The 144179-nt window shown below is 32.4% G+C and overlaps 15 protein-coding genes, 1 long non-coding RNA gene and 4 pseudogenes across 17 annotated transcripts; 10 read left to right on the top strand and 10 right to left on the bottom strand.

The window, feature by feature from the left end:
• The first annotated feature begins 11002 nt into the window (after positions 1-11002).
• LOC145618579 (ethylene-responsive transcription factor RAP2-12-like) lies at positions 11003-14093 on the top strand. 2 transcript variants are annotated; one of them, XM_081673353.1, is made up of 3 exons: positions 11003-11380; positions 12777-13679; positions 13805-14093. In XM_081673353.1, exons 1-2 carry the CDS (start codon positions 11098-11100, stop codon positions 13637-13639), a joined length of 1146 nt encoding a protein of 381 aa, XP_081529479.1. In that variant the 5' UTR covers positions 11003-11097; the 3' UTR covers positions 13640-13679; positions 13805-14093. The 2 variants fall into 2 exon arrangements, with proteins under 2 accessions (XP_081529479.1, XP_081529478.1); XM_081673352.1 differs by having other exon boundaries at positions 12777-14093.
• Positions 14094-21330: 7237 nt separating this feature from the next.
• LOC145618010 (GDSL esterase/lipase 5-like) lies at positions 21331-24856 on the top strand. Its single transcript, XM_081672785.1, has 5 exons — positions 21331-21814; positions 22052-22173; positions 22365-22595; positions 23945-24200; positions 24582-24856. Exons 1-5 carry the CDS (start codon positions 21541-21543, stop codon positions 24833-24835), a joined length of 1137 nt encoding a protein of 378 aa, XP_081528911.1. The 5' UTR covers positions 21331-21540; the 3' UTR covers positions 24836-24856.
• A 748-nt stretch (positions 24857-25604) lies between these two features.
• On the top strand, positions 25605-27337 carry LOC145616698 (GDSL esterase/lipase 5-like). The gene is made up of 5 exons (XM_081671448.1): positions 25605-25845; positions 26058-26179; positions 26278-26508; positions 26678-26927; positions 27105-27337. The coding sequence occupies exons 1-5, from the start codon at positions 25605-25607 to the stop codon at positions 27335-27337; spliced, it is 1077 nt and encodes a 358-aa protein (XP_081527574.1).
• Positions 27338-28022: 685 nt separating this feature from the next.
• Positions 28023-32073, bottom strand: LOC145618442 (ABSCISIC ACID-INSENSITIVE 5-like protein 5). The gene is made up of 5 exons (XM_081673211.1): positions 31941-32073; positions 30132-31628; positions 28626-28697; positions 28509-28538; positions 28023-28363 (listed from the first exon to the last, which is right to left on the bottom strand). Exons 2-5 carry the CDS (start codon positions 31431-31433, stop codon positions 28289-28291), a joined length of 1479 nt encoding a protein of 492 aa, XP_081529337.1. The 5' UTR covers positions 31434-31628; positions 31941-32073; the 3' UTR covers positions 28023-28288.
• A 4361-nt stretch (positions 32074-36434) lies between these two features.
• LOC145618443 (GDSL lipase-like) lies at positions 36435-40969 on the top strand. Its single transcript, XM_081673212.1, has 6 exons — positions 36435-36504; positions 39004-39168; positions 39330-39454; positions 39564-39797; positions 40120-40372; positions 40649-40969. The coding sequence occupies exons 1-6, from the start codon at positions 36435-36437 to the stop codon at positions 40879-40881; spliced, it is 1080 nt and encodes a 359-aa protein (XP_081529338.1). The 3' UTR covers positions 40882-40969.
• LOC145618444 (uncharacterized) lies at positions 36912-37733 on the bottom strand. Its single transcript, XM_081673213.1, has one exon. The coding sequence runs from the start codon at positions 37625-37627 to the stop codon at positions 37190-37192; it is 438 nt and encodes a 145-aa protein (XP_081529339.1). The 5' UTR covers positions 37628-37733; the 3' UTR covers positions 36912-37189.
• A 2824-nt stretch (positions 40970-43793) lies between the features above and the next one.
• Positions 43794-47279, top strand: LOC145617917 (GDSL lipase-like). The gene is made up of 5 exons (XM_081672685.1): positions 43794-44150; positions 44261-44382; positions 45938-46180; positions 46382-46640; positions 46752-47279. The coding sequence occupies exons 1-5, from the start codon at positions 43883-43885 to the stop codon at positions 46982-46984; spliced, it is 1125 nt and encodes a 374-aa protein (XP_081528811.1). The 5' UTR covers positions 43794-43882; the 3' UTR covers positions 46985-47279.
• Positions 47280-48963: 1684 nt separating this feature from the next.
• Positions 48964-51577, top strand: LOC145616697 (GDSL esterase/lipase 4-like). Its single transcript, XM_081671447.1, has 5 exons — positions 48964-49207; positions 49382-49503; positions 50489-50722; positions 50970-51222; positions 51345-51577. The coding sequence occupies exons 1-5, from the start codon at positions 48964-48966 to the stop codon at positions 51575-51577; spliced, it is 1086 nt and encodes a 361-aa protein (XP_081527573.1).
• A 12651-nt stretch (positions 51578-64228) lies between these two features.
• On the top strand, positions 64229-68558 carry LOC145617466 (GDSL lipase-like). The gene is made up of 5 exons (XM_081672169.1): positions 64229-64647; positions 64744-64865; positions 65647-65880; positions 66630-66882; positions 67909-68558. Exons 1-5 carry the CDS (start codon positions 64419-64421, stop codon positions 68139-68141), a joined length of 1071 nt encoding a protein of 356 aa, XP_081528295.1. The 5' UTR covers positions 64229-64418; the 3' UTR covers positions 68142-68558.
• An 11596-nt stretch (positions 68559-80154) lies between these two features.
• Positions 80155-81723, bottom strand: LOC145616696 (berberine bridge enzyme-like 14 pseudogene; annotated as a pseudogene).
• A 1269-nt stretch (positions 81724-82992) lies between these two features.
• LOC145616694 (berberine bridge enzyme-like 4 pseudogene) lies at positions 82993-84570 on the bottom strand (annotated as a pseudogene).
• A 1696-nt stretch (positions 84571-86266) lies between these two features.
• LOC145618417 (berberine bridge enzyme-like 3 pseudogene) lies at positions 86267-88155 on the bottom strand (annotated as a pseudogene).
• Positions 88156-90090: 1935 nt separating this feature from the next.
• Positions 90091-91480, bottom strand: LOC145616693 (berberine bridge enzyme-like 3 pseudogene; annotated as a pseudogene).
• Positions 91481-92875: 1395 nt separating this feature from the next.
• Positions 92876-94608, bottom strand: LOC145618402 (berberine bridge enzyme-like 3). Its single transcript, XM_081673174.1, has one exon. It carries the CDS (start codon positions 94606-94608, stop codon positions 93025-93027), a length of 1584 nt encoding a protein of 527 aa, XP_081529300.1. The 3' UTR covers positions 92876-93024.
• Positions 94609-96938: 2330 nt separating this feature from the next.
• On the bottom strand, positions 96939-101948 carry LOC145616692 (uncharacterized). The gene is made up of 10 exons (XM_081671446.1): positions 100449-101948; positions 99944-100395; positions 99347-99430; positions 98486-98610; positions 98317-98378; positions 97718-97863; positions 97507-97627; positions 97257-97430; positions 97085-97179; positions 96939-96999 (listed from the first exon to the last, which is right to left on the bottom strand). The coding sequence occupies exons 1-10, from the start codon at positions 101946-101948 to the stop codon at positions 96939-96941; spliced, it is 2820 nt and encodes a 939-aa protein (XP_081527572.1).
• Positions 101949-102038: 90 nt separating this feature from the next.
• Positions 102039-103481, bottom strand: LOC145616691 (uncharacterized). The gene has a single exon (XM_081671445.1). It carries the CDS (start codon positions 103479-103481, stop codon positions 102039-102041), a length of 1443 nt encoding a protein of 480 aa, XP_081527571.1.
• Positions 103482-118389: 14908 nt separating this feature from the next.
• On the top strand, positions 118390-127148 carry LOC145618539 (phosphoinositide phosphatase SAC2-like). Its single transcript, XM_081673311.1, has 15 exons — positions 118390-119029; positions 119768-119972; positions 120056-120221; positions 120844-121066; positions 121477-121553; positions 121949-122136; positions 122241-122338; positions 122447-122580; positions 122703-123120; positions 123915-124036; positions 124151-124264; positions 125031-125219; positions 125888-126064; positions 126296-126362; positions 126585-127148. Exons 1-15 carry the CDS (start codon positions 118826-118828, stop codon positions 126666-126668), a joined length of 2466 nt encoding a protein of 821 aa, XP_081529437.1. The 5' UTR covers positions 118390-118825; the 3' UTR covers positions 126669-127148.
• Positions 127149-128830: 1682 nt separating this feature from the next.
• On the top strand, positions 128831-135586 carry LOC145616690 (phosphoinositide phosphatase SAC2-like). The gene is made up of 17 exons (XM_081671444.1): positions 128831-128834; positions 129326-129398; positions 130587-130779; positions 131507-131690; positions 131796-131961; positions 132056-132275; positions 132421-132497; positions 133119-133306; positions 133383-133480; positions 133566-133699; positions 133788-133916; positions 134028-134289; positions 134481-134602; positions 134694-134813; positions 135132-135245; positions 135336-135365; positions 135451-135586. Exons 1-17 carry the CDS (start codon positions 128831-128833, stop codon positions 135584-135586), a joined length of 2250 nt encoding a protein of 749 aa, XP_081527570.1.
• Positions 135587-136855: 1269 nt separating this feature from the next.
• On the bottom strand, positions 136856-139014 carry LOC145617444 (small ribosomal subunit protein uS2-like). The gene is made up of 5 exons (XM_081672150.1): positions 138771-139014; positions 138027-138289; positions 137708-137905; positions 137392-137605; positions 136856-137178 (listed from the first exon to the last, which is right to left on the bottom strand). Exons 1-5 carry the CDS (start codon positions 138892-138894, stop codon positions 137090-137092), a joined length of 888 nt encoding a protein of 295 aa, XP_081528276.1. The 5' UTR covers positions 138895-139014; the 3' UTR covers positions 136856-137089.
• Positions 139015-140869: 1855 nt separating this feature from the next.
• Positions 140870-143282, top strand: LOC145618285 (uncharacterized). The gene is made up of 2 exons (XR_014107892.1): positions 140870-141307; positions 142895-143282. It is a non-coding gene; the product is annotated as an uncharacterized LOC145618285 (long non-coding RNA).
• The last annotated feature ends 897 nt before the right edge of the window (positions 143283-144179 follow it).

The following is a 144179-nucleotide window of genomic DNA, read 5'->3' as shown; positions in this document are numbered from 1 at the left end:
AACCAGGATCAAAAAAGGCCCATAGTGAACAATTTTTAGCGCATACTGTATGAAAAAAATAAAGTTACATGCCACATTATATGCAGCACTAAAATAATGATAAGTATAGATAACAGTCGGATCATTCGAGTCAGGTCATTTTAACTATAGTGTCAATATATTAATTTAAATAAATTGATCGTTTTAAAAAACACTTATTACTAAGGGTTTGTTCTGATTGACTGAACTGAGCTGAATTGAACTGCATTGAATATTTTATAAGAGAAAGAAATTAAGAACTGAATTGAACTAAACTAAACTGAAAATAATCTGAAGAAAATTGGCCTTAAGTCAGCCAGAAATGGGGAAAAATGATTTTGGGTAGAGTTCGGGTATATTGGGTTGGGTCAGTTGCCAAATCTAGTGATGGCATATTAAAAATTAAAAATAAAATAAAATAAAAAGGCCCATCAAAATCATAGCATACATACATAGAATATGGGCCTAATTTTAAGGCTGCAATTGATGGAAAGCCCTGTGGTCAGATAAGCTTGTTAGGGAGCTTGGCTTTGTGATCGGACCATTGGCCTTTGACTTGATGGCTGGGCTTATTAATATGCACCCAATTATTTCTTCTAATGTAAAATTAAATTGAATTTTAACTCTCCTCTTGCATGCAATGCAAATTTTTAAGAAACAAATGATAAGTTTTTTTTTTTTTTAAAAAAAAAACTAAAGACAAACTCACTGTTTTGTTCTTCAATTGTAAGTAGTGATATTTTAGATATTGAAGCTAATCTACCATGATATTTGTTTTATAAATATAATAGTAAAATTTACAAGGTTTTTTTTTTTTAGATGGACATTATAGATACTAAATTGTCGCGAAATAAAAAAAAATACGAGAAAATCTTAACTATTGTCCTAAAAGCATCTTCTATTGCACATCTCATACTATCCAAATGAACAATAAGTCTTAATTTTGTACTCAGTATGCATGGTTTCGTCACATTCTTGGTTTGGCCAAATCGGAAACATTTATTTTGTGTGCAATACGGAGTATTAGTTTTCGAAAGTACCTTCTCAATATTGGTTCTATTTAGCCTAGAGTGATTTGTCAACTGAATTGTATGAAGCACATTCAAATGTTAACTAGAATATAGTTCTAATTTCATTCTAAATCCTTTTTTTTTTTTTTTTTGAAAGATCATTCTAAATCCACTTAATACATTCATGTCAGAATGAGATATCTGAAGTTTGCCAAATTCAACTCTAACATATTAATTTCATAATCATCATTATCTAGATTGATTAATTTATAAACCTACATGTGCAAGAACCAAGAAACACATTTTAAATCAAATAAAAACACTTTCTTTTAACATACTTTAATAAAATACAAATGGGTTTCCCTGGTCAGTGACTTTTTGTTGGCAAATTGGCATAGAAATTTGGATATAACCAAAGTTGAAGGGCGTGTGACCTTTCCTAAAACGTGTGAGTTTGGCTTTTTCTAGGTTTTCCGTACGATTTTTTGGGCTAAATCGAAGCCGTTGCTTTCGTATTAGTGACTAATACTCGATTGTTTTTCTCTAAAATTGACTAATTGACTGATACGGTGAACCTGATTATCCATGTCAACCTCATAAATTAGCTGTTAAATCGTTGCATGATCTATCTAGGCTCTGTGAGAAGATATTATTTGAATTGAACTCACATATAAGACATTTATACGGAGTACATGTTTTTGACAATACATCTCGATCTTTATCTTTTGAAATTTCATACAAACTATTGACACGTAATTGTAGATATTAATTTTTGGGTGGGTGGACTCACAGTATAATGAACGAACCCAATACTTTGTGTTTACCGTATAATTACTATACATGGTTTCCAATTCTCACACTTGACAATTACTAAGGAGTAATATTATACATGTATTAATAATCAAAGAGTAAACATTATAATGCATCCTACTTCGTATTATATAGGCTACATATAAATGTTTAATATATATTTTTAATTGGTATTTTGATCCGCCCGTACTTAGTAATACTAATAGTTTAATCTTATTAAATTACACTATTAATATTATATGTCAATCAAGAATGTCGTAATTTATACTAATGTTTTACGGAGTATTATTTAAATATTATCATTCTCAGCCCCTTTAATATATAGCATAATAGCAATAATAATTAGAGTTTTATATATATGCATGAAACGTTATACTAGTATCAAAAATATAGAAAGTAAGTTAAAAATTAAAATGTGAATGACCAGCTAGCTAGCATACTACCTCCGTTAGTTTCATATTATTTACAAATTTAGGGTATTATTTATGAGATATAAAAATATTCAAAAGCTGCAAATAATAATATGAAATTGAGGTACTTAGTAACAACTAAAATTTATAAAGTAGTATTCAATTCAAAACTTGAGATCAAATCTTGTCTTAATTGTCCACATGGCTCTGTATTTATACACCAAAGCAAAAAAAAATGTATAATATAATCTCATATATATATTTTTTAATTCTATTTTTTTTTCATCCTTTCATTTACAATTAGTGTAGTCAAACTTTTAAAATCTTTGACCGCCTTTGATGATTAAAATAGAGATAACTCGTTAAGAAGGAACATATATGTATGTGAAATCTTGTTATGAAGTACTTGTATTTGTTTTCAATTAATAAACCAAAATCTAGATAGTTAAATGTCAAGTGTCGACATTGGATAAACTCAAATAATTCTCTTATTTTTTTTAACTTAAAGAACCACGTACTATATCAAGTTGCCCACTTGTACTCATGGACCTTGGACCCATACACGCATCTTAATAGTATATGATGGATGCCATGATTAATTACATGGTAGTAGTAGTATACAAATATATCCCTAAAAGTATTATTGAAGTTAGATAGTTGCACATTATATATATACATTTTGGGTAATAATCATTTTTTTTCATGAAACCGATAGCGTTACGAGCTGCCAATCTCATCTAACTAATTACTATATTAAACCAAAAAACGAATAAATAAACAGAAAAAAAATATATATCTATTCATGTATTTGATGAAAAGATAACAGTTGCAAAAGATGTTGACATGCATAGATTCAAGTGTTCAACTTGCACTAGCAATACTTATTGATAATCATTGACTTAGGACACGAAAATTTAAGTTCTTCAATCTCTATATATTATCCAACCTAAAAAATAATACGAGTAAAGCTGCTTAATATACTACTGTATGTTAGCTTGAGAGGCAAAGTTGAAGATCGAGTAGATGAGTATTAAAGAAATAATACGTATGTTTTGTGTTAAACAGTACATACGTACATACATGTAACAAGTGGACTAGTATGATGCCCTTTAATCAATCATATGGAGTTGTATACGGAGTAATACGTATGCTTTTATGTACAAGCTAAGTACTATATTGTCCATGTATTGTACATTGATATATATTCACATACAATCCCATTTCCATGGGAGCATATGTAGTATTTTATAGATGATTGATAAGGTGCATATATAAGGTGTTCTTAAGGAGAGAAAGGGAAAGTAAAATTAAAAACCTTTAATGAGATTTGTGCATGTATAAGTTTTCAATGTGTGTGTGTGTGTTTTTTTTTTTAAAAAAAAAAAAAAAAACTTAAGAAAGGACTGTGACGAAATCTAAGATATCCAACCCATAACAAGGAAGCAAGTATACGATAAAGGCTTGAAGAGCATCCAATCATTTTGCTGTGTATGGAATATATACCTAAGGAGGCAATATATACATTATACATAGGAAAGGGAACTTTAATTTCTACATGAAATTTTTTATATGTACTCTTATTAGCAATCTAGAAGATGACTTAAGAGAAAATGAGGATCATTAACAATAATGATTGCTTTATCTTTCTAAAAAAAACAATTTATAGATAGTTTTGTCTTATTTAAATTTTTATTTTTATTTTTATTTTTTTGGAAAAACATCAGCAATAATTCAAGGGAGAAATTTCCTTACTTAGAGTCATATCATTAATTCACGATCGATAAATTTAACCAATCAGAATTTAATATGCATAAAATAAGAATTAAAAAACTAAGTTAAAAATAGAATACATTCAATATGGGTAGATATTTTTGAAATACCCAAAATAGTATATAGGACTAACTATTGAAACGGGTGTGGAGTAATCAATAAATAAAAATTGTGCCCTTCCCCGGTCCCCCCTTATCCCCTCCTCTCTCTCCTTGATCTTAGTGTACATTTATGTGTACTAACACTAATTTGTTATAAGGATTACATTGTTTTTATTTATTATTGAATTGCATCTTGCATGTAAAGCTTGTAGGAGAGTTATCCCCTCCATCGATCTAGATTTGGAGAGCAACACTTGCTACTTTGAACATACACTTTAAAGTTCACTATCAACATATATATTAATTAATTCTAGACAACGAGAGTATAAGATACAAGCATAAACTTGAGCCGAAGTTTATGTAGTCAATTCACCATAGCAATACATATGGAAGATTGAAACACCCCCCCCCCCTCTAGTGTAGACAGAGAGAGTACGTACTTATGCAATGGACTGATGGAGAAGTAGGGTTTGTTCATTGCATTTCCAACTGCCAAGTAACTTTCATTGACCACTTCTTCTCAACAAAATGATAATCCTTTCAGTTTCATCAATCAAATATATCAGTTTGTAAGCTTGTTATTATACCCCAACTAAATTGGTTACTAGCAACCGTAAATTTCCTATAAATTAAAAATCAATTTAGTGCTTGTTTGGTTATATATGAGAAGTAATACGAGTATAAATTATTTCTCACACCTTATACGTGTGGTTGCATTTTTTAGGGATTTCCAATTGTTGTTCATTAAGTTTTACTTTGCACGGGAGGTTAAAAACTTATAATATAGGGTATCTGATTTTTGTTAACTTATTCGACTCTGTCAATTTAAGTGACGTACCACAACAGGATACTCTCTTATGGCTCGATATCCAAGGGTTGATGGTTCAAGGAATGTTATAATATGAGATGAGTTTTTGTTAGGACTTTCTACATAAGGAGCTATGCATAAGCTCTCGTTCAATTTCATTCTTTACTCAAGATAATCTTATTTGTAATTATTAATCCCTAAGAATAGTCTTCTCCAATACCTTAGTTAGTAGTTACGTAACTAATACTATTATTCGTTAATTGTGTATATTTATTCCGTAGTGACATAAGACATATGTAGTGTCATTGTTGATTTTATTTACCATTTTTACCTTCTTTTTTTAACAAGATTTACCATTTTACCTTATAAGCACTCACATGCATCCATTATAAGTACCACAAATTTTCATACTCCGTACCAAATAACAGTACACTACACAAATTTAAATCATCATCAATCAATAAGATGACCTACATTTGTCGTCGTCTAAACCGCAACCTCGCTTACACAATTACACGTATACAACATGTACAATACGAGTAAAATCCTCCGTAGTAAGAAGCTTTAGCAATCCCCAATCTCGTTCACCCTTTCCCTTAATTAACAGGGGTTGTGTGGTCTATTTTCTATTTTTCTGCGTTACTATTATGACCATATATTATACGAGTAATGGACCTTATATTATACGGAGTAAATAATGTGATGAATGATGATGGCCTAAATAGTTGACCAAGGTGGGCCCATAAAATTCTTTCTTGTTAGCTTTTGTTGTCGTCTTTACCTTTCTCTGTCTTCTTTTCCCAACTAACAGCAGATTTTGGTGCATGCATCTTCCTAGACTCCTAGTCCTACCTTTCCAATTTCAATTCTACCTCTTACTTTTCATTTTTTTTTTACTTTTTTTTAATAGTAAGTTTTTTACCTTTTACTCTTACGGAGTACAAGGTTAAATAAAGGAATATTCTAATATGGTTAGAATAGTACGGAATACACGGTTTATTTCACTCAAATGACTATTTTAGTATTTATTAACGTTAGATTTATTTAAAGAGTTGGAATTAATTTGATTTAAGAAAAAACATTGTACTCCAACTCTTTAAAGAGTAGTACTTTTAGTTTGTAAACTAGATAAGCCCCGTGCGATGTACGTCATAAAAAATTCATTGAAATAAATATATATTATATATATGTCCCTCATATGAGATAAATTATAGAAACATAACCATTAATTGTCATTTGCAATGATATTTAGATCTTATTAATTTTGAACAAGAGTAAAAACTTAAGCAAACTATGCATTACGGGGTACCCTAGAGTAATTATATTTTGAAGCCAGATAGTCACTCATAAATTCATTATATAAAATATGGAGTATAATATAATATATGAAAATTCTATAGTGGTCGTTTCAAATATGACTATCATAATATTTTAATGATTATATAGTTCATAATTAATGTTTTTTTATCCAAGTAATTATATGTATTAATCTATTTTTGCTATAAAATATTATTATCAGCATTTTTTTAATTTATCAAATTTTTAGTTTTATTTATGTAATTTTTACACTTATTTTATAGTTTCTCGAAAAATATTTATTTTATGATGGATAAAAATTTTCAAAAATTATATTTGCATTGTAGAAATTAGAATACTAATTGTGTCCAATTTATAGTGTGAAAAAATAGATCGCTCATATTGTTTATCATTAAAATAATAAGATAGTCATATTTCAAACGACTACCGTAGAAACATCCTATAATATAATAATAATAAAAAAAATAATTGTCTTACAAAAATATTGTTATAATTTAAGGTAAAAATATAAATAAGAATATGATGTCAACAATTGATTTAGGCGGGAAAATTTTTAACAACAGCTTGACATGTATACAATTTTAAAAAGTGATGATGTCAGCGGTTGTTGTTTTAGTTTATTTATAGATTATTCATGCATTACGAAAACATGATATATAATGGATTATTGGTATTTTTTTAGAGTCTTTACTATATTATATACTTCCTCCGTTTTTTTAATACTCGCAACATTTCCCTAAAATGGAAATATCACTATATTTGTAACAAACTATAAATAGAAAGTTATTTTAGAGAAAAGGAGTACTATATCCCCTTTTTTTAAGCACATGGCCCACTAAATTACACTCCTAACAACCACTCACCTCACTTTAAAGTGTATTACTAGTATATCATGTGAGCCTCACATTTCTTAAATACCGTGAAAAAGTGTGTATTGCAACTATTAAAAAATGGAGGAAGTACACGATAATATAGGACAAAATTGTAAAGGGGGATAATTATTCATCAATCTCTTTAAATAATCTTGAAGGAAAGGGCACCTTGATTATTTTACAAACTAATAAAAAATTATCTCACCGTTCTACAATTTTTAATTAGGTCCAGTTTGATTTGATGTAAAATATTTTTATGCAATATTCCCCCCCCCTTTTGTCTTCTCATTTTCCTTTCGTTCGGTTTTGGGAGCATTTTCCTTTACAAAACAAGAAAAGCCACAATTTCCTTCCTCTAAGGGCCTGTTCACAATTACTGAACTGAACTGAATAGAGCTGAAATGAATATTTTATGAGAGAAGGAAATTAAGAGATGAATTGAAAAAAACTGAACTAAACTTGTTGGAGCTAAACTGAACTGAACTTGTTGGAGCTGAACTGAAGTTAAGTTGAAGTGAACAGACCCTAATCCTCCATACCTCCTTTTTGCTTTGCTCTTCCCCTTTCTCACATTCCCATTTCCCACCCCTATTTTCAATTCCTATGTAACTTTTCTTAATGGAACCAAACAAAAGAAAACTAAATTAAAATTGCGGTTTTCCTTGAAAATATTTTCTAGGAAAACTTTTTTTTTCCTTTTTAAATTGAAAGTGTTTTACATTAAACCAAACATGGCCTTAGATGAAACGCAATTTTTTTTTTAAAAAAAACTTTTCTTAATGTGTATCTTTAACTATTAACATCTTAATCATTAATAATAAAAAGTAATCTAGTTAGCAATACCTTACATGATTATTTTCTTTAAAAAAGAGAACTTCCATGATTATGATTCTTTTTAAAATTACACTAATAAATATTATATTGGTAAGTGTATGAGCAATATAAGGGCATGTTCACATTTACTTAATTTCAGTTCAATTCAGCTCCAATCAGTTCAGTTCAGTCCAGTTCAGCTCTTAATTTCTCTCTCTCATAAAATATTCATTTCAGCTTAGTTCAGTTCAATTCAGCTCCAATCAGTTCAGTTCAGTTCAGCTCCAATCAATTCAGTTCAGTTCAGTTTAGCTCAGTCCAGTAAATGTGAACATGCCCTAAATCTAGAAGAATTTCATCTAAAAAAACGAGTGAACTATTAACAAATTTTCCAATTTAAGATTTGGCAATTTAGCATATATTAGTCCTTGCAATAATGCTTCTATAAACTATTTGTACGGTTTAGTGAATGTGTTTAAAAGTCTGACCAGGCGACCACATTCTTTTACCACGACGGAAGCAATACAAAGACAGTCAAATGCATATAATCCTACGTAAGGATTTGATAAGATTTTGGTAAACATATGAAACATGTTAATTATTCATCTAATCTGCACAAGGCACAACAACTACACTTCATAACTGCTATATACAAGTATATATATTAATAAAGATAGCATTTAAATAATATTAGAAAAAAATAATTAACTTAAGTAACCTTTTTAAATTCACTATTATTATTTCGTAAAAAAATAATAATAATAAAAATCACTATTATTACACCCCGGCCCCCATATTTTGTATGTCTACATAATAAAGTATGGGTGTTGTTATTATTAAAGTAAATTTTAAATGCATATTTATGCGAGCTAACAAAGACTGTGAGCCGTGTGAGGACATATATTGTTAAGTAAATAATTTATTATTATAGAAACACTATAGATTAGCTCTGATACCATATTTGAATGTGTAATTACAAAATTCTCCATTGATTTAAAGGGATCCATTATTCAACAAGTAATATTTAACTATTTGCATATTCACATTGGAAACCAACCTAAAATGGGCAAGATATTAATATGTGCACACTATTAACAAATTAAAATGTCTTTTAGAAGTTTTTACATATTGTTTATTGTGCATAAAAACAATGGAAAGGAACATTATTGCAATAATGTAAAATATCAACAATTATTACATGTTTGCAGGGGAATTAATATTGTTGTACATACATATCTTCTAGACATGCACATTTACTGCTCTTCTTAACTATTAATTAACTTTGTAATTATATAATGATCAACTTGCATAAAAGAAACGCTCAATTTATTAAACCTTTAGAAGGGTAGTGCAAAACTTGTGATCTTGACAATTGTCTTACTTGTTGAAACTAGTGGTTTCAGTGACTAAACCATCAAAGAACTTTCATTTTAAACGTAGCGTGTGAGTTACCTGAAATTGTATTGTATTATGTACTTTAACATGCTGCGTGAACTTTGAGGTGGATTTTTGGGAGACCTAACGTTATGCTGCTTGTAATTAATTTTTTTATCCGTATTTTAGTGAATGATTTTCACACAAAAAATCACGTTTATTTTAGTTAACGCAACATATAATTATTTGAGCCAAGTGCATTGTGTTGCGCCAAGTGCATGCAAAGACGGATGTTAGAACATGAGTGATAGTGGCCGATATGGATATCCAAGAAACTATTGATCAATCCTTGTTGTAGCCAGTGAATTAGCTAGGAGCATAACCAAGATCATCATAACCAAGCTAGTGATTCTACCTTGCTTGAATCAATAGGTGGGGTAGAATTGAATTGGTAAAAATCAAACTCCAAGACCACAATGCAATAACAGTTAAAAAATTATTTCTAAAATATTACTAGCTAATTGAATATATAATATATGCTATTCCCCTTGGGGTTGCTCATTTCACCTACTATTTATAGAGTCAAACTTATAATACTTTGATCATTTAGTTGTACTTATATATACAAAAACATTGTGTGAGTATTTGTTGGTCGTTCCAAACTTCCAATGTATGGTGTTCAATTATCAATTTTCATAAATTACAACTGTTGTGCACAATTAAAAATCTTACAACTACTTAAAATGAGAAATTGATTTTGGCACGCCCCTATGTGAGAAGAACATAGAAAACTGTGTTCTCACATAGGGGTGTGCCAAAATTATTTCCCGTTAAAATGTGCATCAAAAACCGCTTAAAATGTAAGTGAATTGAACAAAGATAAATTAAAACAGTGGGAGTACATGTTTTTTATATTCACGTTATGAGCATGGTGATAATGCACATTATTGATAACATAATCCTGCTAATACAAACTTATCACAGTATTCAAAGTATTCTTACGCGCCCGTTGTTTAAGTTGAAAACAGGATTGAGTTAATTGTATTAGGAAATAAATACGATTGTTTGATCCTAACTGATTCTGCTTTAATTATGTACATACCTGTTACGATTTCGTACAACCCTGTGTGATTTTGACACAAAGGATAGTGATGTTGATGAAATTTGATTACAGGTCTTGGACACGACCCCTAAAACTTTAACCAACTAAACTAATTGACAGTCACTTAAGCTTATACCATAACATTTACTAATCAAAATAAGTTTCAATTAGCTAATCAACTACTCCTTATTCTATATAGGGGTAGAATTTGTTATATACACCCAAGTGTACCGTACACCCAACTAACCCAAGCTTAGTGTTTGCTTTTCATTTGATGATTAAATAATAAACAATCACCAAAATGAGAACAAAATACACATAGATATACGACATACCCGGGTGTATATAACAAGCTAGTAATCACTTATATTTAGGTCAAAGTAGCGTATTTACAAATGTTTAAAATTTGACTGTATCAGTTATTATCGAAAATAAACGTTTTCATCAAAAATAAAAAAAGTGGGACACAAGGTGGCCACACACCTTACCATACCACAAGGCACAAGCCATCTCAATCCATTGTCCTATAATCACAACTGACATCACACCTGACCTGCCCTATAAATAACCCCACTTCTTCATTTCTACACCCATTTTAATTTTATTTATCTCACAAAAACCAATTCATCCAAAAATTAAAAACCTTGTAATAATATTTTCAAGCTTTATTAATTAGAGAAAAATAATTAATCATGTGTGGAGGTGCTGTAATCTCCGACTTCATTCCGGCCGGCAGATCTCATCGTCTGAATTCTGATTATTTATGGCCTGAATTGAAAAAGGGTGTTAGTGGGTATTCCAAGCCTTTGAGATCTGAAACTGTTAATGTTGTTGATGAAGATGATGATGCTATTGCTGATCAAGCTTTTGAGGCTGATTTTCTTGAGTTTAAAGATGAATCTGATGATGACGTTTCTATCATTCCTGACTTTAAACCCTTTTCTTTTGGCCTTTTTAAGCCCAAATCTTCTAATGGTATGCTCCTTTTTACCCTTTTTTTCTATTTTTAAATTTATTTTTAGTGTTTTCATGTTCTTGTTCTGGTTAGAAATTTATCTGGGTTGCTGAATTTTTGTGGGAAATGCTGATGATTATTTGATTGATTAAAAAGATAGAAAATTTTGGGTTCTTGAAGTTTTAATTTCAGTTTAACTCAGGGTAGGTGAGGTGGGTAGTAATTTTATTTATTTGTTTTTTTTTTTTATTTATTTTTATGGGTTATCATTTCTTGTAATTTACAGCTTTGTAATTGCTTGATTATTTGCTTGAATTTTGTGGAAATTTTTTTTTGGGTGGGTGGGTTTAGTTTACAATTTGTATTTTTGCTTAATTGGCTGCCTGAATTTGGTTGTTTTACATTTGATTATGTTTGCTAATTCCCTTAAATGTAATAATAGGTTTGATTTATAATTTGGGAATTTATATAATTATTCACGACATTTGTTCATGATTATTTTTATTTAGTATTATTTCTTATAATTTACAACTTTGAAATTACTTGATTATTTGCTTGAAATTTGTGGGTTTTTAGGTAGGTTGGTGGGTTTAGTTCTATTTGTATTTGCATAATTGGTTACTTGAAATTGGGTTGTTTAACTTTTGATGTTTAACAAATTTTCTTGATCATAATAATTACAGTATTATTAATAATTTGGAAATCTCCATCATTATTTATATCATTTTCATGATATATACAGTATGCCTTTTGTTTTAAAAAGAAGTAATCTTTGTTGAAATTGGTTCAATTTGATTGATAAATTGTTTTTTGGTTGATGTGAATTTATAGATTGGTTGATTTTTTTGGCCTCTTTGTGTGCGTGTTGTAGAAGAATTTTTATAGGAAGAAAAAAATTACTAGCCATTTTGTTGTGTATCAAATTTGGGAAGATGAACTAAATTAACCGAGAACAAAAAATAATATGGTGAAAATGATTTTGCAAGAGCATAGATAGCATTAGATAGAATTCATAGATTTTTTGATGGAAAAAGTATTTTTGTGGACAATTCTCTCTTGAGATAAATTCTTGGTTCATGTAGTCGATCCCATCCTTTCGGAAATTCAGGAATAAGGCTTTGTTATTGTTGTTGCTGTTGTCAAATTCCTACACGGCTCTTATTGACTCGATTGGTAGAATGGATGAATTTGAAATGATCAGCTGTTTATAAAATTTCATACTTTGTTGTCAATTTTCAACAGGACTTACTTACCATGTGACTGATTAATGTCATCTTGCTGAACTTTCTAGGAAATTTTGGTCTGACTAATATGTTTTCTGATTTACTGTTACTGCGACTTTGTTTAATCTTGTTTTACCCGGAAATTTGCTGGCTTCTGTGTTTGCTTATTATGTCATTCCTCTGATGTTTGTAGGACTGAAGCCTGTGGAGTTCAATAGCCAGGCTGAGAAAACCGCCAAGAGAAAGAGAAAGAACCAGTATCGTGGTATCCGACAACGTCCATGGGGCAAATGGGCTGCTGAGATCCGTGACCCAAGGAAGGGTGTTCGAGTTTGGCTTGGAACATTCAACACTGCTGAAGAAGCTGCTAGAGCATATGATACTGAGGCACGCAGGATCCGTGGTGAGAAAGCCAAGGTGAATTTCCCTGAGGAAACCCCAGTATCAGCTGCTGCTCCTAGGCGCACTGTTAAAGCTCGCGCCCAGAAACCCGCTGCCAAGACAGCCTCTCCTGCTCCAATGCAGAACATGAACCAGAGCTTCAATATCATGAACAATGCTCAGAATGAGTATTACAATAATTTTGCTGTTGTGGAGGAGAAGCCGCTAGTTAATCAGTTTGAGTACTCGAACCCAATGCCTGCTCTGGGAGAGTTAGCAGTCAACCCCTTTAACTCCCTTTCTGGGGGTACCGATCTGTTTTTCAATTCAGATGAAGGTAGTAACTCCTTTGATTGCTCTGACTTCTATTGGGGAGAGAACGGCCCAAAAACCCCAGAGATATCCTCATTCTTCTCAGCTGCTCTTGATAGTGACGACAGCGGAAATGCAGCAAAGAGGATGAAATTGACATCAAGAGATGCTGTACCTGTTGAGGAGAACAGCGGAAAGAGCCTGTCTGAGGAGCTGTCCGATGCTGATCTTGAATCCCAGTTGAATCTCTTGGAGACGCCTTACCTTGATGAGAACTGGGCTATTGAAGCTTTTCTTGGAGGTGATGCATCTAATGGAGGTGAGCTGTGGAGCTTTGGTGACTTCCCTGGAGGAGTCTTCTAAGCTAAGGGTGCGCTTAGCAGACCTTATGTAAATAAAACATGTTAGTTACCACCTCTGGTCAGTTAGTCTTTGTATCGCCAAATCATTTAGAAACAAACTTTGGATTTCGAGTTTAATTTTTAATCTAGAGGTGGTGATTAGAATCTGTTTTTGTCCGATTTTCAGGAGTGTCTGTTCGTGAGGTGACTTAATATGACATTGCGTAGTGGTCTTATTGGGCAGTTGCAGTTATATGGGAGTACATAGGTAAATTTAGGTTCGTTCTTGCTTTTGAGACTCTTCAAGTTTCAGAATATGTACTTGCTATGTTTATCCTGACTTCATGAAAGCTGAACCTTTGCTTTCAGTCTGTTATTGCACCCGTAAACTATGGTTTGTTGCTTTATTTCTAATGCGGCTGCCATTAGGATAAGCTTCAATGAATGATAATGTATTTTGTTTGGCTAAGCCGACATATTATTGAGACCTTCTGAAATGGCTCGAAGGGTAGATGTTCGAGTGAAAGACTTTAGCTCGATTTTCCCTTGCATTAGATTGCTTACTTGCATAAAATGGCAAGCTATCTTCCCTAGTGCCTTGGGCATAGATTGCTTACTAGTTTGGGTGTTAGAATTTTAGGTGGTAAGTAGTTGGACAAACGCAACATTGTCTATTTGATCAGGGTATCCTATCTTTGCCATGTTTGAATGTCTATTAGCAAAACCAATTTTTTTTTTCTTCTTCTCCGGAGATAGAGCCTTTAGCTTAAAATCCAATTTACGGATGCTATCCCTTACTCCATACCTTATAGTGTTTCAAAATCTCTCGTGTTTTTAATCAAAGCTTGTATTTACGAATACTAGGAGTAGCAAAAATCCCGAGATACCAAAAATGAAATTAGGTCCTTTAATCTCGTCTTAAAGATGTATTTTATCATCCTCTCGTTAAGGCAGATCAAAGATTAATAGAAGTAAAATTTTCCTAAAGTCGTATTAGCAAATACTCGGTATCACATTGCTGTATAGTTGTCAAGACGTAGAAATAATGAAATCATTATTTGAAGCGTTACTAATTTAAGGAACACGTTAGTTCCTGGGAAATTGTTGGGGTAAACTAGCACAACTCTCTCAAACTTTGAGCTGCAAGTTGCTACTAAAATGTTCTACTACTAGTACTATTTAGTACTATTATAAAACGTAACGCTTAAATTATTTAGCAAGTTGCAATATTTTCAATTGTCACGTCTTTGATATAAATAGAATATGTTAGGGCCCCCCCATTTTTGTCTCCATTTTGCTAGTGGACGTATGATGTTATCGCCCCCATTTTGAAGGGTGTTATTTTAGCTTTACTTGAATTGGTTTGGCTTCATTTGAATTGAGCTTTAGGCCGGAGAATTCACCTCTTTAGGGTATGAGTTATGGACTTGTGGCCAATATACTAGCCATTCTTCACGTGAAAGGCCATGGTTGCAATGTCGGTGCCGTCGACCGACTCTTTGCTGCGGCGTTGCCGCAGACGTTCTATATTGGAAAACTTCCAATTTAGTTCCTTGTGTTTCTAGGGATTAGGGATGGGAGTGACTTAAATTTTTAGTGTTACATACTTACATTTGGTCATTTATGAGATGGTGTAATGTTGTACTTTATAGGGATGATGGAATGAAACATAATAAATTTTAGATTTTAGTATTGTATCAAGTGCATTCTATAGTTGTTTTGATGGCTGAAAATGTCACTCATAATTTAGAGATTGAGGGTTCGTTTCATATTTGTTCAATTATATATATATATATATATATTTATAACTGTTACATAATGAATGACGAATATGTTTATTTTAAAATCATTTTACCTATTAAAGGCTTGGTCTGGTGGTTTATTATAAAAGTACGTACCTAAACGTGTCAATTGAAAGAGGTTCGCCTCTCTACCTGTCTTTATTACATAATCTTGTTTGATATAATGACTCAAACGGAGACGCAATCAAAACACACCCTCTTATAAAACAAAAGTGCGCTACAAGAATTAAAAATTGAGTTCATTAACATTTTAGCAAATAAAACAAATGACTACATACGGAGTACATTTATATTATGGTCGTAAAGTATTTAAAAACGACCACATAATGGTTTCTATTAGTAGAATTTAGTTGTAATCAAACCAAAATCTTGCTCTAAAGGTTAAAACCTCATCCCTAAATACATGGGGATTTAGCTTTTTTTCAAAGTATTTCCATTATAATTGAATCATAGAAGTTGATAAGATAAAGTACATTACTAGTATGTATAGTACATACGTGATAGTTCAACTATTGTAATAAATAATAATGTGATTCTTTGATTTAATTATTTTTTTCTAGATCAATAGAGTACTTAATGATTGAGGGCCATTTAGGGTTTTGTGTAGTTGTTGAAATAGTAATTACGTATTAATCATCCGTCTAAAATAAGTAAGTTGCTTATGATGACAGTAACCTTTCAATATTGATTTGAGAGGACCTCATTGATTTGTTGTACACATTTGCAAGTTTGCGTTACTACCTTGTTTTGGGTACTTTGTTTAGGTATACTTAGAAAGGCTATCAAGTGAAGAGATCAAGAAATGGTATACAAATTTCTAGAGACTTGCTAAATGTCTAATTCCGATTGAAAATATAGGCGATGATATTGTAATAGGAAAAACATACTACCTCTATTTCATATTGTTTGCAACGATTAGATATTTTACCTCTCTACTTTATATCAAAGCGTTGCAAATAATATAAAGCGGAGGTAGTATATTTATGGCGGTACTTTGCAGTCGTTTCAATTGTAGTCGTGTAAAAGATAATTGTGGTGATTGAGATGTGCAAAACTCGAAGATTTCGGAATTGATTCATAAAATTCTCCACTTAATCAACATAATTGTAGATTCGTGGTGATTGTATACTTGTATAATTATCTTAAATATATATGTGTCAATACTACTTTAGTTATATCTTTGACTTGAGGGGATTAGTGGAGCCTATTGTCATAATTTTTATAAAGAATAAACCTACCATTTAGAGTCACAATTTTTCTTGATACTTCACCTTAAATAAATAAATTATTAGATTACTCTATCTCATTAGGGAGATAAGGCCATAACAATAGAACCAAGACATCTGGCGATCTGGGATAAGGGCCACTCTTCTTTTGGTCATTTCTTATAAAGCTTTAATAATAATAATGGCGGTGTTTTACTAATTACCCTCTTAATTAATTTAACTTAAATATAATTATGAAGTAAAGTAAAATGTTAGCTCCATTTGTATTACTATGTTATTTCCACGTTGAAAGATGGAGTTAAGATTTTCCATATTATAGCCCAAGTGGACTACCTCTAAAGAATTGATTTTAACGTGAAATCTCGCTTTGACTAAAATATCAAAACACGAGGGTTTTAATTTATTTATTTTAGAATACTCGTCTTTATTAAGATAAAGACAAGGGAGCTTAGGTTTGTTTACCGGTTTAGCCTCACCCAAGCATCCTCACTAGCAAGATTCGAATCCCAAACCTATAAAATCCGAGGTAAAACTTTATCAACTGAACTCTTGAAATACTACTCCTTATTTAACTTACAAAATGTATATATTTCATACTAATTTTCAAATATAATTTACTCGTAATAGAATTAATAATTTTAGACTTGACAAATAACACATAATCTTAAGAATGATTTTAATTGTTTATTCATACTCGTATATGTAGGTTAATTATATTTTGTCCTCTTGACTAAATGAAGTTTTATTAGGAGGAAACACATTTTGATTAAGTTAAAATTAACACGAAATAGTATTGTTAGAGATATAGTGTGATATATTTTCCGATATCTCGTATCTCTAACAAGTACATTTGTCAATAATCCGACAAAATGAAACATAACAAGCAAAGGTATGGTTAGCTTTAATGCCTTTAACCAGCTGGCTCAATATACATCGTTGCTGCGTTACAAATTCATATTCTTGAAGTCCAATTAAGCATCCATCTTACATCTTGAAATAAAGAGCTGTGTTATTGACTTTGTTTGTCCATAAGTGAAATAAGTGAAATGGGCTTAAATCCTTCAGAAAGGTGGGCTTGAAATGGGCCAGAAATCAGATAATAGCCCAATACTACAAAACCAACAGTGAGATTGTGTGACAAATTGGCTTGCTTATTTAGTCATAATATGATTTATATGTTACGAAGTATATTGTTATGTATCCGTGTTATTGCACAAAATATAGCCTATATGAAATTGTTATTTACATTTGTCATTTTTACGTGGTTATTAAGGAAATACTTTAAAATTAGATAAAATGATAATAATTGTTTTGAGAGTAGGTAAATATTTTGATAAATGAGATGAGAATAATAGTTTTGGGATGTAGTTAGTAAATATTTTGGTAACTTAGAATAGTTACACTGGAAGTTGGTAAATATGAGGGAAATTTACTATGAAAAATATAAGAATGAACTATATGCTATATCTTCATGGGTTTGATGTAAATGGCCTAATGTTGCAACATAATTTGTTGTGTGATTAGCTTCCCTATATATGCCCTGGAATTTTTTTTGGTGAATTGACGATGAAATTTTCTAATGAATGATAATGAAATTATAATTTACACAATTTAACTCAAAATATGAGTGCACTAAAAACACCATCCAGCAGCATGTATAGCTAGAGAATCATTGTACGCCTCAATAAGCTTTAGTTTGGACTTTGGAATTTACTTTGTCTCAACTTTCTGCGCATATCAAACTTGTACTTAAAGTAATTAAACTTAATTTATAATGTAATTGAATATACTAGCTTAGGTAGTGAATGAGCATCACCTGTCACAAATTTTAGGAAGTGAGTAAAACTATTTTGTTGAATGTGCATCATCACCAATTACAATTCTAGGAATTGAAGTGAGTAATAATTAATTGTGTTGAATATGAAGTTGAAAATTCCATGAGAAATTTACTTGTTTAGAGGATTAGGTAAATAAGTTTTCTCATCTTGTGGGAAGTAAATCTTAGTTAAAAATTCTTGTTAAATTAAGGACCACTCAACCAAAAACTTAAGCTGATGGTTTTTGAAACCCATGATCAGTTTATATACTCTATCAATTTTGCTTTCTATGCTCATGACTTCACGAGGACATGAAATCAATCAAACAAATTCCCGACCTTTTAATTTCTCTAGAAAATCAAGAAGATTAGTTATGGATTTAAAGAAAACAACCACTAGCCCATTAGGTTTCAATTATGATTTCAGGTGATTCAATCAATGCAAATCGAATGGCCGATTATACGCTTCTAGGTTAACTTGCTGAATCAAAGTTACAAGCTTTTGGGTTAATCTTACAATCATATATACAAGAAGTATAAAATTGAGAATTTGTGACAGGTGATGCTGCACACATCTATTAGTATAGGGAGGATGAAACCCTCTTTAAAATGTCTGGGTTAAGTTGCATGCTTCTAAAGCAGCTTTATTGACAAATTCGCAATTCATTCTAGTAGTTGCCACTTTGTTTTTCATTTCACTTCTTTTTGATGTGTATGTGAGTGGGTTTTTGCCTTTGTTCTCCTCTGTCATTTCATGTACCAATTTTTTTGAGGATAATGGCCAAATGTTTTGGGAGATGGGACTCAACAATGTGGCAATAACCACCACCTCAATTCCTATATTCCTTTCAACTTTTTTTTTTTTTTTTTTTTTTTCCTTCTGACTTTTGGTTTAATTATGTACGGAGTATAAAAAAAAAAAGCTTTGATTTCTGATTTATTGTAAAATTTCACTTTAGTGACATGTGGTTCAAATATTCTATTTTGTCAACTTGACATTAGTATGTTGATCACATTAGTGATCTACGTATTGAGTATGATTTACCTTCATTGACCCTTTTATTTGTTTTGTATCAATAATATTTGTAATCATTTTTTAAATTACTCTGTAGATGTTTGATATATACGGATATGTTACTTTTTCGTATTATATTGAGAGATAGATTGAAATGGAGAATCAAGAATGCATAATGAAAGATGATTTTTTTTTTTTTTTTTTTTTTTTTTGGAAGGGGAATGAAAGATGATCTTTATTCTTTGGGAAAGAGTGGAAAAAGAAATATTCCCACGTTGGTCTAATATGAATAAATGAAACAATATGTTTCATAACTCTTTTACCTGAAATATTGGCTTTGATAAAGCAAAGTATTTTTTTTTGAATTTTTTCTAGTGGACCATAATACATTTTTTTTTCCTTAAGCATGCGGTGTTAATACACACTAAGGATTACACTTTTGCTGATTTATCACTAATTGGGGGTTAAGCCTACTAAATGGGTCAACCAGGAGTTTGACCCATCAATCAATCTTTTTAGTTGGGCAATCAATCTCATGTCCTATGAATTGAAGCCATTATTTGGAGTAAGTTTCTTCTAAAAGTGCCGAAAGTATCCAATTGATGCATGCCAATATGCCACTTGTTGTCTTACTATTGAACAAATCAAAAGTGTAAGCACCATTTTAAATATTCTCATTCCATTTGCGGATATACAAGTCTTTTTTTTTTTTTTTTTTTTTTTTTGCGACAACAATACAAGTCATTTTACTGCACCTTAGTTCAATAATGTTAAATCTAAGCTATAACTGTACGTGATGCATGCTTTATATTTCAAAAAAACATGTTATTAACTCATACTACATACATATGATATTTGCATTGAAAACCTTCAAAAGTCAAAACGATTTATGTATTATAGGTAGATCATATCAATTTTTGGCTAATACTTCTTATATATAATAGCTAGAAAAGTACGTATAATGAACCAACAATTTATTTAAAATGACCAATCACCACATTTAACTAGTCTTATCAAGTAGTAGTTATTACTTTAATAGAAAGGAGTACAAGGTTATCCTTGAACAGAAGTAAATACACATACACAAATAGGAGTACACCAGATAATAAAAAAAAAAATTTTGAAAACAAGCTGAGAATGATTGCAAAAAAATATAAGCAACAAGTGATGCTCGCATGAGTTTTGAATTTGAGGTTCAAATCTCACCTCTTTCGATCAATTTAAGATGCCTCTCTTCAATTCAACCATTTGACGGGGTTATGTTAGTACGTTCATTTGTAATACAAGTATGAACTAATGCCAAATCATCAAACAATTTTGAATAATTATACATATACAAATAAATCCTTTGACACCATGTATATCCCTTAAATATAGTAATAATCATTATTTTAAACACAAATACTTAGCATAAACTAAGGGTCTGTTCACATTTACTTAATTTCAGCTCCAATCAGTTCAGTTCAGTTCAGAAGTTCAGTTCAATTCCTAATTTCCTTCTCTCATAAAATATTCATTTCAGCTCAATTCAGTTCAATTCAGCTCCAATCAGTTCAGTTCAGCTCATTTCAGTAAATGTGAACAGGCCCTAAAGCAAATCGTCACTAATTCTCCATATTATTCTTTGTATACTACTCCGTATAATAATTTTATTTTTTATTTATAAGATCACGTTTATGTATGTATTCATATCACATTCAAACCCATGTTTGTTTCTATTTCATTGCAACTTCCTAATCATCAAACCTTTTAGTACGTCAACTATTATAAGAAATAATCTACTTTTATAGTTGGTTTTGGTAAATACATGTTCTTTCTATTCATAGCTAGAGCTCTCCCTTTCCCTTCTTTTTGACCATGAAAGTGCCTTTATTATATACAAACTTGATTTCACATGACACATGACCTACTAGTCGAACTCATGTTAGCCAAATATTATAAGACCAAAAATCATGAACCTTAGCTTTGAAAATATATACATGTGAATAAGTGGGGCATTACAACTTCCACACATAAACAACTTATTAACCAAAAAAACTAGAGGACCAAAAATCATCCCAAGCCATGTTATTGGAAAGCCTAATCTCTCTTCTTTATGTCTTGCTAATTTCCTTTCCCTCGAATATCAATTGCCTCATCTTATCCCATCATCATCATCATAAACACCACCCACCAACTTCTTTGTTCATCTTTGGGGACTCTATTTTAGATGTTGGCAACAACAATTATATCAATACCACTACTCTTGACCAAGCTAATTTTTGGCCTTATGGAGTCAATTTCTTCCACTACCCCACGGGGCGTTTCTCTGATGGCCGTGTCATTTCCGACTTTATTGGTAATATATATTTTTCTGATAATTTTGTAAATTTCATGCAAAGCATACTAGCTATGCTAGTTTAGTTGGTAAAGTATTCAAAAAGCTAGTGTGCATAAACACAGGTTCAAAAAGTCGTCAATATAAACATCCATTATCATTTTTAGTTTTTACATTTGCATGTATGGAAGCATGGAATATAATCCAACAATAAAATTGAACGGACCTTGACTTACCAACACCTTCGATTTTCCTCAGCGGAGCGTGCTAACCTTCCATTGATTCAACCGTACCTTCAACCGGGCAAACGACGATTTTACTATGGAGTTAACTTTGCATCTGCCGGAGGTGGTGCTCTTGTTGAAACTTTCAAAGGCTCGGTATGTATCGTAGGGTGCAAGGCTTTCTTAATCATCTTCAACTTTTTTCTTTATTATTATTAATAATGATATAATGTAATCTTTACAATATAATTAAGTATTGTAAGCATATCTTCCGCACATTTGACTTGAATAATTTATGATAATGTATGTTTCTATTATTATTTGTTTAATGTGAATTATTTTGGCAGGTTATTGACCTCCATATGCAGTTAAAAAACTACAAGAAAGTGGAAAGATGGTTTAAAAACAAATTAGGAGATAAAAAAGCAAAGAGGAGGTTAAAAAAGGCTGTGTATTTGTTTGGTATTGGCACAAATGATTATATTAGCCTTTTCTTGACAAACTCATCAACTCGATTTACTTACACCAAATCTCAATATGTTACTATGGTCATCAGCAACATAACTTCCGTGGTCAATGTAAGTTTTCTTTTTATAAATATTATTTTTTTTAATCATTCATGAATTTACCTAATAACAAAAATTTTCAACACAAGATTATTATACATGTACGAATGATGCATTTGTTTGTAACTTATATTGAAGCTCACCTAATCTATTGGAATATTCTTCTAAAGTCATATGATTTGACATAGACCAATGACATGTTTAAGGTGGCTGGTTTAAGATTCAATCATAAAATCAATATAAAATCTCGAGTCTTACCATTAGACCAAGACCTTCAGAGTGATACATAATAATTGAGAGTATCTTTTGTGTTACCCTATATTTGAGTATTGTTATACTGTATGTCTAGACGGGGGGTTTGTTTGACTTTATCAAAGATTTAGATAATGTGGAATAATTGAAGCACAAATTAAGATGAAGTTGTAAAATCGAAAGTAGTGGTGCCCATGCATGTAAAAAGTTCTCAAGATCTCCAACAGCTGGGACTAGCTAAAACACATACAAAATATATATAGCAGTGAGCAATATAATATGGACCATTCCAAAAGTCTGAAAGAGAGGCATTCAAGGCTGCTGCTTTGCGGCCCATCTATTAATGGCTATGACAATGAGAGATGCACTAAAGTTTTACCTCATTTTTGGACCACCTTTTTTATTTTTAACTTTGACATTACTTCATATGAAGGTAATACAAGTATATTATATGCAAAGGCCCCTACCTTTGTTTACTTGTTAGACTTACACAAATACACTGTTATTTTACCATCACACGTGATTTATACCTAAATCATTTGGCTATTCCATCGAGTGTATAATATTGACCAAATTACCTAGCAATAGCTAAAATAAGGTGACTATAAAAACATGTATCCATTTTGTATTACTACTCTTAATTATTTTGTACATAGTAGCTATCAAGTTATTAGCTTTATTGAATATAGGAGTGACAAATAGGTCATTCGATCAACATGTGATTGGAGTCATGTACGAAGCATATATTTAGGTGATTAGCATATGTGCTCGAATAATCTGGGACCGAAATGCATTGGAGCAAATAATATTTAAACCTTTTATATGATAAATGAACTAAAAGGCTACCTTTTCAATTCAAAAAAAAATTGTCTCACTTGCCATTACACGTTCAATGTTTAGACATTAAGGCCCGGCTTCATTAGTAAGACTACATACGCAAATAAGATATAACTTAATTATGCTTCGAAAATACTAAAAACTTAATTATTACGTATGTATTTAAGGCTATAATAATATTGTTTCAAAGACGGTATCAATCCTTGTATGAATCCTTATTGATCTATCGTGTTAGTTGTTTTTAATTTAGATTAAAATTCTTGATTATGCAGGATATATACAAGATAGGTGGGAGAAAGTTTGGGTTTCTAAATTTGGCACCAGTGGGCTGTTTACCCGCCCTTAGAATCTTAAATTCAGAAGGAGATAGCGGCTGTCACAAAGAAGTTTCAAGTTACATAAGGCTACATAACAAAGCTATTTTACAAGGCTTAAAAGAGCTACAAAAGAAGTTACCAGGGTTCAAATATGCTCTTTTTGATTATTACACTAGTACCTTGCAAAGAGTCAACCACCCTTCCAAATACGGTATCTCTCTAGCCTCTTCCTTGCCCTTTATATATGCACAATGAAAACCTATCGGCGATTACAAAGTTTAAAATTAACACTGTGAGGAATACATTGTCAAAACAATCGGTGATTGAAAATTTTAAAAGTGTGAAATTGGCTTCAACAGCATCAACTATACCTCGGATACATAATAGATCACCACCTATGAGTAGTAGATAAAATACCAACTTTTACAATGGGTGCAACCAGTGCCATAAATTGACAGCCTTACGGATAAGGCATACTTGTTGTTAAGGCCAATTTCACCAAATTTTAAATGAATCACCTAGCCTGATTTTTTCGTATGTACTTCATTTTTCTCGTTAAGTTATTTTGATGGAGTAAATGGTTCTTAATTAGGGTACAAGGATGGGAAGACAGCATGTTGTGGGACGGGCAAATTTCGAGGAGTACTAAGCTGTGGAGGAAAAAGACCAGTAAAAGAGTACGAGTTGTGCAATAATGTGGATGACCATATATTTTGGGATTCTTTGCATTACACGGAGAAGGCTAACAAGCAAATTGTAGATGAGATTTGGAGCAACAAAAATTATGTTCTTCATGATTCTCATCATTCTTCATATACCATCAATAATCTCTTCCATTTACCATAATATAATATTATTTATACATTATGATCAATTTACTTTTATAAAGCAAAATTTGCAATTAAGTAACTAGTCTATGCGTTACAAGTTAATTTTATCATGTCTACAACATATTATCGTGCTTCCTTCACAAGAATTATTAGCACCTCAAACTCTAATTAATTAAAATTATAGTCATTTTTGTCTAGAATTTTCCCATTCGAAGTACAAACTCGATGTACAAGGATAATAATTATACAATACTTTGTTTAATTAATTGAGATTGACTTAGATCTTCCACCCTAATACGTTTACGTAATTAGTTGTCATTGACCGAATTATATATAATTATTTGATCACCTCCTTGTCAAGAAGAAAGATTAAGCAAGGGGTTAGATAAGCTTAAAACGAGAATTTTTAAACTTTGATAATATTCAATTAACATTGACTAATACACTCGGTAACATTGTACATAATCAGCTTATATTATAAATCCATTTATTGCTTTGTTAATTTAAGAAGCAATTGAGCATAGACTTGAGCATTTTCAGTACCAATAGACTAGTATATTATATCCTTGAAATCAACTATGAATACAACATTTTGTATTAATTATATACTTAATTAGGACAAATAATGTAATCTATCCATTCTTTTATTAGTTTTTTGTTCTTCCGACTTTTTTTTTCCTCAGTCACCAAGACCGAACTTTGATCATTAACATATTAATCTATAAATTGATCGATATATAACACGTAACAAACATACTAGAAAGCTAAGACAATTTGATCAAACAATGGAAAAGAGAATAAATTTTCAGTTTCTCTCAATATTTATCCTAGCTTCTTTGCTAATTGTCCCAACATTAGCAAAAAGCCCTTTATTCATATTTGGGGACTCGATATTAGATGCTGGAAACAACAATTATATTAACACTTCAACATTCGTTCAAGCCAATATATGGCCTTATGGCATTACTTTCTTCCATTTTCCTACAGGGCGTTTCTCTGATGGTCGTATTATTAGTGATTTTATAGGTATGCCTATTTCAACATCATCTTATTATAATCTGATCATATCACATAATACGTACTGTGTTTATTTTTAACTTAAGTTTATGTGCTTTTTATCGACATATTGTACTTAAGTTTATGTGTTCTCTTAATGCTAGAAATTTCAATTAGTTGTGTTACTTGTATAAATATACTAGTTTGTTGAGCATCTTATATTATATTGTAATCATGATCAGCGGAACATGCCAATCTTCCATTGATACCGCCATTTCTCCAACCGGGCAAGCATCATTTTTACGACGGAGTCAACTTTGCATCAGCCGCAGCTGGTGCACTCCCGGAAACTAACCAAGGCCTAGTATGTCTCTTACAGAGTCCGACCTATTCAGTGATCCTGTAAGTCTACCATTATTTGATTCGAGTTATAATATAATGGGAGTCTATATCAATTTGCAGGTTATTGATTTCCATATGCAGTTGAAAAACTACAAGGAGGTCGCGGAGTTGTTTAGAGACAAATTTGGTGAAGTTGAAGCTAAGAAGAGGTTAACAAGTGCAGTCTACTTGTTTAGCATTGGAGCAAATGACTACCTTTCCTTATTCTTAACCAATTCCTCAATTTTGACTACTTACACCAAATCCGAATACGTTGACATGGTAATTGGTAACATCACTTCTGTTATCAAGGTAAGTTTTCTCTCTTAAGATTGATCACAATATATACTCATTGCTGATCAATCCAATTGTTCGGAATCAACTAAAATTTAGGCAATGGTACCGAACAAACACCAAGATAAAGCTGTATTATTGTACATGTAAGTTTGTAGCATTATAAAGATTTCTGTTGGTTTGGCAGGAAATCTACAATACAGGAGGCAGAAAATTTGCATTCCTCAATGTGCCAAAGATAGGCTGTGTCCCGGTGTCTAGAATATCAAACGCAGATGGAGACTGCAACACAGAGCCTTCAGAGTATGCCATGCTGCATAACAAAGCTCTTTTCCATGTTCTTGAAGAGCTAAAGATGAAGCTATCAGGGTTCAAATATTCACTGTATGACTTCTTTACTTATGCACAACAAAGAATTGACTACCCTTCAAAATACGGTATGTTCATCCTCCCAACTTTCAGATAATTTGCACACCCATATTACAAACCCGAAACAAAACCTATAATACTGCAGGCCATGTTCTTTTCATGCAATTATAATGAGCTGACTTTCTGCTTATAAAATGTGAAAATACGGCCTTGCAGATTCACTAGTGTTTTATTATGATGAGCAGGGTTCAAGGAGGTGAAGACGGCTTGTTGTGGAACAGGCAAGTTTAGAGGGATATGGAGCTGTGGTGGAGCAAGGCTAGTTAAAGAGTTTGAATTGTGCGAAAATGTAAATGATTATGTTTTCTGGGATTCAACCCATTTCACTGAGAAAGTATACGAGCAATTAGCTGATGAGATGTGGAATCTACATTCATATGGATCACACAGCATCAAGGAACTCTTCTACTTACCCTAAAATCAGATAGAATGAAAGAAAGCAATGCGTAAAACAGTCAAAATTGTAAACTACGTGTATTTTGAGCTTAATTGGTGTGAAGTTTGTAATAAACGCTTGTTGCTTTTGTTCAGCATAATTGATGTTATACAGCAAAGATTTCGTACATAATCACATATTTTGAGCTTGGTTTGATGTTTTTATTAAACGCTTGTTGCTTTTGTTCAGAATAATCAATGTTACCCAACAAAGATTTCGTGTATGATCGCATTATACAAAGACCAGAACAAGTAAGATACTAAGATTAGATTACAATTGTTCAATGCAAAGAGATATGATCACGTATTGGAAATCAAACAGTCTAATACACAAAAGTCATAATATTGTGTATCTTGCAACCAAAAGAAAAAACCAAAAAAAAAAATAAAACGAAATACTTCGTAGTAATTATTAACCATATATTCTCAATGGGCACAAAATGGATTTAAAATGACATTAAAAAAACATGAGTTCCCAAGTTAAGTGGGTATTAAAACAGTAGTTTCATAGTAAGAAGTATTAGATTCTCATAAAAGAACGACTAATAAATGGAAGTCTGATTGATGTTGATGAAAAATGCCCATCAGAGATGCAATTTACAATAAATTTTGCTTTGATTTAGCGAAACGACATGCCAACAGCATAATTCTAAGCTACGAAAATCAGGTTGAACAAAGTGTAGAAAATCTAAAAGCATAAAAAAAAGATGTTGAGAATTGGACATGCCCTAAAACTACATATCCCAACAGGTTTATATGGATCACATGTCACACTTCTTTCCTACAAATACTGATGTTTAGAAGCAAGGAAACTATAGATTTGGAAGCTTTTAACCTACAATACAATCCTCAGCTATCCAATAACAGAAAAGCATCCACTCCCACGAAAATATTTACAAAAGAAAAAACCTACTGTAAGTATTGCGCCAGTTTTTCACCACGGCCCTGTTTGTGTTCTCCTGAGCTTTTTCCGAGAACCAGTTTGTGCATTGTTCATCATCTCCATCACCTGTTTCACAGCAACAATATCATAATCAGCTTAACTCATCTTGTTAACGACTCAACACTACTTAAATGCATACCCTATAGCTCAAGATAAAGAACACTAAGACTCGCAGGAACCAAATAACTAGTAGATAAAACAAACAGTGTACCTGATTTTTCTGCTGTTCCATAATTTCCGCCTGCAGTCAGAAGAGCAATCAAGTTAGCCGCATAGATCATGGTTCAAAGCAAGAATTAAGTTTCAGCCAAAAGTTTTATAAACGCACCTGTTTCTTCCGTAACTCTAGATTCTCCTCTTTCAATTTCTCAACTTCCTGCTCCAGCTCCATTGTATAGGCCTAAAGAAGAAATCAGACAGCAGTGTAAATGAGACATGTACAGAAAAAGGCAAAGACATGAAACAATGACAAACTACTACAAGTAGATTTTATAGTCTTCAGTGTCTATGGCATCTCATACTTGCATTATTGAAGAACAAAATATGATTAGCTGTAGAGAAATGAGGGGAAAGGTGCATGCCAGATATCACAACGGCGACAACAATCTGTTATTACATTTCAATTGCACTTTTTTAAAAAAACAAAAACCATTTCAAGTATGTTTAATTATAAGGAAGAGTATCATTAAAGGAAAATAGGCTAACTACTGTATATTACAACAGCACCAGCAATTAATCATTGCATTTCAAGTATGTTTAAGGTTTCAAATGGACCACAACAAAATGTCCCCCTCCCCCTTTTCATCAGTGGAAACAAAAATTAAAAATTAGGACAAGATGTTCTGTCTATATCAGAGGACGCTTTACTCATAAGGTCTCAACTATTTTACACAAGATAGAAACTACACATGAAATACCTTACTTTCAAGTCCCAATATACTTCCAGCTATTAAAAAACTCGAGATAGGAAAGTGATACTAACTGATCTCTGAAATCAACAAATTAAGTTGCCACATTAATACATAGTATAAAGGACCATGCATAGCATCTGTGACAGCATCAAGCTAGCATTCATGTCCATGTCATTCAGAACTAATTTACTGGCATTTCAACGTAACATTAACTTCCCCTGTCTACTCTTACCTCTATCTGATCTATTGTTTTCCCCTGTTTACTCTTACCTCTATCTGATCTATTGTTCTCTATATTTTTGTCTGTTATTTTACTTTCACAATTCAATTATATTTCTATTTCCCTCCAGGCTCTATTCTCCTTCGGGAGGAAGAAGCTTTATAATGTCTTAGGTAAGTAATACAAATCATGTGATTACATAGAGGTTCACCAACATGAACTATAATCCAGCATTTGTGTTTTGATTCAGAAAAGCATTCATCGCACTTTGTCAGGTGCCAAGACTGACGCTGACCATACTTGAAGTTATTACAGACTTTCATGACAGAGCAATAAGACCAAGGTGTGCAAAGACTATGCAAATAAATTATCACTAGTACCACATTAGTACCATGGTCATTTCTCATATGTTTCAACCAAAAGAGCCAAATAATAATATATGAACATCTCAATTCAAACTCCATTCATCATCAATATCTGATAGCAGTATACAACTTTGGACTATGTGATAAATGCAACATGCTTGCAAATTACAGCCAATTAGCCATATTATGCATGTCCTGCAATGATAAAATACAACATACACCACAAAAAACAAAAAGATAAACAACCAAGCAAACAAAACATATAGTCAACCCTCCACCCACAAAATAGAACCATAAAATTGACAATAGAACAAGAAGAAAAGGAATATATGCAAAACCTGTTTCCGTGCTCGGGACCTTGCAGCAGATTCTCTATTTTTTATCATTCGCCTCTGCCTCCTTTCAACGACTTTATCAACTGCATGGATTCCTTTTCTCCCCCTAAGACCACCACCATTAAACATGTACGGAACTGGTGAAACAGAAGATGAATCTCCATTACTCCTTCCAAGCCCATCAGATGACAAAGCTGCAGGAGATCCGGCAGGAACACCAATTGCTCCACCTCCTCCCAACCCAACCATACCCATCCCTGCACCACCCTGTTGAGCAGCACCACTGACCAAGTTGTTGTTCATCCCTGGATCAGCTAATCCTACAATACCACCCCTCAATCCTGTATTACCTAGCTGAGCATTACTGGGTAGAGTCATCGCAGATGCATATGAAACAGCAGGCTGTTTCGGAAATAGTGGCTGTTGCTGCTGCAGGTGCTGCTGCTGTTGTTGTTGCTGTGACTGCTGGGACAGCTGCACTGGTGTTGGTTGTTGTTGTGATGTCCGTACTCCATTAACATTCAATGGCAAGTTAGCTGATTGCAAGGACATCTGATGATTATTGTCCGCTAAACGATTACCCATCAGTTCAACACCCCGGCCAGGTTGTTGAAAATTAATCCCAAAACCAGTATTAGTATTATTATTATTACTATTGTTATTATTAGACCTTGAGAAATCCGCAAACATTCCAGCAGCAGCAACAGCAGCAGCGTTAGCATTATTAGGTTTCGTGAGCACTTCTGTACCTTCCCTTACAACCCCAGCTCTCACCAAGAACTCCTCCAAAGTGATCTCCCCTAGTGTCTGCTGTCTCTGATTCTGTGCTACATTAGATCCACCTCCCCCATCCTTAGTTCCATTAAACTCTTTCGCGATATCCTTCCAAACCTCATCAACCGTCTTCTGACTAAGCGTCCTAGGTAGTGTCAATGACCCCTGCCTCTGCAAATACCCACCTGAATTCCCCCCATCCTGACCACTACTCCCTACAGCAACAGCAGCAGCTGCAGCAGCCGCGGCTGCTGCCCCTGCTCCTGTTGTCATACATTGTGTTTCCTCAGCACTCCAAATGTTCTTTAACAGTTCATCCATATTCATAGACCCAAAATCCTTCCCCATCCCTCCTAATGTGTTCTGAAATTCGTCGAATGTCAACGAATAAATCGATAGCTGCCTCGCTAACCCGAAATTCCCTGACCCTAACCCAGACCCTGGTGGTCTACCACTTCCACCAGCACTCCCATCACCTGCTGCTTCATTTCCAAAACTCTTACCAAAGTTCATATTACTATTACTCCCCATTTTTCACCTATTTTCAATATTCCAACTATCAAACTAAAACACCCTAAACAAATTCCACTATTTTCCACAAATCTAACCAACTTTAAACACCAAAATTACCACTATAAAATACCAATAACAACAATAAAAATTGCACAAAATCAAATCCTTACTAGTAAACCCCGCTTCAATTCCGACAATCCTTTCAACCACAACCTGCAAAATGACAACCAATAATCAATGACATTACAAAGAAAAAAAAAAAAAAAAAAACACTAAAAAAAACCCAAAAAAATTCAGGGTTTTTCAACAAAGATCTCATCTTATTCATCACATCATTTCAATCCACCAATCATCAACTCAAATCACTAAACACCCACTGATCAAAACCCAAAAAAAAACCCAAAATTCCAAAATAGCAAATCAATTATCCAAAACTAAAAAAGGGTTGAATAATTAGATGACTAAACTTCCAAAAAAATGAAACAACAAAAAAATTAAAAAAAAAAAAAAAGAATTTTTATTTACCAGTGGGAAAGTTTTTAATTAAGGACAAGTGTCGGCTGTCTAGCAATTCACTCAAAATTTAAGAACAACAAAAAAAAAAAAATTCTCTCTCTAATTTGGTTTGTTTCTCTCTCTACTCTTTAATAAGGGGAAGAGTCTTTGGTCCATTTTTATCCCTTAATTTTTTAATAAAGTGGGCCCCATTTTGAGGGGGGGTACGTGGACCAATAATAGTGTAGTAGGAGAGAATGATGCGACTCTGAAGAGAGTGGAAACCGTTGATGTGATTTCAACCAATCATATTCTGCGACATGGAATAAATCTTAGCCGTCCACGTTGCATTACCTAAAGTCGATGGATCAGGCCTGGCCATTGTCTCACGCTTTCTTTTTTTTTAAAATTAATTTTTTATTTTTTGGATTAAATTTTTAATTAATAAATAATTTTTATGGGTAGTTAGTTGGTGGGGTTATGTGAGCTAAGATGCGCCGAGGGGGGAACAGTTAGAGTAGCACCAGTCCAGCACTACTATTTTGCTTTGCTTTGATCATTTTATTGATTGTTTGTTTTTATTCATACTTTTTCTTCCACTTTCCTCATTGGGTGTGTTTATCAGATCTATTCTACACGGCCGTTTTAGTGTTTTTTTTATTATATATTCCCGTCATCATGATTACTTCTCTTAATCGGCCCTGTAACTCTGCTAATGTTCATGTAATGTGACAACTAAGTTCGGACTATATTAATGTAAGGAGAAAAGGATAAGAGAAATAACCTGTTTGTTTTAAGGGATAGAAATAGGGCTAAGATTGAAATGAATCTTATCCTACCTAAGATATTGAAATGGAGACTATAGTAAGGGAAGATACACAAGGCTAAGAACAATCTTAGGTTTCCATGCATAAAGATCAATTATTATAGTAAAAGGGGATACACAAGGTTAAGAACAATCTTAAGTTTCCATACATAAAGATCTATCAATTACTACAATAATAAGGAAAGATACACAAACAATCTTAAGTTTCCATACACAAAGACCAATTATTACAGTAATAAGGGAAGATACACAAGGCTAAGATCAATCTTAAGTTTCCATACAATCTTTATTTTAGTTCTATCCAATCCTAATCTTTATCTATATCCTATATTTTTTTATCTCATACGTAATGTTTAGATTTATACTTTTGGAGTTTTGACTCATTTTATCAAGTAGGAACGTAATGAGCTTTGCTACAATTCGTTTTAAACAAATTAAAATGAATAATTAATATATTCAATGTTGATACTTAGGTCATCTTAAAGTTAATGGCTACAAACTCTATTCAATTAGTTTTATTTTACTTGTCTTAGCTTAGTTTACGATGTTTTGTTTTTACTTGCTTCCTAGAGTTATGGCTTAGGAGATTTGGGGAAGTGAAAACCCGATTAAATAGAGTTAAGAACGACTAAATACTTAAAAAGGAAGGTCAACAACAAAATTTGTGGATGAAAAACGTAGAAGAATAAAATTATTGCTCAAATTATTATTATAATTATTATTGTATTAGATGAGAAAGGCTTTTTACATTATTAATATTTCCATGATCGAAAGGGTATGACTTATTTGCATAGGGAATGGAGGAGGGAGTGGAACGAAGAGTATGGGTTGTACTAATAATACTATTTTAATTGCATATTCTATTTTTAGTATTGTACTATTTTTGTTATTATTATATCTCGTGTGTGGTGTGGCAATGTGGCATTGAAGGGCGCAAGTTATTTGACTTAAAGTCCAAACTAAACAAACCTAATTAGTTCAAATTTTGTTTGAATTAGTTTGGACTTAATATACATTGAGAAATTTCAACCCAAAGGGGTAATGAACAAGTAGGGTTCATTATTGAGATATTGATATAAAGGGAAAGGAAATCATTTAGAGATGGGGAATATATTTTAGTATAGGCAATATATTGAATTACTTTAGTTTTATGATATTTTAAAATAACTCTAGTTGTCTAAAATCAAAGTTTTTTCTTTGATGGTTGGAGAATTATATACTTCGTATTAAAGTTTCTTAGTTAAGATATGTTCTCTTCTCTTTACTTTTTTTTTTTTTTTGACAACTCTTCTCTTCACTTTAATATATGAGAAACATTTAATTATTATCAAACATTTGAAATTATATACATAAAAAAAAAAATGAAAATTCATATGTTGAATATACACTCATTAAGACGGATCTAATAAGACTCCATTAAATAAATTTATTTATTTATTTTTACATATCTATACTTTACAACAACAATATAGTCTATGTTCAATCATTATATTCCTAAAAAAAAAAAAAAAAAAAAAAAAAAAAAAAAAAAAAAAAAAAAAAGTTCTTTGATTATTGAAGATAGGATCAACTTATTAACTAAAATTTTATAAATAGAACATTTTTATATGAAAGAGAGTATGTACGAAGAGAGGATCAACCTAGTTAAAGGGCGTTTGGTTCGCGGATTATAGGTATGAGGTATGGGTTTAGAATGACCAAAACCCATACTTTATGTTTGGTTGTCAAAAATATGAATTTTAAACCCATACCTCAAACCCATGAGGTATAGAAACCTTGGGGGGGAGGTGGGTTTGGCTCATTCCATTCCCTTAGGTATCAAATACATGAAATTAAGGGGGTGATATTCTATTCCAGAATTGAACCAAACACATGATATTAAGTATCAAATTCCAACCCGATACCACCTTAACACTATTCATGTTCTAAACCTATACCATTCTGCGAACCAAATGCCCCATTATAATTTTATGAATAGAATTATTTATTTATTTATTTAATTTTTTTTTATAAATGCAATAGTCAGATTAGGAGTAAGTATAGGTTCATACCTGGTATGGTCCATATCAAGTACGGAGTACTTTTTTTGTTTTTGTTTATATTGTTATTATTGCTAAATATACAGTTATTTTTTATTTTATACTATTATTGTCCCAATGAGATTTTCGAAGAAGAAAGAGGAAAAGAAAAAATCGTATTGTTTTTTAATTATACTGTTATTATTGATTTTTATACTGTTTTCGTACCTTGATATGAACTATACCTGGTAGTGGCCCATCACTATTCGTCAGATTAGCAATCCGTTAGAAACAAGTAATTCTTAGCCGTTATAAAAACAAGATCTGAGTAATATTTAACACAAGTACACAATGGCTTAGATAATTAGATTGGTATTCCGTACCTTAGGATAGTCAACTCAAAGGACCTCTTTATTAGCTAGCTAGTGTAGCATTGTAGCTATTACTAGTGAGCAAAAATTCCGGGTACCCGAAATTGGAACCGGAACCGGCGGGTCCGGAATCGAGATTGGACCCGGTGGTTCCAATTCCGGGTAATAAATTAAGGACCCGGTTATAACCAATTCCAATTCTCAACTTTTTGGACCCGGAACCGGTTGGGTACCCGGTTATCCAATATATCCTAAACTAAATAAATTTTAAATAATAAAAATATGTTAAATGTATCTAATTTGTACAATAAAAAAAGTATTATTAATACCTAACATGAATACAAATAGCTTAATGCATATATAAATATAAGTATTAAACACTAATAATGATACTAACTAAAATAAGAATTATAATTTGTATTATATTTTAACAATTACATACATAAGTGGGTACCCGGAACCGGAACCGGTACCCGGTGGTTCCAATTCCAATTCCTAAAATTTAGGACCCGGTTAAACTAATTCCAATTCCAGTTCCGAATTTTAGGACCCGGTTCCAACCAATTCCAAATCCGGGTCCTAAAATTTTGACCGGGTACCCGGTTTGCTCATACTACGTATAAAAAAGGCCAAGCGATATTAATACAAATCAGCCCAAATATAGATACGACTGTTCACCGGTCCATAATAGGACCAAATCTGGCCTATATAAAATTTGAAAATTTCATTACCTAGATTTTGGATTGGTTATGCTTAGACGTGATTAGTAAATAAGGTTTAAAAAGTTGACCGTTTATAGACTTCGTTCTGTTACCTCCACGACTGTTCTCAATTTTTTACCCTTCAAAATTATGTCCACGTTAAAATATATTATATGTAAAATACATACAACTAAGAGCCTATTCATATTTACTGAATTGAGTTGAACTGAACTGAACTGAACTGATTGGAGCTGAACTGAACTGAACTGATTGGAACTGAACTGAACTGAACTGAACTGAATTGAGCTGAAATGAATATTTTATGTGAGAGGGAAATTAAGAGCTGAACTGAACTGAACTGAACTGATTGGAACTGAACTGAACTGAACTGAACTGAACTAATTAGAGTTGAACTGAAATGAACTGAACTGAAATTAAGTAAATGTGAACAGGCCCTAAAAAGCATCTTTCGCTTTTCAAATATGATTTAAGTTAAATACAACAAAAGCATTAAGAAACTACATAGTAGTTGTTTTACCAATTTCATGCGCACTATCTTTCAAAAAAAAATCTTTCTCAATTCTTTTGTTGCAAATCTTTTTTATATGATGATCCCTCTTATTATCTTAATGTCCCTCATTCCATGGATCACCTTGCCCTTTCTTTCTAATGCCAAGAGTCTACAAACAAACCCTTAATTGCTTTCTTTGACAGCTCCCCTTTTTAAATGAAGATGTTTCAATACTACCACCTTAGCTTAAAAAGCATTGACAAAAACTACTATCTTAACTTAAAAGAGCATTGACATATTTGTAGTTAATCACTTTATTTCGCTTAAAAAACCTATTTTCTTTCATCGAATACTCATCATTTTAAGTGAATTAGGCATGACGTATATGTATCCAAACTTGTTATGATTCTTATGAACGTGTACATAGTGTGGTGCGATAGTGCTTAGGTTCTTAGCATTATAGACCATGAGAGTATTTAAATCGATTCAAGCTGTATCCATCTATGGCTAATAGACTAATAGTATATTCTATGTCAATTAAACTGGATATACACACATGCACTAGGAACTTATTGGGAAAAAAAAAATTAAAACTTTACTAATCTAAGTACAACTTTATTAGAGGCACTTATTATGTAACCAAATAAGTGAATTACACAAACATACACACTTGACAAACATCTCATTTGCACAGATAAACACAAAACATTAAACAAAACACAACAAACGAATTAACCCAGAAAAAGTAAAACCTAAACAACAATATATACTCATTCAGGCATTAACACAAACACCTAGCGTGCAACCCTTCAAAACACCATTCCCATCACATTATTCCCAAAACCCAGAAAACTAAGCCGATTTCCCAGCTTCCTTCAGCTTAGTAGCCTCAAGATCAGCAGCTTTCTGCAACAAATTCTCACTCCCACCTTCAAGAGCCATTTGAATAGGACATTCACCCAAACCATCAGCAATAGCAAGCATAATCTTCTTCATTTCAGATCGAAATTCCTCAATATCAACAGTCCCACTGTGATCAATATCAAACTTTTCGAAGATTGAGTCATAAAGGGTAGTCAATTGCGCCGGAGTTGGGCCGCCGGAGTCGACGCCGAAGTGGGTTTCGATGAGTCGCATCGATTCGAAGGCCTTTCGGAGCTCGGAACGAGAGAGGGTGCCGTCGCCGTTGAGGTCGAAGGTTGCGAATGTTTTGTCGACGCTTTTGTTGAATTGGGGTTCGTCTGCTACGAAGGATCTGACTGTTGTTCCGTCGATGATAACCACTCCCATTTTTGGTGCTCTGTTTCTTTCTCTTAGATGAATGAGTCGCTCTGGTTTTTTGAAGGCAACACTGATTTTTTTGCTCTGGGTTTTGTGGTCTAGCCGTTCGGTTTTGATTGGGATTTTTTCTTTTAGCGGAGGAATATTTGTCGTATTTTTATGTCATGACTTGTGATTCGTCGTTAAATAATATACAACATTTATATCGGAGTATTTTTAAAAATAATGTCTCATTTTGTGTATTAAGTAAGTTGATGTAATTGTTAGAATATTAGCAAAAAAAAAAGAGTAGAAGGACCTTGACCGAAGCCCAACCCTCACGATTTTTATTAATAATATTACCGTTAAAAAAATAAATATTGTAGAATGTTAGTAGCATGTAAAATGAGGCATTTTTAATACTACGTACCTATTATGTTTCGTATTATTTGCAATGATTAAATTGTTGCAAATAATTTAAAACGAAGGTTATATATTTTTTTCCAATTGTGACCTTAAATCGAATTTAAAGGACTAAAACGAGCAAATTTTGGAACATAATCGGTGTCTTTATTTTAAAAATTGGAACTTTTAGTTAAAACTTAAGACTTAGGGCCTGTTCACATTTACTTAATTTCAGTTCAGTTCAGCTCCAATCAGTTCAGTTCAGTTTCAATCAGTTCAGTTCAGTTCAGTTCAGTTCAGCTCTTAATTTCCCTCTCACATAAAATATTCATTTCAGCTCAATTCAGTTCAGTTCAGTTCAGTTCAGCTCTAATCAGTTCAGTTCAGTTCAGTTAAGCTCAATTCAGTAAATATGAACAGGCCCTTAACATGTGGTGAAATCTGACTTTTTTTTTTATATATTTATTTAAAGGTCATATTTTAATATATCGTAAAAAAAAAATGATGATTACTTCTTAATAGGGTGTTTTAAGAGTGGTTATTTACATATATAATCTTCAATTTCCAATTTAGAAGATAATGCTACCATTTTTGCAAGATCCTTTAATAAATTTTAACGTTCTTTGCATCTAGAGTATTAATTTCTCGTCTCATAAAGTTAAAAATATAATGTTTAAAAAATATTTTGTTCTAACTTGTACTTGATCCTTTAAATATCACAAATCACAATATGACATATACAAGGACTTGGTAAAAAATAACACTTCAATTTTTTTGACTAACAAACCAAGCCTGCCCAAATTAAAGGTCATAGTATTTAGCACACCTCTATTCTCCCGAAAGTTTCAAAGGAACAAAAAGAGCTGATTTTGGTGCACAGAAGAACATTCATTTATATTACATGGCACAAACAGTGAGAAACTTGTGTGTTAAATTTGCATTATTAGAGCTATGTGCAACTCTACTCTTTGTTTACCCTGCCATCTCTTTTGCCGCACAAGACAAGACTCCCTTCTTCGTCTTTGGCGATTCGCTCTACGACAATGGTATGTCTTTGTATACCGGCGATAGTGAAGCCGGAGCAAGGTATTGGCCTTATGGCGAAAGTTACTTTAAGCATCCTGCGGGGAGGTACTCTAATGGCCTCAATATCCCAGATTTTATAGGTAATTGCTCTTCCGTCTCATAATTACAGACAAATATACCCTTTTGGGTGTCGTATGTGTATGTTGTTTACATTCAATTTAGCATATTAAAATGTCATGTATATTAATTTATTTATATTTCTGGTCCTATTTGTTGTTGTTGTTGCACATGATTTTGGCAGCTCAATTTGCGGGTTTGCCATATATGCCAAGACCATATTTACTACCAGGGAATAAAAACTACACCAATGGAATAAATTTCGCTTCTACTAGTGCTTGTGTACTTGTCGAAAATTGTCCTAAGGCGGTATTTACCTAATTTTACTCGTAACAAGTTAATGCAGAAGCTATTTTTTATGGTTTGATTGATCAATTGGGGTTTTATATTGATTAATTGGGGTTTTTGATTTATATAGATAAATTTGAAGATGCAATTGGACTATTTTGTTGAAATGGTGCGAAATTTGACCAAGCAAGTTGGGAAATCCGATGCTAATAAGGTGTTATCCAAAGCAGTCTATTTATTTGACATTGGCAAAAATGATTATGTTACTCTTCTCCAAATGAATCGCCAAAAACGTCCGCTTTCCTCTCTTGAGAAGAGTCTCTACACGAAACAAATACTTGGCAACCTCACAATCCACATCAAAGTAATATTTTTATCCTCTCTCGATCTGTCACTTAATTCAATTAATATATATGGAAATAAAATATTTACACTTACTGTGAGTATGTGACAAACTAAAATAGCATATTTGACTGTTAAAGGACTAAAACCAAAAGGTTAAACTGATGGTTAAGGCACAGTAATATGTTTTATACTCTATCAATGACTATTAATTTTAAATGGGTGGCGAAATATATTGTACTCCAATAATTTGAGCACATAGTTGTTGGAATATGGGATTCTCTATATCAAAGATGATACCTTTCCAAACTAATCAAATTTTCATGCTATCATTGTTGATTTAGACCATCTACAAAAAAGGAGGAAGAAAATTTGCATTCCAAAACATTGGTCCTATTGGATGCATGCCATCAATGAAATATACGCTAGGATTTAATGGAACTTGTGCGGAGGAGCCGCTAGAGCTAGCCAAGATGCACAATGCTGCATTTGCTGCCAAAGCCAACACATTGCAAAGCAAATTACCAGGATTTAATTACACAATTTACGATTTCTACACCGCATTACACCATCGTGTCTTATATGGCAACGTATATGGTACGTATAATTTATTCCTTCCTTTCTAATTTATTTAATAGTTCATGATTACGACAATGTAATGAAAAGCCTTTATGCATGAAAAAGTGATAGGTCCAACACAATGTGTAAATTCAGTTCAATTCATGTCAAATTAAATTAAAGTAACCCAACTAGTGAAAAAATGAACTTTTTCAATAATATCAAATTGATCGAGTAAACACGTACACTATATAAGTTGGATTTATAATTCCTCGTCTTTTAATCACATTGATTGAAAATTGAGATCAACTATAGGTTTCAAGGAAACCGAAACAGCGTGCTGTGGAAGTGGAGTGTTCAATGGTGAGTATAGTTGCCAGAATAAATCAATGACCTTCTCAGTATGCTACAAAGTGAAAGATTATTTGTGGTATGATGCTTGGCACCCTACTCATAAAGCTTGCCGGCAATTAGCAAGAGAATTCTGGAGTGGAGGATACAACACTGTAGCTCCTTATAATTTAAGGACTTTGTTTGCCATGGGCTGATTAAACTTCGTACAAATAATCTTGTGATAATCTTACAAACTTCTTATAAAAGTTAGTGCTAAAATAATTGTAAAATGGATTAAGCCATAATTTACAATTTTGCAATTATTTCAAGGTACAACTGTACAAGGACTTGTAATTCTTAAGTCCAACAACAGTTATGGGCCAATATGCTGGTATCAATAAGCCATTATTGATAGAAATATGGATTTAGCAAAACTAATAATCTAGCTAGTAATTTACATAAATAATACCCTTTCAAAAAAACAAAAATCTACATAAATAATACGGTGCTATGTAGTGTCATACTACCTACGTAGTATAATGTAATAAGCTAAGTATTGAACTTAAGACCTACTACGTATATACTCTCTTTTTTTTTTTATTTTTTTTTTATTTTGACAATGATTACATATATACTTATGACTTCACAAGTTACAATTTAATGATTCAACTAGGCGACTATCAATTCAAAATAAATAAACACATGTACAATTCATAGCTAATTCAATCAATCATGATATTTATTAGCTCTACACGTTAGAAAATCAAATGCACGACGTTAAGGACTGAGTAGTATATCAAACACTACGATCAAGTCCAAGACATTCAACCAAGAACAATAACACTAAGCTAATTCACCACAAATTATCAAGTTAACAATTCACCAAGTGAAATAATTCATATGGACAACAAACACAAGCAAACAAGCAACGACATGGAAGAACATAAATCATAATAACACATGTGATGTATATATGAAAAATCCCTTCGATTTGAGAAAAAAGGTCATATAATTTGTAGGAGTCCACTCTTTCTTCTTCTCTTATCATGGTCTGTAAATTAGTCTACAAAGATTTAGCAACACGCCAGCAAGTTTATTATCATCAACAACGATTACACATAATTTAGACACTTTAACCTTGTTATAGAAGCCACTTCTTAAATCAAAATTAAACATGCATAAAAACATAAGACAATCATTTATTTGGACAATAGCAAATTTATTTGTGTACTTTGTACAAGAGAACTAGACCCATAACATGCACGTCATAAAACAACAATCCATTGTACAATATATACATGTATATTATATCTACACGCTTTATTGTTTCGCCTCGATTCAATTTGGATATATAGCGTATGTCCTTTTCTTATCCTTACGAAAGTTTCTCACCAGAAATAAATTGACATCCTCTTACTAATTTGCGTGTACAATTGAATACGAGTACTTTTCAGTTTTTCATAATCACAAATCATAATTAGCATTAACATAGGAAGTCAAAGGTGATATAATAGAGAAGAAGTTTCCCAAAAGAAAAATATTACTTGTAAAAGACAAAATCTGTACCAAAAACAAAATTAATAAGCTAATCCTTATAAATTTCTAAAATATTTGGCCCTACCTTTTGACTCATTCTTCGTATTTTTTGCCAGCTAAATGTATTCGTCTACACATGCTCGGATTTGTGTCTAGACTGTCAAAATATTACTTAATCAAATCATATTAACTTAATTTTTTGCACATGGATGATGACGATCATTATGAAATTGGTTGTTGTTCTACAGTATTCTAGCACTTTGATCAATTAATTTATCTTAATATTCATTATTTTAAGGAGGGAATAATATAAGTTATTTGTTTCGTAATATCAAAGATTGAAACAAGCATGTGATTTTATCCGACAACCTAAGTGGTACTACATAGAAGCTAATGATTCACTTACCTATGATAGTTATAGATGTTTTTTTGTTTGTTAGTTTTTTATTGTTTTAAAAATGTAAAACTCTAATTATTAATCTATTTAATACATTAATATGTATTAAAAAGTATTAGTCGAACATATATCTTAAAACTACACATCACAACAATTTGATAAGATTTTACATGATATACATCACACGAAGTATATATTTTAATATATCACATAGTTTTATACCACATTTAAAAGTTGGTTTGTTAAACAAGATGTATCAAACTAAACCATTTTTTAGAATAAGAGATTACAATATATAGCCATGAATATGATGGGTGTTAGATTATTTGATTTGCACCTACTATAAATTAATTATGTACTTCATCCTTAACTAATCTTCTATTATATGAGTTAATTATTTCTCCCATCCTTACTAATTGTTCATTATATGAGTTAATTATTCCCTACATCCTTAACTAATCATCTAATATATTCTTTTGTTGTTGAATATAACATATTTGTCTTCTTTGGTAACCGACGTTTAATCACTTTCTCGTGGAAAATGAAACACTATGAAAATATGGTAACATTAGTAAATTAGCCAAACACTCAAATTAAAGACTTGGAGGACGTAAATCAAACAAGATTACAAGAGAAGTGAAAGTAGAACATTGTGTCAAATAAGACCATAATTTAACAATAATGGACATGGTAACATTAGTAATTAGATAAACACTCAAAAAAGACTTGGGGGACGTGAACTCAAACAAGCGAAGTGAACCAATTAGTATTATCAAATAAGACCATAACAATAGACAAACTTATATTATTAGTACTCATTTTAAAAAAAAAAATAAATAAATAAAACAGTTAGCCTCGAACGAGCAAACAAGCAAAGTGAATCAGCCAACATCGTCCAACAAGACCCAAGACTAGTAACGGACAAACATATTTCATAGGTTTAAAAAGACAGCTAACCAGATTCAATTACCTGACATCCTCAAGTATTCACACATGTATTCCCCACTTGAATTAATTAAGCCAAATTATGTATTAAAAGACTCGCTAATCACTTTAATTATGCGGGGGGGTCCCTCCGCCATGCCACAAGTTGCACCACTTTTACCTCTTGTAATGCAGTTGTCGCACACCAATCCACATTCCCACGTCTCTAATAAAGCATAAACGTGCCCTCAATAGCCAATTCTTTTACACCTTTAATCCTTAACTTACCAACCATTGTCAACAAATATAACAATACAAGTTGGTTTTCATGCGCAAAGTTAGCAACCTTGACATTCTTCATGGCAACAACAACAACAACAAGAAGTAGTAACATATTGCCTACACTATATGCAACACTACTCTTTGTATCCCTTACTACTTGCAATGCCGAGAACAAGAATGACAAGAATCTCTTATACGTGTTCGGCGATTCGCTATTTGACGCCGGTATGACTTTGTACACCGGTGTTGCGGGAGATGGTGCCGAATTCTGGCCTTATGGTCGGACTTACTTTAAAAAGCCTGCTGGGAGGTATTGTGATGGGCGTGTCATCCCGGATTTCTTAGGTACTTATTTCGAATCAACTTAATAATTTTGTAGACGAGTTGTTATATACGAAGTATTTGTTGTTTGATTAGTCGATGAATTATATGTTTATGGTACTTGTTTTGGCCAGCTGAATACGCGGGGTGGCCGCATCTGCAGCCGTTTTTACAACCAGGGTTTGATGATTATACCAAAGGAACCAGTTTTGCTGCTGCTAGTGCTTGTGTGCTGGTTGAAACTCGTCCTGGAAAGGTAATTTCCTTTTATTTTGAAGGAAAAATTGATCCTGTTTTTTGAAATTGAGTACGGAAATATAAATTGATACTCCCTCCGTTTCATAATCTATGGCGGCGCCATGATTATTAAGCGAAATTGTGATTGGTATTACTTTGAAAACATGTTTATAGAATTATGAAGAGTTAGGGTTAATGATTAGGGGTAGTAAATCAGAATTGAATTGTTTTTTTGGAAGAGAGAAAAAGTGGGCGATTAATCAATTGGGATTATTGGAGTTGATCTCTTAGTTTGATACAATTGTGTTGGCGAGAAATTGAGATGAGCGGATGAGACTAACAAGATCCAAGCAAAACAACCTCGGATCGCAAATTCTGGATATTTGATTATTCAATTAAGGCTGAGTTGATGGCTATTGTTTTTGGTCTTGTACTGTTTGCGGCTTCAATAGATGCAAGGGATTCAATAAAGGCTGAGTAGATGGCTATTGTTTTTGGTCTGGTTTGCAGCTTCAATAGGTGTGAGGGATTTGAATGGGCTGAGTTCATAGCTATTCTTTTTGCTGTTGTTAGCTGCTTTAGTATGTGCAAATGGGTTCGATCAATGCTGAGTTCATGGGTGTTCTTGTTGCGGCTTTAATGTATGTGATGTGTTTGTATGAGGCTGAATTTTTGGCTATCCTGTTTTTGCTCTGGAAACCTTAACTTAGGACAAATGAAAAACACAATGTGCCTTGGAGTTGGCAAATTTATTGGAACAAGATGCAGAACATCATTGGAGTCTTCAAAAATAGCAGAATACCCTTGATGAAGGAATGAAAGAGGCCTAGGGGATGGGATCGATGTCGATCACATGGCTATAATATTTTAATTTAGATGTTTAGGGACTTGAAGAAGGGAGGAGGCACTTACTTACCTTGAATGTGGTTCTAAACTTCTAATCCTTCAACATTTTATTAAACAGTTGGTGAGCATGAATAGCTATGATATATGACACCCAAGATGAATTGTTGAAGATCAAATCAATGGCCAAATGCTGTAGGACAAGTTTGGGAAATGAAGCTGTTATTGGTACTATCATCATAGTGGATTATGTATATCAACATGTTATTAAGAGCAATCAAATGTCAATGTTTGGTCTCGATATTTAGTGAACCTTATAATGTGAGAACGAAGGAGTATTACTTACAAGTACTCAGTAATAAATGGAAATACAAGTACTTGTATACGTTTAGGCATCCTTACTTGAGTAACTAGAGAGTTTAACCACTTTCATCTCAACCAATTGGTGATAGAATAAGTTGCCCGTTAAATGAACACACATGTGTTATGTACTTATGTGTACATCATGAGTGTATATGAGTTACTTACAGAGGATATAGCCGATACACTTCTGCTATTACCAAGTATGGGATGTATCAGTTTAGGGGCAACTTTAATTTAGATCTTCTATTTTATGAAATGCAATGCAATAATCTCAGCTAAAGCTACATTTCCTTTGTTCAATTATAATATAACTTGAATGTTCATACCTTGTCTCACAGTTTTTTTTTTCTTCTTTTTTCACCTGCCAGATTAATTTGGCGTTGCAAATGTACTACTTTGTTCAAATGGTTCGAAAATTGAAACAGCAAGTTGGAGAATCAGAGGGCAACAAGCTGTTATCTAAAGCAGTCTACTTGATTGACATCGGAGGAAATGACTATTTTAGCATTTTCGAGCCTAATAAGACTAACCTTCCACAGCTTCCTCTCAATCCTCAGTCGAAGAAAGCTTACGTTAATCTCATACTCAGTGAACTCACCACCCACATTTATGTAAGAACTCCTCATCCTTCTTTCTTATAATAAAACTTTTGTTACTCGACTTATTTTAACTTACAAAACAGATGTTATAAGAACAGAACAACAGGGTTAATAACTTAATACTGTAACATTGCATAATACTTTGGAAAATAGAATGAAATCTCTAGTTGTATCAATATAACTAATAATTGACTGTTTTTGTCTATGCTTTAGACACTTTACAACAAAGGAGCACGGAAATTTGCATTTCCTAACATTGGTCCTCTAGGGCACTTCCCCTCAATGAAGACTCTTTGTATGCTACGACCCGAAAAGAGCTGTTTAGCTGATCTAGATGAGCTAGCTAGGATGCATAACGCTGCATTTGCCAAACTGGTTAACAAATTGCAAAAACGATTACCAGGGTTCAAATACTCAATATACGACTTCTACACTGCTGTAGACCTCCGTGTCCTCAATGCTTATAGTTATGGTACGTTTATGTTTTGATTCCCTTCTAGCAACAACAAAAAGACGTTCTAAAATAGTATGCGTGACTATAATGTTAATTTAATACATTCTTCATATCAATTATGTATGATAGGTTTTAAAGAAAGTGTAACAGCATGTTGTGGAAGTGGAATGTACAACGGTGACTTCACTTGCCAGAAGACGGAGCACAGCTTCTCAGCTTGTAGTAATCCACCCGATTATTTCTGGTTTGATGCCGGTCATCCTACCGAAAAAGCTAACGAGCAATTTGCAAGTGAAATGTGGTCGGGAGGACTCGACGTTGTAGCTCCTTACAACTTGAAGAGTTTATTGGCCATGAGTTGAATTGAAACTTCACACATTGCTCGTAGCCAATTGATGAAACAAAGGTGTCATTCGATTATAATAGTGACATATATACTACTTGTAGCATGTGCGAAAAAAGTTGTCACATTGCTGTTTGTATTACTTCGTAAATGTTATTATTATACCGATTGTAGATTGAGTGCTTAGGGAAAGTATGAAAATAGTCCAACAATTGTAAAGGGCATGTAAAATTGTGTCATTTTTTTGTCATGAGGTCTTAGGAAGACAATATGACTAGTAATTCCAAATGGAATCCAATTATTTTTTCTACAAAGATTCTTTTTATCTTTAGTTTTGACTTATTACAAGAGTTGAGCATTATTGAATCTTGCAACACTATAATTTGTAATTAAGTGATTAATACTACAATGGGATTTAATGGCTTAACATAAACCTTTATTCTCGAGTTTAGACTGGATAATGAGGCTTATCAGTCTGAGTAACAAAATATTTTGGGCTTATAGCTGTTATTCTGGCCCAATGACACGAATTCTCGCAGCACTCAATAAGCAGGCCTTCAGGCCCAATAAGATCAAACAGCATGTGAGAACCAGCAAACTTTTACTAGATACAGTAATGTGTGTGTGTGTGTGTTTTTTTTTTTTTTTTTTTTTTTTTTAAAAAAAAAAAAAAAAATAATATGAGGAGAATATAGATTATTAGATTTGGTAGAGCGAATCAGATCAATTATAAACCTTGATTATCTTGTCACATGGATGATGATGGGTACCAGACTATCAGCCTATATGACAATTTTTTTTTGAAAAAAACTATGCATTATTTAAGCATTTTGTTTTCTTATACTAGATGCTCATTATTTTGAGGAGGATGTTTATATATATATATATACATTTTTTTTTTATCCAATGGATGTTTATATATTTTGATTGCTTCCCCAACTCAAAGCTTGAAAGTTGAATCTGTTCTTTCAGTTGCCATGATAGCTTTTTTTTTATATTAAAAAAAAATTATTACCCTTATGTTTATAAGAATTTAATAGTGTAAATTATAAAATGTTATTAAGACATACCCAACAATATCATATAAAGTGTACTTTGTACAAAAGTTCTATGGATAGTGTCAAATTTAAATTGTAAATGATTTACATAGTACTTGTAGTTATTTTATTAGTTAATTTTTTTTAAAAAAAGGGTTAGAGCACTTGATTGACTTCTTCTGCTAAATTCACAGATGATATAATCTAGTGATGTATTGTACTCCATAATAGCTATAATTAAATCAATGATTCAATGTCAACCATCTGATCACACCATTAAGCTATTCATATTATTGAAGTAAACAATCTAAAATATTCATATTGTTTAGCCAATAAACACAGATAGTAACTGGTTTAGTGTTTAGCCAATGTGGTAAATGTAACATATATGGACTGTTTCAAGCATTCTTTTTTTTTTTTTTTTTTTTTTTTTATTTGGAAAAAAAATATAAGAAAAAAGAATGCTTGAAACAGTCCATATATGTTTCAAGCATTCTATTTACATGTTGTACATTGGTCTTCAATGTTACCATATAGAATTTTTCTTATACATTATTATTTTGTTTGTATAATTAGTTACAAATTGATGATAATAAACGAATTAATAGTCAATGCTAATACTTTTTTCACGGAAAAATGGCCATTAATATCAACCTTAAAATAAAATTACTCTTTATAATCTACCGTTAAAGTGTTAAACATGAAACTCCCAAATCATTAATTGAAAATCATTAATCATAATATATGGTGTTTTATGAATAAAAAATGGAGCGCACATAGTACGGTAGAATGCATTCCACGTCTAATAATTAATCACTAACGTGCTTTCATTTAATCAAACTCTGTATCATCCAATATTTCACACCCAATTTGCACTCCAAATTTAACCAAAAAAATATAAAACAAATAAAGCTGGTCTTAAATATTTGATGCACAAAATTAAACACTTTGACTTTTTTTAATGGGAAGAAGAACAAGGAGCATATTGCTAACATTGGCGCTATGTTCAACTCTACTCTTTACCACCTCAAGTGCCCAAGACAAGACTCCCTTATTCGTGTTCGGCGATTCGCTCTACGATGGCGGTATGACCTTGTACAACGGTGTCGAGGGAGCCGGTGCCGAGTTTTGGCCTTATGGTAAGACTTACTTCAAGAAACCTGCTGGGAGGTATAGTGATGGTCGTGTTATCCCAGATTTCTTAGGTATGTTATATTGCTACCATTAAAATTTGTTCAATGTATTTTGTTTAATCGATTATTCAATTATTTGATCACTAGGATATACAAATACTGTTATCTAATTAAAATAAACTCTGTGATTCGACTGATTTCCATTGATCAATATATTTACCCGTGTATGTGGGTATGTTACGGCAGCACAATACGTGGGTTTGCCATTCTTGCGGCCATATTTGTTACCAGGGCTTGAGGACTTTACCCAAGGAATTAATTTTGCATCTGCAAGTGCTTGTGTGCTGGTTGAAACTCGTCCTGGAACGGTATTATTATTTTTTTTTTCTTATTTTTATTTGTTAAATTTACTTTTTGTATAATTTTCTAATTAACTTTTGGGCAGTGAAATTTTATATAGAAAATGAGTAAATATATCAATTCCTTGAAAAAAAATTGATATTTCATTAATATCCCTCCCTTAGTTCATTTCTGTTTAATTGAGCCTTGAAATGTTATGTTCGTTGTTATAATTTGGCAATGAGCTCGATGTAATGAGCTCTATAAAGTGATAAATGAAGTTTTGGTCTAGTGATTAAGATTGAGGATCTCAGATAAGGAAATTTATTTCATAAAAATTATTAACTTTGGGAAATTTTGTCAAAAACTACCAAGTAAAGTGCGTGTTTTGAAAACAACTACCTATTAAATTTTTTTAAAAAAAGAACTACCACAAATTTGTAAAAAGTTTAAGTAGCACTACCACTTTAATAATTCCAACTAGAATATTCGGCATGTAGGTTCTACTTTTTACCTTTACCTCATAAAATCATCATCTAAATTGACTAAGTTACCCTTCATAAAGGTAAAAAGTGATAAAAAGTGAGACCCAAATACCGGATATTTTAGCCAAAATTGTTGAAGTGGTAGTGCTAGTTAAACTTTTTACATCTTTGTGGTAGTTCTTTTAAAAAAAAAATTTAATAGGTAGTTGTTTTCAAAACACGTGCTTTAATGGGTAGTTATTAACAAAATTTTCTTAACTTTGAAGAGTCAAAGTTAAAGAGAATAAGACCTTCCAATTCTTAGCAGTTCCTTTTTTGAGTAAAGTACATGTAACTTGACAAAAGTTCAATAAGTTCATCTGTCGTCGTTACTATATAGTATATACTTCGTAGTACATTTCAATAATCTCAACATAGAGTACCATTTGACATTATTGAGTATTTGAGTAGCAAGATTTTGATTTGAATCATTTTGTTCATACTTTTTTTTTTATACTGATCAAAACTGTTTAATTTGGTCTTATTTTAGATAAATTTGGCGAGGCAAATGTACTACTTTAACCAGATGTTTCATAGATTGAAACTGCAAGTTGGAGAATTTGAAGCCAATAAGATAATATCCAAAGCAGTTTACTTGTTTAACATCGGAGGAAATGACTTATTTAGCCTTTTCGAGACGAATAAGGAAGGATTCCCCCTCTCCCCTTATTTGAAGAGAGACTACGTGAACCAGATACTTGGTAACCTTACCAATCACATTTACGTAAGATATCTTAAATCTAATCTCTACTTTAGTATGTTGTGATTTAAAGGGTTAGCTTCACATTCAATTGATTATGTGTGCAACATTGGGTAAGAAGATAATAATAAAATATGTAACGTATACAAGATTTTAACGTGGTTCAGTCAAACATAATCTATATTCATATTAGTCTTACAAAATAACACCGGAATAATCATTCTGAATAATTAACTAACGATGTTATCTATGTATGTCCTTGATTATATAGACAATCTACAGCCAAGGAGGAAGGAAGTTTGCATTCCAAAACGTAGGACCAATTGGGTGCATGCCATCAATGAAGTCTATGCTACACTATGATGGAAGTTGTCTCGAGGAACCATTAGAGCTAGCCAGAATGTACAATGCTGAATTCGCTGCACTAGCAAACCGATTGCAATACCGGTTACCAGGGTTCAAGTACACAATCTATGACTTCCACACTTCCTTACACATCCGTGTCTTAAATGGCAATAGATTTGGTACGTCTATGTTTCAATTTCCTTTTTATCACACGTCCCGTATATGTAACATTGTAACTATAATATGCATAGATATTTTAGGATTTACTTTTATAATTCATCACCTAAATTATGGATGATAGGTTTCAAGGAAAGTGAAACAGCATGTTGTGGGAGTGGACCCTTCAACGGTGGCTTCACTTGCCAGAAGGAAGGGCATAGCTTCTCAATTTGTAGCAATCCAGCCGACTACTTATGGTTCGATGCAGGGCATACTACCGATAGAGCTAATGAGCAATTCGCGAGTGAATTTTGGTTGGGAGGACCCAATGTTGTTGCTCCTTATAACTTGCAGAATTTCTTGGCTATGAGTTGATTAAACCTCCGATCCTCACATAGCTCGTTGCAATTGATCAAACAAAGGTCCATTTGCTCGTTACAACCTCCTACTATAGGCTTCCTTCATTCGGATAATAGAGTCATACACCAATATATTATTTTGCAAGTTACTGAAAAGAAATTTACATGATGCAAATCACTAGTATTAGGGCAAGTAATAGAATAGTCGTATAGGCGAACAACATGTACAATTGTGTCATATTCTTAGTCACAAGGTTTGAACCGTGAAAAAAATATTCTTAGTCTACATATATTAGGGTAATCAGTAATGTAACTATTAGTTTTAGACAGAGAAATTAGAAATGTATACTTTTTTTTTTTCAAACATTATTTTTGTGTGTAGTTTTGAGCTGAAAAAAAGGTTTAGCAGCACAAAATTCTTTAACCAGTAATTGATCCTGAATACTGGATGATGGGCCTCGGCAGTCTGAGAACGGCAAAACAGATTGGGCCAGAGGATGTTGTACTTCAGCCCAATGTTATTAGCGGTCCACAAAAATTAAAACAAGCAATGCATAGGATAGGTCATATGGGCTTGTAGCCCAATAGAATCGACAGCATAAGAAGTCCAACACATGTTTAGCCTTTTTATTTTAATTAAATTTTTTTTTAATTTTTTTTTTTTCAATATGATATGTTAAACTATATTCCACTAATAAATTTAAAGCATCTACAAAGCTATACACTTGCAATGTGCTATGTTTGATTTATTTTGAGTTTTTGACTTGTTTTAGAGGACGTAAGTTCATAAACTTTAATACGTGAAAGCAAATTAAATAATTCAAGTAGAAACAAATTACTAGAAAACAAAACGTTAATGTGTCAATTGTGAATTTCACGGTGTATTTTTTTGTCGCCTTATGTTTAGATTTAATAGTTACATGATGAATTATGATTATGATTTTCTGACATTTCCTACTCAAGGAGGATGATTAAAAATAAATAAAATCAAGAGAGAGACTTTTTCTTCTACATGAAATTTTGCTATATCTTGCAAAGTTGCACTTCATTGTGTATATCATTGCTTCACTCGTCATGAAAGAATATGGTTGCCATAATTAAAAATCTCTAGTCCTCTAATGATTGAACGAATGATTTTTTTACTATGTTTTCATGCTTTTCTCCCTATCTAATTTCTAGTACGAGGTAAAAGACATAAAAGAAGAGTATGTTTTAATATTTTCAAAATGGATTTTACAAGTTAAAAAAAATACACTTTTAGACATCCATCTCTCTAAGTTCTTTACACTTTAACTTTGAGTACTGATCATCACAAACTCCGTTTTGATCGTCGTTTGTAATTATACATAAGAAAAACTATATTTTTGTACAATTTTGTTAATTTGTCTCAATGTGTTCAAGTATTTTTCAAGATATTAATTTTTTATATTTATACTAAAGATATTATCAATTGAATTTTTACATTGACAAATGTAAAAAAGTCAACTTTAAATAATATTATGAAATGGAGGTACGGAGTTGTAATGAACGCCAATCGATTGTATTTTACTCACCACGTCAATCGATTGTATGTAGCTTGTTCACCACTACTAATGATTGATCATCCAAAATACTTCGTTTAGGTGTTGCTCTCACTTGTGAGGTACAATTATTTGAGCCACCAAATGGCAATAATATAAAGAAATAAAAAGTATAGTATAGGATAGCACGTTTATATTATAAATTAATTTTGTAAGTATTATAATTTGGACGTAGTATTGTCATTTTCTAAACCATTACAATTCTTCCACTATGAAAAACACGAAAATGACTTATTTCCAATAGTTACAAAGGACAAAATATAAAAATCTTTTACAACTTCACTCTATGTAACTACCACGTACGAGTAGCTTTTAACCCCTATCATTATCTTAGCTTTCACCTTCTTAAACACTCCGTATATTTGTCCTCACTTTGCCCTTTCACATGCTAAGAATCATTTATTAAGTGAAATGTTAAAAATTATCCTAGTAGTAGATGATATGATGAGTCTAAATTAAACTTACTCAATATACATAAGTACATTAAAATAAAATAAAAAATACTTTCAAAAACAATCTACACTTACGACTTACTTTAATATACACTGCTCATTAAGCTTGTCTTGAGATTAATTATGTTGATGATGAAGAGATCAATGGGAAAAATTAAGTACTACTCCGTATGTATTATATAATAAACATTGTTATATTTTTACACCGTATATATTGTTTAAACTAATATAAATAGAAATTAAATAATGATCTAATCTTGAAAATTTCTATCATCAATCAATAGTACTCGTATTGATTAGGAAATGATGATTTAATTTTCAACAATAGGTATGTATAACAGTCAAAGTGACAACTATTTCAAAAGGAGGAAAATAGCATCCAAGATATAAATAATCTAATAGATTAGCGAGCAATCATTAATCAAGGTTGCCTTAGCTTTATTTTGCCATAAAAACTACTCATACAAGAATATAAATACACTAGTTGGTATAAAGAATTTTCAAAGAAAAATGAAGCAACTTTTGAAAGAGAAAATTCAATAAACTTCCAAGAGGACGAATTAGGATGTCTGGCTGCTTTGCTTTTCTAGGCTACAGGTAGGCTTAGACAAAGAAGATTCTTTTCCTGAATTGATGACACACATTTAAAGTATAGGTGGATTAGTCTTTTTCAAAAAAGACAAGGGATATATGTATAAAATTATCATGAACAAAGCACACATCGTATATTAAACTATATAATATTGTACAAAGGCAAATAAGGCAAAAAATGAAATATTAAACCTTCATTACAGGAAACTCCTAATGCATATTTAGTGGATAAACAAAAATTAACATAATTACAAATGATTAAAGATACAATATATTGTAACTAACATTAGCAATCTAGTTAATTGTGTAATTAATTTCTTAATAGATCGATATACCATAGATTAGTCAACATATGTCATACAAATATAAATTATGGACCTAATTGTACATACTCCGTAATACTTGGATCAGCTAACAAAAAGATTTGCTGTGTCTAACCTAAAGAAGCTCTTGATGATTTCGTTTTGGCTTCGGAAATGTCAAGATTGTTGTGTAGGAAGGGCTTTTTAGTTCCTATGGTTAAAAGCTTAGCTAGTCTTGAATACATTATCGTCGAAACCTAGAAAGCTTTAAATATAACATAATAAAAGAAGAGTTATTTTTTTCAACTTTTAACCATAATTCTCCAAATTAGCTAATTTCGAAAAAACTATACACTCCCTTCTGATTAAACAAAGACATCCGAATATATTCATTCACTATTTCTTATCAAAATTGTCATTTATAGTAAAATAGTAAAATAGTTACTCATATATCTCGTGCATTACCACGAAAATGATCTCTTATCTAAAAACTCAATAATTTACGCATCATCACAAAATAAAAAATAAAAAAATCAAAATCCATGCAGCAGACGGTGGTCCAAAAAAATGAATGTTTTACAAGGAAATTCTTCAATTAGTATTACATGCACCATGGTGCACCTAGAACTAGGTGCACCAGGCCCAATTTGCTGCCCAGCCCAGTGATTCCATGTCCAATAGAATGAAGCCTGCACCCAATAGAAGAAGCCCAGCCATTTTTTTTTGTTTTCACCATTGAATTTTGATATTTTTTTTTTACCTCTAAATTCTTTGAAAACCTAAATTAAAACTTTCAACATCCATATAGAGATTCAACGGCCATTTTTATTTTTTCCCTCTCCTCTTTCTTATATATATATATATTTACTTTTGAAGATTATTTTTGCTTCCCTCATTGATAATTTTGATTCTCCCTTTTTTACCTCTAAATTACAAGAAGCTCTAAAATTTTCAACAATGGGGAAAACTCTACTTTCTCTATCCACTATAAAATTTCTTGTATTTTGTTTAAAAAAATGGAGATTTGCTCCTTTTTTTTTTTTTTTTTGTAGCTTTATGATCAATTTTGGTGGATTGTGCAATAAAATTAGCAAATCTGATGTTAATCGTTCCATATCCATTACATTCATATTTTCCTGTCTGTTCATATACGTTGCCTTTTACGTCCATATATAGGTGCTGTATGAAGTAATAATTTGTGTATAAACTTTATCAAGTACTTTGGTATGAAATAATAATTTATTTGGATGTTGTGTATCTCCTTCTTTTGTTGTTTAATACTTCATATATAGCTATAGACCAACTACTAAACACCTTCAAGAGACTTCTGAACATCAACCAGAAACTTATGATAAGACACTAGAAGCAACACAAAAGCCCCCATAAACATCATATAAGCCCCTACAATTTTCTAATAAGCCACCAAAAAAACTGAACCAAACTCAAAAACCTCTGAACCCCTAAAAAAACTTTCGAACCTCAATTACAAACCACTGAACACCCTACTAAAACACCCTTAACACCCTACCAAAACACCCTGAACCCCCTACAAAAACTTTTGAACCCCAACAACAAACCACTGAACACTATAAAAATACTTCTAAACCCAACCACAAACCACTGAACACCCTACAAAAACCTTTGAACCCCCTACAAAAACTTCTGAACCCCAACCACGAACCACTAAACACCCTAAAAAAAACCTCTGAACCCCCAATAAAAACTTCTGAACCCCAACCACAAATCACTAAACACCCTACAAAAACCTCTGAACCCCCTACAAAAAGTTTTGAATCCCAACTACAATCCACTAAACACCCTACAAATTTTTTTGAACTCCAACCGCAAACCACTGAACACCCTACATAAACTTCTGAACCCCAACCACAAACCACTAAAAACCCTTCAAAAACTTCTTGACCTGAAGACACTGCTCATGAATGTTGCTCAGCCTTCAGACTTTTCTTATAAACAACTTCATACGTTCTAACTGCAATAAACAAACACAGTTCATAATAATCATTACTGGAGTTCAAAAATAAAACAACAAAGTTCAAATATTGGAAAAAAATGTTCAAAATTACGTTTCCAATTATTTTCTAAAAAGCATATATACATACTCAGAGAATTATGTAAAACGGAAAGATTCATTAAAGTAACCTAAATGTTCATAAACATAGCAATAGTGTTCATAATATGATATTACTAATAACAATTTTGATAATAAATACAATGGAAAGTGCATTACTCAAATTATATGAACAAAATATGATATACACAAATTATATTCATAAAATACAAATTAAAGCATCAATTCAACAATTAAATTATAATTGATACTGAAAATCATCAAAAAAAAAATTAGCAATTAAAACATAAAAATGTTTTAAAAATTCATAAATCGAAAACAAAACTAATTTTCATATTCAAAGAATCAAATGTTCAGATATATAGATTATAAAGTATAGAACACCAAATTTTTTTAAAAAAATGATTACAAAATACATAGATCTAAAAAAGGTTCATAAGAAATTTATCACATGTTCAAAATTATAATTAAGATGTTCATAAATCCCAAAATATATGTCAGAAAATATATATATTTATAGGAAACGTATCCTACGTTCATATTTTTAACTTACAATGTTCAAAATACCAAAATATAACAAAAAACAGATCTGTTAATAATAGAATACACAAATATCACTAACAAAAAAAAATCAAAATAATATGAAATCTACAAATTTCGAAATTCAAACCTAGCCATAGTGATTTAGACAATTGAATCTTATTGAAAAATAATCATCTCCGTCGTCTTAAACACCTTCTCCTCGTCAAATTCGCCATTTTAAACTTCACCCTTTTTTTGCAAAACTACATTAACTTAGCTTCAAATTGAAGGTTGAAAAAAATGAATTTTGAAATTAATATATGGTGATCAACAATGGTGATGAAGAAATTAAATCAACAACAATGAATGAATTTTAGAAAAAGAAAAATAGAGGTGAGAGAACTTAGCTAGAAATTATGAATTGTAAGAGGAAGAGATGAAGGATCTCGATCTATAGTGATAAAAAATAATGATGAAGAAATTAAATCAATAACAAAATGATGAATGAATTTAAGAAAGAGAAAAATAGAGGAGAAAGAAGATAGAGGAAAGAGAAATCAGAAATTTAGAAAGTGTGAGGAAGGAGAAGAGAGGAGAGAGAAAATACCGAGAGATAATAATGTTGGTAGTGAATGTGATGACAAATTATAATACATGTGGCATCTTATTATTGGTGGTGCACACAGTTTAACATGCACCATGGTGCATGTTAAAATTTGCGGAAATTCTTGGGGTTGCGAAGAATGCTCCACCTAAACTATATTCAAAGGGGGGCCCGATACATTTGGTTAAGTGGGCCCGTTCATGCAGCAGCCAGCGGGGTAAATCAATTGGCTTTACGCAACTCAACTTCACCCATAAGTCCTTTCAAGCCCAACTAGCCCGGCCCGCTTCCTCTAAATAATATCAACTTCCTTTATTTCCTCTTGCTTCTTGCCTAGTTTATTGTCCTCTATACCCAATTCCTTTGGTACTTTTTCCTTACACTTGTGCTTTCTTCTTTTTTTTTGGGACCCTTTGCTAAAAGCATTGGAATATTATTAATTGGACCACTATTTTTTGGGTGTTAGAATTTGATTTATTGGTTCTTTTTATTGTTTTGTTGATGATGAGTAATTGATAAGATATTTACTAAATCTTACATTCTTACCCAACTAGGATTAGCATATTCTCATTAAACCACTTTATGGAGACATTATTATAAACTTAATCATATGTTTCATGAACTTAATTAATTCCTAGCTTATTCTTATCACATGTGTTTTATTAGAAAAGTTGTAACTCTAGCTTCACAAGGTTGACTACTTTTTCTAGTTACCATGTGAATATGTGATTTATGCATGCAAATTATGGAATTTATTAGCTTGTACTATGTAACTAATGTTGTTATTAGTTGTTGAATTGTACTCTGGATTAGTTAGTTGGTTCATGAAAGGTGCAAAGACTAATATGAAGTACTTTCTAAGTTTCTTTTTGGACTGTGTTTGCCATTCATATCGAGTCTTCAATGCAAAATTTTAACTTTCATTATAATTAGTTTATAATTCGGTATGCAAGGAAATCACGAGGAAATAAAAATACATTAAGCTAAATTAGATATAACATTACAACATATCGGACATGATAATACTTTTTAATATATTTATATACATCGGATCAAAAAAGATAATGTACCATCAATGTAATAAAAATGAAGACAACCAAAAATAAACAAAGAGTATACATGTAGCACAAAACAACTTAGTTTGGCATCATTTTTGATTTTCAGTTTCCTTTTTTTTTTAAAAAAAAAAAAAAAAAAAAAAAAAAATAGGAAACAAGAAAAAGGTGTTTCCACTTATCGGTTGTCAGTTTTCATTATCATGATTTTAATAAGTCTAAATAATTTTTGATTTATTATGTGACATATATAGTATACTTTAAATTAAAAAACAAAAAGCTACAGTGATGCCAAACGAACCCTATGACATAAATAAAACTGAATTATATAAACTCAGAACTATCATTAATAGCTCAATAATAATTCATAATCGTTCATGTTAAGTAATCTCATTATAATCTTGTTGCTAATTGTTAGTTACAGTAGGTTTTCAAAAAAAAAAAAAATTTGTTAGTTACAGTATACTCCAAAAAACAAGATTAGATAAGATTTTACAATAGAAAACTTCCCAATTTTTTAATTTTTTTTAATTGATATATAAGATTCGTTCATGTTATTATTAAGCCAAAAAAAAAAGTCCAAGCTAATATGTAATTTAAATTATTAAAGATTTTCCAAAGAAAAAAGGCTTAAAAATAATCGATTAGTATAAATTATTTGGGGTGCTTAGCCATCATATGAATTATTGACCCATAACAACCCATTCTTGTTCTGTAGAGCCAGCGGAATGTTTGATAATATGCTTGCATGGATTTATTAGAGGGACAAGAATAGCATAACCACATGCATAATTGTGTAAAGCATATACTATAATTAATAATGTTAGTTGTAATTTTGTGGTGGTTGAATTAATTAATTATCTTATACAAGTATCTATATGTATATTACTAGTACTACTACTACATGTCTACATTACTTATGCACTACAAGATCAATTTGCATACTTGTGTAAGAGAATAATCCTATACATGATTATTGACTTCATCAAGCAAATTATAAATATAATTTCATCTATTATTAAAGAGTTTGTTTGACTTTTTGTACATCATAAATAAAAGCCAAATTGAATTCAGATTAGCATTATTAGTCGTGGCTGATAGTCACTTTATCATAATAATCTCTCAGTCCAAACTTAATATTTAGGCGACTATTTACTTCTCCATTCAAGTAGGGTTATATTAGAAATACTAATCGTAATTTATTTCTACTTTAGATTATATATATGACACTCTTTAATTTCGACATTTTAATAGAATATTACATTTGTTTAATGAAGTTCTTTCCAGTTACTAACTTTGATTTATTTACTAAGCTTATTTTGTCTACAGTTATATTGTCTATTATCTTTTTTTATAACGATATTATCTATTATCTAAACATAATTCACTAATTTATATGTATAAAATCAAATAGATAACATGTATGATCATTAATTCCAAAAAAAAGAAAAAAAAGGAAGGATAATATCGCTGGTACGTAGTAACGTACTACGTAGTAACGTACTAACGTATGCAAATTCCTTTTTCATTAATTTGAGGAAGAGGCGCTATTTGTTACAGGTCTCTAAAAATCAAAGATTGGGAATAGACAGTTGTCGTTGGCCGACAAAACTCGCTAATACAAACTAATGCATTATTATAATTATATGTCCATGAATAGAGGGTGTATGTCAATTCATTTACCTATAGTTTATAATTATTTGAGTTACGTATGCTGCTACTATACAATATTAACATCAAACTAATAATGCAAGATATAAAAAATATACTTCATGGTCTTAATTAATAGCAATCAACTTACGTAATCCAATTCTTGCTTGGAGTCCTGATTTTGTTGCTAATTGTACTAAAGGTTTGACATGTACAATCAACAATGTATTATAAGTTTGTCATCTTTTAATATAATTTACGGTTTAAATGTAACTATTTTAAGCTAGTTATACGTAAGATAATAGATGAGAGCACAAATTAATTTCTTTTTTATTCTTAAGTCTAGCAATTCTTAAGATTTTAACAAAATATATAGACTACTCGTTCACTACAATATTGAAAATGAGAACTTGAGAAGCCTAAACCAAATAATTTTTATTGAGTTAAATTGCTCTTCTTTGATTAAGGGTCTATTCTCATACGATTATTTTCGGTTCAGTTTAGTTCAGCTCCTAATTTCTTTCTCTTATAAAATATTCAGTTCAATTCAATTTAGTTCATTTCAGTTCAGCTCTAATAAGTTCAGTTCAGTCAATGAGAACAAGCCCTAAGTGTAGTACGAGTATTTACATTAATTGTCAACTATTTATCCAGGTTTTTATGATCCATGATATATGTATTCATGTTTATTAGCCTAAGCTTAATATTGATGACTGTTATCATAAATAATACTTCTAAAAAAACATGACAAATATTTCTTTTAAATGCATATCCATAATATGGTCAATCCTCAATATAACACGATTATGTATATAGATTATGGTCACTAATTGATAAGGTCGAATAAAACTGAACTGAGCCATTGATTGTATTTATTATAGAGCGTATAGTAATTTCATACGTCGTATAAAAGCAATAACTCTTTGATAAAAACCTACTAGCTAGTCAAAAGAGCAAAACTAAAATTAGGACCTGTTATCTCAACTTATTTCAGGACTTATTAGTTATTCCTTTATAAATTCATATCAGATGAGACCATACCAGAAACATTCAAATCTGATCAGAACGTTTGATTATCATATACTTATTGCTAATTTCGTTAATTGCGTATTAAAAAAATTATGAAAATTGTATATTTGAAAAGTTCATAATGTAATGAATCTAACAACATCTATTTTAATAATGTTTTCTTTTATAGATTAGTATTAAAATGCAGTCAAAGTTTATTCAAATTATAAAATCAGATTAGATCAAAGCGGATCAGACCAGACCTTAATAAAATCAGACCAGATCTACTTGTTTCATGTGAAGAGAACAAGTCTTTAGCCTCCAAAGTCTTATCCACAAAATGACCACATATGTAGATCGCATATCTAATTTAGTAGGCTATGTATAATACATTTGTTTCCCATTCCGATCCTCATAAACAATGTAATAGAGCCTTTAAAAAAAAAAAAAAAAAAAACACACACACACACAATGTAATAGAGTGTGGATTTACTAAACAACAATGCATAGTAATTAGTACGTAGAGCAAAAGGTGAGAGTTAGCTGCATTTCTTATGGCATAAATACCGATGATATAATTCCAAGTACCAAAACTGAATCACAAGCAATAATAACTCTAATTAGTAGGAGGATGGAGCAAGAAAGTGAGCTAGCTAGCTGCATTTTTTAAGGCAGGAAGATACATATATACATGAGTTTTAGAAATATACATAATGTACGAAAACTATATCTTACATTTAACTAAATTATTCAAATAATGTGGTTTGACAGCGGGATTATGCCTTGATAACCTCCTTTAATGATGAGTTTAGGTTCATAAATTTGCCAGGCCACGCTATCGATTTTTGGATTCTATTTACCTTTGATCCTTTCCTTTATGCTTCCTGCCAAATTACTAACCACTTTAACTTATTTAGGATTATTATAAGATTAATTGAACTTGCTAATTATAATATAGTATTTGTAGAATTAATTTTTGTACCTTTTCCCTTATTGCTTCATTATAATATAGAACATATTTTATATGTAAATATCGAATTTTATTGCATTAAGGAGTAACATTTTTGTTTTGTTGGGTTTAACGTATATTACTGCGAAATTAATAAAGTACAGTGTATATTTCTGTTTTGATTATGATTTAAATTAGTGATGATGAAGAGAAAAAGACAACAATAAAGTGTTAACCAAAAGTGTGAGATCGGTTACATGGGCAAGATACTATTATCACCTAAAATGTTGGTATAGAAGAGAATGATGTCGTCTGTCAACAATGTCTATGTTCATATTCTACCTTCACGCAATATAAATAATTAAGTTGAGGTCTTGATCAATATAAAGCTCTTATATCATTAATATTCTGTAAAGGATAATAAATTATTTCTAACGTCTTAAATAATGCATTTTTACTTTTAAATTAAGGATTTATATGTCAACAATAGAGTTTCAGATTTAAAGACCAATAATAAGTAGTGTAATATTTAGCTAGATATTAATGTTGATACTAGTACAGTAGTAATACTCATAGTACTCGGCCTCCGGCCATAAGTTTAAATTCATGAAATAGTCAATACTCAATTGATTAATATAAGTGTAAAATTGTAAAGTTAATTGATTAATGAATTATGTGTCGACACATAACATAATCATATCCATTATTTGTAATTCATTGTCATTAGGAATATAATTTCGATAATTATTTACAATTATCTATAGCAGAGCCCTATATTATGTGTAGTTGTATTGAATGTCCTAGATTTTAAAGAGGACACTTTTTTTTTTTGAAAGGATTTTAAAGAGGACACTAATGTATCATCAGTTCATCATTTTCAGAAAATTAAATGTAATTACACTAATTAGTATAGGAGGACTAAGTACTAACCTCAACACCCACCTATTCCACCTTTTATGGTATTTCCGTGATATTTCAAAAGAAGGTCCTTTGATTTAGGATTTTAGGTAGTCAATAAGAACCCTCATTATTATTCCTCATTTAAATCATTTTCAAACGTAGTTGTTCCTATTAACTTTTAAGATTGAATTTCCCTTTATTTATCGAACACTAAATAAGAAAAACAAAAGGTATTATATACGTAGATACTGTCATACTAGCTCCGTTCTTAAATATGTAAACTCTTAATTAATCCTTGTCTATAAAATGATAATTATTAATGTCTGTAATACTCCTTCTGTTTTTTTTCCCCCGATACTTTTAACATATTTTGTAATGTAATATTATTATAATTAAGATATTTACAGCTACATATTATATAAACAAATTATATATTTGTTTTCAAAAAAAATAAACAAATTATATATTTGAAAACTAAAAATCAACACAAATTTACAAACCGATGAAAACGTAAAGAGTATTCTATTGTTTAAGTAATACAAAGTCGTTACATCAAAAATACATTTTTAAAATAGCCTACAAAATTTAAATTTTCCATAAATAATAGTTACAAACAATTTTTAAAGTAAAATTTGTTATTAGTGACAAAATACAAAAGGTTAACATCTTAAACGAATGTAGCATCATTTTCAATATGTACTTCAATAGTTCAATTATCTTGCTTATAAATGTTATAATAATTTTATCAAAAACAAACGACTACTTTGACATTAGTATTTTTATTTTTAATTTTTTAATAATTTCACAGCCTCATAAAAGAATGTGTCAAAAAAAGCAACGCGGTACGCAACTTCCCTCGTTACAAAAAAAAAAAAAAAAAAATAATAAATAAAAAAAAACTAATAATAATAATAATAATAAAAAAATATAACCCCCTTCACTCCTTTAAATACCATAAAATCCTGTCCCTTACCTTTAGCTCTAACAGTTGCAATACCAAATAATTAAGACCCCCAACACAAAAGCTGGTTTGGTTTTCATTTCGATTTTGGTTGCACATAAATAAATCACACTAACTTAAATCAATTAAACCAACCCAACTTTCACTTCTTCATTTTATCTCTCACATTCCTAAGATCACAATTCACAACCAAAATGTTTCCTACATTGCTCATATTCACCACACTACTCTTCCTCTCTTTATCCCCCTCTAATGCCCAAAAACCCCCTCTTTTCGTCTTCGGCGATTCGCTCTACGACGATGGTATGACTTTATACAACGGTGTCAAAGGCGCGGGGGCCGAATACTGGCCTTACGGCGAAACTTATTTTAAAAAGCCATCTGGTCGATACTCTGACGGACGTCTTATCCCCGATTTCATTGGTGAGTAATTATTTTTCACAACGTCTGTACCATTATTTTTAGTTCACATCAACTCAACCAAAAACTTAAGCTTATTCTTAATTTTTTTTTTCGCAGCTCAATTCGCGGGGTTGCCTTTTTTGCAACCCTATTTGTTGCCTGGATTAAAAGATTATACCAAAGGAATTAATTTTGCTTCAGCTGGTGCTTGTGTTCTTGTTGAAACTCGTCCTCAAACGGTATGTCATATCAATTCATTTGAATTATTTTTTTCTCTGACTATTTCAATCATTTTTTTTTTCTGTCGGTGTACTTTTTCAAAGAAATAAAATTGAAATTCACTTGAATAAAGTTTAAGCTGACCTACTAAATAATTAAGGTTGAAATTATAGAATTTGTTGAAGAAATTGAAGTGAAGATGAAGCAACAATCATAATAGAAATTAGTGAAAATTAGCTTAATTCCAGTTAAAACTGTACTTTTTTTTTAACTGTGATTATTGACTTATATCACGAGATTTAATTGGTAGAAAATAATAAAATAAGGTTGGTAGGTGAAAAAATGTAGTCCATTTATTACCTCTTCTGACGAAAGATCACAAGCTAATAGTGAAAAAGTTGAAGTAAATGCCAACTTTAGCATCTGTTTTTTTTTAAAATCACTACTTTAGGCATCTTTGATATAAGTATAACTTAATGCATATCATGAGCTCAACTTCTCTAGCTAGCTGGCACTTGTGGCAAATCTGAGGAGAAATTTACTTGATGTGACAACTTCATTGTATACGCGCCATATATTTTTAAGATTTTATCGGTGTCAATTAGTTTAGTTGGTTACAGTGTTGAGATTTCATTAATTCATAGTCCGTAATGTGATTTAGGATCATGTCGCGTTTACATTATTGAATTTCCGAATATGAATTTTTAAATGGGTTGATTGGATTTTGATCCTCTTTTCTATGTTGTATGCTTATCTTATGGATTGATATTAATTTTATTTTATTTTTGGGGGGGGGTCCAGATAAATTTGAAGAGGCAAATAGATTATTTTGTACAAATGGTGCAAAAATTGAAGCAGCAAGTTGGAGAAGCGCAAGCTAATAAGCTGTTATCTGAAGCTGTATACTTGTTTAACATTGCCGGAAATGACTATGTTACCCTTCTACAGAAGAATGTTAAAAAGCTTCCTCTCTCCAATTTCAAAAGGAATCGCCAGATGAATATGATTCTTGGCAACCTCACTATTCATATTAAAGTAAGATTTCTTTATTGATTTATTCTTGCTTTTTTAATTTTTCGTCTTTAATTACTTTATCTCTTTTTATTGTAAACTTTAATTTGGTTAAAGTTATACTTGTGAATTGGGTTTTACTTAGCGCTGTCAATTTCTAACCCGAACTATGAAATTGTGTACTGAATACGGAGTACATGGCATGTTAAAAACTAAGATTAGTATCGTTGACAAACATGTCATGAGAAAAGATGAATAAGAACGTGCTAGACATTAGCTAACCAATTCACCGCTCTATTTGCTTACTTTTGTAGTAGACGTGGCATAGCTTTATTGTCTTGCTAAATTTGAAGTTTTTGAACTAATGGGATATGAGGTGGATTCTCTCTAATAAAGGAAGTGATTAGCTAGTTCATTTTAAGTAATACCTTGGATAAAAGATAAGCTTTACGGAGCAACTTGGTAATTACAAATTGGGAAATCATCTTCTGACTTAGATATTAAGAGTATATTTTCTTTAGAAGTGGTCTCAATGTCTCATATAAGGTGGGAATAAGGGATGGCAACACGTACGGTTTTTCAACACCTTGTTAGGGTAGGTTTTTTTTTTTTGAGACGTAGCAACTTACATGTAACACACTTTGACTTTTAATTTATCATAAGAAGCTAGTTTAACACGAGATTCTGTATATGCAGATAATCCTTTTTTAATCAAAAACTCGTACTAGTTAAATTAAATTTAAATTAACATTATCCAATTTTGATTGATACAGACAATCTATAACCAAGGAGGAAGAAAATTTGCATTCCAAAACCTTGGTCCTCTTGGGTGTATGCCATCAATGAAGTACATGCTCGCGTTCAAAGGAACGTGTGCACCGGAGCCACAAGAGCTAGCCAAGATGCACAATGCAAAATTCGCCGCACTAGCCAAGAGATTGCAAAACAATCTACCAGGGTTCAAATACTCAATTTACGACTTCTACACCTCCTTATACCTCCGAGTCATATACGGAAGTAGATACGGTACGTTCTACTAATTTTTTAAATTTTCGACGGGTGGTACGTTCTAGTAGTAATTATTTATGTTATGATCATATGCTTTGATTCCCTTTAGTTCAATTATTTTATGCACACTTGTATAGTTGCACTAAAATGGGTCAAGTAGTGGCTTTCAACTAATGTGTCCTGTTGTTCTTTCTATGTTTCTTTAAACCTTAATTGTTTGTCAGTTTAGAGAAACCATGTCATTTATAGCTTGCTGTGTATCAATTCTTTTTATAATGAACAAAATCGAGTCCCAAGATCTTGAATATTTTTCACATTAATGACTCTTGATTAAAAAATTACATAGACAGGTTATTACTTACACATATTCACATAGATCTATAATAAGCCAACAACAAGTTTTTCTCCATGTCCTGTTTAATTTCATGATAGTTAATGTACGAGCAACAATTTTTAATTTTTAATTTTGGCCGTATTATTGCCCGTATTATTCTAACAAGTTATTGAATGATCGAGATATTGTTAGATTTGTTTTATGTTATATTTACTGAAGACCGTGAAAAAGTAAAGGGGCACGGGTGTAAATTTCTAGAGGCGTTATTAAAGAATCAATCGTAGTTAGGTTTCCCTTTAAAAACATGGTAGTAGTAATTAGACTATGCAATCGTCGGTGCTTTTGTTTCGATGATTAGTGATAAAATGTGGTATATATGTACATATAGTACAAATAAAAGCCTAAGAAATCGGCTTTGATTAAGAAAAATCCAATTGAGAAATGTCTAGCTTATTCAATAAGTTCATGTGACGTGGGTCCTTGTATATTACATTTGCTTGGTTGCTAGTTGTTACATGCATAGGTCAAGTCTTTCATGGAACATGACATTATAAATTGTAGTAAGTTGTCTTTGAAAATGACATTAAATTTTGTTTATTCACACAAACAATAGTACAATACCATATGATAGATATATTATATGTTTAGTAGGTAAGTAGGAGATTTCATGTAATCTAATCACATTATATTTGTCAAATTGATAATAACAGGTTTTAGGGAAAGTGAGACAGCTTGTTGTGGAAGTGGATCATACAATGGTGATTTCACTTGCCAAAAGAAAGACCAAAGCTTCACTGTTTGTAGTAACCCAAGTGAGTACTTGTGGTTCGACGCCGCGCACCCGACAGACAAGGCTAATCAAGCCTTCTCTAAAGAGTTTTGGAGTGGAGGATCTAACCTTGTTGCTCCTTACAATTTGCAAAATTTGTTCGCCGCCAATTGAGGAAATTTATAGGGATTTTTGGGATATATATTTACCTCTTACGCTCAAGTGTGATCTAAGATAAAATGAGTGTTTGAGTTTATTTTATTGATTAATATTATTATTACTATTATTTCTGGTACATCTTGTATGTTACACATACCAATAGTTTGTAGTTTTTTTTTCTTTTTTTTTTTTTTTTTTTTTTCAATTTTTACATTTTTCTTCTTGGAAAATTTGGGAGGAAATTAAAGGTGAAGTTGTAGGCTGTAATAAGTGAGGGGTAAAGTGGTACGACGAAATATTGTAATCAGCAATAAAACGTCAAAAAGAAAATGCAAATGTTGATAAAATTTTACTTGAATTTGGAAATACATGTATTGAATTCCTGTTTTGCCTCTCAAAGGCAAGAGCACATGTATATTTGTGGTTTATAATGATCCCTTTGTCCATTAATAAATATTGTCCCATTTAATTTCTTTACGGAAAATAAATCTCATTTTTTTAAGTCAAAGTTTACAAGGTTAAATCTATCTACTTACTCAATGTAACTCTTCATAAATTAAAAAAAAAAAAAAAAGAAATACTCTGTTGGTGGAATGAATTAGATAAATACGAAGTAGCTAGTATAAAAAGTCAAAACATTTTATTTATTTAAACACGGATGGAGTAATATACAGGGAACCGAAAATATAGGGAATTGCCATGAGTGTGTGTTTTAGAAGGCTACAAAAAGTCAAGACTTTTGTAGTTGTAAGTAATGAACTCGTTGATGGAATGAAGTCTGTTATGCTTCATTTTGGTGTCATTTGATTTTAATGAATAAAGTTATAAAGGTGATAGCTAATTTATAGGTATCTATAATTCAAATGCCGTACAGTAATTAAAGCTCCTAATAGTAGTATCACTTGTAAGTTGTAACGGATAAAGCAATAACTTGAAGTATGTCTTTAATTTATAGTCAAAAAAAGTAACAACACATTGAGCATTAGATGTAAACAGGTACATCTGTATAATTTAATTGCACTTGATAGTACTGTAAGTAATGAGTAATAATCTACAGTTTTTGAAAGTTAATTTACTTTGACCTTTTGATTATTTATGATCCCTAATAGTAGTCTAACTTGTAAGGCTGTAACTAAGGCTTTGTTAATTTGTTATTGTTATTATTGTTATTGTTGTAATAGTTGTCTCCATGCATTATTCTGAACTTACACCTTTTAGCTGTATTTTTAAATAATTGATCACGAATTCACTTAGTAGACATTTCATTCATGTAATGCTATATAGTCACAATTAGAGGTGTGTTGTTTGGTTTGAATTGGGTTTATTTGGGCGTGGAAAATTAGCTAGGGTTCAGTTTTTTTTTTAATTTTTTTTTTCTAGGTGATAAAAACTTATTACGGATTGTGTACAAATATAATCAATCAACTTGCTCGGTTTTGAAAATATTTTATTAGGCTATACAACATTCATAAATCGAGGCAGCTCAAGTTTACAACATTTAAATTTGAATTATGATTCAATGATCTAGATGACTAGATCCCATCATTTTGTATTAGGTCAAGTTTAACAATGGTCTAGTCACAAGTTTTTAAATAAAGTAGAGAGTAGGTAACAAGACTAGCAACCTTAATAGAAAGATCCAAACTTTTTTTGAGGAGTATAAGAAATAATTGTATTCTTTTCATGACTGATTTGCTTTTCGAGGGAAAGTAGGTTATAGAGATCAATGGCATTACGGCAATGCAACACAAAATGCGAAGTGTGGATACATACAAAATTGATCACAACTTGTGATTAATAAACAAAATAAAAGATAATAACCACACTAATATATATAGTTTTGATAAATTAATATTTTTAAGGAGAATCCCATGTAAATTAGGACTAGTTTATGAAAGAAAAGGAAGAATGACCAAAATATAATGTAGTTTAAGTCATATTATAAATACTATTATTACATACTTGTACAAAATACTCGTACTTCGTACTGTTTATATGGAAAATTATTGATTAGGGAGCTCTAATGTTCTCGTTATGAATTATGATCGTCTAATCCACCATATAATCTGGAGGCAAGCACGAACTTCCAGCTAACTTCTGCTATAAAATTAAAATAACATGAATTTCTGAATATATGTATTATCCCGATAATAAATATACCCAATCAATTTACAAAGAGAACAGAGCAATTACTTCGTGCAAAGTTGTAGTAGTAAAGAATTTTGGACCGTCAAACCTATGCTAAATCAAATGTCATACACATGCATAGTTAAAAGTGTATAAATGATGAAACAAAATATTTCGTTCTCAATGTTTGAAATGAAACAATAATACGGAGTATTATAACGATAAACATAACCACATGCATATGCATTTTTGAGTCATTCACATGCATAATTATTAGGTTTTGAAAAGTCAATTTGTGCTCAAATTTGTTAAAAAGATTGCATTGGCTAATATTTCTATCATTAAGAGAAAATCAAACAAAATACTACGTAGAAAAGAAAATCAAAAGGAAAATTATGTTGAAATAATGATGAAAACCACTAGGGTGCTGCCAGCTCAGTTACAGTCCAGCTGGCATGTCCGTGTCAAAAATATGAGCTGAAGTTAGAAATTTCTCTTTTGTTTCTTTCTTATTCATGACATCCAGCTACTACATTAATAAGAGGTAAAAACTAAAAAGCTAATGTCAAAGTAATGCAGCTAAAGTAGAGTTATTGTTCAAAAAAAAAAAACAAAAAAAGCTAAAGTAGAGTTAAAAGTGTTTAATCTGTGTATGATTTGAATAACTATACTACGTATATAGATGCGTTCAAATAATTAGATGTTATTACGGGTATGCTCGTCATTTTCGTTATGTCTCTATTAACTTACTATTAGTTGTGACTTGTGATCTTTACAAAAAGTCTGTTAAGTTAGTGTTTTGAGTTTTCAAGGGTCTTCTGCACGAGATTTCTTTTGTACAAATTGAAAAGAACCAATAGAGAATGCCAAATACTCTAATTGAAATAGTGCACATAAATAATATATTTCTTCATATAAATGACAGTCAAACATTTATATTATTAGGAGAAATTTATCGAGTCGATTTAAATTGAATAGTCAAGCTGACGACAGTAATTTTTTTTTTTTTTTTTGATCAAATTGAGAATGGTAAACATTCAAAGAAAAGAGCAAACAACAAAGAAAGAAAACACAAGCACACAAGCAGCCTAAGAAAATAATGATGTTAATAATTTTTAATAGTCAAGCTAACGACAGTAATTGAATGTTCAAGTTTTAGATAAACTCTTAATCTCTAAGACTACCAATGTATCTATTAATGTGTGCTTGTAATCTTGTATATATTTCAAGATGAATCTACAAAAGTCTAAAGTAAAAGGTGACTAGATTGCTTGCGTTGTCAATTTTATCTAGAATATGAAATTTGCATGTACAGTTATGTTGTATGACAGCAAAGAGAATGTATACACACTTAAACTGTACTGTTTGTTACCTACATAACAAAGTTAATCTGCCCTCACCCTGATTTTTTGCCAAAAGAAACAAAAAAATCGTTTACAATTGTAACAACTTTGCACCAAAATCAACTTTTGTGACCATAGAGGAGTTAGATGATGCAACATTCGTACTCAATGCCGTTAGAGTAGGTTGCAATCACCTAATCTGATTTTATTTTGTATTTATGACCTAAATTAATTATATTAATCCATAGTCCGATTCTGTATTACTAATAACAGTTTTGATTCACTGAGTCGGATGATATGCCGACATTTGTTAGGGCTAACTATAATAATTGCGCCTCAAATTTGTTGTATCTCGTATTATGTGATTCTTCTAATTTTAATGTCTTATAATTATAGGGTATGGTTGTGTATATCACAACGTTACATATTACGAATGAAGTATTATATATGCTGCTCTGTACCTTATACTCAAATTCAATAATAGCCCTTATTAATATGAAATACATCTAATTATTCTTATAACCCTTTTTTTTTTTTTTTTTGTTTTTTTTTGTGTCTCATTTTAATGTTTTTGTTTACCTTTTTTTTTTTTTTTCAATGTATGAGGTATGACCATTTATTTTCACAAATACATACAAAAATATGAGAGTTTGTTAGATCAATTCATTTCAAAGTGTTTTTAAAAAATGCATAAACAAATGAGTTATCTATAATTTCGCGGAATCCAGTGAGTATTTCATGTTGACTGTACTTGACTACTTGTATATATTTACTTACTGAAGAATAGTATTCGAAATCTCAATAGATAATACAGCCATATAGGTGGCGTAATAACAAGGTCTAGTTTCTTCAACTAAACTAATTATTTGTCAACGAAAACAACATTCTTGACTTCAATGTGCTCGAGGAGGAATTGAGGAAAAGCAATAATACTTATCGCTCGCTATCATATTAATTAATTTCTTGCTAAATTCGCAAATTTGCGTCATCATAAAGATAACAGAATTGTCAATTATATGGAGGCTTGGATATAATTTCTCATAAATGGGATTCACGCTTTTAATTGTTTGCAAAGACTTGTACAACACTACATACATAATTAAATATGAAAGCTATAGCCTTTTTTAATACTTTCAAAATATATATATAAATAATGCAGTATATAATATACTCGTAATTTTATTTTATTTTATTTTTACAACAATATACTCGTAATTTAATAACAAACAAAGTAACAATTCATAAACAAATATCAATAGTCTAGTTGATTAAAGTTTTGAGATTGATGACACCTAAAATTTAAGATCTTATTTTGTGTACAGTAGTATTGATCATTTATGATTTCTCTTTATAGAAATTAAAGTAATTCTAATAGGGTCCCTAAAACACAAGTGTATAAAGTTTGTACATTATGAGAGTTATATGTATATGTTATGAGTGGTTGAATACTTGACTTTGTTAACTTTGATATGAACGTGGGTGAGAAGTCATTTTTGTACTCGCTACTTTATTCACTATTTCACTAGTCATTTTTATTAACGAATAACTTCTATTAAGACCAATTATTATACTCTCAATGCATGTATTTCTAGATAATAAATCACTTGATTGGATGGAAGAGTTCTAAATCTTAGCTAACATCTTAAATTCATCGTTCATTGTTAAATTCCATTACCATTTAGAATGGTTTGGATTGCACTCCGATCCTTATTTAATGAGAAGGAATGCAAACTAATTATAATAAGAGGAATTAAACTTACAATTGATCAACTATTTATGATCCTTATTTTGTTAGCATTAAATAAAACTTCTACTCAAAGTTGTTAGTTCGTTAATACGATTTCACATTTTTACATATCTGTGGTACAAAAATTATCTTTCTTTCTGTAGTTAAAGAGAATCATCAAAGATCGGATCGGATCGTATCGAAAACTGTAAAATGTCCAAACATTAACAAATTTTACTAATACAGACCTAAGTTCATTTTTTTTAAACCTATTTATACAATGTCACGGCTGACGTGCAATAATATTCCTTCAAATTGTAGATACCATAGCCAGTAGTTAGCCTTGTCCGGCCTATTCTGTCAAAAAATTGCAAAGTTGGAGCCTACATTTTTGGCCCTTAGCTAGCTAATTAACTACATATATTTGGGCACTAATTTCAATTACTTTATATAATTAACTCAATAGGACCCTACTAATTACATTACCTTTTTTTTTAATTTAATATATTTTTTTAATAATTAACATCAAACAATTGCAAAGATTCTTTTAAATTTTCTTCGAGTAAGCCCTAAAGTTTTAGCAAGAAAAAAATGTCCAAGTTGGTAGTAGGGCAGTTGTTTTCAAGTTTCAACCAATGAAACTCAACGTCTTTATCTTTGACAAGTAGTACGTATAGTGTAGTATGAATTATTAAAATATAAATGAGGTTGAAATAAATATAAGATCACTTAGCCAATTAGGTACATGAATACTATATGATTAATATGAGATATGATCGGCCCCTTGTTGGACGCATATAGCAAGCAAGTAATATGAAATAGAATAATCTGACTCAATTATTTATGGTAATGAATCGAGGACCCTATCTTTCTAGTTTTTGTCCCTAAGTATTAAATTTGAGTGTTTTGTGGAATTTTTAGTGTTTGTTACACTTCATTGAAAGGGTCATGAGACTCATGATACACACGATTGAGAAATTGACCCCTTTATAGGGCCTATATGATGGCCGGTTAAGGAATGTGCACTAATACAATTGGTATCCGTTAAAAATGTCTCCAACGATTGATTGATGGATGAATGATGTGTGTTATGGCTTAATAGGAATAGAGAATCGACAAATTTTACAATTAACTAGTGAGTTCATGCTAGAAGTAAAGGGCAATTTCTTAAAATATGTAGAGTGAAAGTGACTTTTCAAGACTTAGGGCCTGTTCATATTTACTGAGCTGAGCTGAACTGAACTGATTGGAGCTGAACAGAACTGAACTGAAATGAACTAACATGAACTGAATTGAGCTGAAATGAATATTTTATGTGAGAGGGAAATTAAGGGTCTGTTCACATTTACTTAATTTCAGTTCAGTTCAGTTCAGCTCCAATCAGTTCAGTTCAGTTCAGTTTAGCTCTTAATTTCTCTCTCACATAAAATATTCATTTCAGCTCAATTCAGTTCAGTTCAGTTCAGTTCCAATCAGTTCAGCTTCAATCAGTTCAGTTCAGTTCAGCTCGATTCAGTAAATATGAACAGGCCCTAAGAGCTGAACTGAACTGAACTGATTGGAATTGAACTGAACTAAACTGAACTAATTGGAGCTGAACTAAACTGAACTAAAATTAAGTAAATGTGAACAGGCCCTTAATTGACAAATTTCTATTTTTTTTTTTTAATATATTTGTGCACAAGTTTAATGATTGAAATCTAAATATCAGTAAATAAAAATTATAAAAAAAAAAAAAATTGATGTATAAAAACCTACATTATGGTGATTAAAAAAAAAAAAAAAACTCATGTGACTAAGGGCCTGTTCACATTTACTTAATTTCAGTTCAATTCAGTTCAGTTCAGTTCCAATCAGTTCAGTTCAGTTCAGTTCAGTTCCAATCAGTTCAGTTCAGTTCAGCTCTTAATTTCTCTCTCACATAAAATATTCATTTCAGCTCAATTCAGTTCAGTTCAGTTCAGTTCAGTTCCAATCAGTTCAGTTCAGTTCAGTTCAGCTCAATTCAGTAAATATGAATAGGCCCTAACTGACTATGTTTTATCATAAACTCATGAGCATATTAATGTTTATTTTGCATTGCCTTTATGAGAGTAATGAGTTGAGGCACCCAAAAAAAAAAAAAAAAAAAAAAAAAAAAAACTCCAAGTTCCCTAGTGGGTCTTGCTAGATTTTTATTTTTGATGGGTAAATTATGAAATACAGTGAACATGTTTCGTCCAAAAAAAAAAAAAAGAAATAAACATTAACGAGGAGGAAGGATCTTGAATGGATATTGTCAAGAATGTCAACTATACCTATGTAACTCCAATATCTTGGCCTGTCAACCATTGGGCCGAAGAAATACGGCCCAAAATAGGAATAGATGCCATTTTTTAAAATATGGGCTGTATTCTGACTTCTGAAACATGTTTAGTAGACACTAGAAATAGTTTCCATTATTTAAGGCTGTGTTTGATTTGAAGGCGAAATAATTTTCAAAAATATAACTCATCAAGTTGGATTTTAAATTGCAATTAAAAATCCACATGGATAGTTTCTTCAAAATAACAATTTAAAAAAAAAAAAATCTACATGGATAATTTCTATATTTGTTACTTAATCTTTATGCTCAACCACCAATTTTCACTTCCATTCATCAATTGATATTTGATAGTTGCATGTTAATTGTACATAAAAATAAATAAATAAATAAATAAAAATCGAATATTATTCAAATTTTAAGAAATTAAAGCCCTTTACATATTATTTGGTAAGCGGCTGTAAACGAACTAAACAATATTAAGTTCGTATGTATACTTATAACAATTGTTAGCTTATGTTTAAAATCATAGCTATTCTAACCTCTTACTCGTATTAGTTATTACCACATATCAAACATGTCGTTAAATGTTAAGGATACCTTGATCCAGATCGAAAAATGAACATAGTTGTCAGATAAGAGTAATCCTTATCATGGACCCAAAAACATTACCACACCATGTTACAACATTAAACATGATAGGGCAGACAATAGGCAATAAGCTGGAAGCATGTGAGAATGTAAGACCACACAACCAACACAAAGCAAGATACAACATTTATTACGACAATGATACTCATGCTATTTTTCTTCGCTCAACTTTATAGCAGATCTACTGTTCATACCAACTCCTTTACGTCATTTTCAGTGACAAATAATGTTACAGGGTACTAGCCTAGCGATTTCCATCGTAGTAATAGCTTAGCAAATTCTTAACACTCGGCTCTGACGTGATCCTTTGTGGTTATCATTGCAGTAATGCATGTATTCACACATTTTAAATTTACACTTTGATGTTACATATTAATAGACACGTGTGTCTGAAGTTCAAATCTTACCAGGTGAGGGTGCTTGCAATTGAAGAAGAATTCTCTTAAGTCTTACTTGTACCTCTTAATTGCAGTTATGCATGATTAACTGCAAATACTAGCTTAAAAATACGAAGTAATTTATTAGTAACACTACCCTTAACAAACACTAGAGACTAGGGAGTTAGTTTTGAAAGTGTTGGGCTTGGTCTTGGGGCTTGGGCTGGTACAATTAGCTATTGCTGTATTGGGCCTTGTATAGTTCCTAATGTAGACTTTTCTCAATAAATTTAGCTAGTTGGGCCTTGGAGGGCTTTAACAAGAATCATGATAAGACTTTTAGAGTGATAAAGTACAGTACTTTAGATTCATTTTATTTTAGAAAGTTATAAGTGCATAATTTTTTGCAGATCGTACATTTGTCGATGATTAAGTCGTACATTTGGTCAATAATTGCATCATATTCTGCACCTGACACTTGTACACCAAAAAAATTACAGTAAGTTTCAGCAAGCTACACGTATTCCCCAACTCTCTGTTGGCTATAGAGTAAGGTTCTAGTACAACAAAACAAATTTTATTTATACTTTGTACGACCTCCGTTACAGGTTATGTGCAACGATTAGACATTTTCCTTCTCTGCTTTATGTCAAAGGCAATCTCTCGCATTCTGCTAGAGAAGAAATTATAAAAACAACGTTGCACATAACCTGTAACGGAGGTAGTATTTGATTTTATATAATACGGAGTAAAACAATAAGCTAGGTATGGACTACTTTGGAACATATGCATATTTGGTCATTATCAAGTCGTACTTGGTCTAATGAAAAGAATTAGTATCTCACAATCATGAGATTGTGGAATCAATTCTCATTAAAGGCAATTAGAATTGGAGATTTCCATACTATTTTCTTGAACAGGGTCTTGCTTGCTTATTTGAACAGAGTTGACTTATAAGAGACTACGATCAAATAAGACATACTCTCCTTACCTATCTACTAAAAATCTAAAATAATCGAATCTCATAAGTGGTCATGAAGAAACTTGACAGATCAAATCTCATAAGTGGTCATGAAGAAACTTGACAGTCAAAGTTATTAAGAGAAATTCAAAGGTATGTACTTCATTAGAGTTATTTAAGTATGTATTCCGCGGAAAACAAAGAGAAACAAAAATGACACCAAATGATTCTAGTTAGCTGATTAGTCCACCTAATTTCAACTGACTTTGTAATAAAATTTGGAAAATGCTATACATAGCCCTTAGGGCTACATATAAGCATTTAATTTACTCTTGAAAATTATTTAAATTTAGAAAATCATGACAAAAACACAATAATTACACCGATTTGTGCGTGTTTTTGTCATGCATGAATTCCTAACTTTATACATTTAATTTACTTTTGTTTTTATATACATTTTGTATATTTGTACCCACTACCCTAATTAGTTGATCAAAAATAGAAAAAAGAAAAGAAAACAATAAGGAATTAACCCCTAGCCATTTTAGGCCTTTTTTCTACTTCCTAGAACAACTCCCATACGAAACACCCGACCATCCATGCTAAGGATTGATGGTGAAGCTCTATATGCAACCAAACACCGCGAATTCGCAATATCATAGGTGGACGAGAGGAACATCTGATACGTAAGAGAGGCCCTCGAAGTCACGTTCACCACTCTTAATCATAATTTTTAACCCACAAACCCTTGCACATACTATAATAGCTTTAACATAATTTTCCTCCAAGGTCTCTATATTATATTTCGAGGTCGAACTCGTGTCATTAAGCCTATGATCTCCTATGTAGAACTGTAAAAAAGATAAAGAAGGAGTACTTTCGCGGCTGTACATAGCATTGAAGATTGGATATAACGGATTCGAGTAGCGAGGGAGGCATTGAAGGAAGTTGTCGATGGCCGAATTCGAGGCGCTAACACGAGAAGTGATCAAGAACAAGGCAAGAATTGTTGTAAGGAGAAAAAATGGTTTGTAGGAAGAATTTAAGAAGTTCATGTTATTAAGTGGTTTGAAGAAGTATTATAAGGGCGAGTGAAAGTTTTATAGTGGTATAGAAGATAAGGTTAGGTGTTTTTATTAGTAGTAGTCGTATAAAAAAGACTAGTGTGGTAGGTTGGTGAAGAAAAAGGTTCAAAGTAGGTGATTAACGAACGAATCTACTACTTCTTTGGCCGACAACTCAATAGTTTTGACTTTTATTTTGTCATGAGTTGTTTTTTTTTTTTTTTTTTTTTTTTATATTTTTTTTTTTTAAAAATGAATTTTTTAAAAATATGTACGTGAATAATGTGATACGTTTGTTTTTCTTTCAACATAAGGTTGTACAAACGTCCTTAGCAATGATATCTTTAGATAATAAATTAGATTTTCTTCTTTCACCAAATTCTTAGTTATTCTTTATTCATATTCGATTTAAATCAGACTAGAAAATTTAATTTCGATATGTTTCAAGTTTTTCGACGTGGAATTTGACCGGATGATGATCATATAGGTCATTTGCCCACAAATTTTAGATTCGACTTTCGAGTAATCTGTAAAGTGAACTCTAATTCTGAGGACTCTGAGATAGAGCCTCCATAGCTTAAATTAGTAAACAAGACAGTCAAGATCATCAGAGAGTAAAAAAGAGAGAAGTAAGGGAGAGGAAAGAGGACCCTTTTACCTTTTGCCTAAAGCGAGTATTATAAGACCTTACTCCGTAGCATGTTATATTCCTAGGTCATGGACTTAGACTTATGGTTTTTAGCTTGTATATTTTGGGCCTCGTAATGGGTTGGGCCATCATAAATCCCATACAAGATCGACTATATTTATCATTTTATTTAAATTACTTTTTGTTTATTTATTGCCTTGTAATATTGGTATTTTATACATTAGATTGAACATAGACTATGTATTCATATGGTTACTAGTTAAAATCATCTCAATGTATATTTCTAAAATATCAATTTTTCATAACTTATAATTACTCATATTAAAGATATTTGATAAAAATTTCGTATTATCGATTAATGTCATATTGGGACACTTTGAATTAAAAAAAAATAAAGAAAATAAAATAATTCAATTTAGAAGTCAACAAGATTGTACTTCGAAAAGTACGTATTATTATTATTATTTGATAATGACGTTGCATGGTTTTGTATAAATCAAGTACGCTTTCAAGGTACTCTACTAATACATCACTTAATTACCAAGTAATACGCCAATAGGGCATTAATATATGTTACTCTTGATTATTTGTTTTGATTTTATCAATACAGCTTTGTTGCACTAATAACCAAGAATACATGTTAAAGTACATGAATAAACTCAAATCATTAATGCAAGTATATATACAACATGTTGCACACAAATTATTTTAAAACTACGAATTTAACATGCTACATGCAATGAATCAAATCAAACAATACAATCAAAGTAAAACAATCTCTCAAATTCATGCAAGCTAAAAAAACAACGATCTTCTTAATCCATCTAGCTAGGTAACTAATATTGGAATACTTTGTTCATACCTGAAAAAATTATCCGGATCAACCTTGGCCTTAACTTGCAACAATCTCTTTAAATTGTCCTTAAAAAAGTCCTTAGCAAAATCTAAGCTCCCATTTTTATTTGTCCCAATATCAATATCCCTATAATTTAAGTATGCTTCCCTTGGGTTCCTAGACACAAAAGGAGTTAATGTAGCATAAAGATCTCGAATCGATTCAATATTCCTACTTGTAGCCTCAGCACTATCATCTACCCAATTTGCAAGATATTGCATCTTAAATATGTTTCCTGCTCTATGAGGAAACGCGGTTGCATTCTCTTGAATCTCACTCATCCTCCCACCATAAGGATTCCATTGAAGAAATATATTTTCTAACTCGATCATCTTTTTCCATAACATCTCCAACCCCGCCCTTGGAATTGGTGTTTTTACATAATCGGACTTATGCTTCCAATATGAGTGAGGCGGTGTAGGTGTTCGTTGCAATAGCACCTCAAGAGGATTTCCATTGCCAATAAAGTAAGATACAGTTGATTCTATCCACGACATTTCTGTGAGATCTTGCGCTTTTAATCTCAAAAGAGGAAATCTCTTGTTTACTAATGTAACAAGTGATTTTGCACGTCCAAGATAAAGCCCTGAAAATGAAATTCGTATTATTTTGTTACATTCTTGTTTATATACCATTGGTTGCATTCGAATGAAAAGGTTTTTATCGATTGTAGAAGTCACTTGTTGCCACTGTAGAACTATATCCGTAGCACCTTCTTCTAAAGTCCTTGGAACATCAAAACGTGTAACGATTTTTGGTACACGTACTAATTTAATTTTCCATGATATAACAACACAAAAGCTTGCTGCACCACCTCCCCTAATTGCCCAAAAAAGATCTTCACCCATGCTTTTGCGATTAAGAACTCTACCATGTACATCGACAACTTTTGCATCAATAATGTTATCGATGGATAAGCCATGTTTTCGTAACATGTTCCCATAGCCCCCTCCAGTGAAATGACCTCCAACACCAATAGTAAAGCATACCCCTGCAGGGAAGCCATGGACCTTACTCTTTTCGGCAATCTTATAATAAAGTTCACCAAGAGTTGCCCCGGCCTGAACCCAAGCAACCTCACAAGGTATGTCAACATCAATTGATCGAAGATTGAACATGTCTAGGACAACAAAAGGAACATGTGCAACGTATGAGAGGCCTTCATTATCATGGCCTCCACTTCTTATCCTAATTTGTAAGCCATTTTCTTTTGCACATATCACGGTTGCTTGGACTTGGGATACATCCAAGGCCGTGACTATGGCTAGAGGTTTCGGGGTAGATGATGTGTTAAACCTACTCTCTCGTATGTAGGCTTGAAGAACTTGTAAGAAGGAAGGATTTTTACGAGTGTAGATTGCATTAGAGATTGGAATTGATGGATTCGAGTAAGAAGGTAGGCATTCAAGAAAGTTATCAATGGATGAACTTGAAGCTCTAACATGAGAAACAAAAAACATGGATAGAAGTAGAGATAGTAGTATGTTAGAGTGTAGTGCCATTTTGTATATCTTTGTTGCTTGTCTAATGACTAGTTGGATCTATTTAAAACAAACTTTCGTGGTGTATGAAGCCAGTAATTACGGAAGTCGCAATGTATAATGGATTAGTAAAATTGAATTGCTGATCTTGGATGGATTTGATGTATTTGACTAATATAAAGTCGTTGTAAATTTGTAACAAATTAATCAGTAATAAGGATGTTTCAACTACCGATTAGTTAAGCAAGGTTTGTATATTATAAACTCCCATCATGGATGGAAGCAATACACTCATTAAGATCAATTAATCAATGTTTAAGGAATCCAAAAATCATGGACAAACTTTTGAATAGCTATATATACTCAAATCACGTAGTATAAAATTTGGTATTTTGACTAATTTGGGCCTTTAATTAAGAGGAAGGGTTAAAATTAATAAATTAGATATAATGCAATTTTGATGTCAATAATGTGAGTGTGCTGTATCACCCTCCTCTAGGTTTTCTCCTTGGGAGGGTTTTTTGGTTCCCTCTAGGGTTTCTCCCTTGGGAGGGTTTTTCTAGCCTCCATTGCTAGATTTTTCTTCTTTTTTTGAAGGTTTTCTTTCAATCTTCTTCTTCTCTCTCTTTCTCTTCCATCTCTTTTCTTCTGATCTCAATTGTAAATTTTTATAGAGGCTTCCATCGGTATTTTTACCGGTAGTAAGCCCCAAAAAAAACTTTTTAATTGATTTCAATAAAAGATCACATCTTTATGATGGAGTTTGATCTACTATTAGGTTTAATTTATTTGTTTGTTCGTCTGTCAAAGTTTGAAGATTTAGGGTTTCACAATCTCCAAAAGTGTCTAGAAGGCCATATGAGTTTTTTCACCCAAACAACTATTCATATATGGATCTCAAGCCGAATTAGTGCTAACTCACAGATTGTATTGCTTCAGATGAAGATTTTTATAAAGGCGATCATTGATCAAATCTGCAATGTAACTAGTTCTAAGGTGAATTGTATTTGTATTGAAATTTTAGATTTCCTCGGAATTGTTTGTAAGTGCCGTTTGGCTATCTTTCATTAATGAAATCCTTTCTTTTCTTGTCAAAAAAAATAAAAATAATGTGAGTGTGCTATCCATAAATAAATAAATATAATGATATTTATCCAAGCATTACCTATTAGCTTACTTTTATTAATGCAACTTGTTGCACGCAAACACAGACCACATGATACACAAATAATCAATTCACACAATGAAATTAAAGTATGATATTCGATATATTAAATCTTTCTAATTCATCTAGCTAAGTATAACTGGAATACTTTGTTCATACCTGAAAAAATTATCAGGATCAACCTTAGCCTTAACATGCAACAATCTCTTAAAATTGTCCTTAAAAAAATCCATAGCAAAACCTAAGCTCCCATTTTCGTTCGTCCCAACATCGATATCCCTATAATTCCAGTATGCTACCCTTGGGTTAGACACATAAGGAGTAAATGTAGCATGAAGATCTCGAATGGCTTCGATATTCCTACTTGTAGCCTCAGCACTATCATCTTTCCATGTTACTAGATATTGCATCTTAAATATGTACCCTGATCTATGAGGAAACGCGGTTGCATTCTCTTTAATCTCGCTCATCCTTCCACCATAAGGATTCCATTGAAGAATAATTACATGATTTTCTAACTCGATCATCTTTTTCCATATCTTCTCCAAGCCTTCCCTTGGAATAGGCGTATTTACATAATCGGACTTGTGTTTCCAATACGAGTGAGGTGGTGATGGTGTTCGTTGCAATAACACCTCTAGAGGATTTCCGTTGCCAATATAATAAGATACAGTTGATTCTACCCATGACATTTCACTAAGATCTTGTTCTTGAATTCTCAAAAGAGGAAATTCCTTGTTTATTAATGAAACAAGGGATTTGGCACGTCCAAGATATAGTCCTAAGAACGAAATTTGTATTGTTGTGTTACCTCCTTGTTTCGATACCATTGGTTGCATTCGAATGAATAGCTTCTTATTAATTGTCGAAGATACTTGTTGCCATTGAATAACAATATCTGTAACACCTTCTTCTAAAGTCCTTGCAACATCGAAAAATGTTACAACTTTAGGTACACGTACTAATTTGATCTTCCATGATATAACAACACAAAAGCTTGCTGCACCACCACCCGTAATAGCCCAAAAAAGATCTTCACCCATACTTTTACGGTTCAAAATTCTACCATTTACATCGACAACTTGTGCATCGATAATGTTATCAATAGATAAGCCATATTTTCGTAACATGTTACCATAGCCACCCCCACCAAAATGGCCTCCGGCGCCAACAGTAAAGCATAATCCTGCAGGGAAGCCATGGATCTTACTCGTATTTCCTATCTTATAATAGAGCTCACCAATAGTAGCTCCGGCCTCAACCCAAGCAGTCTCACTTGGTATGTCGATATCAATGGATCGAAGATTGAACATGTCCATTATAATAAATGGAACATGTGCAACGTATGAGAGGCCTTCGTTATCATGACCTCCACTTCTAATCCTAATTTGTAAGTCATTTTCCTTTGCACAAATCACGGTTGCTTGGACGTGGGATACATCCAAGGCCGTGACTATGGCTAGAGGTTTCGGGGTTGATGATGTGTTAAACCTACTCTCATGGATGTAAGCTTGAAGAACGTTTAAGAACAAAGGGTTGGTACGAGTATAGATCGCGTTAGAGATTGGAAATAATGGATTTGAGATCGATGAATACTGAAGGCAGTCAAGAAAATCATCAATGTTTGAACATGAAGCTCTAACATTGGAACCAAAAAAATTGAATACAAGTAATAGTATTAGAATAATATAGGAGGCCTTCATTTTTTATGTTTTTGGTTTCTTTTGTTTCCTGTTTCAATTTTAATAAGTATATAACTTGTTAGATCTATTTTACAAAATATAATAAATAGTAATATATATGGAAGACATTAATAATGGAGCTCGTATGTATTGGATGATGTATACGAAGTTTTATTTAATTAATTTGGACTGGTGGTCCTAGTGAAGATGCGATATGTATAATTGATTAAAATACATAAATACAATGCGGATTTGCAATAATTTATTAATCCGTAATAAAGATATGATGTTCCAACTACATACTGTCAATCTGATACATTTAGCAAGGTGTGTATGTATATTATAAACACTAATCATCCATGACAGCAAGCAAGTCATCTCTTACACACATACAGAACCAAAACCAAATGGAGGGAGAGATCGAGACAAATAAAATAATAAAATAAAAATAAATTTATTAAAATAGAATATGTATGAAATGTGCATTAGTGCATGGCAAAAAAAATGTATGATCTGATAAAGTGACGAATATTCCAGCTTATATGTGGTCAAATAACTTCCTTGTACTAAAGATTTTGGCCCCTCAACAATATTATTGGTCATTAGACTCATTACACAACATGCTATGGAGTACTATGCAAACACAGAGTAGTTAATACAACCGGTTAAATGCTGACGACCAATTTAAATAGCTAATATCTAACAACTTTCCTTTAATTGTCAAACTAGCCATAATATTATAAGAAAGAAGGATTTATAATTTTTTCCTCTGCAAATTAATACATAATCTACTATATTAACACGAAGCTAAAGGTCTCTGTGTAGTCAATACCGGACCTTTGTTGAAAGCCTTTGGCTACTAACCGAGCCTTGTAGCGCTCAATTGCACCAGTTTGTGTGTATTTGATCCGAAATACCCACTTGCATTTAACAATGTTGCGGGCAAGTTCCGGAGGCACCAAATCCCAAGTTTCAAGTTTGTAAATTGATGCAATTTCCTCCTCCATTGCCTTCTTCCACAATGGGTCTTTAAGTGCTTGAGAAGCTGTTTTGGGTATTACGGGTTTTCCTTTTACGGAGGTTGAATTAACATACTTTGGGTTTGGCTTGTGAATATTATTTTTAGATCGAGTTATGATACCCGATGGAGGTTGAGGTTGGTGGAGGATATTGGTTGGTGCAGTGGGCTGTTCTGACTCTTGTGTATTAGAATGAGATGATTCTTCTTCAGAGGAAGAGGAGGGTGGAGATGTAGGTTGTTGAGTAGTAGTGGGTTGTGATGATGAGGGTGTAGTGGTAGAATTAGAGTCTGATGTGGATGAGAGAAATGGAGTTGTAGGTGACATGGTGACTAGCACCTGTGTCAAGGAGCCAAGTTGTGTGAGGTGTAGCATTTTCGATTGTTGTAATGTGAGCGTGGGGTGTTGTAGTATGAGTTGGGGCAGACATAGTAGTATGTCTCATTTGCGTTTGAAGGCTTATAACAAGAGGATGTGGAGGTACAACAATGTTGTTAGATAAAGCCATGAAGGGGTTGTTTTGGCAGGAAAAAAAAAATTTGAGGTTTGGATTAAACCTGCTCCGATACCATGAGAAGAGATAAGCAATTGTATTTCTTGTATAAAATTACAGCCTATATATATGAGTGATTTAAGGAATATAACTACCTAAATCAAAGATATCAGTTACACAAAACTACGAAGCTAATTTGATGCTATTTCCCATAAATATCTTTATTAGTCAAAGATATGATTCAGAATAATATCAAGATAGTTTCTTGATATTATTCTCTACAGAATCTTCAAACTCAACTAGATTTTTTTATTACAAGGCATGAACTTTCAAAATGTCACTAGTGAGCGACTTGTTCTATCTGTATACAGTAAGTCAATAAGCTACATCATCCTTAACTATGGAAAAATATGTTAAATTACATCATCATGCATTGTAAATTAAATTTTCTACTACATGCTAATTTTATTTCTTTCAACACAATCTTTATTATTGTTTCCTAGGATAAACTGGTATACTTTGTTCATATCTGAAGAAATTGCTTGGATCTACCTTAGCCTTGACTTGCAACAATCTTTTCAAATTGTGCTTGAAATAGTCCAAGCCGAAAACCAAACTTCCATCCTTGTTCGTCCCAATATCGATGTCCCTATAGTTCAAGAACGCTTCCCTCGGGTTCTTAGACACAAAAGGAGTAAATATATCATGTAGTTCTCGAGCAATTTGGAGATTCCTAATAGTAGCCTTAACACTATCATCTTGCCAAAATATTAGGTATTGAATTTCATAGAGAATTCCTGCTCGATGAGGGAATGGTGTCGCGGTCTCAGTAACCTCATTCATCCTCCCACCGTAAGGATTCCATTGTAAAAACATAATATTTTCCATTTGCAACTCAATCATCTTTTGCCATATTATCTCTAAGCCTGCCCTTGGTATAGGTGTTTGTACATAATCGGACTTCTTTTTCGTGTAGGAGTGGGCCGGTGTAGGTGTCCTTTGTAATAACTCTTCTAGGGGAGTGTCCTTTGGGAGGGCATTCCAAAATAAGGTTGTTTCTATCCATGGCATCTCAATGCAATTGTGTTCTTGTAAACCTAATAATGGAAAACTCTTCTTTATTAAGGAAAGTAACGCGTATTCATGTCCTAGGTATAACCCTATGAATGTAACTTGGACCGTCTTATTCCCTCCGTGTTGAATTACTTGTGGTTGAGCTCTAATGAAGAGCTTCTTATTTATTGTCGAAGCGACTTGTTGCCACTCCAAGACTATATCGGTAGCATGTTGTTCCAAGGTTCTTGTTACATTGAAAACTGTAACAATCTTTGGAATTCGTACTAGTTTGATTTTCCAAGATAAAATGACACAAAAACTAGCACCTCCACCACCCCTAATGGCCCAAAAAAGATCTTCACCCATACTTTCGCGGTCAAGAATCCTACCATTTGCATCGACAACTTGTGCATCAATTATGTTATCGATGGATAAGCCATATTGCCTTAGTATGTTTCCAAAGCCACCCCCACTAAAATGGCCTCCGGCGCCAACAGTAAGGCACACCCCTGCAGGGAAGGCATGGGACTTACTCTTTTGGGCAATCTTATAATAAAGCTCACCAATAGTTGCCCCAGCTTGTATCCAAGCAGTCTCATTTGGTAGGTCAATATCGATGGCACGAAGATTGAACATATCAAGAACTACAAATGGACCATGATGTGCAACATATGACATGCCTTCGTAATCATGCCCCCCACTTCTTATCCTAATTTGAATCCCACTTGTTTTAGCACATATCACGGTTGCTTGCACATGGGACACGTCCAAGGCCGTGACTATGGCTAGAGGTTTCGGGGTTGATGATCTATTAAATCTACTCTCTCGTACATAGTTTTGAAGTACTTTCAAGAAAGAAGAATTGTCGCGGGTGTAGATGGCATCAGAAATTGGATGTAATGATTTTGCTTGAGATGGAAGGCAATGAAGAAAATTATCAATTGATGAAAATGAAGCTGTAACATGGAAAGCCAAAAATAAAAATAGGAACGGCAATAGTAGAACGTTAAAGTGAACCATATTAGAGAATAATTTCATTTTTCGAATTAAAACTTTGGTGTGTGTCTAATAGCTTGCATTGTGGCATCTATTTATAGAAATATGTTTTAAATTAGAAAGCGATGGTTCATAATAACAAAACAAAGATGGACTTTTCAAATGTCTTTTTTATTTTTTCTACATGACTTTTCAAATTTCATCGGTCTATAAGTCCATTAAACCATGCTGCGCATAGTAATCATGGGTGACTTAGGTGAAATTTTAAGATATACCGTATACATCAAGAAATTCAATCATTATGCCAATAGATAATGATAAGGTCTACATCAAGAAATTCAAATAATTTAGAATATTCAAACTAAATTTTATCATTGAATATATGAGATTAAATCGGAGAATAATCATCATTATTTCATTGATGCAAATTTATATTGACTATTAGTTATTATGGAAGTCATCTACTGTATTGTTTTATAATACTACTCTTCTCCAGCTATTCAAAAAAAAAAAAAAAAAAAAAATACTACTCTTCTCCTCTTTTTAATAGAACTTTAAATTGTATTTCATATTCATAATTTTTTTTTTTTTTTTTTTTTTTTTGAGGAAATATTCATAATTGAATTTACCATAACCTAACTTTGGGAGTTACTTAGGGTGCATTCTATAAGCATCATTTATGGATTTTTAATCATTTATACTATACCCTGCCGTTTAATTTTGTTAATCCTGTTTGGATAGGTAATCATGATACTATTAATTCCCATTAATTTCCTGTGCAAATCAAACTATAAGGAATAATATAAAATGTACTAGAATTTTACACTTTATTTTTTGAAGAGATTGTAAGATAGACTTTTTATATCAAATCATTTTTATGAAGTGTAAGTGTATAATCTTCTCAAACAACATATATCAATTGATTATGTAAAGAAGAGTTCAACCCTTTATAATACTAAGAGGCTACTTCTCCTATTGCCAGCCAGCCAATATGGTTTTAAAATGTAACCTCTTTAGACATATGAAGCTGGCTTATAAATGAAGTTGTTTAATCCATTTCATCATTGGAAGAAGCTCATTGGCATGTCCGAGATATTACCCAATAATGAACGAAATATGGACCGTCTTACTCTAATACGAAGTATATCTTAATATGAAGTTTTAGGCATTACATTATTTACATATATGTTGGTTTCATTTACAACTTTTGCACTTAAAATATAGGAAATTTTGACAATTACCACCTTCTATTATGTTCATTTTAGCAATTACCACCTTCTATTATTTTTTTTGAAAATTACCACCTTTTATTTTCAAAAAGATCAAAACTTACCACCTTCTTGCCTCCCAACTACCACATGACGTCATTTTGGGCTCATTCTTTCCCTTTCCTCCCTATTTCCCTCACATTTCTCATTCCTAACTCGATTCTCATCCCCCCTTTCACTTTTTTTACCCCAAACAATCAAAAACACTTCAATTCACTCCTCAAAATCAAAATTGACGAACAATTATTGGTGGTTTGGGGGAAAAAAAGTGAAAGGGGAGTTGAGAATCCAAATAGGAATGAGAAATGTGAGGAAAATAGGGAGGGAAGGGAAACAATGGGCCCAAAATAACGTCACGTGGTAGTTGGGGGGCAAGAAGGTGGTAACTTTTGATGTTTTTGAAAATAGAAGGTGGTAATTTTCAAAAAAAATAATAGAAGGTGGTAATTGCTAAAATGGACATAACAGAAGGTGGTAATTGTCAAATTTTCCTAAAATATACTTTAAAACTACAGATTACATCAATAAACTCTTACCATTCATACATGCATTTTAAGCAAGAGATCATTAACTTTACGACATGTCGTTACACACAAATTTTTAAAACAACAATTTATAAGTAACATAATCTCCCAAATTCATGCAACTATGCAAGACTCGTACAATATCCCTAATTCATGCAAGCTAAGATAACCTTCCTGATGATAATCTAGCTACGTAAAATTGGGATGCTTTGTTCATATCTGAAAAAATCGCTTGGATCAACCTTGGCCTTAACTTGCAACAATCTCTTTAAATTGTCCTTAAAAAAATCCTTAGCAAAATCTAAGCTCCCATTTTTATTTGTCCCAATATCAATATCCCTATAATTTAAGTATGCTTCCCTTGGGTTCCTAGAAACAAAAGGAGTTAATGTTGCATAAAGATCTCGAATGGCTTTGATATTCCTACTTGAAGTCTCAGATCATCTACCCAATTTGCAAGATATTGCATCTTAAATAAATTCCCTGCTCTATGTGGAAACGCGGTTGCATTCTCTTGAATCTCACTCATCCTCCCACCATAAGGATTCCATTGAAGAAATATAGTTTCCAACTCGATCATCTTCTTCCATATCATCTCCAACCCTTTCCTAGGAATAGGTGTTTTTACATAATCGGACTTGTGCTTCCAATATGAGTTAGGCGGTGAAGGTGTTCGTTGCAATAGCACCTCAAGAGGATATCCGTTGCCATTATAATATGATACAGTTGATTCTACCCATGACATTTCAATAAGATCTTGTGCTTGTAATCTCAAAAGAGGAAAACTCTTGTTTATCAAGGAAACAAGTGATTTTGCACGTCCAAGGTATAGCCCTGAAAATGAAATTCGTATTGTCTGGTTACATTCTTGTTTATATACCACCATTGGTTGCATTCTTATGAAAACGTTCCTATCGATTGTAGAAGTCACTTGTTGCCATTGAAGAACTATATCTGTAGCACCTTCTTCTAAAGTCCTTGGAACATCAAAAGTGTAACGATTTCTGGTACACGTACTAATTTGATTTTCCATGATATAACAACGCAAAAGCTTGCTGCACCACCTCCCCTAATGGCCCAAAAAAGATCTTCACCCATGCTTTCGCGATTGAGAATTCTACCACGTACATCAACAACTTGTGCATCTATAATGTTATCGATGGATAAGCCATATTTCCGTAACATGTTCCCATAGCCTCCCCCGGTAAAATGCCCTCCAACACCAACAGTATAGCATACCCCTGCAGGAAAGCCATGGACCTTACTCTTTTCGGCAATTTTATAATAAAGTTCACCAAGAGTTGCCCCGGCTTGAACCCAACCAGTCTCACTAGGTATGTCAATATCAATTGATCGAAGATTAAACATGTCTAGGACAACAAAAGGAACATGTGCAACGTATGAGAGGCCTTCATAATCATGGCCTCCACTTCTAATCCTAATTTGTAACCCATTTTCTTTTGCACATATCACGGTTGCTTGGACATGAGATACATCCAAGATCGTGACTATGGCTAGAGGTTTCGGGGTTGATGATACATTTAGCAAGGTATGTATATTATAAACGGTAATCATGCATGACAGCAAGTAATCAATGTATATATAGAGACGGCATGTCAAAGTCTGTACCATAGGGTACGTTTGGATATAGGAATTTCGTAGGGAAAGGAAGGGGACATAGGGTATGTTTAGTAGGAAGATTTTCGGTGTAAAAATGAGAGGTTTGACTAGTCTACTGTTATATATGGAGTGTTTGGTTGAGAGAGATTTGTACCAAAAAGGCTAATATATATTGATCGAAAAGGTTGGTTGTAGTTGATAGAGTATATAATAAACGCGCTAAGTGTATAAATTAAAAACGTTAATTATTTATAGAATCTTGTTTCATTCATTTTAAAATACATATTTTGAAAGGGCTTATGCTAAGATGTGTAATTTTTTTAATTAGTTATGTGGAATTAGATTCCTTAATTAAGTATTCTAGCGAGTGATATATCACTTTGGCCAATGTTGTTTGTGCTTTGTAGATAAACATAATTATACATGTTACTGTAAACTCGATCTTCTCAATCTATATCTCCCAAATATCACCTTTTTATAATTTTTATTAATTGATAATTAAAGATATGGTCAGTTTAAGTTCCAGCAAATGTACCGGTCAAATAAATGAGGCACACTTACAATTATACGAACATAGTGGGTTGGGAAGCAGTGATTCTATAAAATATCGACATGAATCGGAGCTGAGAAATTGATATAGAGTCGTGAATAATAGTAAAATTTTGTGACGCTTTTGTTCAATTGACATGAAGTCGTGAATTTGTATGTTATCGACAGTGGCGGAACCAGAAAATTTATATGGAGGGGGCCATAATTATAAATTTTAATTATATTTCCTACCAAAAATAAAAAGCTCATATGCATTGCTAGGAAACATGAAAATAATTAAAGTTTTGTTTAAATCCAATGAAAACAATGTAGATGTTCTTTGCAAGGATCGAACACAGCTCAGCCAAAAAGTTCTACACGAACTGAACCCAAAGAAACCAACTTTGCCAAGTTTACCAGTACATTTTTTCAACAATTAATAAACTTTACCATTTACAGGGGTGGCCATGGCTACCCCCAGCCACCCCCTAATTCCGCCACTGGTTATCGACACTCAAATCATATAATAGAGCATTTGTAAAATTTTAATTCAAATTTATTGTTGGAAAACTGTTAAGTTATTATGATCACCTTAAGTTCCTTGGACATATTTAATGAAATCAAATTCAAGCTGATATTCATAAGTTTCATACTTCCTAAAAGTATTCAAATTTTTTTTTTTTTTTTTTAACTCGTTTAATCAGGGGAGATGAGATGGCTGTTATAATCTTATTTTGCGAATTCATCAATGCATACATATGAGCTGCACAGATTCCTTGTTGCATTGCATGTGTATGTAATAAGCAATATGCACACTGTCTTTTATTTATTGGTACAAATTTTGCACAAAAAGAACACATTAATAAGATACAGCTACATAATTTTATAAATCAAACAATATAAGTTATAAAACAATTTTCCAAATCCATGCATATTCCTAGCAGCACCCTTAGCTTTTAATTTCCTCTGTATCAACTTGACACTGGTATACTTTGTTCATACCTGAAGAAATTGCTCGGATCGACCTTGGCCTTAACTTGCAACAATCTCTTCACATTGTCCTTAAAGAAGTCCATAGCGAAATCTAAGCTCCCATCCTTGTTGGTCCCAATATCGATGTCCCTATAATTTAAGAACGTTTCCCTTGGGTTCATAGACACATAAGGGGTGAATGTAGCGTGAAGATCTCTAAGAGATTGGATATTCTTATTAATAGCCTCAACACTGTCATCTGACCAAAGCGCGAGGTATTGCATCTTATAAAGGTTCCCTGCTCGATGAGGGAAGGCCGCTGCATTCCCTGGTATCTCGCTCATCCTCCCACCATAAGGATTCCATTGCATAAGTAGGATGTTATTCGATTGTACTTCGATCATCTTTTTCCATATTGCCTCTAACCCTGCCCTTGGAATAGGTTTTTTCACATAATCGGACTTGTGTTTTGCTAAGGAATGAGACGGCGAAGGTGACCTGTCTAGTAGCACCTCAAGAGATGTACCGGATGGGTTACCATTCCAAAATAATGTCGTTCTAATCCATGGCATCTCTAAGCAATCGCGTGCTTGTAAGCCTAAGCGCGGAAAACTCTTGTTCATCAATGAAAGAAGGTCGTTGGCACGTCCTAGGTATTGTCCAATGAACGTTACTTGGACCGTCTTGGTGCTTCCTTGTTGAATTACTTGTGGTTGAGCTCGAATGAAGAGCTTTTTATCTATTGTAGAAGATACTTGTTGCCATTGCAAGACTATATTTGTAGCACCTTGTTGTAACGTCTTTTGAACATTGAAAACCGTTACAATCTCTGGTACGCGTACTAGTTTAATTTTCCATGATAAAATGACACAAAAACTAGCACCTCCACCACCCCTAATGGCCCAAAAAAGATCTTCACCCATACTTTTACGGTCAAGAATTTTACCATTTGCATCGACAACTTGTGCATCGATTATGTTATCGATGGATAAGCCAAATTGCCTTAGCATGTTCCCATAGCCACCCCCACTAATGTGACCTCCGGCGCCAAGAGTAAAACACACCCCTGCAGGGAAAGCATGTACGTTACTCTTTTGGGCTATCTTATAATAAAGCTCACCCATAGTTGCCCCGGCTTGGACCGAAGCAGTCTCACTTGGTATGTCAATATCGATGGATCGAAGATTGAACATGTCAAGGATAACAAAGGCAACATTTGCAACGTATGAGAGACCTTCGAAATCATGGCCTCCACTTCTAATTCTAATTTCAATCCCACTTGTTTTAGCACATATCACGGTTGCTTGGACATGTGACACGTCCAAGGCCGTGACTATGGCTAGAGGTTTCGGAGTAGTAGACGTGTTAAATCTACTATCACGTATGTAGCTATGAAGAACATCTAAGAATGAGGAATTTGTAGGGGTGTAAATGGCTTTCGAGATTGGATTCGATGAATTCGACTGAGAAGGAAGGCATTGAAGGAAATTGTCAATGGTTGAATTTGAGGCAGAACTTACATTAGAAGCAAAAAATAAGAAGAGAAATGTGAATAGTAGAACATTAGTGTATAGGAGTTTCATGTTGATTTAATTTTGGTGCATTCTAATTATTTTTTGTGAAGTAATTTATAGAAATTTTGATGAGATAGACAGCTATATAATGGAGGATAATACAAGATGTAGTTATTAGTCAATTAGGACTGCGAGATGTGCCGTGTTATAAGATACGAATAAATGCAAGTTGGGAATAAATTATATGTAAACGAGCGATGTCGTGTTATAGAGTACTCCGATCATGATGATTAGTGCAAATGTACTTGTTAGTCATTTACTCATAAATATATGACGAATAGTCAACTTTTAAATTTTTAAGTGTGAAATTGGAAGTAATTATACATTTTAATTTTGAAATTAATTATGTCATTTACAAAAAAAAAATGTAGAAAAATTAGAGGTTATTGTCATTGGTCAATATTCATTGTATAAAAATATCAAACATGAGTTGTCAATCCAATCAATCTAAATTCGTAATATAATGTTTGATTGTTTATTTAAAAATTTGTTTTGTTACAAGGAATATAGGACATGTAAGAAATGATTATGATGATAGCTAATTAGCTTAGAGTATAAGATTTTGTTTATGACATGTAAATAAACAATGAGAAAATACGATAGCTTATCTTGTATATAGCCTTTAATTACGTGAGTTTTTCAGATTAGTTTGCCGGTAACTTGTACGTTGTAAATTTGTAATATTTTGCAGTTTTGTCTATGGAGAACATAATTTAAATAAGTGAATTCACTATATCAACCTTTCTATTTAATTTTAATATGCAAAACATGTATAAATGCTCTAAAGGTTTCCCGGCAAAAGCATGTACAATTATGGATGAGTGTATGCTCGATTGCTTAAATAAGGAACCTTAGGAAGGAAAGGAGAATATTTTTAGAAGGAATACTACAATTTTAGTTTTTTAACACAACATTGACTTCATTAATTTTATTCATGAGATGGGGACAAGTTCAGTTTTAGAATATCCTAATATTTATGTTTTTATTTAAAAAAGCTATATAGAGTATCTACCAAGGTAGGTTCCTTAAAAACAACCTGACACTCTGCCTAGTAGGTACTTCTATTTCAAGATTGGATTCTATTGAATTTTTTTTACTTTTTTTTTTTCGTTTTTAGTAATCAATACAAATTATTAACTACTCCGTACTTCATACGAAATACTCCATATTATTTTAAGTGGATGATGATTTAGCTTAGTTGGCTAAATTATTTAGGAGCGATATTTAATATTTGAAACTAGTGTGTGACCCGAGCGATGCTCCGGGTTATTTTTTTTAACACTTGTAATTGAATAGATAGGTTCATTCTTTATTATTTATTTATTCATTATTTGTTTATAATTTATAATAGTTTCTCATTAAACCTTTGAATAAATTATTTATGATACAACTATTGACTAATTATATAAACATGTTCTTATAAAAAAATTATATAGACATATCCTTTGTATATAATTTATAATATAATGAAAATAAAGACATAATGATTATTAAAATAATTAAATAACTAAAATTTATAACAATAGTTAATTTTTCTTGCTTGTATGGATTATCTCGATGATCATAATTAGCAAATAATAAGATCAATTAAATTATTTCTTTTGTAAGATTGCAGTTATTGAATGCGCAAATCCCAATCCAATCCATATACTTATATTCGAGTATAAAAACATGATTACTATATGGATGAGATGGTAAGACAACTAATGCATATTTTTGTGGTTATGAGTTCGAATCTCATAGTGGACATTTTTATTAGAATATGCTCATAGTTGAAAGATGATATGGCGAGGATGCCACGTGGCACATAAACGTTTTTAGGAACGCTTTTTAATATATAAACTAGTGTGTCACCCGGGCAATGCCCCGGGTTACTGTGTTTCTTTTGTTTTTTTAGTGAGCAATTGGTTTGTCCATTATGGTGTTGTGTATTCCAAATTAGTTACAGCTATTGTTCGGCCAGATAGTGTTGGAAGACAATAGCAATTACTTTGTTTTTTTTTTTCCTTTTTTTTTGTTCGTGCAAATGGCTTGGTCGTCATTTTATTTGTTTTTCAAAGTTGCTAAAGATTTTCTTTCGAACACAAAGTATTGGTGAACATTACTTTTTTTGATATAGCAATTGTTTGATTTTTTTAAAAAAGTTCTTTCTACCAAATAGGAATAGCATTATTATTTTTGGTCTTTAAATTTGCTAAAGATTATCTTTTGGACACAGAGTATTGGAAAACAATATGTAACACTCCATTCTTTGCAAGTTGTTGATTATGCTCCTCTAATTTTCTTCCATTATGCGCTTGTTGTTTCTCTGTTTTTTTCTGGTCTTTTTTTTGTTCCATTCACTGTTCAGCTGCTACAACTGTTTGGGTTGTTGATGCTCCATCTTCTTTCTCGTTCTCCCTGTATTTCAAAGATTATGTTTTCCTTGTTATTGTGGGTCATTTTTTAGTAATTGTGATTCATTGTGTTGAGATGTGTGACTTACATCTCATCTCGATTCCTCTTTTTTGGAGTTGTTTGGGTTTCAGTAATTCCCGTGTTGTCATCCTCAAGTTGTTCTGGTTGGTGTGTATTGGCTTCCTGCAAATTGCAGTTATTTTATTAGTGTGTAGGTATTAGATTTAGGCAGTGTCATTTGCAAATATGTTTCAACAGACCTGGTTTTGTTGTTGTTGCTCTTGATAAGCCTTTTCTAATTTGTAGTTGATGTCGTATGTCTTTTGGCAAATGAGTTCAGTTTTGTTACTTGTTGTGCTTAGCTTGACCTTGAAAACGAATTGTTTGCCAACGCAATGCTCCAATCGCTGCAGCACCTTTTCTTTGCCGTTTTCCTACATTTTGTATATGGTCATTTTAGTTAAAAGGCATAATATAGTAGTTTTCGTTAGTAATCTGTAAGAGTTGTACCTTTTTCTCGAGTTCCATTAATTTGTGGACTGGACTTCCTACAATTTTTTCAGCCTCCTTGTCGAACAAAGCCATTGGAATACATGCACTTCCGTCGTCTATGTCAATAGTTAATAGGTACCTGCGAGTTTGTTGGTTGTTAAAATGCAAGTATATTTTTTCTTTTTTTTTTGTCCTTATTAATTAGTGTGTAGTTGGTGTTTTGTTGTACCTTGTTTTTGGGTATTTGACTATATCATCGCAGTTTGAGCAGTAAAAAGTGTCATCTATCTTTTTCTTACATGCAACACAGGAGTTGTAATGCCATTTCTTGTCAGCGTGAATGCTTGTTACTGTTGCATTGCAAGTAAACATCTCCTGCAATGATATTAATGATAAACATACATGCGAAGTCAACATTGAATTTATGCTACAAAACTATCATGCCTTGAGTTGTGATGTGTGACTTTTTTTTTAACATGAATGCAAGAAATTAAGTTGGATTATGTTATGCTTCATAACATAGCCATAAGAAAATTAGTGGTTTTTTGGAAATGTTTGATGGTGAAGAATAGATGTATGGGAAAATCAGTAATTGGTGCTTACCTTGGCTTATGGATCCATCTGTAGAATCTCTTCAGTCTTTTTTCAGTTTTTAAACATGGCATCCTCAACTGGTTCATGTGGTTTCGCCTCTAATTGTTTTATGGGTGTTTTTGGCTCTACCATGTTAGGCCTGTAGTTTGATATTCTGTGTTTAGATTCTGGTTTTTTGAATTGCTATATTTATATCACTGTAAAAGTTGCTTACCCTTGCGTGAAACTTTCCACTTCAGGAATTGGCAAGTTAATGTGTATCTTTGTAGCATGGGTTGAGCTCAACTGGTAGTTTCCTGCATGGTGCATGTTAAGAATGATGTTATTATGGTAGAGTGGTATGAATGTTTTATTTGAAGTGTAGATCTTAGACTTGTGTTTTTGTTTTTTGTTGTGTTCTTACCTTGGTACATGGTGACTTCTGTAGAGGTGATGAGGAGTACTTTGCAGGAATCTTGATCTTCTGTTATCTCAGTGGTTATTAAGTCAGCTTTGGCTCCCCATAAAGTTACCACAACCTTGACATTGCTGCATGGTTTATGCGTGTAGTTTATTAGACTGACATATATTTGGCATTTTTTCTTTGTAAGTATTGTTTTTTCTTACCATTGGTCTTCAATGTGTATCCTTCTTAATGGAGTTTTGTGTTGGCCAACATTGACCCATGTCTTCTCTTCAACTCCAGTTAGCAGACCAACAACATCTGTAACTTTGTTTTTGATTTTAAAAACACATATTAAAATTATTAGATGCAAGGATTAATAGTAGGAAATTATATATTGTAGATGTTGTACGGCATTTCTTTGAATATATGTTTAATCCACTGAATTTAAGGTTGCCTACCTATGGCGTAGTCCGTCTTTTTATTTCGTTCTTGCAAACGATCAAGAGGGTGTATTTGAAAGCTGTGCATCTGAATTTCAGCTGCACTTTCTTCTTCTTGTACCACAACAGTGAAAGGTGTAAATTTTATGAACTGGTCCTTTTTAATTGGGCAGTGAAGCTTGTTGTTCTTAGCTACTTCAAAATTATTGAAGGTGTGTATTTTTCCTTCTATAATTTCCTCCTTGTAAGATTTCAGCAAGTCCTTCCTTATAGTGGCCTATATAAGTCCTCCTTGCAGTTTTGTAGATATTAGGGTGGTTTTTTTTTTTGTATAGGTAATGTAGCTGACATTTTTAACTAAATATTTTTTTACCTCTTTTTTTCCAAGAGAAGCATATCAAAAGAAGTGGGCTGGTCATTGAATTTGTATACTACATACCATGTCCTTATCACTCGAGCTATCAAAGGGCCAGCCTTTAATGTGTTCTTCAGTTCAGCAATGTTTTGCGCTTTCGCAGAGTACCTGAACATAAGTTTTTTAGAATCAATGGTAAGAAACATGTAGTGTATTATAAAATTTTGAATAATAATAAACAGGAAATAAACTAAATTAAATTAAATTACTCCAACTTAGAAATTACCCCAACTTTATCAATAATAGATTAAACTAAATTTTAATAAAATTACGCAAGGTACAGTTTAAACACCTCACTCAATTAACTAATCATGAACATTTATTTAAACAACTTAAGAGTAGTACCAATAATATGCGCCCAACACCAATCATGCGGAACCATCATTATTTTTGCTCAATCAAAATCAATTGACTTACCAATATTATCAAAGTTGTCTTGCTTTTAGCATGTTAAGAAACATGTACTATATTATTGAATTTTGAATAATAATAAACAGGAAATAAACTTTATGGAATGTATAGGATTTTATTAACGGTTGATAAGTCAAGGCTTACTGTTAAACCTATGTCTAACAGATACATTTTTTCTGAAGCTAAAGATCATTAAAAATTTCTTTGTACACGACATTTTTTGTTTTTCCAATGTTGCTCTCATCACATTGTGTGTTAGGGATGCAGATTTTGAGTCCCTTTCTTGCGGTGACTCTTGAGACAGCCACGTAAAGTTGCCCATGGCTGAAGACTGGTTCTGGTAAGTATATTCCAACGTGATCGAAAGTTTGCCATTGGCGTTTGTTGATTGTCATTGCAAAGCAAACCTTGACTGGGAACTGCCGACGCTTTAGGATGAATGGCCATTTTGTATCTGATTGAGACATTTCCACACGTGGTATGCATACCAGATCTCCTGCATTTGTTCTAGTTACAATCCGTGCTTCAATCACTCGATTTTGTAATCTGGTTACAATAAGCCGTGTACCATTACATAAGCCATCTCTTTGGCTGATGTTCCTCAATAATAGTATTGGGCACCCTACCTTAAGATGTATTTCATGGTTTGGTACGCCCGAGAACTGCAAGGTGTTTAGGAATTATGTAGGGTACAATGACTCCACATTTCTCCCACCTCTAGTAGCTGGGCATATTCTGTCTGCACTCTTGTAGATCCTCTCTTCTCCTTGAATAATTTGTAAAATATGTCCATTATCTTGTCGACTGTTTCATTTTTTGTAACTAGTATGGCCCGTTGTTGGAGATATCTCGGGTTCATGTGCTTATCAAGGATTTCAGGGTAAACTTCCTCCACCAATGTTACTATTGGATCCGCTCCTCCATTTATTAATAAGTCTCTTGGAATATCTATCCACATTGGTTCGTCCTCACCTTCTTTTGCTGTTGCTGTTATTTGGCCATTTCCAATGTCTAATACCCATTTGCTGAGAGCTGCCAGGTCATGTATGTTGTCTGACTGACGTAGCCGCATATTTGTCTTCAGTGTGTGTATAATACATTGTGGCCAAATGGTGTTTGATTTGCTGACAGATGCATCTACAATGTCTACTCGTCCCCCTTTTGGAACAACAGGTAGTATCTGTCGGAAATCGCCTCCTAATACAACAGTTTTTCCACCAAAAACTTTATCCTTTGCTATCTGGTCAGAGAGTTGCATTATATCTCTCAAGGTGTGATCTACTGCTTCAAATGCATATCTATGGACCATTGGTGCCTCATCCCATATTATGAGCTTAGTTTTGTGGATTAATTCAGCAAGGTCAGACCCTTGTTCAATGCCACAGCAAGTATTCTCATTTAAATTCATAGGGATCTTGAATCTAGAATGTGCGGTTCTCCCTGAAGGTAGAAGTAGTGCTGCTATTCCTGACGATGCCACTGCGAGGACTATGTGTTCTTCTGACCGAAGCTTCGATATTAAAGCTTTCCATAAATAAGTCTTTCCAGTTCCTCCACTACCATAAACAAAGAAGAGTTTCCCTGTGTTATGGTTAACCGCTTCAAGGATGTTATCATAAACATTTCTCTGTTCAGCATTCAATCCATTCTCTAAGTCACATGCATTGCGAGCCAACAATTGGGTGTCGTAGTTTTGCTCTTCTAATAACATCCGGTTTCCAGAGTCTTGTAGTAAAGTTGCATCTGGTAGCGGTATTCCGTGGTAATCAATAAGGCTTTTATTCTCTCTATTTAAGAGTTGTTCAATATCATATAGAGCGTAGTTTTGAAGTTGCTCTTCAGTAAGACTCAGGTTTGCAATACCAAGTCTTTGTCGTTGTCTGTGAGTTATATCATCCGATAAGGCCTCCCAATGCTTTTCCCACAAGTCTTTTGGGTCTGACACCTCACAAAACAGTAGTATTGTAACAAAGAGGTTCCGTAATTGTGTGCCAGTAGCCCATAAAACTGCTTCATGTAAACACTCATGCCATTCATTATCTCCAGTTAGAAGTCCAAGTGCATGGCATGCTGCCTTGTATGTTGGATGTATAATTCCACCAACTGTCCTGATGTCTTCGAAGCATGTCGCATCTTTGACAATATTAAGCAACAACCTTAAATAATACTTCTCACCGAACGCTGGGTGGGCAAAGTAAATCCTTCCAATGCTCATCCCTATCTTCCTTTTTTGCCATTTTTTCTCATCACTCAACCACCTCCACTCTGTAGGGAAGTCTACATATGTCAGGTCATGTGCTTCTTCTTACAACTTATTAGCAGTCATCCACTCTGTCAATGTTGTTTTCTTTTCCCCCACTCTTTCCAGGACATCATCTAGGTTCTCATGGTCTTGAAAAAGCACCTGTTGTTGATTTTCTAGGTGGAACGTAAGTCTTTGTACTGGGGGATCCTTGTATTGGATGATGAATGCAAATATTCGCCAGCAAGCTTCAAAGGCAGACACGTATCTACATTTTAGATAATTCTCTATCTCATCTACTACTTTATCCCCTGGTGTTTGAGTATGAGACCCTTCATTTTCCCCTCTAGTCTCCTCAATTCTTGCAATAGCCATGTCTGGTCCTTTGTTCATGTACTTGAATAGGTATTTCAGTGACCTATCTTTATTGCAGTATTCAACATTTATGTGGGCTTGATATTTGACCACCAGGTCGATGTTGTAAGGTATGACAAATCTGTTATCCAATATCTGTCCATTTTTCGTTGCTGTTCTGCCATTATCTCGTCTTCTATAAATAGGGTAGCCCTCATCATTTAGCATTGTTGCTCCTTCAAAATCCTTTGGATAGTGTTTTGAGCACTTTCCATCTTGCATGCATGGAGAATTTTGATTCATTGTCCCACAGGGTCCATGCATCATCGATTGGACGACAATTTCGTATCCAATCAAGTCATGATCTTTGTCCGGTAGTTCTGCTGAAATAATCCTATCTATTTCTTCTGGACTTTGTGGCTTATCATCCGAATGCAAGAATAATAGGATGTGCGCATGTGGTAGTCCCCTTTTCTGAAATTCAATGGTATATACCACTGCATTGGTAAAACAAAATGTTAGCTTTCTTATTTTTCTATTTACTATCTTTGTATTCATAATTAAGCTTAAGGTACTACCTTCTATTGTCCGTCCAAAATGTTCTCTTGTAGTCAGATCACGTATTAATTCATCTAGCTTGAGTTTAAATACGCGAACCACAACATCTGGTCGGTCTTCTGAACCTTGACCTGGTAAGTCTGCTAAGAATTCGGTAATTTCTGGCCACTTTGGATTGCAAGTAAACGTTATGAATAGATCCGGTGGCCCAGCCCATCGGCAAATAGCCATTGCATCATGGTAGTTGTCCACCATGTATCTAGGTCCAGCAGTGAAGGAGGACGGTAGGAAAACTCGTTTTCCTATTGAAGCGGGAGATGTGTCCCCTCGCGAAACAGCATCGGTCAATCCGCACAACACTTCTTTTCTTATTGTTTGCTGGTTATGACGAACATAATCTAACCTCACTTTTTGCATGCATGTGAATGCATCCACAATGAATTGTTGGCGCAAACGCCCACAAAGAATGAGTGTGCGAGCCTCATTTAATCTTTCCATCAAGCGGAAAGCATAATATTCGCGCATTGTGACTGTTTTTTTTCTTACACGTTGTTGACTCTGCATCTCGGTGTGGGATGTCAATTCTAAAGCCATCTTCTCCATATGGAAATAAAAGTGGATATTGTAAAGCCATGAAGCTGGGGTGGTTTTCGGATATCCTTCGAAGTCCTCGATGCTTTTCTTCAACTATGACATCCCGTTGTCCTCCTTCACTTTCTCCATTTCCCACAATCAAAGCTGCAAGTTCATTACTGGACGGTAGATTGTATTGTCTACCATCCTTTGAACGTGTTCCAATCAGAAACTGAAACAGGGTGCATTTCAACATTTGATAATCGTTCCCTGGCCATTTTGAACACTTTTGCTAGTTGATTGTTCTCGTATAACATTTTGGAAATTCCATCAACTATTTCCGGGTCAAGGTCGGTTGCTGCTAATGAGTTAATTCTATTATGAACTTCATTACCAGTGTCGTGCACATAGAGTTGGGTGAATCTAGGTTGCTTCCCATCAGGTGGTAACAAAGATCCAATCTTGTGGTAATTTTGACCATGGATTCTTAATACATAAGGACCTCTTCCTCTATTAATAGTGTTGTCCACTTTGCCTCCTATTGACGTGAATGCAAATATAGAATTGTAAGTTCTAATGCATTCCTTGAACTTTGTTGAGCGTGACCCAGTATTTGGATCGAGGAGCGACTTTAAGTAGTCTGGTGGTTCTGTCAGCAGTGGGAGTATGACCTTTCCTTTTTGACAGCATATGCTGTATTTTGGATAGTCAACTTTTTTTTGTCTTTTAACTCTTTCCTCTATCCAAACCTTCGCACCGCAATCTCGACACATGTTTTTTGGCCCACCAAAGTTCCAGGGTTTTGTGAATTTTCCTTTTAAGAAGTCATATAGAAGTGAATTAGTTAGGTTGATAGTGTTTTATTGTAGGTTTTTATATAAATGAGCTATATATAAACTTACTTTGATGAAGTGTAAGTGGTGTTGAAGGTGCCCTTTGGTCGGTTGTTAAGTTATTGCTGACCACTGTCATAGAAAACAGTGTTGAATATACATATGTAACAATTATTGGTTTTTAATTTGGTAAAATTAGAGGATATAAAATCATATTACCTCTTGTTAAGTTGGGTTGGGGAGGTATGGAGTTAGATTCTCCATTTTCAATGGTAGGCCTCATTGGCGATACTGAATTCATTCTGCGCCTAGATGTGGGTGTGGGTTGTATGTCTTCAATTCTTGTACGCTGTCTTGTAGCACTACCAGATAATTGTGTATTGGTTGGTGCACTTGTTTCTCCTTTAATTGTTTTTTTATCAGGTAAGAAACAGGCATAAGTCCTTAAAAATCCATTTATCTTTTTAAATAAATTGGTGTTACCAACCTCTGGTTGTTTGCGGTTGGTGTGCTCGTTGCACTGCATTCATCAATGAGGTAAATGTATATTGTGGCCCAAGAACTGGCATACATTGTGGTTGGGCAAATCTAGCATTTCTACTGGATGGGTTGTTGTTTCCAGCCTTGTTTCTCCTTTGTATAAGAATGAATCTTCGCATTAGCCTTCTATACCTTGCTTGATCTTGTTTTTCCATTTGTTTTTCCTTATAGCAAAAAGACTTTGTTGAAACGTTAAATTTGTCTGTGAAAAATTACTTTGAAAGGTATATTTTAAATTGTTATGATATAATAATTATTAGAATGTATTCAAAGAAGTAATTCAAAACAGGTTCATTTTACTCAATAAATTTTTTATTGCAAGATATATTTTTGAATTTTATTATACAATAATTATTAAAATATTGATAGAAGTAATTCAAAATATGTTTATATAACTCCCTACTTTAAAACATCGCCTAAATTTTTGGCTTTATGTAGCTCTTCTTTTAGGGCTTTATTCTCCCAACACACATCCATATAATTGTGCTTCAAAGTCTCGAAATTCATTTCCTATTTAACTCGGTTGATGTCTGCTATGCGTCGTTTTTTCCTTTCTCTCCGAATGCCTTCTAAGTTGAAATCAGCTATATCAAAGTTATAACATTCCTTTCATTTGTATATGGCTGATTGTGCTGCGTGCTCTGTTGCAGTTTGCAGATCTTTTGAACTATTGCTTCGGATTCTTGTTGTTGTGCCACCAGTTGTTGTTGTTAGCTTTAAAATCACAACATATTGTTGTCTTCGTTTCTTATAGTGTTGTTTATATAGCGGCGGTGGCAAACCATACCAACTTATGATATTTGATAGCAGAGAACTAAAGCTTATACTGAATAATGTAGTAGAATTATTCATTTAGCATGTACTGTCAGATTGCATAGTAGTTAGATTTTATTGGAATATTTAAAAATAATGCTTTCATGTATTATAATGGTTCCTATATTAAGCATAAAACACATTTTTTCAAAATAAGGTATTCATGTACTCTCAAGATAAAATTTCATATATTGATGTCAATCATGTCATACTTAAATTTCAAAAAATACATCATAAAACACAAAGGGTGTTCCGGGTGAAACACCATTAAAAAAAAACATACATCATAAACCACAGAACTGATATATGTAATTTTCTATGAATAATTTAGATTTCTATTAAAAAAAATGTAGTATGTGTTTTATATGAATAATCATTATTGTCCGGCGGTAACTATTGTCCTTTTTTAAAAAAAACTGCACATATGTATTGACTGATAGATGTAGCCACAAATAGGATAACAGAGAAAACACATACTTCTAATAATGATTTATATAGATAAGATACATGAGAAGAATTGGGTGTATAAGCAACTACATACCTTTAAGATGAGCGATACCAAGTCCAAGTTCCTCTTTTGCTCAATATTTGACCAGAGTCCCTACAATGCAGAAAGGGAAACAAATTCATTATTTTTGGGAGATCACAGAGTACCTACACAGATTCATTATTTTAGGGAGACAACAATCCCTACACAGATTCATTTGTTTTGGAGTTTAAGGAAATTTCACATAAACATATGATGTTGAACCAAATTACAATGGGTCAAAGGATACACATTCTATTCTTTCTGACCATGTAATTAAAGAACTTAAACCTTACTGACTAAACTACTGTCGAACTTTCACGATAAATATTCAGAAGTAAATCAAAGTAGAAGTTGCAATTGACCAAGACATTCATGGAACAATTGCCATATTATACATTAATTCAGAAAAGTCAGTATGACTACATTAAGCTAATTTTAATTAACTATACATCAAAATAAGAATTTTCAGAAAGAATAAAAACCTCAAGACACATAGATCAATACTCAACATTGTAATTTCTTAACCTCCCTACTAACATACAACCCCAATCCTCAAGGACAACTACATCAAAGATTAAATATAGGAGGCCTATTCACATCACAGGAAGAAGTTCAGCTTTGGAATAGAATAAAAACAAAAATTTGATTCATATATGAAATAATCTATTCTTGTATCTTAGTACTCCATTACTTAACTACTTAACAAATACATTGCTAAAAAAAACCAAAACTGCTATTCACAAATAAATTGACTTACCAATAAGCTTTCCTGGCTTCCACAATGACTATAAGAACCCTGAGGCTCAATTCTGCAACAATACCCAAAAAAAAAAAAAAAAAAAAAAAAAAAAAAAAAAAAAACATAACAAAACAAAAAAAAAAATTCAGAATCTATAGATAAACCAATTAGATATTGAAGATAAAAAAAAAAACTGATTAAATTGAGGAATCAAAATTTATTCGGGAAAACATAAAAGCACACTAATAAGCTAATAACCTTTCTTTTGAGGGAAATAAGCAAGCTTTGTGGAAATTGCAAGAAAACGGAACATATATATATATATATATATATATATATATATATATATATATATATATATATATATATATATATATATATATATATATATATATATATATATATATATATATATATATTCGAAACTTCAATTCAAAAATCATTGTATAATTTACATTTCAGTTACAAACTTTACATCTTATTTACTTGGATATTAATTAATTTATGAATTAATTGCACCAAATGAAAAAGGAATATGAAAGAATGAATCTATACTTAATTTGTTGGAAATAATTGCATACTCAATTACAATATTATTCAGAGAGAATTAAGGGGTCTTTATAATTGCATACCTCAACGGTAAATTTATGGCGGTGTGCCGTCATGGTTGCGTCGTGGCGGTAATTTAATTGGTGATTTGTAACCACCAATCATAAATCAAGCCCTCTTCCGAATCTTAGTGTAATTTCATTTTCCATCATCAAATATTGTATGAATGTATGATATTGATTGCTAGTTGGTTCGCCCGCCACCATGAGCGTTTCATCATCACTTTGACGAAGCTGAGAACATGCATTCTTAGCATTGTTATGATCCACAATTTGTTTTCTTTTATTTTTTTGGTAATAATAAAATGAATATATAATTTGACAGGTGTAATAAAATCTAAAGTGTAGGGATATGGTGCGGTAGGGTGTATGTAAGGAGTTAGTGTGGAGTTGAGTTTGAGCCGTTGATTTATGGGATTGGATGATGGACGGTGGAGATGAGAGAATGTGTAATAGAGTGTGTCACGGAGAGATGGGCTGGCAAGTCGGTGGCGGTGGATCACATGGCCCACATTGCTTTAATTTGTTGATTTTCTTGTCCTTTTATTTAGAGATATAAGTGTATTCATCTAGATAAATGTCATGAAATGAGTATTAGCTAAGGTGGTTAGTAGTCTTGGCTTTTGTCCTAGAGATACACTGTTCGAAACCCAACCTCTTCTTTCTTTTTAATTAAAGTGGAATAATAATTCGTGAAGTGGTGATGACACATTGTTATGTGATGATGTGGCCCTATGCTAAAGTGAGTATAGATGACGTGGCGTAAAGATAGGGGAGATGACGTGGCACATAGACATTTGTAGGAACGCTTTTTAATATATAAGTATAGATAATAACTAGTGAGTAGCCTAGGCATTGCTCCGGGATACTACTTTTATAGTTGTGCAGTTTCAATACTTTTATAGTATTATATTATTTAGTGTGCAATATTAAAACATAATTAGCTATTAGTCTAGATGGTGAGACAATAATCTCTCTTCCAAGAGGTCTAGTGTTCGAACCTTATCATCCATATTTTTTTTTCAACATAGTTGAGAACATGGAGTATTTTTGGTAGTGCAATGATGTGGCATATTGAGGAATGGAGTAGTTGACGTGGCATAATAAGGAGTTGAGTTGGTGACGTGGCATAGTGAGGGGTTCTACGTGGCATAGAGACATTTTTTGAAACGCCTTTTAATATATTAGTATAGATAATAATAGGTATAGATATAGATATATAAGTATAGATTAAATTTCGTCTACATCATTTGCCCTTGTAACTTTCTCCAAAAAAAAAAATGCTAAAATCATTTTAGTTTGTTCTATGTGCAATTGGCCACACCATGTGTCCACTTGTAAAATAACAAAGTAGCCCCTATAAGCTATAACACTATTTAAAAAAAAAAAAAGTAACTCCTATAACATTGAACGGGTAATCCCTGTAACACTGTTTGAAACATATGTAAAACTGACCGAGTAACATGGCCCTATAACATTAAGGGTGTGTTCTATTCACCAAATTTTCAGTGATATGAACTTATCTTAACTTATCTGAACTTACCTGAACCCCTAATAAGGTGACCCTTAAGATGGTTGACCACACAGTATTTCAAGCCACATATAAAAATTTGTGAAATCATTTTAGATTGTTCAATTTTTTTCTTTTTGGTGAAATTGTTCAAATTTAATTTTGCTTATTCTTATCGATATATTTATTTTTTTTTTTTTTTTTTTTTTTGAAGCAATCGATATATTTATTTTAGTATGTAATAACTTATCTAGAATAAGGTTTTAAAAAAAAAAAAATAAATAAATAAATAAATCAAAGTGAATATTGTGAACAGTAGCCAAGAGCCCAAGATCAATATGGTATTATGGTGCAACTAGAAGTAGTTATAGTTTTGTGGTTAATTTTTGGGCTAGTTTGGTCATTATGGGCTGTGCTAAATATTATGGGCTGCGTTGGAGTAGCTGGGCCGTACATAGCATGCTGGACATAATGTTGCAAATTGGACTTGCTTACTGGCACACAAAACTGTATGATTTTGACACAAAGTAGAGGAAGGATAAACCCATGCTTGTTCGTTATCAAGACACATGAACATTATAATTACTTTTGTCAAAAAAAAAACACTAAAATTGCTATCAGTTTCTTAATAAATGAGCGAGATTTGCGAGAATAGTGGTACGGTAAATATATCATTTGTGAGGGTAAAAGTAGAGGTCTTTATTATAAAGCATTCAAAGGAACAACCTAAAAAGGAAAGTGAAGCAATTATTAGGGGACGAAGGAATATGTATATAAGAACTTAAGAAATAAAGTTTATATCAATGAGTAAATTTGGTTGTTGGATGAGTTAATGGTGGCTCCTCTTGTAAAGGGTATAAAATAGGTCAAGTCGATGCAAGTCGTGGGCCAAAAAAATTATATGTAAGTCTTGTTAAATTTTGAGATGATATGAAATTGGTCTGGACAACGCAAACAAAAAGGATGAGAGTTTGGTCTATAAACAAGGCCAAAGATGGTACAACACTAAAACCAATTGGCGATAGTAGATTGGAGTATAATGTGGGATACTCACAAGTGGGATATAATGGGTTTCAACAATACTAAACTACAAACACATAGAAAATGAAAATAAAGGCAAAAGTAAGTTAGGGTCTGTTCACATTTGTTGAACTAAACTGAAGTGAACTTATTGAAACTGGACTGAATAGAGCTGAAATGAATATTTTATGAGAGAAAGAAATTAGGAGCTGAACTGAACTGAACTGATTGGAGCTGAATTGAACTGAACTGATTGGAGTTGAATTGAACTGAACTGAAACTAAGCTGAAGGAACAGGCCCTAAATGTGTAAATTAAACTATATATAATACTTGTTATTTTAGCCTTAATAATTTTCATCCACTCATACCAAACTATTGGGATATTATTTTGAGTCATTTACCAGGTCTAGTAAGGGTCTATTCTCATTGACTGAATTGAGCTGAACTGAACTGAATCGAACTCAGCTGAGTTGAACTGAACTGAACTGAAATGAATATTTTATAAGAGAAGGAAATTAGGAGCTGAGCTGAACTGAACTGAACTGAATTGAGCTAAACTGAACTGAACTGAATTGAGCTGAACTGAATTGAGCTGAACTGAGCTGAACTGAACTGAACTCAACTGAACTGAATTGAACTGAATTGAACTGAACTGAATTTTAACGTAAGAGAACAGGCCCTAAGAGTCATGTCTATTGGTTATTGTTATCAACTTCTTATTACTAGTACAACTCCTATTATGATATCTCTATAGTAGAACATACTGGAGTATTATTTGTTGACTGAAATTCCCTGAGATAAGGGGAATATTGTGTGGTGTAGCTTTCCAATTGAATAACTAATTTTGTTGAATGATTTGCATTTTGCAATTAATAGGTAGAGTTCATAGGGAATAATATTTAACCAGCAAGATATGATATTACCCAAATAATTATATAAAATGCCGGCGCCGCAGCAGTAACGCAATTGTAACCTTTTCTCCCAAGCAAATATAAATTCCATCATTTCATGCTCATAATTAAGCTGGCAGCGCAATTGGAAGACCAAATAAATTGTTGACTATAATGCTCAAATAAAAATTGTTGACTTTTGTAGTTTGTGAGTTGTGAGAATGTGACACATTCTTCTTTCTTTCTTTAACTAATTGACTTCATCAAGTCTTTAAGTTGCCTTCTTCATCAACTTTTGATACTACTATAGACTATACTAGTCATATGTAGGCTGGCTCCATTACTTTGGTTGTTTATGTAAGCTTAATTCCCCTTCAACTTTCTGGTCATTATTTTTGTTTAAAGATAAGATAAAGAAAGCCCTTCTCACGAGGGGTATTTCCTGATCATTATGGATCCTTCATTATTACAACATTTTGATAATTTATAATTTATAATTGATATTCGTGATCACATTGATTGATTTTTAACCTAATACGAAGTATTATTTTCTCTATCTCATAAGTTGTCCCAATTTTCTTTTTAGTCTATTCATTTAATTTTGTCCAATTCTTTTTATTTCTTATTATTTTTTTTCCAACCAAAATTTAATAGGGAGTAATATCTATGGAGAAAATAATACGGAGCTAGTACTAATAGTCGAACTCAGAGATATGGCAAGTGCATATGACTGATATGAGTATATGATGATATGGGCGTCAATGATTGAGCCCAATCCACATGTATCATTGACGTCCACAGCCCACATTAACAGACAGCTTCTGCTATAAGCCATCTACATGCGTGCCTAATACGGAGCATTCCATTTACCATCTCTCTTTCACCTCTTTTGTCTATTCCATTCAAATTATACGACTACCTTGTATTTTGTAATTTTTTTTAATTTCTCATTCTCTCTTCCAATACATTAAAAATTTCCCTTGTGATAAAAGATTCTAAAGTCTTCTTTTTTTTTTTTTCTTTTAATAATCACCTCTTAATTCTTTCTTATTCGGGATTACTCGTCACATCAAATTACAAGTTATATATCATTGTACTTAAAAGACAAACAAATTTTATTTAGTCATAAAACAAATGACAAATTTACCGGAATTATTCATAACAACATAGGATTGGTCAGCACAAGAGTACTTGTCAACACAATTGGTAGTAGACTAGTAGTTAAAGCTTGTATACTTATAGAGCCCAACTTAAAAATATGGTCAAGATTCAAGAAAGTATAAATTTTATATATACATAGTAGAAAAATACAATCATACAAACAAGGAATCAAAAAATTCCAACAAAGAAAAAAAAAAAGAATAGGTATTATATTCAGTTAAGACTAAGGCCCTGTTCTCTTCACCTTAAAAAAATAATATTAAGTAAAAATAATTTCAATTCAGTAAAAATAAGTTCAGTTCAGTAAAATTAATTTCAGTTCAGTAAAATTCAGTTTTCTTAAAGAAGAATTATAATAGAAAATCAGTAAAAATAATTTTAGTTCAGTAAAATTAATTTCAGTTCAGCAAAAATAATTTAAGTTCAGAAAAAATAATTTCAGTTCAGTAAAAATAATTTCAGTTCAGCAAAATTAAGGTGAAGAGAACGGGACCTAAGTTGTACTCCAAATTATAAAATCATGGGACAATTTTGGCTTCAGAGAATCAACCAAATGAACTTTTGTTTTGATTGTTCTTTGTGGCAACTGTCTCCTCTGAGTAAAAGCCAACAAGAATATATAAATGCAAAGAATATTAGCATATTCGTAGCCAAGTTGAGATCTTCTGATCATAAATTTATATTATTGACTTCTATATTAATATATTTAGTATTATTTTAAAGCAAATCTTCTTCTTGCACTTATTGTGATGCATTATAATATGATTGCTCAATAAGTATGATCATCACCTAATTAAAATATGAAATTCTTAATAGTCATTATTTACATTCAAACACAAAGAAAACTTGACTAAATCATCTTGACATGTATATTACGTGGCCATTTTGTGTTAAATTTGGAAAAATACATAGATGAAATGATTAAATATAATTCCATATATAATACTACGTATATTTCTGTTTTATTATTCTGTAAAAAAAATTAACTTAGGCATGTTCTTTTAAGTTGTTCAGCTCTGCTCTATAGAGCCCTGTTCTGTTGAAGTTTACTCTGCTATGCTCTGTAGTGTTGGAAGCTTTGTTCTGCTGAAATCTGTAGCTGACCCTTACTCTGCCTAGAAGCTCAAAAGAACAGGACTTTAATACTATTCCGTATTTTTAATAACTACTTCGTACATCTTTATTACTATGGATAAATATATACTTTTTTTGTAAAAAAAATCTGGGTAAATATATACTTGTATGCAACTATGGGTATTGAATCGTAAAATCTATTAATAATAGTTGAATCAAATTCCCAGTTTTAAACCACAAGCCTCCAAAACCTTATCCTTACAATTTTTCTTGTTTTTGTTAAAAAATAAAACACAAAGATAGTTTCAAAAAATAACAACTTTACATATAAATATAATGTTAGATTTCGGGAAAACTCCTCAATCCGGAGTTTCTAAATAATCAAGAAATTGTAAAAGTTTCGAAGCCGAAATCTGGAAAAACAGAGTACGAACAGGGGAAAGAATGCGGAAAGTGATGAAGGCAAGGTCCCAATAAAACAGTAAAAACCAAAAAAGATTGGAAAAAAATAAAAAATTTGAGATCTAAAACCTAAGCTGTGATACCATGTTAGATTTCGCGAAAACTCCTCAATCTGGAGTGTGTACCATTGATCAAAATATATAGAGTTTACAACGCTAGGCCTAATTACATTAGGAATCCTAGATACGATAAACATACAAAATATACATTTAATATATCCTAATCTGCGACAAATATTATCCTACATATAATATCTATCATATAATTGTATATATCCTTAATTTTATTTTAAATCCTCATGTGTTAGTATGAGTACGTTCTAATCTTGATCAATTACGAGTACATGTATCATTGTGATAAACTCAATAGTGCTCAACCAAAGAATGTAACCCCACAGCTTTAGTATTGAATTGACATTAAGCTTTAAATGATATAGTAATGGAAACATGAATATCATCTTTCTCATTTTCAATATTCCTCATTTCTGTTATTGGTAAGATTTGTAGGCTAGCTGATTTTGATTGTAGTATGTTCTATTTTTAGGTAAAGTATTTTCCCAAACAAGTTGCTTGGATCTATTGCCTGCCTATTTGTATTATAGCATACCTCTTTCACTTCTAGCTTATGCTAAAAATGGTATTAGTGTGAATTAATTAAGATCTCATTTGTAACAAAATGTCCAATTTACTTTAATAATTGTATTTATCATGTTCTATTTTTAGTTCATATTATTGTTTCAAACAAGTTGCTTGGATCTATAGCATGCAAACACTCATTTTACTGTATCTACAATATAAATGTCTCACTGGGTAGGTAGCCGTATTCCACCTTTTTCTTTTAAATTTATTTATTTATTTATTTATTTTCAGTTCTCTCATTTCAAATTACTTGTATATGCTAAGATTATTGATTATACGAAGTAATAAATAATCATAATGATAAATGAGTTTCTATTGTTCATATAATAACAAGAATGAAAATTCATCTTGATTGACTTTTGTATTACATAATTATATAAGAGTATAATTTCACTGATACCACAATCTTGTTATACAATTATTAATTTATAATTTTTAATCGTGTTGGTTTGTTTTCATACTACTTATCCTGTTATCTACTCTCATATTACTTATCTACGAACGAAATAAAATCTAAATATAATGTTTTTCCATAAGAGTAAAAGCACCTCAGGGATTTACAAATTTGTTATCAGGAAACTTAATTAGATAGTTTGACCTTCGGTTTATCATCACCGGAGATTACAAATCAAATTGAAGTATATCATATTATCATGTATGCAAGTTTTGGTTTTGGGGAAAATAAGTACTTATAAGATTTTTTCAAAATGATTCTTCCATTTAGACTATTAATAAAGTATCTTAAACTATATATATTCAACTAGCTATTACTAGTCTGCTATCTCTTAAAAAAAAAAAAAAAAAAAACAAGTTATTGGGTGTAGTACACTCCCATGCATTCTCTTAAATTCTAGATAATCAAATTCCAATATTTCTTTTGATATTATATTTAGTAAAATTATCTCAATAAATTTATGTGTAATAAACATTTCAATAATTTAGTTTGTAACGTAAGAAAAAAACTAAATATGATTGTTCCAATTTGAATAAACAATATTACTTTTATGTATGATTCAAAGAGTATCACAATCAATACAAGGTATATCACAATCAATATAAACCTATCAACTTGTCAAACCTAAAGTTAATCCACACGTGAATCATGCACTATCAAAAATAACAAAAATAACACTTTGATTTTCTATCACATAAAAACTCATATCTTTTTAGTTTTTATAATTGAAATTAGTTTTTATAATTATTTTTTATAATATACGAAATAACTATTATAAAATATATATATATAACAAACCTATTTCATTTATTTTACTTTTACTCCAATTTTTATAAAATAATACCACTAGTTCACTTTTACCAGTTCAAACATATATAAAATTCAATTATATTGAATTATATAACTCGATATATCTTAATACTTGCCAATATAATATCATCAACAACATACACCATTGCTATAATCACGAGTTCATTTCTACATTGATAAACAAAGAATAATCATTTTTTCTCAGCTTAAAATTCAATTTTTGCAATTCAGACAATAGTTTTGCAAACCATTGCCCAAATACTTGTTTGGGTCAAGAGAATTTAACGATTTACATACTTTTTCTTCTGGATTGGAAAGCCATCTCCTATACATTTCTTCAAATAAATAAATGGGATATAATTTATTATTATTATTACTATTAAGGGCTTGTTCACATTTACTAAACTGAACTGAACTAAAATGATTGGAGCTGAACTAAACTGAACTGAATTGAGCTGAAATGAATATTTTATGAGAGAGGGAAATTAGGAGCTGACTGAACTGAACTGATTGGAGCTGAATTGAACTGAACTGATTGGAGCTGAATTGAACTGAACTGAACTGATTGGAGCTGAATTGAACTGAACTGAACTGAACTGATTAGAGCTGAACTGAACTGAACTGTAAATAAGTAAATGTGAACAGGCCCTAATTAAGTTTGACCGGGCAGGGATGGGTTCATTAAGGTTGATGGACTTGAAAGCCTGTGAACTAAATATCATAACTTCTCGCAAGGAGAGCTCTGGAATCTGGATATGTGTTTAAAGGCACATTAGATTATTATTTTTTTACTCTGGAGTCTGGAGACGACTTGTTAGTCGTTGGCCTTTTTGATTTATTATTATTATTATCATCATCATCATCTTTGTCAAAAAAATATTATTAGTATCATTATTATTATTATATATACAAAATTTAATAATTAAATATTTGTGTTTATTATATACTTCGACACTCTGTCATATAGGTTAATCATATAAATTTACTGTAATCAATGTATAATTAAGTAACAGTAATCAGTTTTAATAAAGTTAATAGATTAATGGGTAAGAACAATACTTCAAATATAAATAAGAATTGTTGCATAGCCAGGCCATGTCATACAACCTTCTAAAGTTCCAATCAAACACTAGTAAGAAGAAGTCAAAACGTGTTAAAATGTTTTTTTTTACTATGAAATCGTCGGCAAAATGAGCTAAGCAAAACACCATTTCAATTTTTTAATCAACGGGTTCACATCCAATCCCTTTCTCTATTATAATTAACAACTTGCATGAATTACTAATATTCCAAGTAAACCCAATCATTAACGCCTTTTCCCTTTTTATATTTGTCACCTTATTTACACCAACATAAAATACTTCGTATAATCTTTAGAAAAACTTGACACCAAGTCACCAACAATACCAAATTTGACCCCTTCTTTGTAAACTTCTTAATAAGTACATACTCGTACATATTAACTCAAATTTGTCCCAGCTTTCATGTTTATCTTTGATTTTTCAAACAATTACGATATCTAATGTGTGTGAGGTAGGGCAATTTGTTAAGCGTGTCATTATATTAAACAAGTTAAGCGAGATTGTTATAAAACATCTTACAAATTAAGGGTCTGTTCACATTACTAAATTTCGATTCATTTCAGTTCAGTTCAGCTCCAATCAGTTTAGTTCAGTTTAGCTCCTAATTTCCTTTTTTTTATAAAATATTCATTTCACTTCAGTTCAATTCAGTTTAGCTCAGTTCAGTAAATGTTAACATGCCCTAAATCTCGTTTGAGTTTGGCTGGGTGTACTACCTGTTTGATTTTTGTGTATCAAAACTCATATAAACTTGCCTGAATTTATTATTAGATAGACTTTATTAAAAAAAAAAAAAAAAAATTTGTGATAAATTTAACTTTAAATATAGCTAGCAAAGATAAACAGCTTGGGAAACCACAACATTAATTCAATTGTGTAATTAAATATGTTGTGTAAAAAATGAACGGGCTGAATCATGTCGATTTTATGTAAGCTTGGAATCTCGATACTTGCCTCACTTGTTTGATTAAAGATGTTTCTTTTTGCTGACCTATTCAATTATACAGGTCATAAATACTAAACACTAATGGTTTTTTTCACACCTGAATCGTATCATGTTATCATGTAAGGTCAGCTTTTTAATATACCTTATGATTATTATAACAATGCATTTTAATAGTAACCCATGACTTATCGAGTAACCTCTATCGCATCTGACTGATCGAGTAACCTTAGCCACACGGTGTAACCAACCACATATACTCGTAAAACTTTGGGTTATTATGATTTGATTATTAGGGTTATAGTCAATAGCAAGGCCCTGTTTGATTCACCTTAATTTTGCTGAACTGAAATTATTTTTACTGAACTGAACTTATTTTTACTGAACTGAACTTAATTTTACTGAACTGAAATTATTTTTACTGAAATTAAATTATTTTTACTGAACTGAAATTATTTATACTGATTTTCTATTATAATTCTTCTTTAAGAAAACTGAATTTTACTGAACTGAACTTATTTTTACTGAACTGGAATTATTTTTACTGAACTGAACTTATTTTTACTGAACTGAAATTATTTTTACTTAATATTATTTTTTTAAGGTGAAAAGAACATGGCCTAAATTATTAAGAAAGAAATGATCATTGTCAAGACTTTTTATACTCCGTATTATTTTCACCAAAATAATTTTCTAAAAAAACTTGAATAAATCAATAATTATGAGGAGGGTATTTAAAAAAAAAAAGAAAAAGAAAAAAATCCGAAAATATTAAAATTGGGGTTTTGGGCATAATTATGTGGTACACGTAGTATCACAGTAGTCGCCGTAGTTTTCTCTCTCTATCTCAGCAATAGTCTGTCTTCTCTCTCCAATGATCTGTTCTTCTCTTCACTTCCCTTTGTTTTTCTCTCTCCTCAAAAAAGCCTCTTTTTGAATTTCTCTGCTACTCCGATCTCTTTCTCTCTCCTCCCAACTCACTCTCTAATTCATTCTCATTAACCCTAGCTTCTCTCATTCAATTCAATTCAATATTTGAAAATTAAACTGTGTTGTTGTTGTTGTTGTTGTTGTTTTGTTTTTGCTAGAATTTTAATTTGTGATTTGATTGGAATAACAATGTTTGAATTCGTCGTGTAAATTGATTGTGAATCGACGATTAAAAATTGTTTGAGTTTTTGTTTTTGGTTAATTCAATTGTATGCTCAACTGAGTTGACCCGGGCTGAGTCGGCTCGGGATCGGAAGCAGTAGTAGTCATGGTTTCTGAAACTAACAACAGCAATAGCAACAGTAGCAGCAACAGCAACAGCAATGAAAACAGTAGCTACGTTGGCGATGATTTCAGCAACGCCGAAAAAACGGTGTTAATTGATGGTGGAAATACTGGAATTGATGAACTGCAATTGGAGACGACTTCTTCGCATTATTTAGCCAAATTCAAACTCTATGAAACTCGCGCGGTATTAATTTTGACTTTTTTTTTGTTCGTCATTTGATCGATTGCTTGTATAAAATTGATTGTGGTTTGATTGCTTGTTGATTGTATGATGGCTTGTTTCGAGTTCGATTTCAATTTTTGAAGGTTTGATTGCTGGTTGATTGTATGATTGCTTGTTTGGAGTTCGATTTCAATTTTTGAAAGTCGTGGTTTGGTAATTTGTGATAATCAGTATCTATGAATTTATGATAACGGTGTGAAAATGAATGTGTTATTGGTTAGAATTTAATATGAATTTTGAATTTGAGAGTGGTGAATCTGTTGAATTGAATTATCAATCTAACTTGTTGTTTTATGAATTGTTTGCTGTATTGAATTTTTAGACCTACCATATGCTGAGTGTTTTAGATTATGGATGGAGTTGATGTTTTTTGTATACGCGTGTCTTATACTCGAGTTTGCGACAATTCAATGATGATGTGACCTTTTATAGCTGAACCTCTCGCCTTTGTTTGCTTGTCAATTCTGCTTATAATGATTGTAATACATTGCCTTTAGGTCATTTGGCTGCAATGTTTAGTAAAATGCAGTTTTTCGTTGAATGCACGAGGATGATCGAACAGATTCAGTACAGTTGTAATGAATTGAACTGAATCCAATCAGACTTAGCTTGGATATGAGGGATGGGGGTTATTGTTTTTTCAAATTTTAATGCCTTATTTCGCAATCTTTATGTGTTACCTTTTTTGTTGTTGAGCAGAACTTTTACATGGTGGGAAGTGATAAAAGTAAGAGGTTCTGGAGGATACTCAAGATTGATAGATTAGCGTCTTCTAATCTCGTTGTTTTTGAAGATCCGACAGTATACTCTGCTCATGAGTGTTCAGGTATTCTGAAAAGGATAGATGAAGGAAATAAGCATGCTGGTGGATTGAAAATTGTCACCACATGTTATGGAATTGTGGGTGAGTATATTGCATGGTTTATGTTTGATGATGTTGTTTCATGAAGCAATGACTGAGTAATTTTGTTTTACTTTTGTATTCAGGTTTTGTGAAATTCTTGGGACCGTATTATATGATTCTAATAACAGAGAGAAGGAAAGTGGGGAAAATTTGCGGCCATGCAATATATGCCGTGTCAAAGAGCAAAATGATTCAAATCCCTCATTCTCCTGCTCGATTTGATTCGATTAACTCTAAGAATGAAAAAAGGTCTTTTGTCTATTCTGCATGTAAATGTAAAATGTACCTTATTCTTGTAAGAGACGCATATTCTATCAGAATCGTGCTCTTATCTTTTTGTTGCTGTCATTCCCCTATCTCTTCTTCTGACATATTGTCTAGTCTTCTAGTATGTATATTGGTGTATTTTGCTTACAATTCAGTTTTTATGGAGGTACAAGCTCTTATATTTTCATTTGGTTAGTCTTGGATGGTTATTTTATGGCTAGTGTGGTAGTGTTGTTTCATTGTTTGTATATCATTCGTGTAAAGTATAATCACTTGCATTCTATCATTAGACATACTATAGAATATTGTTATTAGATGCCTTTCCTATAGGCTGCAAGTTGTTTATCCAGAATATGCAGAGGGCAAAGTTCATTGATCTTTTGATCTTAAGATAACTTGTAGAGTGACTGAGTGATACAAGGTATTGTCAGGTTGCACAAGGAGACACTGTTCTTACCGATTAATGTTGTCTTTTTTGTTGTGGACTATTTATCATTGAATGTCTCTTATTCTTATCTTTTTATTCTCCTCTTTCCCTTATTATTGTTTTTCTCTATATATATTCATCTGTTTTGCATTTTTTCTTTGTTGCTAAATTCATTAGATACAAGAAGCTCTTAGGCACAGTGGATATTACAAAGGACTTCTTTTTTAGCTACTCCTACCGTATCATGCATAGTCTCCAAAAGAACTTGTATGATGAGCAGAAAAAAGCACTTCCATATGAAACAATGTTTGTTTGGAATGCATTTTTGACTCGGGAAATTCGGACTCTTCTTGGGAATAGTGTTTGGACAGTGGCATTGATACATGGCTTCTTCAAACAGGTATTTTAATTTAGTATCTTTGCATTTTTTATCTTGTGTAAGCTTCCCGTGATAAATTATTTTTGCAAAAACGCTTGGCTATTGGGGTATGCTAAGTGACTAATTATGAACTAACTACTACTAATACATACTGATGGAATATATATTAGTTTCTTTGTCCTTATTTTTCTCAGTATTTTGTGTTTCCATTATTTTCTTTTGTTGTACTTTTCTCTCATAGTCTTGGCGGGAATTGTCAATACGTCCCATTGGTTACTTGATAATATCATGGTATTCTTCCCTCTAATTTCGTGGAGAATAGTGATTAGTGGCTACTACTACCATATACTTCATTCTTTTCTTTCTTATAGAGGAATATGTAAGTAAGATCTAGTTATTTCAAATGGTACTGACTATCGTGATTTTGGCAGGTCAAATTTCAAAGGTCTGACCGTACTGTCAATTTGACCCTGATTGCAAGAAGATCGCGCCACTATGCTGGAACAAGGTATATATGTTTGTTTACTATTGGCAAATTACTTAAAAAAGGCTGCAACTGTTAATACATTTAAACATCCTTACCAATTTATGTAAGTCATAACATTTTTAAATGTGCTAGTTTTGGAAATATTTAACCTAGCATTATATTTATTTCATAATTTCAATAGTTAAAACCTTTGATGCATGTTTTCGAGGCCACTATGCCTGAGCACTCTATAAGATTAAATAACCCCACGATCTTTTCGTTGAGAAATTTCTTTGCTTGATTTGGTGAGATTATGCATTAAAATGTCCATCCAAATCCTGCCCTCGCCATCTTTATCTATTGTTTGGGAGCATTGATGATAGATGTGAATTTCTTTTCATTACCTGGATAACAATTCCTATTTCTTTTGCTGACAGATTCTTAAAACGAGGTGTCAATGAGAAAGGTCGAGCTGCTAATGATGTGGAAACGGAGCAAATTGTTTATGAAGAGATCTCTAGTACATGCATGTCGGAAATCAGTTCAGTTGTGCAAATTAGGGGCTCCATTCCACTTCTTTGGTCTCAAGAGACTTCAAGAATGACTCTTAGACCTGACATCATATGTATGTTCACTCAATACAGATCTTTTTTATTTATTTTATTTTATTTTTATTTTTTTATTTATGTTTTTCATGATAATTTATGTGACACAATTTTGTCAACATAGTGTCAAAGGAGGACCCCTATTATGAGGCAACTCGACGGCATTTTCAAAATCTTGTAGACAGATATGGAAATCCGATATTCATATTAAATCTCATTAAGGTGTGCCTTTACTTTTTTTATTCCTGTTTTAGTTAAATTGCTTTATATTTGTCAAATTTAGCTATTGATAGTATTCAGATGGTTGTAGTAATGGTGATTTACTTGCAGACTAAGGAAAAGAAACCTCGTGAATCTGTACTTCATTCAGAATTTGTTAAGGCAGTTGCTTCCATCAATAAAACTTTGGATAAGGATAATCGCTTGAAGTTTCGGACAGTGGATCTTACGAGACTATATAGCATGTAAGTTGACATTTTCTCTCTTTCTTATTTCCCCAAATTACAGATGGTTTGGAACTTAGTTTGAACATATTTCCTTTGATGTGAATGAGGAAAAATATTGATCGGAAGTATGTACATTTCAGTAAAGGTGACAAGGTATTGACGCTCCTAAGTAGAGTTGCTGCAAAGGCGTTGGATCAAACTGGATTCTTTTATTGCCAAGTGCCTTCGTTAATGAATTCAGAGTTGTCATCTAGCTTTATTGATGTCACTACAGAGCATGTGAATACAACTGACATTATAGAATATTCTTCTTCAAAGACTCCGAGGTTCCAAAGTGGGGTGTTGAGGACTAACTGCATTGATTGTTTAGACCGTACAAATGCTGCGCAATATGCATATGGTTTAATTGCTCTAGGACATCAGTTACATGCAATTGGTATCAATCCCACCCCAATAATTGATCCCGATGACACTTTGGCTAAGATGTTAATGGGGCTTTATGAGGCCATGGGTGATACAATTGCGCTGCAGTATGGAGGATCTGCAGCACACAATAAGGTAGTTATCTTAACTTTATGACTGCTGGTTTAAATGAAGTGTATTCTTGTGTTCCTACAATTAAGACATTCTGTTTTTGTTCCATTAATAATTTATTATTTATCAGATCTAGCACTTCGCAAGTTTTAATTTTCTTTCTTGAAGTTATTGAAATGTGTTATATTTTATACTTGGGGATTGTCAAAATTCTGTGTTTGTAATGATTAAGGAGATGGAAAATTATTACTCCGTATGTTGTTTGCTTCTAGTAATCCTTTTTAATAGGGCAAACCCGAATTTAGCCTTTGTTATGAATAATGAGATGGAAGATTATAAGTGATTGGGAAAGAAAAATAAATCTAGATATATTACCATAAAAATAAATCTAGATATAATTACCATAAAAATAAAAAATAACTTAAGGATTCTAATATTGAGATCTTTAACAATAAAATATATGCTTGAATCAATAAAAACACAAGATTTAACATGAAGGTCTACTATAGAGGTAGTCATAGCTTATGTCTCCTACTAATATTAGGATAATAAATCCCAACAATTTTTAAGCTGTAAAAGCACGAATCTAATTAAACAACTTGAAAACCATCTATACTATATGGCCCCTTACTAACACAATTAAAGCTCACATATAAAACCCACAATTTAAGAGAATGGTAAAACCATCACTCATATAATCAGTATTCTTGTATACTTGTGAGCATCTTGTGATTTCACCATTTTGTACTTCATTTATTATGGATTATGTCACCATTGCCTCCCGTAAATTAAGTGTTCTTTTGATGTGATGCTAATAGATATTCTCGGATCGGAAAGGTCATTGGAAAGCAGCAATACAATCCCAAGAGTTTATTAGGACTCTACAGCGTTACTTGAACAATGCGTACATGGATCCAGAAAAACAAGATGCCATTAATCTGTAAGTTATTAATTTGAATATTACTATTGCGGTGCTTACTTTTTCCTTATTCTAACTCTTCCCAAAGGAAGGACTTAGCTTAATTGGTAATAATTTAGGCTCTTTTTTAATCAGGTTTCTAGGTCATTTTCAACCAGAAGTGGGTAAACCTGCGTTATGGGAACTTGATTCAGATCAGCACTATAGTATTGGAAGACTCACTTCATCCTTGACAGATGATATTGCTGGGTATATCTTTTTTGCATCCCTACATTGGCTGTAAGATTACATTGGTTTGCTCAAAAAGCGGTTTTAAGGGTCATCATTTTAATACTCCGTATTAACAAAGCAAAAAGTAATTTAGAACATATTGTAGTATAGACTGACATTTTGGACAGCAGGATAGGATCTACACAACTACTGGATCAATTTAGGCATGTACATTGATAATGGATTGAAAATCTTATATGCTGTTTAAAAGCATATTCATGGTGGGCTCTTACGTAATATCACCTGCATGACCTAATGATGTTGGGGATGTTTCCAAATTGCTTATGGTCTAATTTGGAGTGCACCGTTTATCTGAGACACACACTTAGAATGTTAGATGATCTCAATTATTGGCATAAAGATTCTGAAATATCATAGTCCAGGTGTATACTCAATTAAGGAAAGGATAGCCATAACAGTTGAATGTGGTTTTAGGTTTTTTGTACCTTCTCTATATTTATTTTTTTCTTGCAACACCATTTTGGCACGCATTTGATAATGGATTTTAGACCAAGTAAACGGACAAATTAATTAAACAATGTTTACCACTAATAAGAAGAAAGTGTTAATTTATTATGGTTTAAAATTTTTAGATTGATTTGTCCGTTTACCTTGTCTAATCACTTCCTAAATAGCGTGCCAATGTGTGTTGCAAGTATAATTAAAATAAAAAAACAGAGGAAGTATCATTTTATAGAATATAAGTCAAACAGCTTTAGGGGACTCACACTTCTGTTACTTTTAGGTCATTTTTGAAAAGGTCTATGTCCGATGGAGTTCTTATGTATGAGAGTCCTTCGCCTACAACACCAGCTGAAGTTAGTAATTATCACCATACTTTACCTGACTTAAAAGAAGACAAGAGTGGTCTTTCAGATTCGACGCCTGAGATGCCAACTTGTGACGTCAGCGATGTTAATGTATCTTATACAAGGTAAAGATATGGCTCTTTCTTACATCTGGTAATATGAGGGTTTTTTAGCTAGCTTTATCTGAAGGTGTTGTAGAATTTTAGCTAGCTACATCTATTATTCTGTTTGATTTATGCCCTTGCCTTTTGTAGTTTCAGTACCACTTTAGTTTGGCCATAAATTAAACTGAATAACTGTAGCATGAATGGGAAGTTCTCTATATAGCACTGAATTACACTTTCTGTCCATGAAGATTGCAAAAATATGTGAATTTATCTTGCACTTTGCCACTCAATTCCATTCAAATATTTTTCTTAAATCGTCCATTTGATTTAAGGAACACAATTTGAGCATTGAAATTGCTAGATGGTATTCTCTGATTTAGTTGAGGTGCACAAATTTGTCATTGTCTAATTGATGTGTAACATGATTTTAAATGTCGGATGCGGTCACATACCAATTTTGCGGGCAATGCAGCTGTTGCAGCCTAATATTTTGGGCGTGGTAAACTCAAATCCTGTACAATGTGGCCACGATGTGGTGATGTGGCCGAGATTTAATACCATGATATGCAATGTAATTGGATGTTTAAACGTGCATGATTTGGATATTTTTTCGATAAAATACTTGTCAGTATAACCTAGTTGATTATGTTTCCTAAATACCCTTTGATTCTGGTCCATACATCTAGGTTCACTCCATCCATGTCAGCCCGTCGACTTTTCACAGATATGCCAGAGACCAAATATATGAGAGGTGAATGTAGTTGTTACATCGAACATGGAAGTGAATTTGATTGTTCAGATATTCTTGATATTGATTGGATTTCATCATCGGGAAATTCATGCGAGGAGGACTCATATGATCTGTAAGTCCCTTGAATTTCTTTCCATGCATTTGAAATATCCAAAAGCAATCTGTATGTGGTGTCGGTTACATTATTTGCTCTGTAGCTTAATGTTACTTCTACTTTTTAGTTACTACTACATATAATTCAAGAAAAGGAAAAAATTTTAAATCTAAATATCCGCTACGAGTTATGACCATTATTAAAGCTCAACCATAACTTTAAATTGGTTTCCTTTCCATGTGCATTCAGATCCTCACTTGTGAACTCTCCAGTTGGTGGTTCCCTGCATGGCAGTTCTGTAAATGATGCATCTCAGGTCAGTCTACGCTACATCCTTGGTTTAGCCTTTTCTGTTATAGATTGTTATGCTGTGTTTTCTTAAATAATAAATCTTGCTGTATGTACTGATTCCCTGTGTGATTTTTTCATATCTGTTATACGTGCAACTATCTAAATTTGGCTAGTTTGTCCTGTTTTTGTCTAAAAAAATATATTGGGTGGATAAGATTTCATGTACTGATGATTCTGTTACCTGCAGGGGAGATTGCGAGATGCACCTAAAGCTGCAGATTATCCTGATAGCTTCAAGCATTGGGTCGAATTTGGATCAACTTTAGCTTAGTCTTTGCTACAAACTGCACAGATTTTATCTCAAACATTTTTGAAACAACCCCTCCGAAGGATATGGGTTGTGCAAACAGAATAAGTATCAGAAGATGAATGACAAGGAAGAGGTCTTGGCACTAATAATACTATTATAATGGCACAACAAAGAAACTACTCGAGAGTCGATATTGACAGCTAATTCAGCTAATTCTTTTCTGGAGGTCTTGTTATCTCCACACCAAATTAAGTTACTGTAAATTATAATGCAGCAGTATCATTCTTGTAAATATCTGAATTTTAACATATTTTTGCTAGTTGCACCAGCTACTTTTTGACATTCTAGGGTCTCTCCTGTTTCGTTTCGTATAATTAGTTTTATCACCGTACATATTTGATCATTACCGAATAAGTTTTTGCTCTTTCCTCCTATGTAATTAGTACCATTATTTTTATCTGCAACTTGAATCGTATAATGTGAATTAAGTTTTCTTGCTTCTTTTTTATTTTCTTGCTGAAACTCTAACCAATTAACCATATATGCTCTAATTTATGTCAAATCTTTATCATTTGCTCGAACTATTTCTTTGTTTGCTAATTTGGTTAAGAATCTCCTATAGTATGTCGTGGATAAAGCAGCAAAGACTGATTCACTAACTTATGAATCGGAAGCAGCAGCAGCAGTAGTAGCAGCTCTACCACTCTTCCCCATTCCCTCGGCCTCAAAATGATTGTCACAAGTCTGTTACTCAAAGGATATGACATAACAGTAGAACTTTTAATAACAGTATCATACACTCTTTTTATCATCTAATTTAAGTTGGGGCACCTGAATTTAACAAAACTCGTTGAATAATAAAACTTTGGTTTCATGACCTAAAGGGCATTGGATTAAACCCATTTAGATGACTTTTGGGTGGAGTTTCATTCGTCTTCCACCCTACTCCCTAGACATTTTGCCGTTGAGGATGGTTTAAGGGTTTTGCTATAAGTTCCTAATTAAAGATATTCAATCTTAGAGGCCGATTTATATCTGTGTAAGATTTTAGATTTGGTTATGAATTAAGACGAATTTAATCACATCCGATCCATCAATATCTTTATTTATACAGCAATGCAAAACAGGACGTTTTTTGACTTTTGCACTCATACTAATAATACTTGTATGATAGAAGAGTAGACACTTTATAAATCATTCAGATGTACGGCTCCATTACTTAGTCTCAACTGGGGTAATAGTATATGCTCTTCGTAGATAGGCAAAGAGCTTATTTCTTCATTAATTAATAATGGGCTCTAGCCGCATAACATAGTTAGCTCTTGCGGATTGGGTGAGATTATAAAGTCACTCGTATACTCCATACTTACTATGAACTTTATGATCTCAAATAAGTTATTACGGAACCATATCTTATACTTCTTTTGTTACAAAATAATTGCACCATTTTGATATTTACGTTGGCCTACACATGATATTATTGATATCTACAAAAAAAAAAATATGTATTACTTTGAATCTTTCAATCCCTGGGAAGGGAAGAACTAAAAGGAAAAAAAAAATAATAAATAAATAAAAAATAAAACATTGAATATATACATTGAGACTTACCAGTAACATTTTACAAAATAGTATTTATATTTATTGTTAAAAAAAATTAAATTGTATTTAAATACTAGGAAGGCAGGAAGCATATATAGTCAAAGTAATGCAAGTGGTCTAAACTATTTTTCGGCATTTTTCTTTTGATCCATGAAAATCTAGGTTAATGCTTAATGTTATATTAATCCATACTTCGTATATGAATAAATATTATTATATACACTACATATATATCTTCATGATTATTTAATTTATTAATCAGTATATTTCGTAGCTATCTAATAGATGTCCATGAAAAGTGTATTCGTACTTAGTCCATTATTAGTGAATGTAAAATGTTACATCATCTTCAAGTAGTTTAGAGTTTCTTCAATCTAATTAACCAATTCCTATAATTTCCGAAGTGGAGGGGTTCATCAATTCCCATGAAATATCCCCTTCATGTATTATATTAATACTAGGAGTATTAATATACTATTATCGCATTAATTTAAACTTATTTAGCAAATGATTGAACTAATTTTAATAATAAGACAGAAGACTTATTCCATTGATGAAATCCATATACAGTACATACCAGAATGGGTAAGCAGTCATCAACTTATCAAAAAGTATATATGTTGTCTAATTCAGTGATAAGCTTATCATAATTAATAATCTAAAATTAAAAACCATTTCTTTGTTACTTATATATTCCTAAGTCTCCTGTGAATACAAAATACAATTAAGTATTAACATGTAGCTAGGCATAACGTGTGTGTTTTTCATATAAATAAAAAAAATAAATAAAAAAATAAAAAATCAATTTATCTTTTTTTTTTTTTATTTTTTTGAATTATTTTTTCTTTATATACTTACTTATTCACGAAGTTTTCATCAAATTATAACTTATAAAAGACCTATGAATTTTTATTTTTTAAATGTGGACCGTTGAAACTTTAACATGGGGAAGATATAAATAGTTACTAGTTAGATATATTTGTGGGTAAAAAATTATTGTAATTTTAATTTAGTTTATTGTTACTAGGATATAGGAAAGGTGATAAAGTGACGGATATATACCCTTGTCAATGTAGGTGCTCTCCTTGAAGACAATGTTGTTTATTTTGATGCTCCTCTGATCAAAATAAAGAATGCTCTTTGGAGGATGTCAGTTGCTTAATTATTCGGGTTTTCTTTTGGTTTTGGCTCTCTTTAGCATCAAAATTAATTTTGTAAATTTTTTTTGTAAAATTATAGCTAAAGTCGAAATATTCAAAATTTATAATTATAACACATTATAATTACCTAAATTACCCATATTATTAGGCGTAATGTCACTCTTCTAATTATCTTTTTTAATTTTTTTGCTGAAATTGTCACTATCTTCTAATTTCCAAAAATATAGCAATACAGATTTTCCTAAACAACAAAAAGATTACCACAACAATAATCAAAGGCATACACTCCTAACTACATATTCTTCTTAAAGATTCATAATCATCCTCTTCCATAAACCACAAAGTACCTAAAATGACAATTTATTCCTCAAAAAGTTTACATTGTATTTAGATCATTTTCATCAAGTCATCAGCATAATTGTACGATTAATTAAGTATGATCGACTATCTTTACTTATGTCATATCGATTATCACATCTTAATTGTATTATTGTATTAATTAATATGAACATTATTTCCTAACTAAAAAGGTTAGTAGTAATTAACCCAATAAACAACCTAAATTCACAACAGAAAAAACCAAAAAAAAAAAAAAAAAAAAAAAAAAACCGAGTAACAAACATCAACAAAAAAATAGGGATGATTCACTCTTTACTATTGAGTACTAGGTCAATTGTAACACAGTAGTAACTACCTTTTGTCCTTAGAAAACAGAAAAAACTGACTCGTACTTTATTTGTTGGGGTACTGTACTTAGTTTTTGGGATTTTGGGAACATTTTGAAAATATCCAAAATAAATAAATAAATAAATAAAAATAATTTAGAAAACAGAAAACAGAAAACAGCTTAGTATTAAAGTGAGGCTAGTTCAATTGTTATTTGGTGGGCGGCCTCTCACTCTTTTTGCTTTGATTTTGTCTCCTCCTTCCACCCCCTCTTTTCCTCTCCCCTCCCTCAGGTGCTCAACAACAATTCTATAGTCTGACGCTTCGATTCGACGAATTTCTTATCATCTTCGTATGTCTCGGCTTCATTCTCCCTCTTCATCTATCTATTGATTAGCGTGGGATAAATGTTTTTTGTGTGATTTTAATATATGAATTACATTTTTATCTATTGAATTTTGGAATTTGACGTGCTCATTTGTTTATTTTGTGATTGTTTTCGGGTTTTCAGGCGCAGATATATGGTTGGATCAGAGAGGAGTGAAGAAGAGGTGAATTATAGGTTCCGTAAATTGGAAGAAATGGGGTCAGAAAATAAAAATGTTGCTAATGGATTAAACGATATAGTTCTTGAACAAGGAGAGAGTAGCAATAGTACTCCTCCTTATTATTTGGAAAAATTCACCCTTTACGAAACGATAAAGGTGAATTCTTTACTCTACTTTTACTACCTCCGTTTTATATAATGATGATCGTGTTTTGAGGTTTTGTACAATTTACATTGTTGATGGTAGATGATTACATTTGAAAAATTGAGATAGTAAATTTAGGTTTGTGGTCAAGCAATATGAATGGACTAATTGTGATTTTTTTTTTTTTTTTTTTTTTTTTGTTTAATGGTTAGTCATTATTGAATTAGTCTGCTGTGATTAGGATATGATCTTTGATTGTTTTTGTTTTGCATAAACTAATTCATCCAGCTGTTGTACCAAACTCAATAATGGAGGTAGAATGTTTTAAAAAAAATTGAAAGTTAAACCTTGTGCTAATGTACTCTAAACAAAGATGGAGAGTAGATATAGTGGTTTTTAATGAAAATTGTTGTGCTTTATATTATGCGAAATTGATTGTAAAAGGTTTAAAAAGTGAATCGCATTGAAAATTTACTTGTATATTTATTTAGGTATGATAAATGTGCATTATTGAATGAATTAGGGAATTTTAGAATGAGTAAATTCAATTCAAGGTTTAGATTAGTGGCATTTTGATCTAATAAATCTTAGTCATGATTAGAAGATTTGCATGCATGAAATATCTTTAAATTATTATTATTATTATTATTATTATTATTATTATTATTATTATTATTATTATTATTATTATTATTATTATTATTATTATTATTGTATGGTAACATATTTTACATAATAGGATTTCTACATGGTTGGAAGAGATGCAAAAAGAGAGCATTGGAGAGTGTTAAAAATTGACAGATCCAAACCTTCTGAGCTTGTTTTCTGTGAAGATCCCAAAACTTATTCATATGAGGCATGCAAGAGTTTATTGGGCGCCATACGTGGCCTCAAATGTGTTACCGATTACTATGGTATTGTAGGTAAGTCAAAACACTCATAAAAGCAATCACTTTTGTAACATAAAAATCACCTCTTCACATATACTTTTTCATCTTATATTATATTTTCTCTCTTTTGATGTTCAGGTTTCATCCAGTTTGTGAAATCTTATCATATCCTTCTTATAACTGAGAGGAAAGAGGTTGGGAAGATTTTGAGTCATCCGATATATTCTATATCAAAATATAGGATGATTTCAATTTCTCAATCTACTGCTTTGACCTACATGTATAATTCTTCGAAAGAGAATAGGTATATTTTTCATTTTGAATATTTATTTCTATATTATCGCTTTATTAAAAGTTATATCGTTCTAATAAGATGATACGATTCATGTATTGAACAGGTACAAGAAACTCTTGCAGCTAGTTGATATAAGGGATAATTTCCTTTTCAGTTACTCATACCCTCTCATGCATAGGGTACAACATAATCTAAATAGTCAAGAAATGAGATTTTCGTATGATAACATGTTCGTGTGGAACGAATATTTAAGCTATCAAATTAGGGAGAGTCTCAAATCTACTATTTGGACTGTTGCACTAATACATGGATTTTTTAAACAGGTAACATTAAATCATATAATAATCCTATAAACAAAATTTTAATTTTCTAAGTCATTATTTTGTTTCTTTATTGTCATTTTCAAACTTTCTATATACTTTTCATATGAAGCCTCTCGATAATATACCATATACACATTTGTATCAGGTTGAGTTATACACCGGTGAAAAGAATTTCATGTTAACCCTTATCGCAAGAAGATCATGTCAATTTGCAGGCACCAGGTTATTAATAATGCATTTACATTTTCAATTTGTATTTATTCATGCTAAAAACTTGATTTGGTAAAAAGTTATTAATTGAACAATGAACAAGAAAATTAAGAAAACTTGGTAAAGGTATTGTGTCTTGAATACATAAATGTCAAAAATTGTGTGTATATATATAATACTGGTAGAAAGTTTAGTTTGGTTCAAAATGTCCACTTGGAGCAAATCAGCAAATTACTATGTGTAGAATTTTACCATTGAATTAATAACTAAGCAGTTAATGCAGTAGAGTAGATATTTGTTTGTAATCTTTCACAAATAAAATTTAAGGGGTTGGGCTCATTAATCTTTTACCATGGCTTCACCCTTGCCCACCAAGTGTACCATCCACATTCATTATTGCCAAATTTCCAATTATTTTGGTTCTTGTTTTATTTTTTGCTCATATATGTCATGCCAAGACTTAATTTTTAGGTTTTATGACTCCTATATTAGAGATTGTTCCCCTTTTCACTCAAAGATTTCATGTCTAACTATAACTTGCCACTTTAGTTTTCTTTGTTATTCACTAGATTGAAGGGCTAGCTTGCATGCACATATTGATTTTCTTTTTCTTTTTCTTTTAATTTGGCCTAGGTATGAGAAAAGGGGTATTAATGAAAAGGGTCAAGCTGCAAATGATGTTGAGATTGAGCAGATAGTTTGTCCAATTATTAAAGGCAAATGTCCGACTGAAATCACTTCAAGTGTGCAAAATCGGGCTTCCATACCTCTTTGTTGGTCACAGAAGCCTTCATTGTTTACTCTAAAGCCTGATATCCTAGGTAAGTTCAATTCTTATAACTTAAATTTTGGCTCGTAATATTCACTAGTTTGACCAAAACTTCCTTGTATATGTAGTTTCAGAAGGCAACCACTGCTATGATGCAACACAACTTCATTTCGAAAACATGCGCACTAGATATGGAGTGCCAATTATTATTCTGAATCTGATTAAGGTGCTTTAAATATGACTCATATTGACATCTTGTATTTCTTATTGCATGAGAATACATTGTATTTATGATGGCTCTTGCATTGCAGTCGTCCAAAGAAACACACCGCGAATATCTTTTGCATAAGAAATTTGAGGAAGCAGTGAATTTCGTCAATACAAAGTTGGTTGTTGAGGATCGAGTGGATTTTGTAAGCCTAGACCTTGATGCAGCCTTTCGAGAGTAATATTGCTTCCCTCTCTTTAATGTTTTGTAAGATGGCATCATCAAGTTACATTGATATAATGACAATCTTCACTTTATTATGCAGTGAGAAAATCGATGAACTGAAAGAACTTCAAATTTTGGCTGAAAATGCACTAAGTAAAACTGGAATCTTTTCTTGTCAAATGGCTGAATCTGTAAACTATGAATCTTCACTTGACTCATCATGTATCGGGTTAGTTCATGTAATCTATTATTTTGTATTATTCCACATTAAATCAATGAAATGTTGTGATGAATACTCGTGTTTGATGTGTCTTGTTTGTTTGCGTTTATATAGATGTAGGATCAACTCAAGTGATACCAACAAGATATATAACCAGAAGGGGATCATAAGAGTAAATTGCCTGGATTCTTTAGATCGAACTAATTTTGCTCAATTTGTGTATGGCTTGGTTTCGCTTGGTCATCAGCTGCATACTTTAGGAATAACTGAATCCCAAGAGCTCAAAATTGAAGACCCTTTAGCATGTGACTTGATGAACCATTATCAGGCCATGGGTGATGCCCTTTCTCGCCAATATGGTGGGTCTCCAGCTCACCATAAGGTATATATGCTTGTTTTTACTCTTACTGTTCTATCATTCTAATATGTAATAATTTGACAAAAATAGTTGGTTAAGGTGAACATAGGCTATTAAACAAACTTGATCTATACTATAAGTTAGGCATGTAGAATGAGCAACAGCTTAGGTTCTTTTTCAGTAACATAACAATCTATATTTACTTTATATGATAGATATTCTCCAAGATCAGGGGTCAATACAAAATGGCATCGCAGTTTCAAGAGTTAATGAAAAGCATTCAGCGTCATTGCAGTAATTCTTTCACGGATGGTGCTAAGCAACATGCTATTGATTTGTAAGTAAATTGTCGATATCCCTGCAGACTAGCTTCATATCCTATAACTTAGCAGAAGAAAAACTTATGCACATTATTGCTGTTTGCACAGATTTTTGGGACATTATAAACCTGAATTTGAAGGTGGTGAATTGATTCCCTGTGAAACAAATTCAGATCAGATTGACAAGTGTGTATGGATGAATTACACCTACTTGCATAACATATCCAGGTAACAATGAACCATCTGCTATCATTACTATGCTAATGTAGGACGGACTGCGTGCTCACATTATTAATCGCCATTGATATGTTAGCCGACCCCACTTATGGGATTTATGGTAGGCTTTGATTGATTGATATGTTTAACATGTATCGTGTAAGCCTTTTCTTTGTATATTTATTCCGAAAGATATTGCATGAAGTATACTGTTGCATAGCAATAAATAAAGCGATTACTGAGTGTATGAGTATGTCCTGCTGGTCTAGAAAGGATGTGGTTTGAAAGAGATGCAGTTGATTGATGATTTTGATGTCCACTGATCTGCAGGTGTAATCCATGCATCTCTTCAGACTTCGACAGGCTATTGTTTGAAAGCGATGCTGATGATCATCAGTGCTTGACAGGACCACCTGGAAGTCCTCAGCATGATTCGCAAGAAGGGTATGTTTGACAGAAAATTCATGATAAAAAAAATAAGGATTTGAACCTGCTGCTGAGCTTAAGGGTGCTAAGTTCATATCATATTTGCAGGTTTCCTTTGATGGAGTTTCCAACTGGATCGTAATGTGTCTAGTCTGAGTCAAGAATCGGCGCTTGCAGAACTTTTAACCATTGAGGCCCTTTAAATTTTGTGAAAGATTGGCAGAACGCAAATTCTTGTCATTGCCCTGGTAGAAAGAGAGGAAAGCTGGACAGAATGCGAAGATCTTGTCATTGCCCTGGCAGAAAGAGAGGATCTATCTTCCATTGAAGGAAGCAATTGTTTGGTGAAGCGGGAGTGATATTCATCTTATGCAGGCGTCTTTGTACCATGGTTCCGCATACATAGTTGTAGTTCTGAATACAGAGAATTGAAGGTATAATAGAAATACAGTATAGAAACATCTCAGATTTTATGTACTCAATATTATACATTTCATATCAAATATTCAAGTCACAAACTTGACTTATCGAAACACAAGATTTAAAGTCCAACACTTGGGCAAATACCCGTAACTAACACAGTTGCTCAGCTCTGGTATCTGAACTAATCAGAAGCCCAGATGCTAAGATGGCTTGCTTCACAGAGCATACCCAGAAAAACACTGATCAGTAGAGGCACATTTCAGGTTTCACATACACAATTGCATGACATCCGCATGATTTTGAGCATCATCGTTTACTGTCCCTAAGGCTTATTATGCCAACACATGGGTCGCTCCTCCCCATGGGATGAATACATGATCGCAAAGTCATCATTACCCCATTGAAGGATTGAATCTTACATAAAGATGCTATGGAGTACGAAAGCACCAGTTACATCCAGAAGTTAAGTTGCAAGACAAGAGGAACACAGATGCTACATATTTTGAACTTTAGAAAATTAGAACTAGAATATTGTTTTGGTCTTGTTTGCATACATTAACTGTTCTTCCTTGGATAAATTATGCACCCTTAATACTTGCCATAGCATACTTAAGTTTCCTACGGTGAAACTAAATGACATCCAAACAGCTTCGTTTTATAAATTTTCTTGCAAAACCAAAACATTGTAGAAACAATCAAACTATAGAGACAACCAAACTCGACTATTGCACATTTGCACTCCTATTTCTGAAAACACAGTCAAGTGAGATGTGTATCAAATTTAAATAAATTTTGTTAATACGAAATCAAAGATGTTGAAGGTAAAGTATGCAAAGTATATCTTGAATATGGAGTACCATGCAAAAACACAGTATTAACAGAGGTAGTATAAAAATTTCATGCCAATGGCTCCGTGGAGCAATGCAAACCAATGGTATATTTTGGGGCAGCTTGCCGCTAGCCAAACACCAGTAATCAACGGTGCAAAGTCTTTAAAAGTAACATGCACCATTTTTAGATGAAAATGGTAGCATTAGTCAGATTACATATGCCAAGAGATAACACTTTTGATCAATCACAAAAAGCAGAAAGCATAAACTAAATCAGTCGGAGACTTTGACATGGACAGCAAAGAATCACCAAAAGAGCATGTCCTTGTAAAATTCACTAGTGCAAAGAGCAAATTAATAAGCGATAACACAACATGGAACAAAGCTGAACATTGGAACAATAATATAACACAGAGAACTATCTGTTGAAAATTATAGATCCCGTTAATTGGTCGAAAAATAAAACAAAAGATAGGAGGGTAAAACAAACAGAATTTGCCCTTCAACTAAGAATCTACATCTAAACTCAACTGAAAACTAAAGCTCCATTGTCTTGCTTTCCCAACAGTTTCTGAAACCAAAATTTCAAAAAACCCAAAAAGGCAAATCTTACTCCCAACCAGTGGCTGGTGGAGCATCTGGGGTAACAATAGGAGCTCCAGGAGGTACAACAGCCTCTTCCCATCCATCACCGGCAGCTGCACAATAAACAATAAATCAATTACTCCATAGCTGCGTAAAATTCCCAAAAACAAGTTATACATGCAAAGTATACAACAGTCCACAATACATGAACTGCTAATAAGTTCATCTCTGACAAAATCAAGATTGTCATCTAAGCAATTTCAAAAAACACATATAGTCTATTATTTATACAAGTGATAAATCATAAATTGAAGTAACTGTATTACCAGGAACTGCAGCAGTCCAATCTGCAACAGGAGCAACGGGTGCAACTTCAGGGGCAGCACCCCATTCGGGAAGTGATGCCCATTGATCAGAAGGAGCAAGAGCAGTCATTGCACCACCACCATATTCAATTTGCCCAAAGTCCGCCACAGGAGCAACCTCTTCCTCTTCCTGCTCCTTGGTTTCTTCAGGTTCCCTGTAGAAAAATAGGTCAACCTGCACAGAACAGCCAAACAATGATTAACAAATAGAAACAGGTAAAACCATGGTAATCTCAAGACTAGGTCCGTGTTGCTGAAAGGAAAGGGGATTATGTACCATGACGTCCCATTGCTGTCCTGGGCGGAGGGTTCCACGCATTTGCAACACCATACGAGCCAAGAGCCAGAATAAGCAACCAATGCTGTGTTTGCCCTTGTTGTTGGCAGGGATACCAATGTCCACGTAACGCATGGGAGAGTCAGTGTCACAGAAGGCAATAGTGGGGATGTTTCCAAGGGCTGCTTCCTTAATAGGCTGTAAGACACATAGTTCAGAGAAAACAAATTCCCAAATACAATTCGATCAGTACATACAGATCACAACACATAATCCAAAGTATAAAATTAAACAAAGTTGAGAGAATTCCGTAAATTACTTGATGATCAGTCCTGGGGTCAGTAAGGATCAACAGACGGGGCTCGCTGAAAGAGGTCTGAAGCTGATTAGTGAATGTACCAGGAGTATGCCTACCGGCAATGGCGTGAGCACCGGTGTGCTGAGCAAACTTGAGGACAGCCCTCTGACCATATGGTCTAGCAGATTGAACAATGATATCCTGTGGGTTTTCAATTGTAACAATAACCCTAGCAGCCATTTGAAGCTTTTCCCATGTCTTAGCCACATTGATGATGTGAATTCCTATTCATAACCATTCCACACATTCATATTCTTAGACCTCAGTACCATAATTATGCTAGATTTCCACATGAACAGTTACAATCAATAATAAAAATTCAATGTAAACGAAATTCTTCTTAATCCCTTTATTGAAATGAAAACCCTAATCCTTAATTAGACATTCCCGATGAAAAAAGAACATAAATTTCCAATCAAACCAATAAACTAAAATAACCCTAAATTGCTAAAAACATAAACATTCCCAATTCTGAAAGAACATTAAAAAAAACCCTAATCACGCAACCAATTAATCATTATAAACTTAAAATTACAAGCATTAAAAAAAAAAGAAAAACCCATTTACAGATCTCCAATTATAATCAATAATCTCCTATCATTGAGATGCATTATATACCATCAAACAAAAAACATAAAACCCAGAAATCTAAACATAAAACCCAGAAAATAAAACAAAATTAAGAGACAGAATAAGATAATATACCATCAGAACGGCGCTTGAAGACATAACGTTCCATCTGAAAGTCGCAGTTTTTGGTGCCGAGATGAACATCGGCAGCCAACATCATCTGAATGTCAGCTTCTTTCTGGGTTAATAGCTTCGCCATTTTCGATGATGCTCGAGAAAAGCTCGAAGCTTCAGTGAAGAGGAGAGAGAGAGAGAGAAGAGATGAGAAAATGAGAGTGATTCAGGCGAAGGCGGCCTTTGTTTGTTATTCTTAAAAAGAGGGATTTGGAGTGGTAAACCCTAGGGGTTTTATACCATCACTACTTGACCCATTTTGTTTATTCGGGTCATTCCTTTTAATCCGGGTCTTTTATGTTTAGGGGTACATCATGAAAATTTAAGAGCCCAGCCCAATTTACCCAAAGATTAAGAAATTTAAGTGTGTGGCATTGAATTTGATAATTTTGCAACTTATGTAGCTCGACTCGCTATATAAAAAAGTTGATTGAGGGTTGGTTCACATTTACTAAACTGAACTAATTGGATTTGTACTGATTGGATCTGAATTGAATTGAGCTGAAATGAATATTTTATGAAAGAGGGAAATTGAGAGCTGAACTGAACTGAACTGATTAGAGCTGAACTGAACTGAAATTAAGTAAATGTGAACAGGCCCTAATGTGATAGGTAAGTGTGTTGTTTTGGGGTCGATAGATGTTTTGTGTTTGCACGAGCCTAAACCAATAGCATAGCACAAAAGCATGCAAATGACATAGCCTAATAACATTTTTATCCCAAGTTTCGATTTACTTACAAAGTTTAAGTAATCATCATGTGAATTATCGACAACAACGAGAATCATTACATACACTTATAGGTTAAATTGTTAATGTAGCATGATATGTACCATTGGATGGTAGTTGTTTGCATTTATTAAGAGAATTTGTATAAAATAGCCTAGATGAATGAAATGTATGATTCTTAGATATAGGAATGACTACATACTATATAGTGATTAAACAATAAGAGAATTTTGCTTTGTGAGTCAAATTTTTAAATTTAAAACAATTTTTTTTTTTGGGTGTTTATAAAGCTACAAGGTTAGGGGAGCTCTAACCACTTGAGCTATCCCTCACTCTCCAATTTAAAACATAAATATGTTGAACCATGTATAAAATTATGTGATAGTGAATTAGTATTTTTGAATTATGTGTTAATTAGTATATGGTTCCTGTTAAATCAGAGACAAAAGTATATGAAATATATTCTCTGTATTCTTCTCATTCCCATTCACGGCCATTACATGTACATATATCAATAGGGTCACCAACCCCTAAACTACAATATTCTATCATATCTTCTCATAAGATAAGTTTCCTAAATTATATCACAATAATATCCTAGTGTATCTAGAATATCTCCAATACCCCCCCTCAAGTTGGAGCATACGGATCATAAATGCCCAACTTGCGGAGTAAAAAATCAAACTTGACCTTGCCCAAAGCCTTTGTAAAAATATCAGCCAACTGAAGCGTCGTAGGCACATATGACGGTTCTATGAGACCTTCTGTAATAGCATCCCTGACAAAATGACAGTCGGCTTCAATATGTTTCGTTCTCTCATGAAACACTGGATTCTTCGCAATATACAATGCCGACTGACTGTCACAATAGAGGTGCATGCCACTCTCATGTCGCACACCTAAATCTCTCAAAATCCGCTTTAGCCACTTCAATTCACGAATACAAGCGGACATAGACCTGTACTCTGCCTCTGCAGAGCTCATAGCTACCGTCACTACTACATTTTTGATATATTGCGACGGTTAAAAAATAGCTAATGCAACGATCCTTATATTACCGTGGCATTAGATGAGCCTAATGCCACGGATTATACTCTATATATAAAAAATGGTGTGGCTAATGCCACGGCTTGATGAAGCCGTTACAATATAGGTGCTAATACAACGACTTGAAAAGGCTATTGCAACGGGTGAGATATTATATTGGGTAAATTGATAATGGGCCTAAGTTTTAAATTCCCTCAGCTCCTTTATCGTTTTCCAAGTATTTTTAGGTTTGAGTTGCGTCAATTAGATCAGATCCCGTCGCCGCATTTTTTACTTTCACGGTTCATTTTTTTTTGTTGAGAAAATCATTTTCTCTCTTTGAATCCATGGGAAAGTAGCCATATTTTTATCTCTGAAAATCATTTTCTCTCTCTGAATCCGTGGCCGATCCTTTTCTCTTCTTGAACTTGATTTTCAATTTCTGGGTTTTTTGTATAAAATTTTTATTGCCCAGAAATTCTCCAAAAACCCGTAAAATACCAGAATGTTTAGACTTTAGAGAGAGAAGGGGCGGCGGAGAAGGCGGAGGCAGAGGAAGCGGATCTGAGTAATAAAGATTATTGGTATATTCCTCCATCAGCCCAGATCGATTTTTGATCTGTCCAGATTGTTAGCAATTTGATGTTGGCTGGGTTTCCTACTTCTTATTAAGAAGACCCTAGTCAGGCGCTTCGTAATTGGGATCTTAGTGACCCTTTTACTTTGTTATCTTCTGTTAAGAAGGTAGTCATCATTTCTCATTTCTCTTTGAATTTTGTTGTATTTGACTATTTATTTTGCATTTTAATTATGGGTGATTTATGTGCTCTGGGGTTCAGTTGATTGTTGATTTTTATATAATGTGGTTGTTTGGATTGATAATGGCGATGCACAATTTATCTCTCAATATATATATAGAGCATATTAATATTTTTTATTATGGGGTTTTTGTGTTCTGATTTGACAATGTGCAAAAGTGATCAGAGATTTATTAAAATTGTGTTAACTTTCTTTGATTTTTAGCAAATTTGGTCACCTTCATTGACCTTGGCCAATAAACATCAAATCACTAATATGAATTATGTACTCCATTATTGTTATTGCTCCATGGGTCTCTTGTTTTGGTTTTGTTTCGGCTGGCTATATTAGTGATTGGTCATTGTAATCATTTAGTGCTTGGTCCTTGTTATCATGAGCTATATGATTGAATTGATAGTTTGAACTATGCGAAAGCATATCGAAATTTCCCTCAATTGGGTTTCTTTAATTTATCCATCTTATTATCTTTAACATTCCAATAATATCAATATTTGGCTACTTCTGTATATATCAATTTGATTTTGACTCTTTAATACAATATGGAGTACAATTTGAGGTCTTTCATTAACGTATATTTTTTTTTATTTACGAAGGCAATTATATGATTATTACATTATAGAAAATTTCGTTTGTATAATTTTGATTAAAAAGTAATGATTGATTGGTAAAAAAGTTTTTACGACCTTCAATTTCCTAGTTTTTTTCTTCCTATGTATGCCGTTAAGTTGTTGCTGCCCTGTTGTTTCATTATTGTTCATGGCCTTATTTGGTGTCGATTGTAGGTATAAGTATGCGTCATATCTGTTTATATATTGAGTAATTGAAGATTGAAGATGGACTTATTCCTTGTCATTAGTTTTGAGTGCAATATCTTGTAAATACTACATGCATGTTTAATTGTACACTTTAATTCTTTCCTTTTTGTTTAAATTTGACATTCTCTTATATTCTTTTCTCATACTCTATGGTAGTGAAGGATTCTTGTACATGGATAAACTTTTGGACTACTAAGAGTTTATTTTCATTAACCTTGATACAACTGCTTACTTTTATGTTATGAGCTTTTGAACAATGTCCCTATGTATTGCACGCCTCTCATGCAGAGTGCCACAGACTGCAGAGTAGTTCTTAGAGAATAGTGAAAATGCATAAAGTTACTTATTTTTACATTTGCACATGTAATTGTAGGGTGTGAGGCACATGAAAGGTTTTTGATCTGGACTTTATTGTTTGTTGTAGCCACTATATCCTCCGGGTATTTTTTACGTTACTTTTTCTGATTGAATTATATATGAGAAAAGAGGAATGTTGGATGTTTATCTTCTTTTTTGTTCTGAATTCTTTGAATTGGATTGTGTTTTTATAAGGTTTTTTGGGTTTTATTTGATATATGCAGGTTGTAGAGAATTGACTACACTGATTTTTGACTATTTTTTTTATCGGTTTAGCTTGCAATTAGTATTCATGAGCTAATTAGTTTTCGACGATAAGAATGAACTGACCTATATTTAGGATGATGTAGGTGTAAACAATTGCATGAGCACATCAACGATTGCTATGATAGGAGTTGGACTCCATTGAGGAAACTTTGAACACCGAGTTGCAAAGATCTCAAGCAGGATCAAGTACTAGTAAAAGAGGTGGATACCTAAGCTAAAGAAGGTGCTTCCCGAATTGGTGTACTTGAGAATTTGGAGAAGCTAGAGAAAGAAATAAATGATAATGTAGTCCATAACATTGCTGAACAAATGGTTTCGGGGACAAAATGATTTAGTTTTAACTTTATAATTGTTTTCTTTCTTAGTTATCTAGTGATAATGTAAATTTGTAATTTTTCTTATAGATAACAATGTACAAACTTTTTATTTATATTAATAAATTCTGATTTGTTTTTGGAAAATTCTTATTATTATATGTGTAATAATAATAATAATAATAATAATAATAATAATAATAATAATAATAATAATAATAATAATAAAAATTAGGGTATAGGGAACCGTGACATTAGGTATAGGAAACCGTGGCATTAGGTATAAGAAACCGTGGCATTAGGTATTATAGCTAATGCCACGGCAAATAATGTTGCCGTTGCATCAGGTGTTTATCTAACGCAACGGATCATTGATGCCGTGGCATTAGGTGTCATATGTTGTTGCATTAGACCTATTGCAACGCCAACAGATGCCACGGTACATGGCCGTCGCATTAGGCCTAATGCCACGGATTTTGATATCTAATGCAACGGATTTGAGGGTTGCAACAGGTCAAAAATGTAGTAGTGCGTGGGCTGTTTCTTGGTCTTCCATGACACAGGAGACAGGCCAAGAAACACAAACCATCCTGTCAACGAACGCCGAGACAGCGGACAACTCGCCCAATCTGAATCACACCATCCTTCCAACTGTAGAGCACTATCAGACCGTAGCAAAATACCCTGACCTGGACTCTTCTTCAAATATCTCACAACTCGCAGGGCAGCATCCCAGTGCTCTACCCTCGGATTCTGCATAAATTGAGATAAGATATGCACAGAATAGGCCAAATCCGGCCTAGTGACAGCCAAATAAATCAAACGCCCTATGAGACGTCTATACCGCTCAACATCATGAAATAACTCCCCATCTGCCAGAGCTAACCTGTGGTTTTGCTCCATGGGAAAATCAGCTGGTTTAGCATCAAGCAACCCTGCCTCAGTAACAATGTCTAAGGCATACTTTTTCTGGCACATGAAAATTCCCTGCTTATTTCTGGCTATTTCTAGCCCCAAAAAATATTTCAATACTCCTAAGTCCTT

The sequence above is a fragment of the Chenopodium album genome, chromosome 26 (assembly GCF_948465745.1).
Source record: "Chenopodium album chromosome 26, dcCheAlbu1.1, whole genome shotgun sequence".
NCBI lineage: Eukaryota > Viridiplantae > Streptophyta > Magnoliopsida > Caryophyllales > Amaranthaceae > Chenopodium > Chenopodium album.
Note: the sequence above shows the minus strand (reverse complement) of the source record. Positions and strands in the feature narration are given on the sequence as shown.

What these genes read in the sequence shown, in the direction of transcription:
- LOC145618579 (XM_081673353.1), top strand. Translation starts at nt 11,098, where the DNA reads ATGTGTGGAGGTGCTGTAATCTCCGACTTCATTCCGGCCGGCAGATCT. An exon ending in TAAGCCCAAATCTTCTAATG is followed by an intron (nt 11,381 to 12,776) that starts GTATGCTCCTTT and finishes TGATGTTTGTAG; the next exon opens with GACTGAAGCCTGTGGAGTTC.
- LOC145618010 (XM_081672785.1), top strand. Translation starts at nt 21,541, where the DNA reads ATGTTATTGGAAAGCCTAATCTCTCTTCTTTATGTCTTGCTAATTTCC. An exon ending in TGTCATTTCCGACTTTATTG is followed by an intron (nt 21,815 to 22,051) that starts GTAATATATATT and finishes GATTTTCCTCAG; the next exon opens with CGGAGCGTGCTAACCTTCCA. An exon ending in CAACCACCCTTCCAAATACG is followed by an intron (nt 24,201 to 24,581) that starts GTATCTCTCTAG and finishes GTTCTTAATTAG; the next exon opens with GGTACAAGGATGGGAAGACA.
- LOC145616698 (XM_081671448.1), top strand. Translation starts at nt 25,605, where the DNA reads ATGGAAAAGAGAATAAATTTTCAGTTTCTCTCAATATTTATCCTAGCT. An exon ending in TATTATTAGTGATTTTATAG is followed by an intron (nt 25,846 to 26,057) that starts GTATGCCTATTT and finishes AATCATGATCAG; the next exon opens with CGGAACATGCCAATCTTCCA. An exon ending in ACATCACTTCTGTTATCAAG is followed by an intron (nt 26,509 to 26,677) that starts GTAAGTTTTCTC and finishes TTGGTTTGGCAG; the next exon opens with GAAATCTACAATACAGGAGG.
- LOC145618442 (XM_081673211.1), bottom strand. Translation starts at nt 31,433, where the DNA reads ATGGGGAGTAATAGTAATATGAACTTTGGTAAGAGTTTTGGAAATGAA. An exon ending in GGTCCCGAGCACGGAAACAG is followed by an intron (nt 28,698 to 30,131) that starts GTTTTGCATATA and finishes TTTCTTCTTTAG; the next exon opens with GCCTATACAATGGAGCTGGA. An exon ending in TAGAGTTACGGAAGAAACAG is followed by an intron (nt 28,539 to 28,625) that starts GTGCGTTTATAA and finishes TTCTGACTGCAG; the next exon opens with GCGGAAATTATGGAACAGCA.
- LOC145618443 (XM_081673212.1), top strand. Translation starts at nt 36,435, where the DNA reads ATGATCCCTCTTATTATCTTAATGTCCCTCATTCCATGGATCACCTTG. An exon ending in ACCTCACAATCCACATCAAA is followed by an intron (nt 39,798 to 40,119) that starts GTAATATTTTTA and finishes TTGTTGATTTAG; the next exon opens with ACCATCTACAAAAAAGGAGG. An exon ending in CTTATATGGCAACGTATATG is followed by an intron (nt 40,373 to 40,648) that starts GTACGTATAATT and finishes GATCAACTATAG; the next exon opens with GTTTCAAGGAAACCGAAACA.
- LOC145618444 (XM_081673213.1), bottom strand. Translation starts at nt 37,627, where the DNA reads ATGGGAGTGGTTATCATCGACGGAACAACAGTCAGATCCTTCGTAGCA.
- LOC145617917 (XM_081672685.1), top strand. Translation starts at nt 43,883, where the DNA reads ATGGCAACAACAACAACAACAAGAAGTAGTAACATATTGCCTACACTA. An exon ending in AACTCACCACCCACATTTAT is followed by an intron (nt 46,181 to 46,381) that starts GTAAGAACTCCT and finishes TCTATGCTTTAG; the next exon opens with ACACTTTACAACAAAGGAGC. An exon ending in CCTCAATGCTTATAGTTATG is followed by an intron (nt 46,641 to 46,751) that starts GTACGTTTATGT and finishes TATGTATGATAG; the next exon opens with GTTTTAAAGAAAGTGTAACA.
- LOC145616697 (XM_081671447.1), top strand. Translation starts at nt 48,964, where the DNA reads ATGGGAAGAAGAACAAGGAGCATATTGCTAACATTGGCGCTATGTTCA. An exon ending in TTGAAACTCGTCCTGGAACG is followed by an intron (nt 49,504 to 50,488) that starts GTATTATTATTT and finishes GTCTTATTTTAG; the next exon opens with ATAAATTTGGCGAGGCAAAT. An exon ending in CTTAAATGGCAATAGATTTG is followed by an intron (nt 51,223 to 51,344) that starts GTACGTCTATGT and finishes TATGGATGATAG; the next exon opens with GTTTCAAGGAAAGTGAAACA.
- LOC145617466 (XM_081672169.1), top strand. Translation starts at nt 64,419, where the DNA reads ATGTTTCCTACATTGCTCATATTCACCACACTACTCTTCCTCTCTTTA. An exon ending in TCTTATCCCCGATTTCATTG is followed by an intron (nt 64,648 to 64,743) that starts GTGAGTAATTAT and finishes TTTTTTTCGCAG; the next exon opens with CTCAATTCGCGGGGTTGCCT. An exon ending in TTGAAACTCGTCCTCAAACG is followed by an intron (nt 64,866 to 65,646) that starts GTATGTCATATC and finishes GGGGGGGTCCAG; the next exon opens with ATAAATTTGAAGAGGCAAAT.
- LOC145618402 (XM_081673174.1), bottom strand. Translation starts at nt 94,608, where the DNA reads ATGAAACTCCTATACACTAATGTTCTACTATTCACATTTCTCTTCTTA.
- LOC145616692 (XM_081671446.1), bottom strand. Translation starts at nt 101,948, where the DNA reads ATGAGCATTGGAAGGATTTACTTTGCCCACCCAGCGTTCGGTGAGAAG. An exon ending in GGAAAAACAAAAAATGTCGT is followed by an intron (nt 99,431 to 99,943) that starts GTACAAAGAAAT and finishes ACTTATGTTCAG; the next exon opens with GTACTCTGCGAAAGCGCAAA. An exon ending in GCTCGAGTGATAAGGACATG is followed by an intron (nt 98,611 to 99,346) that starts GTATGTAGTATA and finishes TAAACCATGCAG; the next exon opens with CAATGTCAAGGTTGTGGTAA.
- LOC145616691 (XM_081671445.1), bottom strand. Translation starts at nt 103,481, where the DNA reads ATGGCTTTAGAATTGACATCCCACACCGAGATGCAGAGTCAACAACGT.
- LOC145618539 (XM_081673311.1), top strand. Translation starts at nt 118,826, where the DNA reads ATGGTTTCTGAAACTAACAACAGCAATAGCAACAGTAGCAGCAACAGC. An exon ending in CACATGTTATGGAATTGTGG is followed by an intron (nt 119,973 to 120,055) that starts GTGAGTATATTG and finishes TTTTGTATTCAG; the next exon opens with GTTTTGTGAAATTCTTGGGA. An exon ending in TTGACAGATGATATTGCTGG is followed by an intron (nt 124,265 to 125,030) that starts GTATATCTTTTT and finishes TGTTACTTTTAG; the next exon opens with GTCATTTTTGAAAAGGTCTA.
- LOC145616690 (XM_081671444.1), top strand. An exon ending in TTATTCTGAATCTGATTAAG is followed by an intron (nt 133,481 to 133,565) that starts GTGCTTTAAATA and finishes CTTGCATTGCAG; the next exon opens with TCGTCCAAAGAAACACACCG. An exon ending in ATGGAGTTTCCAACTGGATC is followed by an intron (nt 135,366 to 135,450) that starts GTAATGTGTCTA and finishes AAAGATTGGCAG; the next exon opens with AACGCAAATTCTTGTCATTG.
- LOC145617444 (XM_081672150.1), bottom strand. Translation starts at nt 138,894, where the DNA reads ATGGCGAAGCTATTAACCCAGAAAGAAGCTGACATTCAGATGATGTTG. An exon ending in CTTCAAGCGCCGTTCTGATG is followed by an intron (nt 138,290 to 138,770) that starts GTATATTATCTT and finishes GGTTATGAATAG; the next exon opens with GAATTCACATCATCAATGTG. An exon ending in TTGGACTGCTGCAGTTCCTG is followed by an intron (nt 137,179 to 137,391) that starts GTAATACAGTTA and finishes TTTATTGTGCAG; the next exon opens with CTGCCGGTGATGGATGGGAA.